This window comes from Schistosoma haematobium, chromosome ZW, assembly GCF_000699445.3.
Source record: "Schistosoma haematobium chromosome ZW, whole genome shotgun sequence".
NCBI classification, from domain to species: domain Eukaryota; kingdom Metazoa; phylum Platyhelminthes; class Trematoda; order Strigeidida; family Schistosomatidae; genus Schistosoma; species Schistosoma haematobium.
In genome coordinates, this window is record NC_067195.1 from 84,664,097 (window position 1) to 84,808,275 (window position 144,179).

A 144,179-nucleotide genomic window follows, 5' to 3' on the forward strand; every position below is an offset into this window, starting at 1 on the left:
AAAAACACTGATTTTTTTTCGTGTGTGTGTGTGTGTGTGTGTATAGTTAACTTAAAATTACTTTGATTAGACAATAACGAACGATTAAGTTGATCAATAATCTCTGATTTCATTCCTTTTTTATATTAAGTGTACACTTTAAATTATAAAATTTTTTGTTTTTTTTTTGTCTTATTTTCAAATAGGACGTTAAAATATTTACAAATAATAAACAAAATAATAATATCAGGAGGGGTTTTGTGGATATTATAGTAATTTCAATGGTTAAGATCATGAGTCAGTTCGAATCTTGCGAGATCGGGTCGTGGTTGTGTATTGCTAAGGAGTCCCACAATAGGACAAAACGCCCGCCCAGTGCTTCTAGGTTTTCCATGGTGGTCTAACTTCAACTAACTCATGATTCTAGTCATTGAAATTACTATCATATCCACAAAACCCCTTCTGATATTACTCAATATATGCTCACTAGTGACTGGCTTCAAGAGGTATATCCTGGAGTTCTAGTGAGAAGTAGTGACTGGTGGAGTTCAACCTGGTCTGTTGTGAGATAGTAACTCATTGAAGAAAATGGTAGATGTGTCGCTCAATTTCGTGGATTAGTTGAAGTTAGACATTAACAGGGTTGGATGCAGGCCGGCTCAGTGGCCTAGTGGTTAAGTGCTCGTACGCGAAACCAGTAGGTCCTGGGTTGGCGATTCACAGGTGGCGAGTTCGTGGATGCGCACTACTGAGGAGTCCCATAACAGGACAAAAAAGCCATCCAGTGCTTCCAAGCTTTCCATGGTGATCTAACTTCAACTGACTCATGATCTTAAGTATTAAAAATAATAATATACAATGAAAATATTCTTGTAAATATGGTAAAAATAAGAGATACTATATTTGAGGTTAATTTGATTAAATGAATTTAAACATTACTTATCTAGGGATAATTTAGGTTTAATATGGTATAGGATAAAAAACTAATGCATAAAGATAAATTATGTTTCGGTGAATATAATCAGGAAGATATGATTAGATCTAGTAGAGAGTATGAAATGATTAGTCAGAAGTTGAATTTATTCAGTCTGCTATATATTTGAGAACAGATGTTACGGTTCTATTCTGTTACTTGTTAGACTTATTTAGTATAGAGTAGATCATCATGAACTATTAACCTTCACTGAAGCAGTCCATTCTATATCCAGAAATTAATCATCTATCAGCTATGGAGGTTAATATAGAATTTTCACTTATGTGACATGTTTCAAGTTGATCTATTTATGTTTGACAAAAAAACGTATTGGTGGTATTCTATTTGAATTTTAGATGTGTGGTTAATAATTTTTTTTCAGTGCATTTGGTGTTTAATGTGTTTATTTTGTAATCTTTTTTTATCAAACACAAATGATATCCCTTCGTTAAAAAGACTGGTTTCAAAAGTTTACTCGTTATCATCATTCATGTAAAGTGACGAATACAATTTATAATACTGTTACTAACAGGTGTTGATAAGTTTTCATCTCTCCCCTTTTGATACTCCACATCTGAAAGTTAACTTTTTTCCTGATTTGTTAATTTCCCAAGTATTTCATCGTTGGCTTCTGGTGATGACTAAATTATTTAAGCAGTTACTGATATTAGTTGTAAAATCATTTTAACTGACTGATGAAATACAGTAACTAAGAAAATTTTTGTAAAAACTAAAAAAGCTACCTGTATTTACATCTATTAATTCCCAGGGGTTTTGGGACTTTCGAAAAATCCTTAGAATTTTTAGAATAAAATATGTCAACATCTCTTTATCCAATAATTAACGCTTTATTTGGATGGTCCTAAGTAGTGAAATCGTTGAAGAGCAACATGAGGGAAAACGTTTTGATTTTCTGAGTGAGTAGGATACAATATTATTGGGAAATTCTTGCTTCGATAATGATCCTTGATCTAATGAATGGATTTACTTGATGAGGAAATAAAACTTCTCTCGGCTAATAAAGTACACAGTCCATCTGAGGAATCTTGACATTTTCGGCAGATTTTAATAATAATTCATTAATAGATATTTAGATGGTTTTGATTTAATCGTATCATCGATTAAGATTAATGGAAACTAGCTGAGACCATGCAGTACTATAGAGGCTTTCAGTTTCAGTTAATGACATCAAACTTTAAAATCATGAAATGAAACTCAGCATCTTACTAGTTAGCCACTTGTACGGCATCCAACGGATTATTTTTTATAAAATCTTTGTGTTTGAGGTACAAGTTGACCAACAAATATTGCGATCACTGGGCTCGTATTCTCACTGTTTAATGGATTGATATTACATATTACTACTTTAGACAGTATATTCTGAGAAAAGTTGCTTAGGAAAAGAGGCATTAGAAAGTTTGAAAAACGAGTCTTTATTTCTATGTGAAACGATGACTCCTGCTTTTATGCGCAATGAGAATCCAACTATTATTTTGTATTAATGGATTAGTTTAGTTACCTCTCCGTTTTCCGACTTTGTGATTGAACTGTAGACATTCATTTATTGAATCGAGCCACTCATTATCGAAGTTGTATACTACATTTCGTAAAGTATGATTATCATCTTTTTCCCTGAACTGAACCTATTCAACCAGTTTCTCAGCTACATTTCGAACATGTGACACAGATGTCCTGAGCATAATGTTCAAACTTGCTACTAAAATCTCAACGATATAAAAGATATATAAACTTTAGAGACCAATTTGATGTACTTGTAAGTAGTATAACTGTTTTGCAGAAATTTTATTACATGTGAAGTAGCCTCAACAAGTTTTAACATCAATGATAGTCATAGCATAAAACAGCTTATATGAATGAGTGCGCACTAACTCAACGAAAACTTTAGATCTTCGTCTTGATACTAGATGGAACGTAAAGTGATTTCAAGGGTTAAAATGAGTAATTGATCAGCATCTCTTGGTTTTTGCTGATTCTCCAGTAAATTTCAAACCACTTTATATATGACTATAAAAAAAGGAGACAAACTTTTGCCACGACGATTGAGTTACACATTCTGTCAGATACATACAACGACTGAATAGTCATTCGCTACAAAAGTATAGTGTCATCCTTTCTTCAATATTTGTTGTTATCTCTAAAATGCTTTTTCTTTAAATATCGCATTTAAATACATTTTGTGCACATGTAGAAGTGATAAGAACTATTAAAGATACGGTGAACAACACTCAAGTCTTGACTTATTACTTAGATATCAACTGGATCCTAAGTACATTGTCAGTATTAGAGAACTAACTTACTAATATGATGAGTTAATTGGAAAACAGTTAGTAGTGTTAGATTCTCATCTTGAGTTTTGCATTGAACTAAGGCTTGTGGGCAAACATAAACTTCACTGTTATGAGCTAAAAAAAAGTACGAATCTAAATAGGATATTAGATTATTAGTAAAAGTATAAGAATTTTAAACATAGCCAGTCATCAAAAATGAAATTTTATGCTTGAAAAAATGACCTTTTGTCCTTTTAATTGAATTTAAACTAGAAGAACTCAATGTAGAATCAGTTGAGATCACAGTACAGATAAATACGTGCAAAAAGTATTACATATGTGAAAATAATAATAGACTTTAGTCTTTGAAAGATCAAGAATAATCACTATTTCCAGTTATTTATTTCAGGATAACCGCTGAGACCTACAGTCCTGTTGAAACTCATTACAAACGAAGTTACTCTTTATAAACAAATTATAACAGTCATATTTTACAAGAGTTCAGAATTCTATTTAACAATATTGAATATCAACACAAAATATGTTATAGGAGAGTGAACTCGAACTCCGCTACTGCCGGTCCCAAGCCCGGATAAAGGAGGAGGGTTGGGCATGGGGTTAGCGTCTCCATCCCGTAGAAAAATAACTCGCTAAAAAAACGCTAACCAGAAAAAATTATTCAAACCTTTTAAACTCTGCCCTGGGAGTCAGAAGATCTTCATTTAGAAGAATTATGACGCCTCATGATGAAAGCCGAATCCCTTCGGAAGTTACGAGGCCGATGCCCCTTCTGACAACCAGAGCGACCATTTATTTAGGTACATGGAATGTTCGTACAATGTGGGACACCGGGAGAGCCTTCCAAATCGCTGCGGAAATGAGAAGATACAACCTAGAGGTACTTGGGATCAGTGAAACACATTGGACACAAGTTGGACAACAACGACTAACTACAGGAGAGCTCCTGTTATACTCCGGCCATGAAGAAGAAAATGCACCACATACACAAGGAGTTGCATTGATGCTGTCTAAACAAGCGCAAAATGCGCTTATAGGATGGGAATCTCATGGAACAAGGATCATCAAAGCCTCCTTCAAAACAAAGAAAGAGGGCATTTCACTGAACGTCATCCAATGCTATGCGCCTACCAACGACTACAATGAAGACGCTAAACATCAATTCTACAATAGGCTGCAGTCAATTGTCAAGAAGTGCCCAACAAAGGATCTGACCATTCTGATGGGAGACCTCAATGCCAAGGTTGGAATGGACAACAGCGGATATGAAGATATCATCGGATGACACAGACTGGGAGAAAGGAACGAAAATGGTGAGATATTTGCAAACCTATGTGCCTTCAATAAACTAGTCATAGGCGGCACTATATTCTCACACAAACGCATACACAAAACCACATGGACTTCACCGGATCACACTACACAAAACCAAATCGACCATATTTGCATCAACAAAACGTTCAGGAGGACGATGGAAGACGTAAGAACCAAGAGAAGAGCTGATATAGCATCAGATCATCACTTGCTAGTCGCTAAGATGAAATTGAAACTCAAGAAGCACTGGGCAATGGGGCGGCCAATATCACAAAAGTTCAATACGGCCTTTCTTCAGGATACTGACAAACTCAACAAATTCAAGATATTTCTCAGCAATAAGTTCCAGGCCCTTCATGATCTTCTCAACGGAGAAGGAACTACTATGGAGAGCAACTGGAAGGGGATCGAAGGGGCAATCACTTCAACATGTCATGAGGTCCTGGACCACAAGAAGCACCATCACAAGGAATGGATCACTGTTGATACACTGGATAAGATTTAAGAAAGGAGGAACAAGAAAGCAACAATCAATACCAGCCGAATAAGAGCACAGAAAGCCAAGGCACAAGCTGAATACACAAAAGTAAACAAGTAGTTGAAGAGGAGTGTCAGAACCGACAAACGTAAATATGTGGAAGATTTAGCAACGACGGCGGAAAAGGCTGCAAGAGAAGAAAACATGAGACAACTGTATGACAGGACAAAGAAACTCTCTGAAAATCGCCGCAAACCAGAACGACCAGTGAAAAGTAAGGAAGGTGAGGTAATCACCAGCATTAAAGAGCAACAAAACAGGTGGGTAGAACACTTCAAAGAACTCTTGAATCGACCAGCCCCACTGAACCCACTCAACATCGAAGCAGCACCCACGGACCTCCCAATCAATGTTGGCCCATCAACAATTGAAGAAATCAGCATGGCCATCAGACAAATCAAGAGTGGAAAAGCGCCAGGACCAGACAACATTCCAGCAGATGCACTAAAAGCAGACGTAGCAGTAACTGCAAGGATACTCCACATTCTCTTCAATAAGATTTGGGATGAGGAACAAGTACCAACAGACTGGAAAGAAGGACTTCTGATCAAAATACCGAAGAAAGACGATCTCAGCAACTGTGATAACTATAGGGGCATCACTCTTCTCTCAATACCGGGAAAAGTCTTCAACAGGGTATTGTTAAACAGGATGAAGGACTGCATAGACGCTCAACTTCGTGACCAACAGGCAGGATTCCGTAAGGATAGATCGTGTACAGACCAAATCGCAACTCTACGGATCATTGTGGAACAATCAATTGAATGGAATTCATCACTCTACATCAACTTCATTGACTACGAAAAAACATTTGATAGCGTGGACAGAACAACACTATGGAAACTTCTTCGACACTACGGCGTGCCTCAGAAGATAGTCAATATCATACAGAACTCATATGATGGATTACACTGCAAAATCGTGCATGGAGGACAGTTGACAGACTCGTTCGAAGTGAAGACCGGTGTTAGGCAAGGTTGCTTACTCTCACCCTTTCTCTTTCTCCTGGTGATCGACTGGATCATGAAGACATCAACATCTGAAGGGAAGCACAGGATACAATGGACATCTAAGATGCAACTGAACGATCTAGACTTCGCAGATAATCTGGTCCTTCTATCCCAAACACAACAAATGCAGGAGAAGACGAACAGTGTAGCAGCAGCCTCAGCATCAGTAGGTCTCAATATACACAAAGGGAAAATAAAGATACTCCGATACAACACAGCATGCACCAATCCAGTCACAATTGACCGAGAAGATTTGGAAGATGTAAAAACCTTTACATATGTGGGCAGCATCATTGATGAACACGGTGGATCTGATGCAGATATGAAGGCGCGGACCAGCAAAGCAAGAGCAGCGTATTTAAAACTGAGGAACATCTGGAACTCAAAGCAACTGTCAACCAACACCAAGGTCAGGATTTTCAATACAAATGTCAAGACACTTATGCTGTCTACTGGGGCAGAAACCTGGAGAACTACGAAAGCCATCATCCGGAAGATACAAGTGTTTATTAACAATTGTCTATGCAAAACACTTCGGATCCGTTGGCCAGACACGATCAGCAACAACCTATTGTGGGAGAGCAAACTAGATCTCAGTGGAGGAAGAGATCAGGAAGAAGCGCTGGAAGTGGATAGGACACACATTGACGAAAGCACCCAACTGTGTCACAACGCAAGCCCTCACATGGAATCCTGAAGGCCAAAGGAAAAGAGGAAGACCAAAGAACACATTACGCCGAGAAATGAAAATAGACATGAGAAAAATGAACAAGAATTGGATGGAACTAGAAAGGAAGGCTTAGGACAGAGTGGGTTGGAGAATGCTGGTCGGCGGCCTATGCTCCATTGGGAGTAACAGGCGTAAGTAATGTAAGTAAGTAAGAGTGAACTCAAATGCTATAGCTTTTTTAGCTTAGTAACGAACGGTGAGGTTACATCTTAAAACTTTATATTACTGAAGTGTTATGTGTGCTCAATTCCAGAATGACTTCTAATGAATTATAGCCGTTTTTGAGAATAAATACCTAATAATGTATAGTTGTGTGGAGAATGACACTTTGATCAACAGTGAAATATTACATTGCTCAGAGAATAACCTCTTCTTATATCGAAATTTCAATTCATTTTATAATATTTGATAAACGAATTTATCGGATTAAAATATCATAAAACGGTAAGTGAACGATTAATTACGACATGATAAGTTTAATCGTTCTTTACCCATAGAGTATGAACACATAGTTTTAGCCAAAAATCCAGTGGTAAAAAGGGTGATTTGTATTTGTTCTTTAAACAATTGACCGTGTGCAATCTAATGTACGTCACTAAGATTCAATCCATTTATACAATGGTGAAATGCGTAAATAAGCTATACATTAAGTGATATATATATACCAAAATCTTTACTTGTTTCACAGAAGGTAGCTATTGCAATTTTTTACTATTATTTAAGGTTTAGGATTTCGACAGAAACTCTGAACTGATTGTATGTACTATCAATTGATTTGTTACAAAAGTAATACAAATCAGTGTCTAATACTAATCTATCAACTAACAAGAACAGGTTAATGGTTTACTGTACACGGAACTAAAGTAGCTGAGTGGTGAGTTCATACTTTTGTATATATATTAGCAATATTTACAAAGATTAGCAAGCGATGCTAAGACAAACGTTCGCGGTAAAAAAAAATTGATCTATTTACAAAATCTTGTACAAAAATGAAGTTTAATACATATATGCAGATATACTACTATTAAGTAGTAAATAATTATTATGTAGATAAAAGAATGGTTGGTTAAAATTAACAAGATAAATATCACAGGAAATGTTCATTTACAAGATAAGTAAAAGAGAAAATGAATTAACTAATAAAATTTCGTTTACGTGAATAATTATTGAAAAACTTTTGTTTACATAAAATCACAAACTCATTATAACCTTCATCAATCAATTGTTTAAATAAATTCATGTAAGTTGGTTTAATGTTCGTTTTAGGATTCGAATTAATTTCTATCCAGTTTAATAAAATAAGGTAAGACGTGTAACGTGGATCAATTTTACTAAATTTCAAAACTTTCGACCAGTTTTGATCGAAGGAATTCAGTTCATTATAAGTAGGATGACATATTTTGAGCCAGATTTTCCAATTCGGTGCATTAGTACTATTACATAAGTGAATAATATTCCATATATCATTATCTTGAATAGATCTATCTGAAAAAAGAAATAACGAATTGGTTTCTTTGGTTTTCTGATCACATCCAGTGAAATTTGGTATATTTTTAACAGGAGATTGTATTTTTTCCAAAAATGATATGACATTCTTGTGAATTGCTTCAGTTTCTCGTTTGGTTTCTTCGATTTTTGCCTGTACAACATTTAATATATGTTCAGTTGTTTTGTCCGTTGTTGAAGATATCGAAGGATGCCATAAATTAGGTAGTAAGGCTTGATTTGATCTACGCTGTCGAAGTAAATTCTTATCAACTCGACGTTTTGTTACAATTTTAGGTTTACGAATAGATTCATACTTTTGTTGTCGGATTTCAATATTATTATTATTATTTGTACATTGTTTTTTATGTGGTGTAATTTGAGATATTTCTTCATCTGAATTCAGATAAGACGAGGCACGTTTAATAGGTGTACCAAATTCTACAAAATTATCAAACTCTTTTGCCAGTTTAAAAGTGGGTAGTGTAGTAATGTGATCAGGATCATTTGATTGACCAGTCGTGGGCAAGCTATTTCTTCGTCTAACATGTCTTGACCATGGTTTTTTCAAGCTTATCATTCTATCTAGACTACCATTTCTAAATATCTTTCTTTTTGATTCATTCATAATTTGTTTAGGCTGATAATGATCGTCTCCACTTGCATATTGTGTTTCAACATGATTATATTGTTCAGTAGTAGGAAAAGTTATATTCTGATTCGATTGGTTCAGATGACAGATACCATGAGTTATTTCTGCGATAATAGAACAGAATTAAAGCGGGAAAACAGTTAGAATTAGAACATTATGACATTTTTTTAAAAGAGAACGGAAATTATATATCGATGACTAGATAACAATTAGAAGCTACCTAGATTAACACAGTCAGTTATCGTAATATTACGTCGCATTAGTCTTAACACACTTCTCATGGATTTAGGAATTGATAAGCTTAACCGAACTCCGTCTTCTTTTCTTCACAAGAATCACACCATACAGCATTATTGAATTAAACATCATTTATTAGCGGTTAGAAGTGAGTCAAAAACGCTTTTGCTCTTTCATATAGAAACATAATTCTACAGGTTAAATGAAACTAAGCACACATGTAACACTCAGTATGAATTATCAAACTCTTTAGGCTAGATATTTGTGGCATCAGGCTGGTTTTCTCTAAAATTAAGACTCCAAGCTTGAAGATATTTTTATCCCAAATTTACATAAATTAGAAACTAACTGAAAGCTCTGACTTTTGGATAAAGAGGTAACTCGGTGTTCTTATGTAAGATGGTAGCAGGTGGTTTGTAGGAAACGTTTGACCTAGGTTTCGTATTAGCTAACACTCTTTGGAGGGATGTATGTACGGTCATGAGGAAGCTGATTCTCTCCGAGTTCACTCATTTTAGACGTTTGAGGAGTTAGTTAGAGTATCTACAACTCCATTTACACTTTAACAGTATCTTTATATCTCCTATTAAAACCTTAATTTTTGACACCATGCTTAAATTGTCTTCAAAGTCCTTTTTCTAAATCCAGACAACTGAGTAGAAAGAGAAGTACAACAACTGCAAAACAAAGATCACGATGAAGTGAATATCATATAAAACCATTACTCATCATTCCAACAACTAAACATCAACACTATGTTCCCTATGACATCGAGTCCACACTTTAACATTGCAACTTGATTCATAAAATTTGACCATTAATTAGAAACAAACAACATAATTTTGGCTACTACTCAATTATTTCCATTGGCTATAATAATGACCGGTTGAATGATTAACTGACCTACACATCATATGGTTGGATTTGAACGGATACATTTAGAATAATAGGTATTTTATAGAATTAATTATTCACCAACTTAAAATAACAAATAAATATTATTGTCAAGAACAAACTAGAACACATATTGTCACATAGCTGTTATGATATTAAAAATTTCAATGTAATCAAACTAGAACTCAATAGAAGTTTACTATAGATTTTTTCAAGATAAAACATTGTTTATGAACATTGAATCTAAATAATAACTTTGAAGTTAACCTGCAGGTTTACTCACTTACATAGATACTGAATCAATTCATCAGAATTTGTTAAAGTAAAGATTAACATTACTGGTTAAATGAAACGTTCAAATTATGTTTATAGTCGATTATATGTTATTTTATCAGTTTAATACAAATTCAATGAGCAACTAAAAATTTAATGAAATGGAATAAAAATCAGGTCAGTGTTTTGGTAAATAAGTTGAGTTGTCAACACAACTAAGAGACATTTATGTTATGTTATGTTTGTATGTGTATATGTTATGTATATATATATGTATATATATAGCATGTAAGATGAGAATGAGAAACATTTAAAGATTAGACAGATGTTAACGGATTACGTAACCTAAGCACTAATAATTGATATTATTACTAAAATTATACGTGACAAGAACAGTAATTATGCTTGTTTACAATGATATAAAAAATTATTTTGATATGTGCAAAAAACATGAAAATTTATGACATAATTTCTTTGTACTGATTATAACAAAATAACCGCTGTCAATTAATTTATCACATTGGAACAGAAGAGTTATATTGTATAGTATTTAACGAAACTAGATTAGTACTCCATGATGAATACATTAATCTTACGAACTCAATCAGTCAGTCGACTTTAAGATAAATGAGAGGAAATTATGTCAAATACAATTTAAATGGATTTAATGTGATCGAAGAATCAAAAGTTAGGATCAACACAGTTAAAATATAAAAATAAAACCGTATTGTAGTTCAAAAGTTAACAATTCCAGCTGATTAGATAAGTATCATCTATATTTATAATGATTGGATCTTAGTGGCTTAAACAACAGACTTATAACCAGTAGGTACTAATGTCGAAAACAGATTCACATATACCCTAATGAAGGTGAAAAATTGTATGATTCATACTCTGGTACATGTTATTGGATTTGTTACCAAATTGCATCACTTTTAAATTGTTATGTTCTGGTAATATACCATAGAAATTCAACTTCAGTTTGATTTCATCATCGACTGATGTCAACTGAAGGAACATTGAAATTCAGGGAGTGCCAATGAGAGGTTGTGGAGATTTTCACTGTAATCATATAGCGATATAAGTTAGACCACTATCGTTTTATTATGGAACTCCTCAGCGGTGCACACCCAGGATCCTGCACTTGGGACCCGAACCCGACACCTTCGATCCCGTGCGCGAATGCTTAGCCTCTAAACAACTGAGTCGACATCCAACTGTGTGAGACAGATGTTCAGCCTTTGTTTTGAACTATTTGGTAACGAACATCCAGGATTTAATAAGGAATCTGAGCCAGGAACATTGTGCTTCATGACAATAATGATACGGTTGTTCGACCCAGTTGTGATCCATCTATCCACACTGTTAACTTGTTTCCCCACTGTAAAACTACCGTGAATTGGATACCGTAAAACCGCAATTTGTGTAGAGAGTTACTCCTGATACTTCGTTCACACAAAAATGACCATTACTGACTGAATCAAGTAAAATGAATACTGATTCCTTGTTTTATAGTTATGTGAATTGGCTGATCAATACTGGAACCCAAATTTACTTGATATCCTATATTCCCCAAGTCTTCTGGAAAACGGTTTAATGATAATCATTTAATAATAGTAACGACTATCGTCATAGAGAATAAATGATTTATTATTATCAAAAATTTTCTGCCAAAAGTTGTACTATATACCTTATAGTATAAGTAGAATCTTTGATTAATTGAGGAGTTGAATTTCACCTTTTTACATCACATTATATATTCCTATATTTATTTTCAGTAATATCATATTTATAATAATAAACGATAATTATTTAATATCAGAAAAGGTTTTGTGGATATTATAGTAATTTTAATGGTTGAAATCATGAGTCAGTTGAAGCTAGACCACTATGGAAAACCTGGAAGCACTGGACGGCCATTTTGTCCTGTTGTGGGACTCCTCAGCAGTGCGCATACACGATCCCGTCTCGCAAGACTCGAACTGACTCATGATCTCAACTATTGAAATTACTATAATATCCACAAAACCCCTTCTGATATTAATAAACATATACTCACTAGTGACTGGCTTCAAGAAGTATATCCTAGAGTTCTAGTGAGAAGTAGTGACCAGTGGAGTTCAACCAGGTCTCTTGTGAAATAGTAACTCACTGATGACAATGGTGAATGTATCGCTCAATTTCGTGAATTAGTTGAAGTTAAACATTAACATCGTTGAATGCAGGCCAGTTCAGTGGTCTAGTGTTTAAGCGCTCGCGCTTCAGACTGATAGGTCCTGGGTTCGAATCCTGCGAGGCGGGATCTTGTTTAATTATTTAAACGAAATCTTTTTTTATATAAACATGATGAGTCATTTATAACTAACAATATGAAATTTTTAACCAATCCCATTTCATTTATTCATTGTAGAATGAACATATGTTTACATGTCATTATTGAAATGAATAAAGCTTAGAAATAAGATTGTGTTTTATATAGAACATATTGTATAAATTATATGAATAGTTATATGTTTCATGTGAGTAAACAAACATAAATTTGACTGCTTTATTATTTTTTTTCTTTTTGATTAATAAAAAATAAGAAAAAAAGAATAAAAACACAATACAAAATAATTAATGACTTATTAATTAGTATTAAAGTAAACGAATTGAATAAATATGGCAATCACTAACATGGATACAACATGTTTATATTTTTTTAAAACTTGTTTAGAAAAATTAATCCAGGAATATTTGTATTATTGAATTTGGCATACTTCAAAATTACTACAACATTTCTATTATGAGTTGGTGTATGAAATTAGAATTATTTAGATTATTATAAGCAAGTGAAATATCACACTAACAATAGTAATAATAATGATAATAATAATAATAATAATAATAATAATAATAATAATAATGAATGCTTTGAAGAGATGAATGATTAATGTATGTAGCTGTTCAACACGTGATAGAAAAAATAACAAGATATATCACTGCCATAAATGACCTTTCAACAAGTGGAAACCTGTTTAGCTCTAACGTTAACAATAATGAAAACAATAATAATACCCAGTGTAATAATGATGATACTATTAACAGTTCCTATAAACTATAGTTCTCTATGATCACGTGGTTCGATCAAGTAAACAGAATCATATATATTCTATTGCGTTGTACAGTAACTTATTTTTCTTCTCATGAATCTCCTGCATATATATATGAAAAATTAACATGTTAAAACTTGATGATTACTTATTAAGTATCATTTAATTTACTTTGAATTTGCATCAATCATAAGATTAATATGAACAAAAAAAGAACATGGAAAAACAGACAGTTCGCAGTTAATCAAATAGTCGATAAGGAGTGTATGCTTTGATTTACATATATATAAAGCCGATTTACTACATTTATTAATATGCATAGTAAGTGAGAAAATTACTGAACTAAAAGGCAAAACGAAACCAAAACAACACAGATAGCAATAGGTTATATATATGAAATGCACGACATACTATTAAATGTCATGATAAGGAATGGATATATCTGTCATGTCACCTTAAGTCTTTAAATCTGTATTACGACAATAATGTAGACTCTACCGAATAGTAATTCTGGGTTGATAAGCCATATCTAGGTAACACTTAGACCAATTTAGGTCAGCTGATATTTACGCATATAGTTATGTTTCCTTGTCGACACGAAAAATACAAAATACCCATGAACGATATAATTACTGCATATAATTTTACATTGATTCAACTACGAATAAAGAAAATAGTCGACTCACTTTGAGACTGACAAATTCGCTCCGAAACAGAGGACTCCTCACTATTAAAGTATGTGTCAGACATTGGATGATTATGGTGATAACAATCTGAAAACATTTTAAAATCTTCAAAGTATTTGTTCGATTGTGATAGATTATCAGGAATCTTATTTTTATCTCGTGAGGCTGAATGAAGGATACTTGCAACTTGAGATAAGCATCCACCAAGCTTTTGAAACTTAGATAGTAGCAAGCAAAATATTCTTCGAGGTGTCATTAAACTTGATTGTGATACAGTTGAATCATCATCATAGTATTCAAATCGTGAGAGTGTTTCATTTATTTCATGGATTTCCTTTGAAGTAAAACCAAGTAACTCTGCAAAACGATGCCATCTGAATGGTGAATGGAAGTATCCGTACAGTACTATGTGACATCCAAAGAGAAATTAAAGAATAGTTTTATTCTCAGGACTTGTAGTAGTAAGATTTACGTACAATTTAAAGATAATTTATAACAATTGTTGATATCAATTAAAGAAGCACTATATATATATATATATATATATATATATATATATATATATATATATATATATATATATATATATATATAATTTAGAATCAAATTGTAACACCTCTATAAACTAACAACAGACGACAAATACACAAAGCATAATCTGACTGCATAATAAAACTATTGAAATCACGAATCGGTAACTCAAAAATTGTACTGGTAGGTTGATTGTTTAGTGTTTAACACATAAAACTGAAGAACAAATATCTAAAAGAATACTTAAACACGTCTCAAGAAATCTGTGATCAGAAAACAGTGATATTGTATTGTATGTTGTTTGCTTGTAATTATGTATTGTTTCTAGTTTTGTTTGAATCATCACCGACATTCTCTGTTACCACTTATTATTTTTCATGAAAAAACGAACAATTAAATCAAATGCGATTGTTTTGGAGCATACACCTGATTCAGTTTGAATAAATGTGTTTTCAGATCATTTTTTAAAATGCTAACATTGAGTAAAGAATAGTTGGAAATGGTAAAATAATAGACAGTTCTTCCCTTGTTTTTTTTTCAATATTTGCAACCAAAACCTGCAAACTATCGTAAAGCTTTTACTGTAATCCTAAATCATGACGAAATAACTATCAATTAAAGTATTCTTATTTTTAATTTGCGAGTAATAACTTACATGCCAGGTCATAGAGGCTTTCTACAGTCCACAAACTTCCTCTTTTTAAAAAAGAGCGTTCAAAATTCTGCTTTGAAGAAAAATACAAGTGAAATAGTGGAAAAATGGTAAGCATATCAGTAAGAAACCATTTGAAAATGTACATTCTTATTAAGTATTCATCAGTTCATCTCATAAAGCCAGTGAACATATGCAAATTACTAAATAGCCAAACTACAGTAAAAATAGGGGCTAGCTGTTTGTTCAATGTGGGCTGAGCCTTTATATTTTATGTCATACGAACTCAGATTTTTTTGCTGTCAACAAATGGTTTCAACACAATTCAGCGCCAGCTATGATAGCAAGTTTTGCTCATTAAGTATATTTAGTTGAGCCATAGACTAGAAACCAAACTACGTAGCTCCTGAGTCTTTAAATACTGGCTTCCAAACAGATTATTTAGTCCTAATGATATGTACAGATGAGATAAATTCATTTAAACACATGTTTATTTTTATCTCCTTGTTATAAAGTAAAAACGATTTACAAGCACAGTCGGCTTAAAGGCACGTATGTGTAAGGGTATAATGCATAACACAGTGCTACAGGTAGTCAGTCAATCATTTAACCATCACTGACGTAAATTATGGCACGGATACGTGTTGGCTCAAGTTGCCATATCAGGCTACTATGACAAGATAAAATAACCGAATTTGGTGGTGAAAGTAATCAAAACTACGTGGCAAAAATATAATTGAAAAATAGTGGGGATCAAGAACTAAGTTCAAAAAGATAGAGTGGAATGGTATATATTAAGTAATGCAAGAATTCAAGATCTGGATGGAGATATGGATTGAATGGACCTGGAATATTTTAAATGATTTTAAACCACATTACCCTGTCTTCAGTCACTGTTCGTGGTCACCATGCAGACTAGCCAGGTGATACTTATGTGCCAGCATGGTTAAAACTAACAGTCAGTGATTTTATGAACTAACGCTACACTGCAAACACTTCTCACCACTTTCCTCACCAGAAAACACCTCTCGTCTAGGCGGGTGGTGACTGGCGAAACGTAGCGTATGTTCCAACTACCCCAGCAATGAATATTGATATTCATGGAATATGAAGAAAAAGGTCCATAGGCTATGAATGCAAGTAACTGAAGTAATAATTAACTATCCGTAGGGAGAATAGAGATTTTTAAGTATCCACAGGTATTAGGATGAAACCTGTTCAGAACAAATGTAACTCTATCTAATATACAAAGATTACAAGAGTAATAATCTTACCAGATCCAGTTTGATTTCAAAAATTGTTTGGAAGATAGAGTTACTGGCATATTTCCCAATAATAAGTTTTCCAAAAGGTGAGTTGTTTATTTCTGCCATTTGCAGCATTTGGCATTTTATTGTTTTAGCTACCGACTGATCATCTTCGGGTACCTCAATGTGATGGAGTTTTGTCTCTCCTAAATGAGCTTCTACACGTAAATAGTCTGATTCCAGTACCACTGTCATTTTTTCCCCTGGATTAACTGTACAAATAAACTCAGCTTCTCCAATCTGAAAGGTATTCGTCAACAAAAACAAAATGCTTACAAAAAGACATAGACTTCAAATCAGATTTCAAAGTCAGTATATTGTTGAATGCTGATTATCTTACTTTTGACCATTAAGGCAAAACAGTTTATGTCTGTGAGCTTATTTTGAGGAAACACAAAATATTTTTAGACTATAGCCACGCTGATATGCATTGTTTAGTTTGTAAGAGAAATTGAGTTATTGCTCTTTCAAATTCATATTTTATTGCCACGTTGCAGGTTTTTAAAGATGTTAAAAAACACGGTTGATTACATAAAGTTTTACTCAAACTAAATTAGTTTTGTCACAAATAAAATGTCTGAGCGAATAGTGGATATCAGGAACAAAAGGAAGGTGATTTAAGGTCATTCATATGTCTTACAGACTTTATAAGTCATGGTAAAATCAAACGAAAAGGATATTTCACAAGGTTTTACAGGATACTTTTAAGCATTACTGAAGTGAATATTTTATTTTCAGACCAACCATGCAAAGCAACAAGATCCTTACATTTTGATGCCGGAATCAGTAAATAGTACCCTACAAAACTTGTTTTTTGATAGAATTGAACAAAAACAGGTAAAAGCGTTCTACAAAATAGAGTAAATTCATTTTATTTTGATGACAACCATCAAGTGAAAACTATTTAAATTTTCATATTTCAATACAATCACTCGTGAACAATTAAAAGTTTTGAGTTAGTGAAGTTAAAGTGGGGATAAATATCACCGAAGTTTTATTACTAGAATCAATAACTTCGTTGATTTTATTTGATTTTAGGGATTAGGTTATGATTATTTCTAGAACTAATAAGAGAAACAACGAATAATACAAAACATAACTAATACTAATGCATTTTTGTGTTGAAAAGACAAATCGGTACTCATCAAAAGTAACGGCATTCAACACCGGACTTTGTACCCTCTTCCTTATTATGATTTTTGGTTTCGTTTAGAATCTTGTTTTAAATTTTTCACTCAAAGCAAATTCCATGTGAAATGGTCAAAGACAAAAAGTAAAGCGTGTGACACTAAATAACTTTTTATCTCACGGAATACGAGTATCTCTGTTTAAAACGTTTATTTAAACTAAATAAATCTTATCCCATGATGAAAAAAATGAATTAGAATAATAACAATGAAGTTGGATAACAAGGCCATTCCAAATGTAACTTTTCAACCATTATAAATCACATAAAATTACAGTTAAAGCTTTTATAACAATCTATACATGATACAAAATAATAAATAAGATTATTTGACAAACTGACTTTTTAAAAACCATCTACAATTTTTAAGTAATCAGGATGGTATAAGCTCACCAAAACTTAATTACTTTACTTCATGAACAGCATCAAATATGTATTGTGATTGGTTCGGAGTGAAGGGTATGAATGAATTCTGTAAATCTGGACACTACTAGCCATCGCTTATCTGTTGAGTTGCAAGTGAGTCACCTCACAATAACATTTATCTTTAAGCTGTTCACATAAATATGAGCTTTATCGGCCATAATTTGAGAGCGAAAGCTTGTGTGAGTTTGCATAATATTATCAAATTCTAGCAAAATATTTCTGTAGCATGTTAAGTACTTCATACGCTCAAGATAAACGTTATCAAAAAAGTCTTGCAGGGGCTAGTGGAACGTCACTGAATGTCGAACAATCTACCAACCTTCGTCACGGACAAAGACAAGCAACACGCATCAACGAATCGGATCTTACGGATAAGCGCGTACGACAATGGTCACATTATGTTTCTTGTATCTGTTCTTACCAATGCTTTTCTGCAATACAGTATGTTTGTACTATACAGTCATCAAAGTGGTCACAGTGCCTGTGTTTAACTAAAGGGTGACCCACTTTAGGTGGTAACCGCAAGGTTTGACTTCAAGGTAGGCTAGGATATCACACCGCTTCTGCCCAATTTGAATAGGCCCACGATCATCCACACAGATTGCTTACTTTGGTGATCTACTGTCTTCAACATAATCATACGCTAACACAAAAAGAGTGAGATCCATGAGGCTGATTGATCCATCAGTAAAGCACTGAAAGTTGACTGTTAGTGATGAAAGTTAAACGATTTTTATCCGCACTTTCAGCCAATTTAAACTTAGATGTTTTTCCCACAGGTCGATGATGTTCTTCTATAGAATATACCAGTTTAGGTCGTTTGAAAATCATCATGAGAAATACTCGCAAAACCCTTGTAAATGTGCAGCAAACCTTACTGTAATCTTTATTTTGGCTCTTTTAATTGTTCACCAGACCATATATATATATATATATATATATATATATATATATATATATGAGTGCGTCATATCAAAATCCTTTTTAGTAATACAATTTTTCCAATAAATCTTTATCACAGAGTAAAAGACTTTGTGCAGACAAATTTAACAGCATCAGAAATTAAATTATTGTAACATTGTTTTTAGTTACCTTTCGCCATATACCGAGTAAGCTCAGTGGAACCGAAGTATTCTGAACACATATGCAAAGGAAACATTTGCCATCTCCACTCGAAAGTCTCAAATAGACAGTGAATCTCATATTTCTGCTATTTTTAAAGCTTGTGTTTAATTAACGGCAATACAAATAATAGTATCACAAAGTTTGATAACATGTTTAATATCCAGTTGAATTATAATAATGATGCCACTATGAGTACTGAATTACCAATGAGATAAACAGAACATTCGTCGTCGACCGGCGCTTTCTCTATGGCAGTGTCTTGAATGATTATTTGATTGCAAACTTTAATTTGGATTCAGACACCGTCTGGACTACTATGACAAGCGATACAATGTATACTAATCATATGCGTGCGTTTTTTAGAATCTCTTGTACCTGATACGGTTAAACAAATTTATATTGGACGTAAAATTGGGTTCATCTAACGAGTTCTTATATGTTAGCTAGCAGATCGAAGTGCACAGCCTTGCTTCTTATTGTTCTCTAGATTTTTACATCTGTAAACGGTAATGTCGAAGACCTAAGTAGTCATGTCGTTCGCCGACATTAACAAGATAAATGGGGGACCCGCAATGGTGCCACGGGGTACACCGCCCTTGACCGGCTCCCATTCGGAAGGCGTCCTGCTTACCATGGCATTTTGTCTTTTACCACGGAGGGGGTTTCTTATTCATTCTTGTAAGCACCTTTCATCCCTAAATTTAGGAGCCCCTTCATAAGACCTAAGTAAGAAACCTTATCAAATGCTTTTCTAAGATCTATGAATAGCACACCAAAAGATAAACCGTTATCTCGTGAAGTTGTCCCGTCCTCTATCGGTTCATGCACAAATTCTTATTACAAACTCGTGCTGCTCAGGAGTGGGCGCACTTCGTGTCCCTGCCTGGAGGTGTAGTGGCATTGGACCATGACCACACAATCCTCAAAGCTGAACACAAGACTACTCAGAAAATAGATACTCAATATTTAACGCAGAGAAATACCTAACGATGGAGAAGGCGTGAATAAGGAGTTGAATGGACCGGAGTTGATCGAGTGGCATGGCTCGGCCATGCAGGCGTGGTCTCTGCTGAATGTTATCTTATATCTTCTATTCATATTAAATATATTGTTCTTTCTCTAGCCTAACCTTGTTCTACATTATGTATTGGTAATTGATACGATCCAGTGAGTTGGTGTAGTCGATGGTGTGACTTCCACGTAAGATCTTATAGATTAGGCAGTTATATCATGACAAATCTACAAATTTAGGATTAGGTCTATTATTTGAGCAGTACTAATATCATAGCAGACCATAATTCTACAGAGGTATTGGTGATCCACTGCTACTAGACACGGAAGCCCGTTAAGGTAAAGTCTCTTCTTTTCTGTCCACAACCATTTGAACATACTGTATGGTTTAATGTAACCTAGTAATTTAATCCGATTTACATCTTCAAGTAACGTAACTACAATAGTGGTTAGACTGTGAGGCCGGTTGTTAGACACGATCTATCTCTGTCTACATTTAAATATAGAAATAACTATGGCATTTCTCCAATTCCTGGGAACAACATTGTGAGTAGTCCTGAAATAAAATCTGTGAGAGTTTATAGCCGTCGTGGACGCAACCCACCAGGACCCAATGTCTTATCAGGCCAGAGGTTGGCAATTAGTTGAAGAGCTTCGTCAGTTATATAATAGTGATATTATATTCTAGACAGAACAGACACATGCCATTTTTCAGGCATGATTAATAATTTTGAACATTGGTTTACGGGTAAGATCCGGAAAACATGACGGCGGAAAAAAAGAACCTAATTACCAGGAGTGGATTCGGATATAAACTCTTAACAACGCTAAATGGTTTATAGTGGAACAAACAAAAGTATGGTAAATTAGTAGATAAAACTCATACTAGCTTCAATAACTAGGCTAAAATGTGGTTAAACAGTCTTCAGATAAGAGAATATAGTGACAAAGAACAATGTGTTGTAACGTGTAACAAGGTGGAACGGGTTCATTTGGAGGAGGTAATGACGAAGTTAGAACCTAGTAGTTTGTTCAATGGAATCAAAGGTGCATCAGGGGAGAGTAAAGTGTTCAGAAACGCCAATAAAAGAGTAGTAATGTAACAGTTAACTTGACGCTGATGGTTTTGTTTGCCAACCTAACCGGTTGAAGGTTTACAGGCCCATAGATGCTAGGCCACTGGCAGTAGTAGAAAAAATGCTAGGTTCTCTTGGCAGTGCTTTAGAATAGTAATGAGCAGTCTTTGTGGCCAACTATAGTTGAGTAGTGTAGATCACCAACGTAGATGAACTATGTCGAAATGATTGGAGGCCTACTCCAGTTAGACGGGAATGATGTAACGAACCAGCTAACGTCGAAGACACGCCTCGTGGCCAGCACCATACATGGACTACCCGATTGCCGTATCAAGGTACCATAGATGCTTTGAATAATGTACAACATAGAGGAAGTTATTACAGAAATATATTAGTTAAAGTAGATACAAGCGAAGGTAAGACCACCGCTGCATCGGCCAGTCCATGGCGTACGATTAACTGATGCGCGTTGGCTGTCCTTGACCTTGACAAGTATCGATGTTTGTTCGATAATCAATGATCCAACTGCAGAATGATTTGACTAGGGCTCAGTTGAATTTCACTGGCCCTATGGTAGTATATATAATCCAGTGAGTTGTCTGTCTACTTCAAGTAAAAATTAAGAAGGGACATACAGTTAGGGAGACACATTTCATAAAACTTCAAAGAAGAAAAAGGGGAACGAAACTAAGAGTTTGATATTATTTAGACATGTTTAGAGAATGGTATGCATCTTTGGTTAACCACCTTTATGTGACGAAAATCATATCGGTAATTGGTTCATCTATCATCAAGTCTAACTCAGAGGTTTTATTTCTAAAACTGCAAGCGTTTGTGTGGCACATAATAATGGTATTTTTGGATTCACTCGTTCTACTCATTCAGGTCTCTGAAGCATTGAGTTCAAGGGCCTGATTATTTAAAAACCCTGGATCTAAAGATGCCACATGAATTTGAAATTTGACAACACCTTTACTCGTAACACATTTTTATCAAATGATAACAACCTATTCAAATCAGAAACCGTAGATGAAGTGATTCGAAGATATATTTGGAAGGCTTTCAATATGTGGGAATCATTCGGTCTAAGCTGGCTGACAGTTACAAGGGATGCGTAGCACGGCGTACCCGCTCGTGATCTGATGCGAATATGCGGCCGAACGTCTTCAACCAGGGGTATCCAGTTAAATTAATAAGAACAGCATTAATTTTGAAGGCTTATAGAAATATTTTTTCAGGGATTTATTTACCGTTACAAATCTAAGGGTTTGCTTCGCCATTTGGCTCTCCATATTCAACTCAGTGAGAGCTTCTTTCATATTGTCAATTGGCCAATCTGGCTGTAGACGAATGTTCGAATTACGAGTCTTGTATTCTTTGTTTGGTATTAACTCACTTCTCAGGTAATTTCTCAGTACTAACTTGAAGATTCTTTTTAGTTCGGTCATGCCTCCAATCCACCGACCAAGTCTCATATCAATCTGTTATATTGAGGTTTTTCTCCTACGCTCACCATTCAAACCCATGTTTCTAATTTTATGCTGGGTTAGCTATTCTACTAAGACAGCCTATAACATGCTAACTCGGACATTTACATTAAGACTGTGTGGCAGGCATCGGATGGAAAAATATCAGATGGTAAAAGACAGTTATTAGTTTTCTTAACACTGTACTCGCTATATACACTTTCTGTCCTAATAAACAGCCTTCCTTATTCCAACTCTGACTTCCCTTCCTTCATTTGAACTTACTCCATCCTGGTAAATATCACAAACCACCGTTCTATATTACTGCATTCTCTCATCTGGAGACTCTGATCACATTTGACTTTAGCCACAAGAGCTAGTATGAATTTAATCTAATAATATATCTGTCTGTTCCACTACAAAATGTTAAGTATTGTTTATCGTTCATATCTAAGAGCCTTGCTGCTCCTCGGTTTTTTTTTCAGAATCTTGCTCTGGGGGAACAGATATGTAACTTCTGACGTGTGGAACAGACCAGACGTAAGTGTTTTCCCTAGGTCCTAGTCCACACCAATCGCTCTACAAGTCTACTTTAAAACAAATATAAACTTAAAAAGTTGCATTGCATAAATACTTAGCACGACCAAAATCCTAACAAATTCGTGCCGAGATTAGATCTGGTGTGTAACGCATATGCGATGCCACTTTGGAAAATATTTTGAAGACTAATCAGTATATCTAAAGGGATGAACTGATATTCACTTTTATAGATTATATTTATGTAACAACCCTGCTTGGAATGCATACTGCGAACCGATAAATATTGTAATTTGTAGATGTACATGCCCCTGCAGAAATATATTACTATATTATATCATATACATTTTAGTTATATGTACTTCACTAACCTCTTCTGGCATCACATTTCTGATGAAGGATTCCAATAACTGCTGACCATGTTAATGCAATTTACCAGAGTCATTTTCCTTTGACCTTTCTGAATTACATAAAATTAGGCTACGAATGAATTTAACTTTTTTGAATGCTGTGTTTACGGCTCTTGATTATGTTGCCATTTCCTGTGTATTAACTACTGAGAATTTTCTTTAGTCGTTTTTAGATCAAAGGTGACGGATTGTAGCAAACTACTCACAATAATGTTCGCTGAAATCAAGCTTTTTCTAGTTGCGCTACGGCTAAAAGATGTTTCCCTTTGAGACCTTGGTGGTGTAATCTGTCAATCGACATGAGAATCTATCAAAGACTTGTCAACCAAACGGCCTTACTGTAACATCGAATCATACGAAACAAATAGAAGTTGTATGTGGTGGGATTTAAAGGCGTATATACCTAGTGGAACCACTTTTTGCACTAATCACACTGCATTCCTTCCTCCACAGGAAAAAACCAAATTGACTGATCACATTTATAGGTACGGCCGATAATTGCAAACAGATCGAAGGTGATAGAAAATCGACAAAAACGCAATGCTGATTCTCAACGCAGATGATCTGCGTTGAATAATAAGTGACCCACTCGCGTGACCAAACAGCTAACATCCAAGTCAAACCTCACGGTTAGTGCCTACAGTAGATTACCCCGTCATCAAATCCAGGTACCGTGGCTACCTTAACGGTCGTGCAACACAAACGGTGTTATTAGCGAAATAAATAGGTAAGGGTTGATGTAAGGCACACAGTTCAACCACTGCTGCTGATGTAATAAATACACAAAAGCAAAGTTAATTCACGGCAACAAAGAAATCACTGCCCTTTTTAGAAAGAGAGGTGACATTTGACTGAAGCCTGCGAGATTCTGTAGCCTAACGCTTATATATACATATATAGTTCATTCATAACGTTTATTTGCGGAGATTTGTAACCAATTTTATTCTGATCATAAAGCATTAGGACCTGTGTCTTGATTTGTCTCCTGGTAGTTTTAGATTGTTGAACTACCAAAAAATATGAATAGGATTCGGAAACGTCAAAATTTGACAATAGCGAATCATTTTCATCAAAATATTTATTGGATATTCGCATAACAGTCCGAGGATGATACATCTTAATAGTAGCCAAAGTTATCGTAACGTATAACTCTGATGCTGAGGAGTCGTCGTGAAAGATAATTTATCTGGTATATTACCGGGCACATATCCGATCCAGATAGTATTTATCTAGCATAGCTAATATGGTCGATAATTTCGTTGAATGCTTCAAGTGCCATGCGTCTCACGTAATGGATTAACACTGTAAATATTGAGATACATTACTCTAAATCATTTACTCAATATACTTCTCTAAACCTTGTTCCAAACTCAGTTAACATTGTCTTCGTGTCCAATTATATTCCTAGAAAAGAAACTTTGGACGCTCGGAGAATTTGTGCTTGTTTTGGGAAGGATATTTTTATTTAATCAGATGACTCAATGAGAATATATGATAAGCGTCCATCATCCTTTACTGACAAATACATAGTTGAAATACGTCATAAGATTGATCCTAACACGGCCTTCGTGATGATGTACGAAAGTGTAAAGGATATGTACTGAGGTTTACTGAGGCCTTAGCCATACGAAAATTCAAACCCTCTTTATATTTTCGGACACACTTTGTTCTCGTCTCAAAACTACCCTGGTATTATTAGCTTATTATTCACAGTCATAAGGCTTCAATTTGTTTTCCATATTATTTTCTTCATTTCCTTTGTCCCTTCTTACCCTCCATTTCCAGTCTATTTGACCTTTTATTTTTACATATAAATGTTCTCAACAAGTATGTGCGTGATCAGATTGTTTGAAATTTATCGCGTTAATCTACTACATAGTTGTGATAATCTTCGTCTTGTTATAACATTGCCTAAATTTATCAAAAGGGACTCACCACTTCAGATATCCACTTAATTTTTACGTCTAGATAGAAAGGATGCTGTGTGTTCAGATCTCTTTAGCTATTTTGAACCTATTTCTTGTCAGTTTCGGCAGGGCACCCGAAGAGATAACAAACTTTGTGGTAAAAGTAACGACAAGCCTATCGATAAATTTGAAATGCGAAAAAGGCAGTTAAGCTTCAGCGTTCAACATAAGATTAGAAAATAAGGTAGCTTTTAGTCAGCCTATCAAACTAAGTGATCATAGAATCAGGAGAGAATGTAAGTTGGAGTTACTGGTCTGTCGAAAGGGGCAAAATAATCTCAAATGGCCGTATTTTGGGTTTGTGTATTTTGTGCCACTTTGGATTATTATGAAGACTTCGTAAGCATCTGGCAATAGCTGATATTCATTCTTATAATAATAATAATAATAATAATAATTTTATTCTCAAATAACAGTTTGTCACATGAGGCATGCCAGTTTACAGGCAAGATCAAATTGATACAAATGATACAATATTCACTGTAGTAAATTACATAGCTGGGTTGATAATTTATAAGATATGAATGTAGATGGTTTTAATCAGTACTACAGTTGGCGCGCTTCACGAAAGTTGCGTTGCGAATGTGCAACTGATAGTCAAGGTTAGGTTCATTGAAGATGGGAGCTTCTAAATGTCGCAACCTTATGTCCCTTTGGAATGTCTAAGGCTTTGAGGATGGTGCAGGATGAAATCTTTCGTTCCATATCACAAGGGGGCTGAAAGAAGGAGCAAGTAAAAGAAAGGACGAGAGGCAGAATAGTCAATATTCATGAAGAAATGTTTAAGGTATGATTACTCAGTCTAATTTTCTTTTATTAGGGTATTTGTTAAGAAAGAGCATTTTAATAGGTTAAGGAAAATAAGTGTTAACAAGGTGTGAGTGGGCATACAACTGACAAATGGAGGCGATTCGGAAAGGAGCTGAGAGTATGGGATTATGTGTGATTATAAAATAAAATATAGTGCTAGAAACAGTATTGTGATATGCAATTGGCTGTCTTCCTTTTTTATCGAAGCTATTAGAGCCCCTTTTTGTATTATTATTTTTTTCAGGTATTATAGGGTCTTGAGTAGGCTTCGTATATTCGCGAATTGTCTAGTTTGTTTGTAATAGGATTACTGGGTAGGAAGTGAAACCAATTCAACGTTCGTAACACGATTTAATGAGGTATTTTGCGTGATAAATCAGCACCAATACCATAACTTCGTAACATCCCACTAAACCATAAGGAGCCGTAGTTAAACAAAATGTTCTGCCCTACAGACATGGGTGGATTGAATTTATCTCCCCACCATCATGTTTGCTGGTCAGTAACGCCACCCTCCCTCCTTCTGTGATGTTAGGCTCTCTTACGTTTGTGGTAAGTATGAATACTGCTTTAATCAAAGTCCATAGTTGGAATACACTGTCTCTACTAGGTCCATGTTACAAGCAAATCAGATAGTTGAAAAGTTTGTTTTATGGGTTAGATGTCCATATAGTATATCACACTGCTATGAAAATAACTAATGGTTTAAAGAAGTAAGGGCTAAAAGCAAATCAAAAGATATGAGAGGGTATAAAATTGTAGAAAAAAAATGAGTTAGCCATGCTGGTTTGGTTACTGCGAGGACCCCTTTCATCTTTTTGTCATACATACATTACTCTATTAGTAAGATTTTATTGACATGTCAAAGGTTCCTAGTGAAAAGAAAATCCATTTCACAGCAAACGTCAGGTTTAAGAAAACAACTTCCTGACTTTGACACAGACCATACACACTGAGAATTTATGTTATGACGAGTCAACATTATATCACGTCCAAAAATTCTGGTAGAACAAACAAGTTCGTCAGCAACCACCAAAGTACTAAATCCCATAAGTTTACTAATTGAGAGGAGAAATGAGAAAATCGCACATAAAAACACTTGCGAACTTCCAAGTGATATGGATCTATAATTTACAGAATCTACTGCCTGATGGCGATAGCACTGGAAACTTCTAATGATTTCTTTAATTTATAGATGAGTGCTATATAATGATTTGTAGGAGATTATCTCCATACATTGTTAAATTAAATTGGTGGTAGTACATAGTATAACTTGTGAAGTCAGTGTGCCCGCCGGCCATCATACTGGTTGATGTTCTCCGTTTCATAAAGAATTTTAGATAAGGCATCTGATGTCACAAATTTCTGTCTGCTATGAACGTCCGTGTACTGTACTATGAGATGTATGGTGAAAAATAATTATGTAGGAAAGGTTAGTGTGCAAAGTGAAATCTACGGTTAAAATTCTCTCTTGAGTGCAGCAATCAATCACCAAAAAACGAACGGGAGAATATTTGGGAATTCAAGATATTCCACACTTACTAAGTACTGCAAACGAGCTGATATCCTTACATATGTTAATGACATCTTGCATCTTTAATAGTCTAACAAAACATTTAGTTCCGGCTGCATCGGAGGTTACGGAAGTGATGGAATCCCACTTCTGCTTCAGTGAAAACCCTTGGGATTTGTAAGTAGTAATGTTAGCAAAATAGAGATCATGTAACTTCGTTTAAAGTTATTCTGGGGTTACTGCAGTTCCTAAGCATGGGTATAGGTGAAGGGTTAGACGTGGGATCGGCAACTCCATTCTGTAGAACACAAACGTGCTGAAAGACGTTAACCGGACAAAAACAATTAAACCAATAAGACTCTGTCGATCGATTTCAACGATGTTCATTCAGAAGAATTATGGAGCCTCATGATGAAAGCCGAAATTTTTCGAGTCATGAAACTGATTACCCTTCTAACAATCAGAACGACAATCAACATAGATAGATGAAATGTGAGGGAACAGAAGTATCAGTCAGATATCTATGGAAATGGGAAAGCACAACTTTACAGTTTTCGAAACAAAGGAAACTTATTGGGCCAAAGACGGACAGAAAACGATAGATTCGGAAGAGATGCTGCTGAACTCCGGTTATGAAAAAGAAAATGCTCCACACATTCAGGGGATCTTTCATCTTGTCCAAAGAAGCACGAAACGAATTTATAGGACGGGAATCTCATAAACTCAGAATTGTCAAAGCATACTTCAAAACATAGAAAAATCACAATGAATGTTATCCGATGTTATGTATCAACCAATGATAACAGAGAAGACGATAAAGGTCAGTTCTACGAGATGCTGTAAGCGCTCATAGAGACGTGCTCAGGAAAAGACCTGACTATCCTCATGGGAGACCTAAACACGAAGGTCGGAATGAACAACTTGGGGTATAGAGATGTCATGAGACGACATGGATTGGAAGGAACGAACGAAAACTGGGAGAAATTCGCAAATCTATGTGCATTCAACAACATGGTTATAGATGGCACAATATTTCCTGACAAACGCATACACAAAGCTACATTGACCTCACTGGATCACACCACAGAGAACCAGGTATATCATATTTGCATCAGTAAAAAAATCGAGTCAGTGGAAGACGTGAGAACCAGGGGAGGCGGTTGAAACAGCTTCAGGTTATCACCTGACTGTGGCCAAGATGAAACTGAATTAAAGAAGCACTGGACAACTGGAGAAACAGCATCCAAAAGGTTTAGTATAGCTTTCCTTCGACATACTAACAAAACTCGTCGAATTCAAGATAACTCACACTAACAGGTTCCAAGTTTTACAAGATGTACTTATAGAAGAGGAAGCCACTATGAAGAACAGCTGGAAATGGATTTATGGAGCACTAACTTCGGCGTGTCGCGATGTTCTGGGCCGTACCAATCAACGGCAGGCCACGAAATCATTTCAAGGACTCAAATTCAAACCTAATGAAGAGCGCCTCCAATCAACAAAAAGTAATGTCTGACTGTACCTGTTGTGGAAGATAACTCACATAAATCAAGAAGAGAAGAGGTCGTAGTACTGAGCTCTGTGGAATCCCGCTAGGACATTCCACAGCCTGAGAGAAATTGAAGTTAATCCTGACCTTAAAATATCGATTTTTCAGATATGAAGTGAGCCAATCAATTAGAGGTGGTTTGATGCCCAATCGTTTGAGCTTATTGATAAGATATATATGGTCAACCCTATCAAAAGCTTTTGAGAAATCAAGGTAAATGATATCGGCCTTCCCCTTGCGATCAAGGATGCTTGTCCATCTGTCCACCTCAGTCAGTAGGTTAGTTATACAAGAGTAGCCCTTCCTGAAACCATGATGTTGGGGTGAGAAAAAATTTAAGGACAGTAAATAGTCATGTATACCGTCGCATATCAGGGACCCCATAATTTTTGAAGGTAAAGAGGGAAGGTCCACCGATCGGTAACCTGAAGTTTCTCTGCGTCGACCTCCTTTGAAAATTGGTGTGATGTGAGCCAGCTTCGAAATTTCCGGTAGTTTGCCTCGGCTGAACGAGTGTGAGAACACCACGTTAAGCGGTGTTGACATGATTGGAACTGCTTCCCTCAGTACAGCAGAGTGAACTATATCTGGGCCATGAGAAGTGCCTTTTCTTGGGTGCTGCAGTTTCCGGAACACTAAGTCAGCTCTCAGGTTCACTACAGAAAGTCCTGTGAAGTTGCAGATGAAGCTGTCATCACTATAGTTAATGTGGGTCGGTTGAAATTTCCGAGAGTATTGTTCAGCCAAAAGGTTAGCGGCCTCGCCGTCGTTATTGGTCGGGCCATTGAGACTTAGCAGTTGCGAAACTCCATTTTTGGTTTGACGAAGACAGGCTACATAGTGGAATAAACTTTTCGGATTGGAGATAAATTTATCCATAAGCTTTATCTGATACTGAATTCTGTCTTCTCTTATAGCCTTCGTGCATATGTTTCTTATATGTTTTTTATTGCATGTAGTAGTAATACTTTCTTGGTAAAATAATCACTTCATCAATAAGTCATGTTGTTTATAATGTTATTGATGTACATTAGAAAGTCAATCCGTATTGTATATTGTATTCTGTTGGCATATTTTAAACTATAGTTGCACACACACTATGCTGGTGGATTAAGTGAAGAGGAAAATCATGTTTTGCGAAAAGATAAGATCTGATTAGTCGTTGATTTGTTAATCCTAGTATAGTTTGCTTAGTTGTGAGATCTCTATGCATTAATCGTAGTAAGGTATGTTAATACTGGTGAAACATGAACTATTGTGAATGGTTTTAATATGCAGTGCCATGGGTTCTGACAGTCCCATTTGACAATCACTTGATGAACATGAATGGTTTCAGAAGCGTCAAGCTCTAGGTTGGGTATTCTAGAACACTTATAATTACAGTTATAGGTGGGGTGGTATTTTATAGTATATTCCAGCTAGTAAATCTTCACAGAATGACGAATGATATGTTCTGGATGTCGGTTTGAAAATTAGGCAGTTAGTAAATGCCAATATAATAGTTGATCTTATTAAGTTTTAACCAAGGCCTATATGACTACCAACTAATATTCACAGTACTAGTATGGACTCGGTCAGTCAGTTGACACACCGGCAAGACGAACACTGGATTCATAGAGGCAATTAACTCACTGATGTAACTAATAATGGGAAGGTTTTATGTAAGGATATAGTACAGGAAGAAAGATGTGAGGCGATTTTAATTTCATAGATTAAGGAAAGATAGTGTATACACCGACGCCATTGTGCGGATCCCAACCAAGTAGTCTGCATCTACCAACATGGCTCAGACCAGAAGTTAGTGACTTTATGGACTGATGCCACGTTTTGGTTTGGCCGCCCGTAAATTCTCCTAACCATCCCCAACACCGGTTAGCATTGCACATCATGGTAATCGGTGTCCAGGCATATGTAATACGTGGCCCAACCATCTCGGTCAATGGAAATTCACAACCTCATCAACTGATTTACCATCATTCCCTAATACCCTGCGTCTAACCTCACTGTTACTTACCCGGTGATCCCCGCAGATGCGAGCGATATTCCTAAGATGCCTATGGTCAAATGCTAGTAGCACTAGTACGAACTGTTTTCAGTGCTAGAGTAAACATGACAATGATACTTTTAGCTCCCAGGAGATTCCACTCAACTGCGGATCTCATGAGATTTGCCCAATTGCTGAACCTAGTGACCGCCAATTAAACTGGAAAGTGTAACTTGTCTGGTAAATTAGTGGCTGGTATATGTGCCGAAATAGTGTATGTTGTACAATGGAAGTCACGACGAGTTAGGACCTTATTAATTGAGCCTTAGTATAAATCACTTTATCAGTGGTATTTTAAATACTGTCATCGATTGTCTCTATCTTATTTTGTTTATGCTACTACCCGGGTTCAGAGTCGTTGATGTAGTTCATGACCGATTTAAACCTCGCCCGAATGTGTGGCGATTAAACATATCCATGAAGGAGTGTACTTTATTAATGGACTGGTCACTTGATACTAATTCTTCCTTTGAGGAAGCATTATTTTAGTCTAAAAGTACGTTTAGCTCCGTATCATTCCTCTTTATATCACACATAATTCTAAGTTGACCGACCAACTGTCCATCATGGAGAAAGAACGATATCATGAAACATCTCAGTTTTAGGAAGATTTTGGGACCTCTTCATCTCCAGTGGCTCAAACAGTTCATATCTATTTGCTGTAAGACTAAGAATACATACAAGCATTGGCGAAATTAGGGAAACAATAGATCCAAGATTCCCAGAGACGTCCCAAAACGTTGTTCTTCTATATCAAGAGATGAACTTGAGAAAGAAATCGAACCCCACCGCAGGAAAATTCACTGGTAATGGGGAGTGAATGCATTGATATGTCGATAATAAATGTACAGTTTTAAAAGTAATTCCACAACTAGTGACTTTATAATTTCCACCTTCATGAGACTCACAAACAAAGAAGTGTATATCCAAACTATCCTTAGTGTATGGTAACACACCACCTCGGTTGGAACATCTGTTCCTATCACTTATTACGTAGGTGTAACCTAATGGTTTTGAAGTTATTTTATAGTCATATACTAACCAAGTTTCGGTCAAAGCTAAAATAGATGGTTTTAGCTCACCCATTAATATCACTAGGTCACGAAATCTCAGTCAGTCGCAACGTAAACCCTTGTACATATGTAAATCAGTTCAAGTTGCCTTACCCCATGATCACAGAGGGATGAGATTGTCAGCCCTAATCTCAGGATAATAGCGCTAGTATCAGTATGCGTGGTAATAGAAAAGATCAGGCATCTAAGACATGATTCAAGAAGATATAAATTAGTGAGATAAAAGCAAGAAGTTTATGAGCAATTCAAAAGCTCGAAATCTGGGGGAAGACAAGGAATGGATTCATTTGGGTTTTAGAGAACGATTTTTAACCATTTCATACAAGGTCTCTAACCACTGGTTCGTTTTTATTAAATTTCTGTCCTCAGCAATACCTGACATCAACTCAATGAACATAATCACTTACAATATGTACTCTAATGCGTATTTAGTAGAATATACTGGACATCCAAATGTCTTGGATATGGCCTTTGACCTGCTCTCAGTTTTTTTATTCCTAAATTTCATTATGTTCGGGCTAAGATATTAAACATTTTTGAAGTTCGTATTTATACTATTCGAATTCATCTCTATCGATTCCTTAAAATCAGTTAATAGAACCTTATCTTCCACACGTTTTTCTCGCCTTCATCTTTTTGTTTCATTCATTTCAATATGGTTTCCCGTTTGTCTCATGTAAGGTACCCGAATTATTCCCATCTTTCTAATTTATCCTTTCATTCGTTTGTACAACATAGATGTACTTGTTGAGTGTTATCTACTGGGGACTTTTCCCCAACCTTTTATTTATATGTCTCACTTTAGTGAACACGGATATTTTCTCCTCTTCTAATAAAACGTTACAACAAGTGTGACTATTAGGGTTCTAATGAAAGTTGGACTAGTAGCGTATGTTGATTTGTGTATGGAAAAAACTTTCGTAACCAGATTTCTTCTAGTTGTTGACATCCTCGTTTTCACAACTCTGTTTTTAGACTGTGGGTCACCCGTAACTACAATAGTATTAGTTTATACTCGTTGATTGTCATACAACTTGTGCTGGTAACCATCGCTTTTTCATTAATCAGTTCACAGTACTGTCATATAAATGAAAAATGTAGTTAAATTTTAGTAATTCATATTATGTTGTCGAATATAGGTTGATGTGAACACTTGACTGTTGACCCTGTTAATTCTAGATGAGTTATGGTTTATCCGATCACTTATACACACAACCAGCGATAGATCACATGTTTAAACTGTGTTGCCTGTTAAATGGTCAGTTCATCCAGTTTTTTTGTTATGACTAAAACATACTAAGCTTGGGTAAATTTCCTTTTATTTTACTGCAGTAAGTTCAACATAATTACTTTTTATATGAAGATTCATTGTCTTTGTGTATTTGCTCTAGTTTGTTGTTTTCCAGATCTGCTAATCAAATGGATGACCTAAAAGCATTGCTTGATGCAGAGCAGGAGAAAGTGACCAAGTTAAAAGCTCTTGTGGTAAAAGAGAGAAAAGTTAACACAAAAATCAAATCAGAATTGGAATATCTAAAGTCACTGCATACCAGGACTCATCAAGAAAGTGGTGGAACCGTTGAAAAATTTGATAAATCGTGTTATACTTCTGAATTTTTAAATGAATCCACTTTCATGAATGAGGCACTACCATCAGAGCTTGTAAATACATCGGTAGAAAACGCTGTATTTAATGAACATAAAAGGAATTTCCGTGTGTCAACCAACGATATTGATGATAAGACGACTGAATATGTAACTAAAATTCCTGTTTGTATAATTTCAGCCTCTTCTTCTTATGAGACGTCCTCTAAGGATTCATTGCAGAGTTCTGACAAACATCTACATGTACCCTGTTTAAATGAAACAACTACAGTTCCTGTTAGCTGTCTATGCGTTGCAACACAAGTAGACAACTTAAATAATTTTGATGGTAAGGATTCACCATTGTTACAACAGTTTAACACTGCATTACAGTCATTAAAGCTCGACAATAGAAGTAATCTATCAAAAGATGAATTAAAATTGGTATTTACTGAATGTAACAGATTATTAGAAGAGATCGATCTCTGTTCAACTGATAATTATCATGTACCTTTTAATCATTCCTCATCAAAAAGTGAAATAATAAAGCTTGAAAATTTTTGTCGAATTCTACCAACAGATTTAAATCAATATTCTCACTCATTAAAACAGTCTTTTACTAAGCAAAAAGAAGAACGAAATTCTCGCCATAACAAACTTTCAAATGAATTAAAACATGTTCATTCAGATGATGTGTGTGGTGAAGAATTACATATTTTAGAGCAAAGAGTAAATGAGTTAAAACATAGTGTTGAATATGCTGAATCTTCATTTAATCAACTATCAAATAAGCTTACTTCAGTTACTCATATAAATGAAGTGTATAATGCTAAATTATTACAATTACAAACAAAATATAATGATAATTCATTGGATATGACACAATCATTTGTTAAGTTGAAAAGTTTATTATATGATTCTTTTTTATTACCGTTGATTAAATACCATCAAGAAGTAAACAACAATAAACAATGTAATTTGAATGTGGATTATTTTATTTGTGATAATTTTCAAGATGATACTGTTAGTAAAGTTGCAAAGAGTTTAAGCGATTTCCTTGATGAATTGAAACAAACTATTAAACACTATTACACATTCAATAATAAGTGTATTACATCGTCCAATGCATGCATTCCGACTGACTATAATGAAACAAATATTGAACAAGAGAAACTGCCGTTGGATAAATTGAAAAGTACAGAATCTGAATTAATTAATGCGAATAAAAAGATTCTAATCTCTGAGAATCTAATTTCAGATCTAAAAAGTCAACTAAAAAATTCTGATGAAAAACTACATCGTATGAAAAATCTTTTAGTTAAAGTTAAATTAGATGCAACTGAACAACAGAAGAAACTTTTAGAATTCCAAAAAAGTCAATCTGTAAATGTTGAAAATAATCAAGAATTGAATCGTCTGACTGAAAAATTATCTAATACTGAAAAGGAGAAAGAAAATTTGGTGTGTAGTCTGACACAATTGCGTAGTGAATTAACTCAACAACATGTCTTATGTGAAAATCTCCAAAATGATAAATGTTTAGCACTGGATCGACTTCAAAAGTTACAAAACGAATATAATGCATACAAAGTTAAGGTAAATAATAATCCTAATAAATTAAAAAAACTCTTCGTAACTCTAGTATTTGGTATATAAATATGATTTAGTGATTGATAAGTTGAATATGATAATTTTGCTTAGAAGAGGGAGAAATGTCAATCTTCCGTGCATGACTGTATCATAAGTGATTCCTCTCACTTATCTACCACTCTGAAACTTTGTTTTACCTTGTAACTTACCACTTATCGGACTAGATTGATTAGCTCCTTGATGATGTCCTTACATTTCAAAATTTTTAGGTGAATGTACTTGCATCTCATTTCATAATCAAACAAACGTTTTACGTCATATTAACCTCATACTAATAACGAAAGGACTACAACTCATAGTCACACATGATAATATTTACGCTTGTCCAACATGACGGACAGCGAATTATGATTCACTAGTGGGAAGAAGTCAAATAAATGGTTTTTGTATGTTTTAGTCGGTCAGCTACAACATAGGACCAGGCATATATATTCATCGGTCCAAGTTACCACACCTCATAGCACAACAAGATGAACACCAAATTTATAGAAGTAATCACTTCAAAAGTAGTAATATATAAAAGAAAGATTGTGTTCGGTGATTATTATTGTCTCCGTTTGTTGTGAACTCTCTTATTAAGACCCAGCCACTCTTATCGCTTATTTTTCGGACACTATTTCACTCAAAATCAGAACACGGTTGAACAGGCATGTAATTATATTCCAATCAAATAAGGTTGAATATGAGTAAGAACCATAATAAGAAAAACCCTAATATACTCATAATTGTACACGGGAAGATTCTAGAGTTTTCATTTGTCCACTGGCTCTCACTGGCTTATAAATGGCCAATCAGCGTACTCCGATACAATTCATCACGAGACATCTTTTAATCCAATCTATATTCCATTAACACTGTTATACCCACTAATTGGAGACTCACAAACTTTGTAAGCTTGACTGATAATCTATACATGATAGTAAACTGTGAGCGTTTGTTACATCTCTCTTATGTCCACTAAGTGAGCCAGTAATAGGTGGGTACAAAGAAAGGTGAATGACGTTACTGGACAGCTCTTTTATTGGGAAACTATATGGCCGATAACAGGATCCTTTTTTATGGTAAAATATCTGTAATTTACTACAAATGAAGTTGGAATGTATTTTCGACCCAATAAAAGTCATTCATTTTTAATTTCTTCACATTAGATTGGGCTAATTTTCATTATTAACTCTAAATATTGAAATACTATTCGTCGATGTGTCGGAAAATTAAGGTTTTGTAGATTATATATATACTAAAGTTGTGTTAATTTATTTAATCGATCGTATTATTTGAAAGATTTTTTTCACTTCAAACTTTTTTTAATCTAAGGCTCAACTTGCTCTATGTAACGTACGCACTCTAACCAATCAGGTGAACACAACGGATACTAATAATAGTCCTAATTGTGAAGGGGTGAATACTAACCAATCTGATTTCGAAAGCAGATCATTTTATTATTCAAATGAATTAGAATCTATGAAACACAATCTTTTTGACGTACAAAATCGTATGAAAGAGGCTGAATTGCATGCGTCCTTAGCACAATCAGAATGTGATTTGTTAAAGAAAGAATTGATCGAAGTGAAAACAAGGTAAATACATTTTTATTATTTCCAAATACGTACTAAACAAATATACACTAATTAATCGATGGTATTCGATCTGTATCAAGAACTAAGTAAACATCACATTCGTTTAGACTCAGTAATCAGTCGGTGTAAATATCACGATTCTATATTAGGCCAATTGCGACCCAAATATCTGTCTCATTAGTAACGTCTGTCACAGTGAAACTAAGTAATACGGGTTCAAATCGTACAATGAGTATCAATTCACTAAAGGTTGTAGACACGTCTTGCTGATGACTGCTAACTAAAAACTAAGGTATAGGGATTCTTGCCGATTATCTCGAATCACTTAACACCCAGGTATCAGTAGTCAGTCAGCCATTATTAACGTATAACCTAATGCAAATGTATATTGACCTAATTAAGTTCGTCCAATGAGACCAAATTAACAAGATCAATAACAAAGGAGTTGAAATAGTTATATTATAAAAGATAGTGAGAAGAATTAAACATTCAAAATATGATCCGAAAAGAAGGTATGTATGGAACTCAAGATCTATGGGAAAATGAAAAGGGGATTCATCTGTCTCATATCTGACGATAGCACTTATGATATCAAGTCAATTAAACCAGTAATCATATTGCATTTGATTGAATGAGTTCAATCAGCACCAAGGATTAAAAACACGACACTGGTCATTACTCAGTGATCGATCAGTATAAATGACATAACTCTATCTCTTGACCTTTTATTGTTTTATTTTCCAGCACTATTTGATTTTAAATATTTGTAAATTACTAGGTTTTCTTGTTGATATCACAAACCAACCTAAATTCTAAATCCATCGAAAATCACGAAGCACTGGACAGCTGTTTTTCTCTACTTTTATAACATTGATCGATTCATGATCTCAGTCAAAAGCTAACAATCTCTACGACCTAATACTGATTTTATAATTTATTTTGAATCAAGCAAGATAATCACTCATCCAAAATCAGATATTTCCAGAAGTTCATTTTGAGAATTTCTGAAAGTATGTACTTCTATAGAGCTTTAAGTATGTATCAAGGTACAGAAAAAAATCAGTGAATACATTTATCAGTAGTCCGTTTGTCAGGTTTATCACCAAGATAGATTGAGAAATGACGAAGTACGAATTAGAAACTGAGTAAACAAAATAAAGTTTACCTATTCATAAATTTATGGCTCAAAACCGTACTACGGTCGAGTTACTTATGAACAATGTAAGAACTATGTATTTTTTTCACAGACACACTGAACTGTTATGCCAATCTCAAAAACAAAAGCAATCCTTAGAGGACCAACTAATGTCAATAACTCAACAATGTGAAAATCGTCTTTCTGCTGAATTTAAAGAACTAGAACAAAAGTATACTAGTCAACTACGTCATTATGAAGAACGACTTATGCTGCAAACTCAAAAATATGAAAGTGAATTGCGGTGAGAAATTTTTTACTATGTTTATCTAATGTAAATTTGGTAAGCTTCATTTCATTTTGTAGATATTACATTATGAGTTCTCACTTCAAAAAATCCTCGTTCATTTTGACTTACTTTAGTCTCTTGTACGTTTAGTTGTTCCCCTTATTCAATATTGAATTTTGAATAATAGGGTACAAGCTATATCCCTACCACTGTGTTCATCAATGATGTAAACGTTGTTACATATTCCATAGCATCTCCGTCAAGTGTGATTCGATTGGTGAATGCTGTGTTGTATCGGAGAATCTTGCTTTTCCCTTTGTGTGTGTTGAGACCTACTGCTGCTGAAGCTGCTGCTACACTGGTCGTCTTCTCCTAGATCGTCCAGCTGCATCCTAGCTATCCCATGCTTCCCCCAAGATGTTGACGTCTTCATGATCCCGTCGGTCACCAGGAGAAAGAGAAATGGTGAGAGTAAGCAACCTTGCCTGACACCGGTTCTTACTTCGAACGAGTATGTGAGCTGTCCTCCATGCACGATTTCGCAGTTTAATCCATCATAAGAATTCTGTATAATGTTAACTATCTTCTCAGGCACGCCGTAGTGTCGAAGAAGCCTAGCATAGATGCATAATATATGCAATCGACTTGAAACCAAACATACAGAAAGAGGAGAATCGTCTGGCCATTCCACCATCAATTAAACAGCTTCATTGTTGTTGTTTTTTATTTTAGTCAAGAAAGAGAATTATGGGAGACAAAATTAGCCAGTATCATTCACACAAACCATTCACCCACTCAAAACTCGTACAGGTACGAACAGGCCTATGGTCATCGACGGAATTTCTCAATACCTGATAATTTGAATCCTTTAAGCGTAAGTGTTTTGGTCCTCCAGTACTATTTAGTAACAAACATTATAACTTGACATTAAATATAGTAAATAGTTTTTCACTAGTAATCTCAGTTCATAGTACACCTCTGTCAAGAATATACATCATTGTTGGTGTATTTTCTGTTTCGACAGCTTTAATGTAACTGATTGATGTTGATTTCATACATACTTCTTTGATCCATCGTTTATTCTTGCTATTTATATCAATTATCTTTTTCGTGCTAGTTTGTGGCAGCTCATTGACATATAGCTTTGTCTGTCTTTGTTACTGAGAGTTAAAAAGCAGTTTAATGTTATTTTAAGTATTCAAAATTTTCATGCTACTTATACTAACGTGGTGTGTGCTACTAATGTATCATCAATCGAAAGTGAAATGGCTGGCGTCAGAAGGTCAAGAAGATCAAAGAAAAGAGAATGATTGGTGTGGAAATGAAATAACGGTTAAGTCTGAGACGGTTGATCGACATTTTGCGATTGAAGTATTCACTATATGGTTCTCAGATTTTACTAAGACGTTCTGAAATTTTGTATTTGAATGCTTTCGATCGTCTCAAATTGTGCTCTCTTTCATTACATCAAGAGAACAGAAGTATATCAACACAAGGTGCAAAACAGAAACAAATCAATAGTATATCTTACAATATCCATTTTTCATAAGTTTTAGAATATAGGGGAATATGTTGTTTGGTAGAATACTAATCAGGAGTCTTGTGTCTATGACTTAATTTCTTGAACAGCTATCTTTAAAATAACTAAAGCAGATTCATAATTACAATGTTTACATAATGTATTCTACTAGTGCTTCGCTATTTTAAAGCCTCATATCTTTGGAAAAAGTAAGATATATTTGGAAACTTCTGTATATAATAACGACACCTTATCTGGTTGTTACATTCATTCCATCATCCATGTTACGGTACGAGAATAAAAAACGACTTATGAAATAAACCTTTAGACAGTCTCAAGTAAACCACATATTTGAACAATGGCGAATAGATTAGATAATTTAGATAAATCTCTCCACACCAATAAATACGGTTTGCATAGGTGATAAATAAACGCATTTGTTCTCAGAATCTAAATTAAGGTAAGATTATAAATGCGCTTATCTTTGTCTTCGACTTTTTGTTTCTGAATATCTACTCATTTGATAAACTTTACTCGCTCTAATTCCTCTGTCATTGTCAAAACTTCTATGTTCAACACATCGAACTGTTTGAAAAGAGCAGGAAATTGGTCAGTTTTGTGGCATTATCATATCTATTTATTACTGTATTGTTTCGAAGCAGTGGCTTTTAATCAGAACACTCGACTTTGAACTAGTTACTTGTAAGTTGAGATACCGTTCCATGGTCTTCAGTTTAAAGCGGTCTATAATATCACTAAACTAGGTTTTCGCGTCGTGCGCTGCTAGGATCACTCCACTGCCAACACTAGTAGGTCACCATCCACCATCAACTTTGCCGGTCTAGACTCCTGCTGCAACGCCTCCTGCCAGTCCGCTGGACTTTCAACATCTGTAACCAACCGCTCTGTTACGGCCCCTCACTCCATTTTCCCGTCGGCATTCTCTGTGTTGGTATACATTGCCTTTGTCCTGCCTCCCGGCAGCGTCTCCAGCATCACCATATTCACCTTGGGCTCCCCAACCCCCACCAACCCCGCAACATCCGCACACTTCTTCAGGAAAGTCTGTACATCCCCTTCCTTAGACTTCGATGGTTACAGCATCTTCATTCTATGTAGAAACAGCGACACAAATTGTAAAGGATGAAAACGTGAACAAGCGAAAACTAGTTATGCCATCCAAAATTACACACTGCAGAATATGAAACCAATACATTAAATATACCGTTTGCATATCTTCCTTGAGTTATCCCTTACAAATTCCATCGTTGTGTCGTTCATGTTGTTACTCCGATTGCTCTCTGTTTTTGTTTTCTTGTTTTCCTTTTATGCCAGTAGGAATTCGATTTTCAAACCCTGCTACATACTACTTATATCTATCCGTATAAGTAGCACACATCACAGTACTATCAAAAATAGGTGTGGGAAACTAGAGGAATAGTGTAATGATCATGATAAATAGCAGCTACAAGTTGAATATTAGTCGGATTGTAGAGTACATATACTACTGAGAGCATAGAAGCAACTCATATATTACTATGATTCACAGTAAAGTATCATTGTTCTGCAACAATTAGGGCTAAAATTAAGCAACTGTAGTAGACCTGTCTGATTCAGTGCATAACATCAATCCTTTATAGTTAGATCACTGTTTTAAGAAGTTCCATGATTACATACTGTTCCTGTAATTGTGTAAGATGAGGAACTTAGTTGCGTTCATGTCAAATAATATAAAAGAATTAGTTTTTCATGAAATTTTTTCAGGCAAACTCTCACCATAAAAGAGTTCAAGGAGATGGAGCCGATAATTCCATGATTTCCCCCGTGGAATCTGATTCGGAATCGGATCATGCAATTAGGAATTGCTCTCTAAGTCACAGTGGAAGTGAGCATTATTCATTGGCAGATGAAGAAAACTATAAGAAGTCTGTACATCGAGTGAGTTATTTATTGTATTACATTATTGCATAACTAAGTATCAGTTACAAAGTATAAAAGTAGCTTGCTCTATAGCTCAAGTTTTTCTGGATTGATAAACTTCTCTCCCAATCGGACATAACCAACATAAGATGGCGCCAGCTCAAACGTATCTAAAAAGAGCAATCGTTTATTATTTTCTTCCTCGTATATACCATGATATTATGTACGCTCTTGAGTCTACCTAGACATACTACTCTGGCAAATTGATTATGATTGGAAAAACTAACCCCATTATTCCATATAGGCTTGAACATTTCACAAACGATTATATCGCATCCTGCTTCATTTACCAGTCCACATGTTTGTGTGGGTAAATAGGGAGCAATTATCGAATAATACAAATAAGGGTATGTAGATAGCTTCCGAATAAACGTAAGAATTAGAAGACTATCAAAACGTATCAAAACACAGTTAAAATGTGTCAAAGAATTTACATTAACACAGCTTTTTAAACGTCGCATAGGAATTGCAAAGAACGGTTTCTCAGGTTTATAGAAGCCTTGGCTGTCGGGGAATTCAAACCCCGATTTATGTGTACAAAAACAATTTTTCTTAATGTTGAGCCTACTCCAATAATATTTAAGATATTTTACGGCCTGGGGTCGTGTGACAAACTCCTATTATTTTCTATATTATGTTAATTTGTAATAATGGGAGAGGGATACAGGGGATCTCAATGCTATTCCGTATTTTTGTTTATATGAGCTTTTTCTACATGTGAAAAAAAAAGTTTAAACAGTTTTTAGAATTTTATAGTGTTTAATAAACATCATTTTTCGGTAGACTATTTACGAACTTTAGACACTTAAATATACAACATCATTGCTTACTATAGTTTCGTTCTCTAATGTAATTAATTCGAATGTTTTTCATTCGAAGTTGTAAGAATCCTAAATGGATGTGTATATTGATTGTTGATGGGGTTTAAATTTACTATCTAAGTATTTAAATAAGGAATATTTCTCCACTCTTTTGCTTTTCATCTCGTTACATTTTCCTTTTACGGTTTTTATTTAAACTATACTTAAACGCTTTTGTATTTGGTTGTGTCTTGTCTATAATGGAACTTTTATCTAGTAATTACTTTTTATCCTAACATTCGTTTACTTTTTACTATTTTTCCTAATAACTAGCTACTCTATACCTAATCAGTACACAAAAATTGAATTTAACGTCTTTTTCAAACTTTGTCGCATTTATCGTCTATTCTTTTTTATTCTTTCTGTCTAGGTTTTTGTAAGCCAATGGACTTTAAGGTTCAGCTTCTACTTTTTAATCAATTTATTTCCCTGTAATTGTGCGAGAAATGATACTATAAATAGTTTCATTGGCTAACGAACAGATATCGAAAACTATTAGTTACCAAAATCATTATATTTCCGTATATTGCATTTAGTATCATACAAATGTTTAGCTATGAACAGTAGCTTAGTTTTTCTAACATCTAAACCTTCAACCACATGTCTGCAAATTCAAATGCCCCCCCTATCTATTTCCAACTTGGCAATCGCGTAATATCACCTCTTGAGTTTCGACTGAACGAACAGTGATTCACAACTCACTTGTAATACACCTAATTATTCTCTACCCTAGTTACCAGCAGTTGATATGATGAATAAATGCTCACTTTTGTTGAGTTATTCTATTTAACTTTAAGAATAAGCTTAAATGGAGTCATGAATTCAACCATTAAGCTACTACAATCTCCACAAACTTCCATTCTGATAAGAATGCGATTTATTGGGCTAGATTTAAATTGTACACTTGGTTGAGTAATTCAAGAGTAGAGTTTTAAAAAAGCCGATATAATCATTGTATTAGCAACTCTTAACATATCCTGTGGCTGGCACCTATTTGTTTGGTACAATTACAGATTGATTGATATTGAGGTTTAGATTGTATAGTTTTCACGATTAATCTGGCCATGGTCATTATGCTTACAATTAGCTGACAACCGATGGAAATTAACCCAAACCATTATACAGTAACAAACTCATACTTTAAGGCAAAATAACAAATTCACTAGTAACTTGACGATTGTTTATGATTTTTTATATATATCGGGTTTGATCTATTGTAAAACACATTGGACTGTTTTTCGACCAATTGTCTTTTCTTCAGATCACCATACCTACTTTGGAACAACTTCTTAATCATCCCAATCAATATTCACCATCTGAAAATATGTCATCTCAGCATTCTGTTAAATCATTTCAAGAAGTTCGTAATGTTCAACCTAATCAATTAGCTGGTTTACAGTCTGCTTTAACCAATCAACAACGTCGAGTTGAATATCTTTCTGAATTGTTAAGTGAAAGTGAAACAAATGTAACTCGTTTATTTGAGCAAAACAAAGTGAGTATGGTATTGCATATTACATATTATTGTTATATTTTAAAGAATTAATTAATATAACACATTTTCATAGAACAAATATTCGGAAAGGGTTCTTGGTATTTGTATGGTTGTTACACATGATTGAACTCTACTGTTCATACTGTAAAAAGCTTGGATGGTTTCTGGTTCTTAAACGTGAAATTGCCCTCTCATAGAGTATATTTATACTTGTAAAATTAATATACGCTAAGTTTCTTTATATTCGATACACAGAAGTATTTTGTGTAATAAAAATGATACCCAACAATGTAAGTACTTCCATTAAAAAATGCGACTACAATAATAATCCCCACAGCAAAGCGTAGAATTTGGTAAATTTGGAAAACTGATTGTAGGCTTCGAATTTTATCACTACGCGTGCTCTTCATATAACTCTGACTGACACAATTGTAGACTAAGTAACTTCACAGTTCTTTTCATATTGGTACTCTATCTTGGTATAAACTATAGCTTTCTATTACTGGAATAGTTAACTCTGAGAAATATTAAATTTTGTAATTGACTTGAGAAGATCATAAGTACAACTGTTCCATCTATGAGTTACAATTTAAACTGTTTCGGTATTTCATATTTGGCAACTGTATTCATTCACTTTGTGGATATAATTCAACCAGTCTAAATTCATTACTAACATCAAGTTTGTATTATAATCAAATCACTGACAGGTGGCTAACTATTTCACAGTTCATTACTTAAAAATATTCTCTACATTTCATTCAAGATAATATCTTAGTATTGATCAAATGAAAAATTTACTGGTTTTCATTTAGAATGTAAATGTAAGTTTTAACAATCGATTTTTGTGAAGTATCTTGCAACATCTGTAAAAAAAACCGTTATCTATGGATCTACCAAAAGTAACATATTTCACAGCACTCGCAACAACTTTGTTGTCCTTCGATCGAACAAATGTTTTCACTGAAACTTAAAGGATCAGCATTTTTCAATTTGGCTGTTACTATACAACCGTTTAAAACAATCCCTAGATATATACGAGGTGTTCTACTGTCTCTATTGTAAATAAAGGTTCTCTCACTCCGAATTGGGTCACTTGACGTGAACAGTCCAAACTACACAACCTTCAAAACCATTGTCACTATTGGGTATGAGTATAATCACACAATACAATCTGTTTCTTGTCGAAAATAATTATCAGTTCATCAGCTGCGTGCGTAAATTATCATATGACTGGCTAAGATGATAAGACAACATCTACGTGGTACTTTTGTAACACCAACTCAGCAAATAGTTGATTTTGACTGTTTGCTTTTATCACTCCATCCAGAGAATAGTATTTGGGAATAAGAACGGTATTGCATAACACGAGAAAATTTGACACCAACTCACCGATGAAAAAATTAACCATTTTTTCATCAGTTGCCTTTGAAGAAGAGTGTAGGGCGTTAGTTGCTCATCAAGTGAATGTGTATACTCCGACCATGATGATTCCAGTGTGGCAGTTGTCGCTTCATCAAAAGGATAACTTCAATATTTTTCCCTTTTTTAGAGGAAAATGTCAAGATTGTTTTCAAAAACTTAATATATCTAAACTTACCCTTAGTTTAACGTGAAAGCAACAATGATATCAACAGCTTCTTAACTAGTGAATATCTGCCTCAATACTTATCACAGTAGCTTCTAAACACAACAGATCACTGATAAATTTTCGATTGGTGGCGGTAGCAATAACTATAACGGATAAAAACGTAACATCACGGAGTTGTGACTGCATATATGTATTTGCGATTGTACAGCTTTGAAAATGAATTCGCAGAAAAGAGAACTCTTCGCTGTACTAATCTTTCTTATTTAATTTCTTAATGGGTGTATTCTGTTGATTACTTTTTACCAAAACGTTTACTAACCTTTGTGGATATGAATCCTTTAGTGTTTTTATGTAACTGCTTAAAATCTGCTCTTCACGTAGTTAGATACTATAATAACTTCACGATTATATGCCTTTTAATAGTAATAATGTAATTTTTAAATTATGAGTGAATTAAGTTTGTAATAATGACCATTAAAAGATTAACTATTTCAATCTAAAAACTTGAAAGTGCTCAGCAACTATCGGTTCATATTCCTATATGTGTTATTTATCTAATAGATTAACTAGGTGGAGGGAGATATGACAGTTGTTCAGATTCAACTGTTATGAATTAAAGAATTTCAACTATTCAATGTAGGTCAGTTTGTAGACGAAATTGGCCTTCATAAATAAATCCATATTATGACCATTAATTTACTCTAGATTGCTTTTATTCTCAATATTCTATTAACTAATATCGATTATTGTTTCAAATAACTGTCATATTAACTAGTAATCGACAATTCACTAATCATTATTAACTTCAACTATATAGCTGATTTTTATTTAATTTAGGTGTTAAAAGAAGAAATTCGACGTCTTGAAAATAATTCCAATCCAACATTAAAAGTACAATGTACAGAAAATCAAGATATCTTGGAATTGAACAACTCTCTTCATAGTAACACTAGTGTACTTGTTGAACATTTGAAAGACATCTTACTGAAATTTATAACACTACCCAAACAATCTTCAGAACGTAATCATCTCATGCGTGCGTTGGCTACATTTCTTTCTTTGAAATCAGACGAGTTTAAATTATTAGAAGAGGGTTTAAATCACAGTGTTACTTGTTCTACATCTAATCAGCAACAAAATCTCTCTTCCAATTGGAGTAGTTATATCTCTGCAGTTTGGCGTCAGTAAAGAACAATATTTAAGAAGGGAAGCGTGCAATATTGCTTTCAAAATAACCTTCTGTGATAAATGTGTATTCTTAGTGACAAATTTTTAATTTACTGGTTGTGTAATATCTCCCTATCAGAAAAATATTTAAAGATCAAATCAACTCCGAATATTTAATCTATGATTTTGTAATTGTGATCATTATACCATTCTTGTTGTTATATCACATCACTTTGATTAACTCTGTTTGGTTATTTTTTAAAGTTAAAAGCAGTTAGTGTGATACATTCTCTATTTATCTAAACTATTTTTCACATGTATGCATTATTATCTTAACACTTTGAGAAATGAGAAGTGTTTTCTTCACTTTCACTCTTAAAAATTGGTTTTTTCAAAAGTTGTGGAGCATAAATTCCTTAACGAAAATATAATTGCATTATGTTACACGAAATATATCTTACTCAATTCACATTCGGCACTTAATTTTTAGGATAACTGACAAAAAATACCTTCACAGTGTCGCTGCATAACAAAATCTTAAACGTAACAAGTGTTTCCCTTTATATTCTCCAATTGTGGTAATTGACTTTTTACTCTAATACGAGTGAAGTTAGAGTACGATGTTTTACGTTAATGAGTTGTAGTTTGGATGAGTTCTACTAACAAATAAATGGTCTTCTCAATAAAGTGCTTCAAGTCGATATTTCTAGTGCTAAACGCAGATTTAAATTTGCAGATCGGGCACCTAACTACGGGAAAGTAGCTTGCGTGGTCAACGAGTGCTTGATGTTCACAGGTCAGATAACGGTGACCCTCTCCTGGTCGGACTACACTCTGTTTGCGGCTGAGACCATCTCCTTGTGTAATCACCCTCAATGTGCTGTCTAGCGTCCTGTTAGCAACTCAGGCCGGAATTCAGAATGATCTCACCAGGTTCGCCTACCTCTGGGGTAGTTGTGTACGAAACCGTCAATCTTTTTGGAATAACTATCCGGAACTGGATCATGCTCCGGTTTGCACCAAGCTTAACCTGGACTTTAGTGCCCAGCAAACGTCTGGTCTTGAACTGACTGATACCAGTAAATTGACTGTAACTTCTGTTACAACCGGATATCAGTGTAAGGTTCAAGACTAGCAGTCAGTTCGCGGAAGAGTATGGATAAGCATTGTGCGTCTTCATAAAGCCAAGTCGCTTGCAGTTCAAAAAACCCGTTCATAAGTCCTAGGTTTTTGCAAGCTCGCCCATCCACTCCGACGAACCTCCAGTTTGATGACACGCAGATTTCTACGTGACGGAACTTTATGAAGTTGGCGAACAGCCGAGAAACCGGGTAGTGTAAGCGTGCTAACAGCTTCGAAGCAGCAACTGCATTTGTTACTGTACGGAGTTGTTTGAGCTCACTCGAACAATCGGCAACAAGTCTGGCGTGAAACAATTTGTGAAGTTAGTGGGACACTAGTTAGCAACATCTTGTTTGATAGGGAGTGTTTTCAAGGAACAGTTCAACTGATCTGTTGCACCTACGAGAAGCGTCAATCAGACTATCCTTCCTGGTCGATGACTGCTGATCCACTTAATAAGTCGGAAATTAGTCAGGAACCTTAACTACTGAAGCCCCACGAGTTACCAGGTCCATGCAATCTAATTTTGGTTATTTTTAAGGATAGTAGTAGAATTATATTCAAGTAACTGACTGGATTGTTTGGAAAGATTTAGGAATCGGAGTATTCTGATCACCCTGAATATAATAATCTATAACCTGTCAAAGTTGGCGATCCTAATTTGCGTTATCATTCGAAAAACGTGCGAATTTAGCGTAGTAAATTTGAAAGTACCATCCCCAGTAGTCCAGGATTATAAGAATAGGTCCCATTGGTTCAGCTTGAAAAACGACAAGAAGGCTAAAATACTTATTCAGAAAAATACATATCACTTTTATGCATATTAACTGTCAGCTATGTACTTAGTTATGCAGGTAAACTCAGTTCAACGTGTGTGGCCTGATTTCGTTTGACTACTAGGTAGAAATTACTATAACCTCATTACGTCTGTTACTAATTTGTCGCATTTTCCACTACCGGTTGATGTCTGTTCCGCCTTTTTTCGAAATGACTATAATCATTTGCTAATACTGTATAAATTTTACTAAAGCTTCACATAGATTGGCTCAACATTAGTACGAGAAGTGCCCGAATAAACTGTCTGTAATCAAAATAAATCGTACAGCAGCCACTTAAAAATTGAATGTTCATTGTAGCCTAGTGTATTAGGGAAATATGGAACGACAAATCAGTGGCCTGACCACCCTATGTACTTTACTCAAATATACTTGCCTACGCCTGTTACCACTAGTGGAGCATAGGTTGCTCACCAGCATTATCCATAGAACTCTGTCCTGGGCAGTCCTTTCCAGTTGCTATTTATTCTTTTGACGTTTGCCTCGAATTTTGGTACAACATTGTCTTTGGTCTTCCACATTTTCTTTTTCCCTTCAGGGTTCTAAGTTAGGGCTTGCCTCATAATCCAGCTTAATTTCCGTAATGTATGTCCTATCCACCTCGAACGTCTTTGCCTATTTTTTTCAGCTGGAAGTTAACTTGTTCTCATAGTAGGTGGTTGCTGGTGATATCCGACCAACGGAAATTGAGTACCTTGCTTAGACAATTGTTTAGAAATACTTGTACGTTTTTTCTGGTTTGTAGTAGTTCTCCACGTTTCAGCCCCGTACAATAAAACTGTGTTGACGTCGATATTGCAGGTACTGACTTTGATGTCGGCCAACAGTTGTTTTTAGTTTTATATATTCTTCAAATGTAGGGATGCTGTCCAGGTACATAAAACTTTACATCCCTTGCAGAGCTTCTCTATCAAGTGTGATTGGGTTGGTGCTGTGTTGTATTTCACGATCTTACTTTCTCGCTCGTGTGCGTTGAGGCCTATTACCGCAGAGGCTGCTGATACACTGGCTGTCGACACCTGCATTTGTCGCTGTATATGGGATAGAAGGGACAGAGCGTCTGCAAAGTCCATATTGTCTAGTTGTGTCCAAGCAGTCCATTGTATTCCGTGCTTCTTCTGATATACAAATGTCCTAATAATTCCGTCAACAATCAGAAAAGAAAAGATGAAAGTAGGCAGCCTTTCTGACACCGCTCTTCATTTGGAATGCATCTGTAAGCTGTCCTCCATGCACGACTTTGCAGTGTAGTCCACCGTATAAATTCCGTATGATGTTGATCTTCTTAGGTACACCATAGTGTCGAAGAAGGTTCCGTAATATTCTTCTATCCACACTGCCATACGCTTTGTCATGATCGAGGAGGTTGATGTGGCAATTTCCATTCAACGGATAGCTCGACAATGATCCATAGTGTCAATTTACTCAAATATAATAGACCAAAGATCCTTTTTGGAGTGCTTTCAGTGTATATTGTTTTATAGTAAACAATGGAATTGAAGATTTGCTATATTCGTTAACAACAAAATAACCAATTGTTATTAGTATCAATACCTAAAAATATTCTATCCAGACAAGTGAACGCTATTCCAAGTTTTACAACACGTGGAACAATGCGTCTGCCTAAATTATTTACGCATAACTTAGGCATTGTACTCCATTTACATGCCTGAAATGAATACCAATTGAATAGCCGAAAACCAATATCCTAAGAATTTTGGTTATATTACTAACACTAAGTTCACAATGCATGAACTTTTCACATGATTTTCATTTAACTAACTCATTCTATTGACTAAGGTCAACATCCAAATATGATTGGATTAGCACAGTATAGATTTGATTTAATTAGTAAACACTATTTACATTTCTTTAGTGATTTTGATTATTACCGTGAAGAAGTCCAGACAAGTTTGCTGGACGAAACGTTGGAATTATTTAAATTTTAATCGCTCGGATTATTTCAAATATAATTTTCACACATATAATGACTTCTGTATACTCGGCGCCCAATTTTTGTCAAACTATTCGTTCTAATCTTGACTACCGTAACCAATGGTTGGAGACTCTTATTGACATGGCTCAGAATCGATCACAATGGCGTCGGTGTATACACTCTCCATCTTCCCTTAAACTAAGAGATTAAAATTGCTTCATATCTTTCTTTCTACGAATTAATTATTTCTTCCTGTACTATATCCTTATTGCAATCTTTCTTTTATATATTACCACCTCTGAATTCACCACTTTTATGAATCCGGTGTTCATCTTGTTGTGTTAATGAGGTATGGCAACTTGGACCGATGGATATATATGACTGGTCCTACGTTGTAGCTGACTGGCTGACGAATATTAGTATAAAATACTAACACTTTTTCTTTAGTTTTGACCAATCTCAAGTGTAAGAGGATGCAGATGTTCCCTGTGAATGAAAGTGAATCGTTTTTTGTGATTTATCAACTATTTCATATTCTGTGCACGAGATTATTTAAATTTCCATCGTTTTCATCTTCATTCTTTTGAAACAGCGGAATAAACAAAAACTTTATATGATAAAAGAAAATATTTTTAAGAAGTTTTTTTTCAAAACAAAAACTTATTTAAAATAGTCCAATCGACAAATAGTAATTAATTAAAACATTGTGTAGGGAAATAAAGAGAATAGATTAAACTTTACCTATAAATGGGTCATTACAACAAAAACCTATTGCTTGTCATTAAAGTGAACAGAAAAAGAGAGTGTGTAGTAAGAACAAGATAGATGAAAGAAATATCTGCCAAATCATCAACTTGTTTATATTGGTTACGAGGAAATCAAGGTCAAAAATCATATATATATATATATATATATATATATATATATATATATATATATATATATATATATATATATACCAATTTGAATCATTACTTAAGCAAAACAAGAAAAAAACTATATCAACGACAATTGATTCGTATCAGTGTAATAGAAAAACAATATTTGTGAGATTGTGGGTAAGTGAAGAGAAAAGACGCTACAAATACAAACATTTTTTACATACATTTAAAACGGACTACTGGGATTAAAATGCTGTCCCGATAAAATAAAAGATTTGAATTTATATGGTAGAAAAATTTAACATGAATTATAATGTCAAACATTTGATTATTCATTTTTAAATATATCACAGTTGATCTATGGGAACAACGAAATGTATAAGGTGACATGATAATTTGTTTGTATTTTCTATAAGATATGCACGTTTGACGACAGTTAAATTCATCCAAACTATCAGACAGTTAGCTGACAAATTTTATGGATTCAGTGGACTTTTGCCAAGATATAATGAAGTTAACTGACTTTTAACCTGAAATTGAGACGAATAAATATATCATGTATTGTCAATGAACTTTTAAGATTGGTAGAAATCGGATTTTATTTAGCAAAGTTAGCGTAGCAATCGAGCGTTAGGAATTTACGCTAAAAAACGAAACCTGTTAACATATGAAGGGAGACAAAGTTAGGGAGGGAATCAGTGACCCTGTATGATCTTTGTATAGCCCCAAAAAATGACAAATATTAATAAGTGGGAGGTCACATATTATGTAATGAATCAAAAGTCGACAACAAAGTTTTGAAACTACTAACAATATTGAGAAATTTTAATTTAAGTACATTGAGGTAAAATAAATAGACAATTTAAACTTTTGTGAAAAAAATTACACATGGCTAAGAAAAATACAAGACTTCAATGGTATGTATAAAACTTAAAAGCCTTGTTTTTGCCACTAACTGAATTTATCTGGTTGACCATTGACGAGGACGGCAAAGCACTATACGGCAATGTCGTTATACTTTGTAACTTCTTGTTAATGTACACCAATGAGGAATACGACGAAAGACTTTAAGGACTCACGATAAGAACAATATCTGTATCGTAAAATAACTGAAGTTGGAAATGTCATTACTGGGCTTCGATTTAGTGGTCTACAGCTATTATTAAAACCTAAAGGCAATGAGTTCGATCCTTAGTGAACTCGCCAGTTCGCGTCGTTGATGGGATCTGAACTACGATAAAATAGATTTCTACTTCATATTATTTTTTCATGGCTTTCCAGTTGATTTCAGTTTATGATGAAAACTATACTGAATGTGTTCTAACATTTAAAAAAACATAAACACATCATACGTTACCTGAGATAAATACATTTCATTGTTTGGTGCCACGTTGTTATTTGCTGAGTGAGAAACGAAATTCCCAAACGTTTGATTTGGTAATGTTTGATTCATGTTCATATTCCATAACTGAGATAAAGTGTTCGTGCATGGATTATTACGGTTGGAGTTTAAGGTATTACTGAAAGCAAACGACTGATTCGGACGAACAATGTTCTGATTCGGTTGTATTGCAATAGATGAGCATGCGGAGGTATTATTTTCAGGCCAGACAGCGAAATTAGGTGACGGAGGCTTGCAAATTCAAAACAGAAAGAGAAAAACAATTAATTACAATATGAAAAGCCACAAGTCAAATGTGTAACATGGGGAAATCTCAGAACATAAACTGTGTTGTTATGAGCAACATTTAGTTGCTTAGTGATTAAAATGGTAGGCATTCAACAATTCATGTTGCAAGTTTGAATCATCGATCATCGATCGAGTAGGAGGACACAAAATTGGAGTTTAATTCCGAAAATATGATCACAAACTTAGCAGCTGAGTAGCATTATATTAAATTGTTATTTTTAAAATGAGTTATCCTTGTTGTACAAGGCTGAACGACATACATGAAATCAATTACGGATATATGAAGTTTAAGGATCAAACCAAAACGTGGCATTAGTTCAGGAAGTCACTGACAGATATGTTGGTAGATACAAACTTGATTGGGGTCCTAGAGATTATAAATAATTGTTAGAGATACTGGGTGATAAAGTTCAGAATCATTCACAAAGATGCAAATCTTTTCTTCTTATCAATCTTGGATTCCAGGATTCCTAAATACATACTCTTCCACTCTGTCTTCTCAAGCCATATTCACAAGGTTCAGTTCTCCTTTTATCACTACTACCATTACCATTACACCTCTTTCGATCTATTTTGCTATTTTCATTGGTCTTACTAATCTTTCAAGGCAACTTGTGCTAACGCACATTTATGCCAGGAAATATACTGATGATGCCTGTCTGTTTGAAGTTTACCACAAGCTGATACCGAAAGATAACTTTCACACCTCATTAATTGAAAGTTTGTGCAATATATAAAGCAGTTTAAATGAGGAGTTACCAACTCAATATTTTACTGGTACGGCGCACTGTCAACAAGAGCATATCTTTTAAAAATGCTTAACCTTATGAACTTTACTTTTAAACATGTACTAAATGATTGCTCAAAATTTCGAAGGATTAGTGATAAGTTTGTAGGACGAACAGTACACTCTACTACACTAGAATACCTAAAACAATATTTGATGTATTTCTCATGTTCGGAGTTTTGACTAAATTTAAACCTAAGTACCAGGAAGATCAACAATGCAAGCAACTATACTCGGTTACATTTTCAGTTATCCTTAGTATAAAAATATACAAATAGCTTAATTTAAAATTATCAATACTAAACTAAACCATAAACGTACTTGAGAACATAACATACATGAAACATATTAACTGGATCCCTTTTAAAAATTAAAACTATGGTAAAAAGAAAAGCTTACAATGCATAATTTACTCACAATAAATTGCAATGATCCATTCAAATTATTAGTTCCAGCTGGATTTATGCCCAAACCGTATGATAAAAATTGATTGGGAGGAAAATGTGGCTCTTTCGTTTCCCCATTACCTTAAAAAGACGATAAGATTTCTCATTCACTTAAATTATCACAAATGGAGGAATCAACAACAAATACACACATGGCTTATAAATGCACAGACGAGAAATAACCTACCAACCGAATAATCATAATATTAGGAAAATAAGCTAAACATAATAGTTACCATAGTTACAGAAAAGAAACCATAATGGAATTGGATGCATACTAGTCAACTTCTCACGCTTCGTGAAAAACTTGATTTTTGGGCATGATTAAGCCTATTACACATGAGGAAGAATAATTTTTCTTACCAAAAGTAGCTAAACTACAATTAACACAGATGCTAACAAAATGCAGTCTCCTGACCTCCTTGAGCAGTAATGTGTTATGAACGGGGAATTAAGAAGCCCAGACAATTACGAAAGCTATTTTCTTGGGACGTTATTGCATTTCATTCAAACCCTGTAAAACACTTATATTTATTTTTGTCCCTATCTTATTCTACATAACACGAGCTTTCGTTCTATGTATCATTCACTAGCATACCCTTTTTTGTCCCAAAAATATTGTAATTTAAACATTATATTTTGCACTATATTTTCTACCCTAATTCCCTGTTTCGGGCATAACTGTATTTTTCCAAATTATCGTACGTCGTGGTCAAGATATGCACTTATTTATTCATGTACATGTTTGTAGTAATCCGAATTCAGAGAATCCAGAGTTTAGTGTTCCAACTGTCTTGTCTTCTTTCACTCGCGTGCTTGCCAACCAATCAGGATTTAGAATAGTTCTCTCTACCCCGATCGAACTCACGCGTATTAGACTCAAGGTTAAGCCACTCAGCCTAACGCGTCAAGGTCATAGTTTAGACTACACAGACCAAGGTCAAGTCATAACAAGTATCACGGGGTAAAAGCGATCCAAGGTCATAACATAATGCAAGGATGTTCGGAGTGCTTCTAGCTCTCTAAACACAAAATGTCACCTCAAGACTGATCTGCATCAATGCTCGAAGTGATGTTATGGAGTGAAGTGGTTGGCTTTATTGACCACTTCACTTACTCTGGGTGTCATCAGTCCTGATGGGTTATGCCTGACGAAATCTCGACATCGATTCAGAAAGCTCGGCTAGTGTTTGCCAACTTGCTTCGCTTGAGGGGTGCACAAAATGTTCGTCTATCAACCAAAGAAAGTGTGTACTGTACAGCAGTTCGCTCTGTTATACTTTATGATTGCGCAGCATGGTCCTTGAAAGTAGAACATATGCGTATGCTGAAGTTCTTTGGTCATAGGTGTCTTCCAAGGATTGCTCAGGTTTAGTAGGACGACTGAGTGAGCGATGTTGCAGATGGTACTCGGTAAAGATAGACAAACTGGTCGATAACATCGTAAATCCTCATTAATTGAGGTGGTTACGACCTGTGCTATGCATACCAAATACATCGACAAGATGTTTGGTAGCGCAGAAATAGTTTGGAAGAAAACTAGGGGCGCCAAAACCAAGACATGGCATTAGTTCACTATAATGTTGTCTTTAAGTCTCAACCACACATTTCCTTTTATTTACAAATAATAAGTAATACCACTGCATATAACAATAATCAATTACTTATAGATGAGTTTCACATTTACGTGAGAGCAAATTTCAGAAAATTTCTACTCTGCTAGTTCATGTTCGTACAGAAACATATAAATAATTGTTTGAGATTTCTTTACAAGATAAAATAAGTGTACTAAACAAATTAAGTAATATCATAAGTGGCCATTCTTAATTAAGTAAGAAACTAGCAATCTTCTAATTATTATAATTACACCAGGAGTTTTCTTTTACCAGTACAAAGAACTGTAAATTTTCGATATTAAACTGTAAACCTGATTACATTTCATCACACTTTGTGTCATGTAGGTCAGTCAGTTAGTCATAAGCAACGTAGAAGATGGAACATTTGTGAATCGGTTTAAGTAGTGACACGTCAGCCCACAGAAAGGTTCCAGAGAACAAGTGTGGATGATCATACGCTATTACGAATGACTCTAACCCATATCACTCAAAGCTCCAACAATTGGTTACGACAATCGTGTGGACCTCGACCTGGTAGTCTGGATCAATACCAAGTAATGATTTGAAGGACCCACTTGTTTGCATTTACAAATATTTGCAGGCCTGGGATTTATATTCTCGTAATAAGGAAAAATATACCATATAACAGTTGCGTTAAAAGTGATTTACAGCATGAGCTTTCATTTGGGAAACATAAGTCTGCTAAAATACAATCATTTATGGATTAGAATGAAAATATGCCTACAATCACGAAAACATAAGTTACTTAGTACATGATCTAGTAAACCATCTATAAAGTAACATATTATTTATCACATAATGTAAAAACTACTAATTTAAAAATTTATAGCTTATAGACAACCTTTGTAAGAGTAAAACGGTTAGCCAGTCAACTACAATGTAGGACCAGGCACATATATCCATCGGTCCAAGTTGCCATATCTCATTAGCATAACAGGATGAACACCGGATTTATAGTAGTTAATTCAATGGTGGTAATACATAAAAGAAGGATGGCATATAAGGATACAGGACAGGGAGTAAGATTCAGTACGTAGAAAGAAAGATATGAAGCGATTTTAATCTCATAGATTAACGACCCGACCGTTGTTGCTACCTTGACGTGGTGGTCGGGCTTGCCTATCGTGATGAAGCAACCGAGCTATACTGGCTGGAACAACTATTCCTCAAGGTCCTACCATGTCAGACAGGTCGGTTGATGAGCGGTAAGACTAAAAGCAACAAACCCAAGGTCCGAAGGCGAAGTCGTACTGCTGACTGTACAGAGGTGTGACAGCAGTAAGGTGTTTCCTTCAGACAACCAGCATGACAACGATGCTGCCTTTTCACAAGGAGGGGTGGGGTTAGAAAAGGTCGACCCTGAAAATGCACACCTCGCCTTATCCCACGGATACCCGTCTCCGGCGGTAAGGTTCCAAAAAGTACGGAGCTAACACAAAAATTACCCATAAAAAGGTCGTGTGTGACCGACCTCAAGCAGTTGTCCCTTGGGCACTGCGGTCACGCTCCCAGGTCACTAAGACCACCTCTAATCCGATTTCCTTTTCAGGTACCTCCAGAACAACCCTTCCACGGTGTGGGCAACCGGGAAGTGATAACCACCCTCATACCTCTAACAGCACTCAAGACTACTGTATTCATAATCAACCTCCCTCTTCAATCCCTATTATTCCTCCTACATCGACTTTCAACCCTAAACTTCCTCCTTCGGCTTCCTCCTCAAGTGTCACCATAGCCAACGATTCTAGTGCGCAAAACACTGTCCCAGGTCTACTGAAACCTCGCTCCAAACTACACATTGGAGCCTTCAACGTAAGCACTCTAAGTCAAACCGGTCAGCTGGCTTCCTTGGCTAGAACCCTAGAATCTCGTACCACTGATGTATGCTGTGTCTCCGAAACACGCATACAGGATTTCAGTGTGGTCATTCACTTGACCTCACCTCGGCAAAACGGAGACCCGACGAGATACACCCTCCGTGTATCTGGTGACCCGATGGCCAGCTCTCGTGGACTGGCAGGAGTAGGGATAGCACTAAGCATGAGGGCGGAACAAACACTGTTAGAGTGGATCCCCGTTAACAGTCGTTTATGTGCTGTTCGGCTAAACGGCTCCGTAAGAACTCGGAAGGATAGGGACACACGTCGTTGCCTTTTTGTCGTTTCTGCCTACGCTCCCACCGACTGCAGCTCAGATGAAGTGAAAGATGAATTTTACAGAAAGCTATAAGAACTTCTTCAGAAAGCTAAACGTCCAGACATAGTACTCGTAGCAGGTGACTTTAATGCCCAGATAGGTAGTTTAAACCAAACAGAAAGGCATTTATGTGGGTATTTTAGTATTCCGGCTCAGCGAACAGATAATGGTGATCGTCTGCTGCAACTATGCTCAGACAATCGTTTACTTTTAGCAAACACAAATTTTAAGCATAAGGAGAGACATCGTCTAACATGACGACCCCCTACACCAAACCAACGATGGACTCAAATAGACCATATTGCCATCAGTCATCGTTGGACAGGGTTGGTAGAAGATTGTCGCTCATTCTGGAGTACCTGCTTGGACTCCGACCACGCCCTAATACGAGCACGCATCTGCTTGCGCCTCACTGGAGGCAAAAAAGCCACATTAAAAAGACCCATTAGAACTGAATTGAGTAGCGAGAAAACCAAAAGTAGGTTCCAGGAACAACTGAGGTCACAATTAGGTAGTTCTGAAAACGAGGTTGACCCTGATGTTGCTTGGAAAGCTATACAAACAGCTGTGGAAACAGCAGTGACATCTATCAATGATTTAAACCACAGGGTTACAAAGAACCAATGGATTTCCTCTGGGTCTATTGCACTGATGGATTCTCGTAAACTCATCCCATCAGGCTCTGAACACGATGAAGAGCGACAACAAATCAGATCTAGGTTAAGCAAAAGTCTAAGGAAAGACCATGAGCACTGGTGGGCAACGAAAGCAAAAGAGATGGAAAAGGCGGCGGCTATAGGGAACACAAGACAGCTCTACAGACTAATAAAATAAACTGGAATTAATAAGTCAAGTGTAAGTGAGATTAAATCGGAAAAAGACGATACTCTCATCTGCTCCCAGTCCAGACGTTTAGAACGATGGGCGGAACATTTCAGAGAACAATTCAGTTGGCCTTTAGCTACTCTACAACTACCCTCCATTCCCAGACAGTGTGAATGGAACATTGAAGTGGGTCCGACAACTCTAGCAGAAGTTCAAAAGGCTATACTTAATCTGAAACGAGGAAGGGCAGTTGATCCAGATGGATTGACTCCAGAGGTCTTTAAGGATAGTGGTTCAATTTTAGCGATTAGATTGACTAATATTTTAGCTAAGATCTGGGAGTTAGACGTTATTCCATCTGACTGGTCACAATCACTTATCGTCTCAATATATAAAAGAGGGTTGAAATCATTCTGTGACAACCATAGAGGAATTAGTTTAACTAATATATCTAAAATACTAGACTCGATAATTATCAGACGCCCAACTAAGACTCGTGAACTACAAACACGAGAGAATCAAGCTGGCTTCAGACCTGGTTGTGGCTGCATCGACCACATAGTCACCATTCGTCAGGTTCTAGAACACAGGCATACTTATCGGCGTCCGACAGTGGTGGTCTTTCTTAACTTGAGAACAGCATTTGACCCCGTAGACCGCGAGATCCTGTGGCAGTGTCTGTCATTGAGAGGCTTGCTTCAGAAGTACATGAACCTTGTGAAGGCTCTTTACTAGAACACTACCAGTCGGGTCAGAGCTTATGGTGAACTGTCATCTACTTTTGAAACCTCAAGTGGTGTCCATCAAGGCTGTCCACTTTCTCCATTTTTGTTTAACTTCATCATAGACCTATTGATGAAAATAACATTCACGTCGACTGAATTCTCGGGTATTGACCTCCTTCCAGGAGGTCCACTTAGTGACTTAGAATACGCAGATGACATAGTCCTGTTTGGTGAAGACGCTAATAAAATGCAGGGTCTTTTGGTAGCACTAAGCAACAATGCCAGAATGTTTGGAATGTGCTTCTTTCCCTCTAAATGCAAGTTGTTGCTTCAGGACTGGTCTGCGTCAACACCTGAACTAAGGATAGGGAGTGAAGTAGTCGAACGCGTTGACAACTTCACTTATCTTGGAAGTCTGATCAGCTCTAATGGGTTGGTGTCTGACGAAATCTCAGCACGGATTCGAAAAGCTCGCCTGGCTTTTGCCAACTTACGTCACCTATGGCGAAGGCGAGATATCCGTCTATCAATAAAAGGACGAGTATACTGCGCGGCAGTCCGTTCTGTTTTAATTTACGGCTGCGAAACATGGACATTAAGAGTAGAAGACACTCGTAAGCTACTAGTATTTGACCACAGATGCCTTAGAAATATTGCTGGCGTCTGCTGGGATCACCGGGTAAGTAATAGTGAGGTTAGACGCAAGGTATTAGGGAATGATGGTAAATCAGTTGATGAGGTTGTGAATCTTCATCGACTGAGATGGTTGGGCCACGTGTTGTGTATGCCTGAACACCGGTTACCACGACGTGCAATGCCAACCGGTGTTCGGGATGGTTGGAAGAAAGTTAGGGGCGGCCAAACCAAAACGTGGCACCAGTGCTTGAAGCCACTAACTTCTAGTCTGAGCCATGCTGGTAGACGCAGACTACTTGGTTGGGGTTCTCCAAACCCTAATCTTCCCGATTACTGCTTATACTCTTGCTACCTCTACCACTACGGGATTTGAATCGACAACTGTATCTCTGTGCTAATGTGGTATGGCAACTCGAACTGATGTACGTACGTACGAAGTTCTACGTTGTTACTGACTGACTGACTTGGTTGGGGTCCGCGTGACTATCGTAACCAATGGTTGGAGACTCTTGGTGACATGGCTCAGAATCGATCACAATGGCGTCGGTGTATACACTCTCTATCTTCCCTTAAACTAAGAGATTAAAATTGCTTCATATCTTTCTTTCTACGAATTAATTATTTCTTCCTGTACTATATCCTTATTGCAATCTTTCTTTTATATATTACCACCTCTGAATTAACCACTTTTATGAATCCGGTGTTCATCTTGTTGTGTTAATGAGGTATGGCAACTTGGATTGATGCATATATGTGCCTGGTCCTACGTTGTAGCTGACTGACTGACTGACAGATTAACGAAAGACAAAGAGTGTATACACCAACACCATTATGATCGATTATCAGACATGTCAATCAGAGTCGCCAACCACTGGTTACGATAGTCGTGCGGATCCCAACCAAGTAGTCTTCATCTACAAACATGGTTCAGATTAGAAGTTAGTGACTTCAAGCACTGATGCCACGTTTGGAGACATACGCATATAGGAACTCAACATAGTAACAAAATGCTGTAGTGATTAGTGATAACTACCTAAGAGACGGATAAACGATTAACCCTGATTCAAAAGGAAAAGTCACAATGACTAAACTACCATAAAAATTTAAAATAAATATAACTTAAAAACCCATAAAACGAAAATCGAGGCACAAACAACAACAACAAAGATAAAGGAAATACCAACTATATAAAAGAATGAAACTGAAATGTTGTTTACGAAATTGTGAGAACGAAAAGCGAACGTCCGGCGCCTTAATCGGGTTGGTGGATATGGAGGATCCCCCTAGAAGGGTTGGAAAACCCTGAGTCCAAACCAATTGTGCACATGGACTGTAGGATCCTGAGGGAGCAAAATACCTATGGAACTATGGTTGGTCACCGGCTACTATGGGATTGCATCTCCTTACGTTGCTCCACTGCCTTGTGGATTAGACCTTCAAGTCAAAGGCTCGGGATGTGACTCCCTAAGAAAACCGCTTGCTTCGGCTTGGGCACCCAGGCAGTATCCCAGACCTCACACGAACCAATGATAACTGCTGCTGGCCTCATTGTTATTGTGTGGCGCATATGTATTTGAAGCACCCTTGTACCAATGTTTATGTGTTCAAATAATAATAAATAATAACGCTAAAAATCAAATGAATATTCAAAATGACATAATACATCACAAGCTTAATCAGGTCACATTAAGCTTCATATATATTGTATCGAAAATCATACAATGACGTTACTGGAGGACACTAAAGACGAAAATGATACCTAGTGAGAATATAGAGATAACATCCATATATAAATGTTTTACCTAACTAAACTAAACAATAATGAAAGGAGCTTAGTTATAATACGTGAGTTAAAAGAATGATGAATTAATTCATAAGTAGATGTTGTATGAACTAATAGCACTGAAAATAATGTTAAACAAGGAACATAATAATGAATATGATTGGTGAAAATAATCGTTATTCAACAGAATCAACTTTTAGATTTTAAAATCGCTTTTGTACACTGATTTGTACAATAATTAAAACGTACCCGAATTGTTTATATTTTTGTTATGCGTAGAATTATCAAGTGGAGGATTACATCCAAAGTACTGATTTCCTGAAAAGTTAGAAGTTGAGAACTGTCCCATAGTTCCTGGATACAATGCGGAATTCAAACTACTTGACTGTGGTGCGCTTTGCTGATACAAAGCCAAGATTGAATCTTTGGTTATCTTTGACGTGGATCCTGAAGACACTTGTCCATCATTAGCTACATTTGTAGTCTTTTCACCGACCAAGTTAGTGCATCCAAAGTCCAAACCCAGAAGATCAGATGTCAAGCTAGATGCAGTATCCTGCATAAAAAATTGTGAACATGTGTGATATAGCGTACAAACAGTGATTATTTATCTAGCTGCATTTCGATTTTTCTTAATAAAACAATGATATTTATACGAAATACTTACTTTAGGTTTTTGTATATGTTGGGTCGTATCTACTAGTGAGCTGACTGGTTGTTGTCCAGCAGTTGACTGTTTTTGTTGATTTCCAAAAGTTGCTTGACTAAAACCACCGTGATCAAATAGATTATTTTTATTTTCTGGACTAGAAGCACTGTCAAGCCCCAGAAGGTCAAAATCGTTGTTTGTCCTGTTAACATTATCTGTTTCAGATGACTTGAAAAGAGAAAATCCATGACGCAAAATGAGAGCAAGCCAGTAAGCATACTAAAGAAGCGAGACATATGAGTTAATAGGATAAAATAATTGATATACTCAAGGACTGATACACAGAATAATTACAACAGAATCAGAGTAAATGAAAAACAGAATAAGCCTATAAAATGGGTAGTTATATTTGTCAAACGCTACGAAAATTAAACAAAACATTTTATTTTATCCATAACACAGAACATTTGGTACAACACGAGACCAAAAACGTGTACCATACAAAGCAACTCAGTAAAAGACTCTTACTTTAGCGGGAGTACCATAATAAAATAATCAGCTTACTGTTACTGGTAGCTCCTTAGATGGACGATGCGTTCTGCTGGTAGGCTGTTGTAAATGAGCACCCAAGCTCACAGTAGGCGATTTTTTCTTTTGAGACAATTCAAGACGTTGCAATTCCTAACCGAACAATCAAAAATGTAACTGATGTAAGCTCATAATAATAACAGGCAGAAAACTTTATAAGCTCTATATAAAATATATTTATCGACAAAATATTCTGAAAAGTCCTCTACGTAAGTGAAATTCAAGTAAAGGTAAAGGTGGTGTAATGCCCACCTATTTCATTCTAGATATATTCCGAGAATCCGTTATTCTGACCTCCTAATCGAGATTTTATGGTAACATCTAAAAACTCCGTTGAAAAACATAATACATCACCAGACATTCGCTAAATAGAATCATGGTGACATAAATTGAGCCTATTCGAATGAATGTTGATTATGGACGCCTATTTACGCTATTTCCACTAATCTTATGTATCTTGATGAGGGTCAATCGCATCTCGACAACTCAGTGTGCGATCAACATCGTAGTAGTCTTTTACTATAAAACTACTACACATGGGTATGAACGGTAGTTAGCATAAAAACATGAGTATTTGACAAATGTTTTATAAAGGTTTTTCGTTTGTGGTAAGACTTCATTGAGTAGGCCCCCAAATGCCCTGGTACGGCCGAGAGTGGGAAGAGTTCGCTCTCCCTCTCGAAATGCTCTCACATGGCCACGCGTATATAGCCTCTGCCAGGGAAGTCCTACTCACTGCCTTCTTGTGGCATTACTGTTGTTTACGAAAATGAAAGGACGAAAAGCGAATGTCCGGCGCTTTAACCGGATTCCAAACCAATGGTGCACATGGGCTCCAATATCCTGCGGGAACAAATGACGTATGAACCAATTGTTGGTCACCGGCTTCCATGGGACTACATCTCTTTACGATGCTCCACTGCTTTGTGGATCAGACCTTCAGGTCGAAGGCTCGGGGAGTGGCCCCATAAGAAAACCACCTGCTTCGGTTTGGGCACCCGGGCAGTATCACAGCCCTCACACAGATCGAATGAGATTTGTGTGGCGCATATGTATTTGGTGCCTCCTTGTACCAATATCTATGTGTTCAAATAAATAAATCATTGAGTACAAGGGGGAAAGGCAAGTTGATCCTTTCGATGGTCTACACAAGAGGGGTTAACGAAATTAAACTAGTGATCTAAGTCCAGTTGAAACCAAGTCTACCTGTTAATATTCATAGTCAATAGGAACTGTTAGTTGATTATCAGTCAGTCAGTCAGCTACAACGTAGGACCAGGCACATATATCTATCGGTCCAAGTTGCCATATCTCATTAGCATAACAAGATGAACACTATCGTAACCAGTGGTTGGCGACTCTGATTGACATGTCTGATAATCGATCATAATGGTGTTGGTGTATACACTCTTTGTCTTTCGTTAATCTGTCAGTCAGTCAGTCAGCTACAACGTAGGACCAGGCACATATATGCATCAATCCAAGTTGCCATACCTCATTAACACAACAAGATGAACACCGGATTCATAAAAGTGGTTAATTCAGAGGTGGTAATATATAAAAGAAAGATTGCAATAAGGATATAGTACAGGAAGAAATAATTAATTCGTAGAAAGAAAGATATGAAGCAATTTTAATCTCTTAGTTTAAGGGAAGATAGAGAGTGTATACACCGACGCCATTGTGATCGATTCTGAGCCATGTCACCAAGAGTCTCCAACCATTGGTTACGATAGTCACGCGGACCCCAACCAAGTCAGTCAGTCAGTAACAACGTAGAACTTCGTACGTACGTACATCAGTTCGAGTTGCCATACCACATTAGCACAGAGATACAGTTGTCGATTCAAATCCCGTAGTGGTAGAGGTAGCAAGAGTATAAGCAGTAATCGGGAAGATTAGGGTTTGGAGAACCCCAACCAAGTAGTCTGCGTCTACCAGCATGGCTCAGACTAGAAGTTAGTGGCTTCAAGCACTGGTGCCACGTTTTGGTTTGGCCGCCCCTAACTTTCTTCCAACCATCCCGAACACCGGTTGGCATTGCACGTCGTGGTAACCGGTGTTCAGGCATACACAACACGTGGCCCAACCATCTCAGTCGATGAAGATTCACAACCTCATCAACTGATTTACCATCATTCCCTAATACCTTGCGTCTAACCTCACTATTACTTACCCGGTGATCCCAGCAGACGCCAGCAATATTTCTAAGGCATCTGTGGTCAAATACTAGTAGCTTACGAGTGTCTTCTACTCTTAATGTCCATGTTTCGCAGCCGTAAATTAAAACAGAACGGACTGCCGCGCAGTATACTCGTCCTTTTATTGATAGACGGATATCTCGCCTTCGCCATAGGTGACGTAAGTTGGCAAAAGCCAGGCGAGCTTTTCGAATCCGTGCTGAGATTTCGTCAGACACCAACCCATTAGAGCTGATCAGACTTCCAAGATAAGTGAAGTTGTCAACGCGTTCGACTACTTCACTCCCTATCCTTAGTTCAGGTGTTGACGCAGACCAGTCCTGAAGCAACAACTTGCATTTAGAGGGAAAGAAGCACATTCCAAACATTCTGGCATTGTTGCTTAGTGCTACCAAAAGACCCTGCATTTTATTAGCGTCTTCACCAAACAGGACTATGTCATCTGCGTATTCTAAGTCACTAAGTGGACCTCCTGGAAGGAGGTCAATACCCGAGAATTCAGTCGACGTGAATGTTATTTTCATCAATAGGTCTATGATGAAGTTAAACAAAAATGGAGAAAGTGGACAGCCTTGATGGACACCACTTGAGGTTTCAAAAGTAGATGACAGTTCACCATAAGCTCTGACCCGACTGGTAGTGTTCTAGTAAAGAGCCTTCACAAGGTTCATGTACTTCTGAAGCAAGCCTCTCAATGACAGACACTGCCACAGGATCTCGCGGTCTACGGGGTCAAATGCTGTTCTCAAGTTAAGAAAGACCACCACTGTCGGACGCCGATAAGTATGCCTGTGTTCTAGAACCTGACGAATGGTGACTATGTGGTCGAGGCAGCCACGACTGGTTGATTATAATGTAGTTAATATTGTATGATACTGGAAAGAACAGACATTATCTTTCCATTAGCACTGGGTGTAGTTTTCCAGTAGGTTATCCTGATTTCATCTCGTTGTACTAATGTGTTATGACAACTTGGACCAACCCACATTAGTGCCAAGGCTTACGCTAATTATGACTGACTGGCAATTTCGACACAATACATGAAAGGTCAAAACGAAGCAAGATGATGACACAGGTGTTTGTACCGGGGAAGCTCCTCTGCCCCGCTATTCTTCTACATATTATTTACAGAGCCATAAATTATTTTGACAAGGATGTGTTGGTAAGAATCCAATATGACAAATTTAGAGAATGTTATTATATTTGTAAATATGACATCGGCTCAGTATAAAGACACTTCGAGACGAAAATACAGTTTTTGGATCAACTTTCGATTGGTGATTGGCATATTAGTGCAGACCACAGCAATTACTCCGACGTGGTCTTTGGGGTTATATTTTATGGCGTACCCCTAAGACCTTATTTTCTGGAACACATTACTTAAGATTGTACCACGCAGGTTGATTAGAAGGCCTCAAACCTAAGGTCCGAGGACAGATTAATGCTGTCAAATTAACAGGGATGAGGAAATTGTTTCCTTCAGAAAACTAGCATATGCAGTGTTTGCCATACATTTTTAGCAGTCAAAAAGATTATTATTAGAGATACTTGGGAAACCAAAACAATTCGCTCTTAGCCATCTGATCGTAGATTGTAACTCCGTTTCATCTACCTCAATTATATTACTCGGGCACTACTATTTGCATTTGTTGACAGATTCGTCCGAAGCCAATTATATGAATTACTTCAAGAAATTGACATACAGAAGAATTATGGTCCAGACAAGTAAACTAAATGGAAAGTTCACTGAACAGCAACTTACCCCATATTTATTAACGCGCATAGTGAGTGACTTTCGAAGTCAAATGGTAAATACTAGTAAATAGATTATATTGATCTCAGAAGGGTTATTCACTCGAGAAATTTGTGGAGAGGCTGCGATCTCCTAACACTAATTCGAGGTAACCTGCTGAGTAGTTATTGGAACGGAGTGATATCCTCTAAAACTGGTAGAAGTGACAGGTGCTTTCATCATTTCGTTTCCTTTTAGCGTAGCAACATGCATAAACTACCATTCCAGTTAGTTCATCTCCTGTTTTTTCCTTAACTTTATTAGCTATATTCTTTTCATCTGTCCTAATTTCTAAGTCTGCTGTAATATGGTGTAATTAATTTTATTGTTACATTTACATCACATTTTATCGAATTTAATATCTGCCACAAACTATTTCAAGATTTCCGTAGAACCAAAAATACTGTGTCGAGCGAACGAACTGCTGAACAATATAAGTTGGAAAACTCTAACATGTATTCTTTAGCCACCGAGAAAGTTTTTCCGGAAAAAATGAATAAAAACCAACCAGGTCTAGACAAGAGTTGCTTAACATTTAAAAGCAAACAACAATGATGAGTTCGCATAAGGGTGATTTATGGGACAGAACAACACTGACAAACGTAGTATGTTAATTTGGACCTACTTTCATTAAAGATTCCACATCGGGTTTACTTGGGGTATATTCTTGCGCTATGTACCGTTTCTGTTCATACTTTGCTCGAATGAACGTCTCCAACGCAGCATCTGTCTGTGGCCTTCTAAAATTATCAGGCAAATTTGCTTCATATACAGCTCGTGCTCTGCTATTACCCATTTCCCTCATAACCTAAAATGAATGATTACTGTTCAACTTTCTCTTACAGCCAACTGCATAGGAGTCCATGTATCAAGGTTAACTGATTTAACTTTGGATATATGAACACCCAGATTGCGATGTATCCCTGCACATCTTATGCACAAGAAAATGCCAATATTCCAGGAAGCCCAACGTGGCCCTAACCTTGCTAAGATATAATATATGACTTACCTTTCGCGTCACAATCTGCGCAGTACTTATTGTCGTCATCACGAAGTAACTCCTGAATTATGAGCTGATGTCTTTCATTTTGCAGTTTAGTATTATCCCGTCTGTTTGAACTACTTGTCATCACAAGATTGAAAAACCCTCACAATCTATGACCTCGAAATCACCAATAGTCTTCAATCCTCAAATGGTTCAAATGGTTCAAATGGTTGTGGACGGAATAGAAGAAGCTTTCGCTTAACAGGCTTCCGTGTCTAGTAGCAGGGGATCACCAAATCCTCCAGGCAGGAACCTAGGTATGTTAACAATAAAAGAGGAAAAGAGATTGGTAAATCATAATGTGATGCTGTTCTTGGTCCTTAAGAATAGGTCAAGTTGCCTCTTGAAGTACTCCTGAGAGGTCGCTTGGACTAGCTCGGCTGGCAGCGAATTCCAGCTTTTGACAACTCTTAAGGAGTAGAAATTGTGTCTACATTCCGTCTTGCTATGTTGTGTTTCCAGTTTCTGGGTGTTACCCCTTAGGTTGTTATTCGAACTAAGCTTAAGTAGGTGTTTAAGAGGATGTCCAGAAGTGTTAAGAATACTATAAGCCATTAATAAATCACCTCTAAGACGCCTATATTCTAATGGGGTAAAGGTCTAGTGAACGGAGGCGTTCTTCGTAAGGCTTAGATTTGAGTCCTCGAACTGATTTCGTGGCTCGCCGTTGGATACGCTCCAAAGTGACCTTGTCCTTATGGAGTGAGGGGGGGAGTACTATGTTTCCGTACTCTAAATGGGGACGGATGAAACTATTGAAGATTGTGTGGAAAGTTCTTCCGTCAAACTGTCCAAAAATGCGCTTCAACGTTACCAGTGCAAGGTTTGCTCGGAAGGCACTTTTGTCACAGTTGGCGTAAGACTTCAAATCATGGGGCACCAGGACTCCTAAATCTTTTTCGACTTGGGATACTACTAGAGATGAGTTTCCTAAGTTGTAACTGTAGTTTGCAACATGTCGCAGATGGACTACTTTACACTTTGAAGTGTTAAAGGTAAGTCCGTTATCGTCTGCCCAACTTTGAAGTCGAGTCAGATCCTCCTGTGTATCGTCTTGGTTGCGTATCTCTCTCCAAAGTTTCACGTCGTCGGCAAAAAGTAATAAATCTGACGTTACCTGTTGAGGAAGATCATTTATGTAGATCAAGAAGAGAAGAGGCCCTAGTACTGAGCCCTGGGGGACCCCACTAGGACATTCCATAGCCTGAGATAAAGTGAAATTAACCCTAACCTTAAAGTGTCGAGTTTTTAGGTATGAAGTAAGCCAATCGATTAGAGGTGGTTTGATACCTAGTCGTTTGAGCTTGTTGATAAGACACATGTAGTTAACCTTATCAAAAGCTTTTGAGAAATCAAGGTAAATGACATCAACCTTTCCCTTGCAATCGAGGATGCTTGTCCATCTGTCCACCGCAGTCAGCAGGTTGGTTATACAAGAGTAACCCTTCCTGAAACCATGCTGTTGGGGTGAGAAGAAATTTAAGGACAGTAGATAGTCATTTAAACCGTCGCATATCAGGGACTTCATGAGTTCTGAATGTAATGACAGAAGAGCCACCGGCCGATAACTTGAAGGTTCATTGCGTCGACCACCTTTGAAAATTGGTGTGATGTGAGCCAACTTCCAATTTTCCGGTAATTTGCCTCGGCTAAGCGAGTGAGAAAACATCACGCTAAGCGGCGTTGCCAGGATTGAGGCTGCCTCCCTCAGTATGGCAGGATGAACCGTATCCGGGCCAGGAGAAGTGTCTAGTCTCATGTGCTGCAATTTCCGGAACACCAAGTCAGCGCTTAGGTCCACTTCAGAAAGTCCTGTGGAATTGCAGATGAAACTGTCGTCAGTAAAGTTGATGTCAGCCGGTTGAAATGTTTGAGAGTAATGTGCCGCCAGAAGGTTAGCGGCGTCGCCATCGTTGTTGGTCGGGCCGTTAAGACCTAGCAGTTGAGAAACTCCTGTTTTGGCTTGACGAAGAGAGGCTGCATAACGGAATAGGCTTCTAGGGTTAGAGGCGAATTTGTCCATAAGCTTTGTTTGGTACTGAAGCCTGTCTTCTCTTATAGCCTTCGTGCATATGTTCCTGATATGTTTATATTGCCTATACGCTCCATCGTTATTAGTTCGTTTGTATTCCGCCCAGCAGTGCCTTCTGCGGCTTAGCAGGCGAAGGGTACGGCTCTTGATTACTGTAGGTGGCTTGCAGCTTTTGGGAACCGTTTGAGGAACTGAATGGTCTGTAGCACATAAGAGCGTGTGCAGTAAGAAGTCTCAATGACCATCCACATCGAGTTGAGGGTGAACATCCCAAACCACCTGTTGTAGATAGTCATGTAGAGCTGGCACATTCAGCCGTTTAAAATTCCAACGCAAATTATTGTTGGGATACCTTAGCTTAGTTTTGATGACAAAACTGAAGGCTATGACGGCATGATCGCTCTTTCCCAGAGGAGCCAGGATTGAGAGGTTGTCGACTAGGAATTCTTCGTTAGTGAATACACAGTCTAAGCGCGATGGTGTCTGACTGTTTCTCCAACGAGTTGCCAACCTCACGTTTTCATATAAGCCCAAGTCATCGATGAGGTTGTAGAACCGAGCTTCAATTGAGTTGTCGCCTCCAGTGTACGTATGTTCCGCGAAGTTGACTCTAGGGAGATTAAAGTCCCCTAGAATCAGGATGTGTGTGAAACCGAGACGGATAGAGCGGGATAGTCCTTCCAGCATACGACTATCGTACTCGATGTCGGCAGTTGGCTTTCTGTAAATGACTCCGACTAGACACCTCGAAGTACTAGACAATCTTACAGAGCACCATATGGATTCCTCAAGACTGTTAAGCTCGAGGTTGTGAACTTGGTGCACCTCCAAGCAACAGCTTATGTATATGGCTACTCCGCCCCCAATTCCTGTTTTTCTGTCGTTGCGGAACAAAGTCATCCCAGGTAATGCTAACTCTTGGTCCGAGAACTGAGAAGATATCCATGTTTCAGATATTCCTATCAGATGGGCCTTATTAGCGTTGCTAAGTTCACGTAGTTCATCCAGTTTGTTTGGTAGACTCGCGGCGTTCATATATAAGCAGTTTATGCTTTCAATTTGGAACGCGTGAGCTTCGTCCTGTTTTTCTGTATGAACCTTATGTGAATGGACAGGTAGCCCACCTATATGAGGTTTGCCGAGGTGGTAGGCCCTGTCCTTTACACGTTTTTTTATCGTTTAGACAGTCCACAAGTGGAATGGTCAACTCCAACTTGCCTTTGTTCTTGGTCCTAGATTCGTATGGCCTATCCGGGTGCATGTGGATTCCAGGTGGCAATCGACGTCTATTAGCACGAAATGCTTCCAGAACTGCAGCCGCCATGTGGGAAGATGGGAAGGTTATCTTCATTAGACGGGGTCTAAGATCACCGTCCTTCTTGGCTAGTCTCGTCACATGCTGAGTCAGTATGTGTTTGAGCCTCAAGGACTGTTTGATGAATTTCCATTCCCTGATGTCAGAATTTGATTGAGTAGGGTCTGCATTTTCCGGTATACCTTGGACAATTATGTTTCTTCCGCGGAAAAACTTCTCGCGAGATTCTTTAGGGATGTTTCGTATGATACTGCGCTCAGAGTACGGTATGTCGGGCAGTATTCTTACGTTACCATCTGATTTCAGCAAGTGGCTTGCTAGCAAGACGTCCTCTACGTCGGTGGCAGCCTTAAGTGTTACTCGGAGAAGCCTCGGGTGATTTAGATGCTTAGAATCCTTTCCTCGAGTGAGCCGGGTGACCGTCAAAGGCTCTATTCTAGGAAGTTCAAGCTTCTTGTTCAATTCACCCCAGAGCATCCTGTCGTTTTTGTCCTGCAGACTGAGAGGAAGGTCAGGATTGTCAACGAGGTTCATGATAATGAGAGAATCGTCACGAACTGTTGTTAATTTACCAGGTTTCACGATGGGTTCAGGTTTAATAACTTGTTGTTTGGAGGTCAGTGTGCGTTTTTGAATCTTGGGCTCTTTATTGACCGGACGAACAGTCTTGGGGGTAGACTGTGCGACCAAATCACCAGTTGTTTTCCGTGCAGCAACACTTGGGTTGCTCGGCTTAGGCGGTGATGCCTGGTTCTTTTGGGCTCTCTTAACGTGGGTCGAATCACCTACAGGGTTTTTGGGAACCACTGTTGTGTCCAGGGACCCTGAGCTGGGAGACCCGAGTTTGCTTAGGGAGTCTAGTACTGTCGACGTAATGATGGTGCTGAGCCTCAACACGTCGTCATTAGTGTTGATGGATGCTCCATCGATGGTATGCCTGTCGACATCCCTATTTTTGAGTCCGTCACACGCTCTTGTTTGTCGACCGGATTTTTTACTAGTGTTATCCAAGTTAACTGACAACTTGTTCCGAAGACCTGTCGGTAGGACAATGATGTTACTCAGCAAGACAACTACGTCCGTGCTGCACGTGACACATACCCACTTTTGGTCTGACTTGCTGAGTCTGTTGTAAGAAGTTGCTGTCAGATCTGTGCATGTTTCGTGGAACCAACCTTTGCAGTTGTCGCACTGCATGCCAGTTGTGACAGCAAAACGGCATCCCGGACGTTTGCATGAGTTTTTCATGACTGTGTTGAAGCAAACTATGTTAAAGATGCTTGCAAGAGCCTAAGCCTTTTAAAAAAACACTAAAAAGCACACTGAAAACGGACAAAAATGGACAAAACGAGTGATATAAACTGAAACTAGTCTATACATGAAAAACAAAAAAAACCGAATAGTAAGCTGAGGCAAAACCACAGGTAACTATTTAATATAGTGAGACTCCAAAAAAAAGTAATCTACCGAACGTATAGCTCAGGATAGATTCTTTAGAACTGAAATGGTACTTTTGTTGCGTAAGAACACAGCAAAAGTTTGATAAATGCAAATCACGTTAGGACTAAACTTCCCGTTCGAAAATCCTCAAACCTCAAACGTTGATACTAAGCGGTACAGTTTCAGTTTGGAAAGGATAGGAAGCTTGATGGCCTGTGTTAATCCCGGCAATTATGGTGTCTCAGTTGATACGATTTTCTTTTGAAAGTACTGACGGATGGAGCCTCAATCGCGTGCTGAATTAACGAATTCTACTCGTTGATGATTCGATGGGAAAGTCGATAGTCAGCTGACAAGTAATTTGTTCTTGACTTGTGAACATGTTTTGGACAGTCCTCGTAAAACCTCTGTTTTGGAAGACACGAAAAATTATGGCATGTCAAGTGAAAACTTATCACTTAGTAATTTGAAAACTGAAATCAAGTTATTTCTAGTTCCTCAATATGACAACGGGAATAGGTTTTACTTGACCAGTCGAAAATGATACGGGAGCTTCGCTATTCCGAGAATCAGCTTAGTTACTGTTATTTGAACCTTTTCCAAAACCTCATTGTCTTTTTTAAGTAGGGGCTGGCCGCTTGTATGAAGTACACAAGTTTAGTACGCACAAACACTGTATACAAAGTCAAGAAATTTTTAGCATTGACATGAACAAGGGCCCTACGTATTGACCATAAAGTTCTAAAACCTTTGGCGGCTATTGCACGGCAGTGTGCAGTAGTCTTTAAGTCTTGACTAACGATGACCCATAAGTCATTATGTGTCTGGACTACAGATAGCTCAGTGTTATCCATCATGTATGTATCTGTACCTTGATGATCAATATGCATCACAATACACTTGGAAGTATTTATCGGCAACTGCCAGGTTTTAGACCGTTCAGATAATTCCTTCAGGTCGTCTTGAAGTTCTAAGCTATTACCCTTACGAAAGCAATCCTGACTACTTGTAGGTCTGATTCTTGTTATGTTCATCCTGAGATTAATGGAACAAAACAAGTGATTCAATAACAGTTTGAGTAGTCGAGAGGTACATCCCTCTCAACTTATCAGCGCATTTCCAAAGAGGACAGTGATATTAAACTTGTTGTGAATTAACACTACTTTTGTGTCTTTATTACATTAAAAACATACTTTGTCTACTTTAACTTCGATCATTTCGAGAAACGTGTGGAATTTTCTTCAAACCCGCCTGATCGCAGTAATGGATCATGTTTTAGTACAACGTGTATTTAAAAGCGTACGTTTCGGATCAAACCAAGTATTTTCTTCGTGGGACTTAACAACTACCCTGTGACCGAGGATATTGTCTACCTAAATATTTTCCTATTGTTACCAAGCAGAGATCATGCTGTTTTGTCATTCATGTTTAGAGCTTGTGACATAAAGTATTATCAGGTTAAACCTCACCCGAATGTGAGTAGAGGGAAATTGTCGATTATCCGGGAGTGCACTGCAATAAAGGTGTGGTCGGCTACTTCTTATTCGATAGAACAATGAGAAGACGGAGTTGATCTGAAAAATGTGATGTATTTGCGCCATACATTTCGAACAATCTGGTCACACATATACTTGTCAAGGCATTTTTATATGAAAATTAATAAAGGTCAATAAAGGTCAAACAAACAAATAAAAGTACAATTAAAATAACTAAGGGGGGAGAAAGAATAAGAAATTGTCGCGTTATCCTAGGCCATAGAATGACTTAAGGATTACCAAGGTAAATTCAAGGTTACGACAAATTGTTTTTGTACACATAAGGGGGGTTTAAATTTACGAATAGCTAAAGCTTCAATAAACTTAAGAATTCGACCTTGACAATTTCTATACAACATTCTAAATGCTGTATTAATGTTAATTTTGTGCCCCGTCTCAATTATGTGTTTTGCTATTGATGAACTTGGTTTTCTACCTCCTACATTGATCGGATCATTTGATACACACTGATTCTCAATGGCTGCTTTCAATCTCTGCCTTTGAGAATACGTATTATGCTGCTCAGTTGGTAGTGATTGAAAAGTCTAAGGTCATGATTCATAATAGACCCAAACAATGCACTAATGATTACGTCACATCCCATTGTATTTACCAATTTACATGTTTGTGTGGACACACATACATAGGGAGGAGTAATCGAACAATGCAGTCAAGGGTCAATGAACATGTACCCAGATGGCTTCAAAATCAGTGTGTGTCAAATGATCCGATCAATGTAGGAGGTAGAAAACCAAGTTCATCAATAGCAAAACACATAATTGAGACGGGGCACAAAATTAACATTAATACAGCATTTAGAATGTTGTATAGAAATTGTCAAGGTCGAATTCTTAAGTTTATTGAAGCTTTAGCTATTCGTAAATTTAAACCCCCCTTATGTGTACAAAAACAATTTGTCGTAACCTTGAATTTACCTTGGTAATCCTTAAGTCATTCTATGGCCTAGGATAACGCGACAATTTCTTATTCTTTCTCCCCCCTTAGTTATTTTAATTGTACTTTTATTTGTTTGTTTGACCTTTATTGACCTTTATTAATTTTCATATAAAAATGCCTTGACAAGTATATGTGTGACCAGATTGTTCGAAATGTATGGCGCAAATACATCACATTTTTCAGATCAACTCCGTCTTCTCATTGTTCTGTCGAAATTTATAAAAGGGACTAATTACTTCTTATTCATCAGTTTAAGAAGCATGGTCCTTATTGAAAGGTACGACTAACTTGGATACATCCCCGTTTATACCGTGCTCAGTACCACATAGACGAAATAACTGTCTACAATGGATAACTAAGCAAGTCAATAAACTTCTTAGACGTAGGAAGACATATTGGCATATTTTAGCTCTACGGGCTCTGAATAGTATAATTCCACTCACTGCATGACTAGTCATACTTGCAAAGCTCTGATAAGTGACGCTAGACTAGATTATGAATATGCCTGTGAAGTTTGTTTTCGTATATAAAGAGGCAAGTTGGTAAAATTCTATCACATTCGATGCAAAAAGATCCATCGATTCAAGCAGCAAGTACTTGTTTTAAGTACAGAGCGGACATGCTGAAATGAGTTTGATGCTGAGGGACCAAAATGGTATAAGGTCTCTCGGCCTATCTTATGAAGACAGACTGAGACACCTTAGCCTATTTCTGCTTATTTCAGCTTATCTTACCGCTGGTTACGGAGTGATCTAATATTGGCTTATCGTATGACCTTACTATAACTGTGTCTCATCACTCCCATCTATCTAGGACTGACCATCTGAAAGGGCATTCGAAGAAAGTTCAAAAACTGATATCAAATTGTTTACATCTGGATTTTCGTCTGTCGGACAAAGTGGTAAATTAATGAAATTCTCTACCGTAATACATAATATCAGCACCTTCTGTTGATACATTGAATGCGAGACTGGATCTCCACAGTACTACAAATCGCAAGAATTTCTTAGGTCGATTGACCTCGTATCATTAATACTGAAGACTGACTTAAACCTGAACACTTGAAAATCCGACTGTTCCTATGGTAAACTATTGAATATAAATCCAGACTTTAAAAAATTTAACTTTGAGATCTAAAAACGAGTTTTTCCATCTTTTAAATGCGTCAAACATTCAGTAATTCTTGAATAAAATTTACGGATATGCATTTACGTTATTATCTAGAGATCTTTGAACACAAAGCAACTGTCAGATTATTTAAATTATTTTACTGATGACATCTATACAAACGTTTGTGAGCAACAAGTCCTGGAGTGCTGGCTTGTTTTATTCATTGACCCTCAAGGCATATGTTCACCAAAATATCAGGTTGGAATAAAACTTAGCGATGATGTAGTAAGGGTTGTTTAATTCAGTACCCAGCACCGTTCTGTTACATGCAGTAGATAGTGATCACGTAATAGAACAAAAATATTCAGAAGGATTTAACAAGCATCATTTAATTTATTTGAATTGGATTCTTTATCATTTTTATTGGTGTGTGGGTGACAAAACTAAGTTCAAAGTAGATAGTTTGAAAAATTAATGCTGATTATTTTGAAAAAAATTTATGCTCCTGTAAACGGCAAACAAAACAAATTAGTTTTATTGACAATCCACTATGTAATGAGAATAGGTTTTATAAGATCCTTTTGGTGTGCCTTGTACAAATGTGCTCATTTCGGTGGAAATCGCACCATGTATGCGTTCTATGTGACAATATCTTATTATCTCCTAAATCTAACCTCAGTGCTTTTAACTATTTTATCTTGATATATTCACCGTAGTCTTTGGTCCACATAAGACTGGTGTCATTCATCTTGTCTGTAGTTTTGGTTTGTAGCGGTAAATGAATATCGAAAATAAATAGTTTCGAAGGTCTTTAACATTTGATACTGACCTCATTAGTTTTAATTGTCACATATTGCTGAAGGAGTTCGGTCACGCATACGCATCAGATCACGAATGGTTACGCCGTGTTACACATCCATTTTAACTATCAGCCAGAAAAGACCAAGCGTTCCTCAACATACCCAAAACTTTTCAGATATACCATAGAATCTCTTCATTTCTTTCTTCTGATTTGACTGGTTGGGCATACTTCGATTATAAAGGGTTTACTGGTAAAATTGTTATCAAACTCCGAATGCCTGTGTCATCTTAAACAGTAATACACAATACTTCATAGGTTCACTTATGTCAGAGCGGAAAGATAATGTGACATAGTTCGATGCTCACCAGTCGTGATTGGCTTCGTATCAACTGAACTCTTTTCGGTTCCGTCCTTCTTTAGACTCAAGAGTACGTCTAAAAGGTACGGTGAGTTAGTATTTCCTTCTACATAGTTAAGCGCGGTATCACTTTGAATGCCGTTGAGTTCATAAAAGTCCTTATGATACGTGATCAGATGATGTTACTCGACTGTTCGAAAGCCCGTGGATACAGAAACAAGTCTTAACTTTGAATCAGCCCTAGTAATGCTGAGCCATAATATAATGCGACAATTTTTTTATTTTTCCCATCCGATATTAAATTACTTTCTTCTTTAAGTACAGTCGTCACTTTATGTTTGCTTGAACTTCTGTTTGGTCGACTTTTATTACTTTTCAATTAAATTACATTGATAAACATAAGTGTGGCCAAGTTGTTCAAAATGTATGGCACAAAAACTTCACATTGTTCAGACAAACTCTTTCTTGTATTGTTCTGTTAATATTTTCTCTGCTAAATATGCCTTTTGTTGTGGAGTATTAGCAAATACTAAAAAGTAAAAAGGAGTTCACGCTTATCTGAACAGTGCGAAATTAAACCTACCTTTCCGTTATGACAAAAGTCCGTGTCCATTCGGTTGCACCTGGAATCTGGAGTGCATTCTGGACCAAGTTTAGGAACATAAAGTTATTATTACTAAGAGCATTTACAACGTGAGGCCTTAAAACATAGATCCCCTATCCATTTGCTGTGAAATTCTTAAATTTCCGTTAACGACAACGCAGTGGTTAAAATGGTTTTATGCAAGAGTAGTTCCAAACTATATTGTGCAACATCTAGTACGATAGATATGCATTACCGAGATATCGCACCTCACATGGCACTTATTCGAGTATGAATTATACAACCGCACACCGAATACTAAAGGTATGAAAGATTAGGTTAAACGACAGACGTGTGGCTGCATTTCAGGGTTATTGAGTTTTGTATCTAAAAGCTAAATCTGTAGCTTCTACAGATTCAAACAAATGTTATGGTCTATGTGTTTTCTTGTAAATGTAGTATCGGGGTTACAGTATTTTTATTTATTAAGCACCTCAGTCTTCAAGTCTGTTAGAATCTAACTCTTCGCATGGTAGTGTGGCTGAATTTCATCTAACTTATTTTACCAGAACAGTAAATACCCAGACAAGATGAGCTCATTAATTCTGACTGATCTCAACAACACTAGAACGTACAGAGGTCATGACAAGCAAAGACCATTTGAAGCCCAATTAGATCATTCAAAATAATTCACGTTCAAAGGAGCTCTATGATAAGCGAATCTAAGGTTTAAGTTCCCAATTCACATATCAACGCCAAACAGGCTGTGGAGTAGCAAAGCCTGAGCAGTGAAGATGATGTGATCAATAGACATAATGAGGTAAATGATTGGCTTGCAGTTTCGCCCAGGAAAACAACTGTAGGTACGAGAAGATTCTAGGAAACAAAACTCCACATCATCTTAAGACAGAAATCACTGATAGGCCAGTCATCCTCCATAAGTTAAGAGAATCTTCTGAAAAGTAACCAAAGGCTAGATCTCAACACGACCTAAGTCACAATTAAGTTCTTAATAGGCAAGCAACTTCCAGAAGCAGTATCAACAGTTAGCATCTGTAAATTTTATAGAATTGGACAAAAAGTGGATTCTGTAAGTACGTAGAGATGCTGCCTCTTAACTGTCACCTCTACTTTGGTTGAAGAAAGAAACCGAATGCTGGAAAACTCGCGCAAACTAACTGGACCCGCAATATATATCCATGAGGATCTCATGCCGGTTGATCGTATTGAGAGACGACTGACAAATGTAGAACTAAGCGATCTCCACCCGAACAGTGAGAGAAACCTTTTACTTCAGGGTCTTCTCATTGTACAAATTCAGAGCAAAATGTTCCTCAAACCAGTTTGGTGATAAAAGGAAGCCCTTCACAGAATTGAAGGTGTGCTATTCAAATGCCTGCAGCCTACAAAATAAAATGGCGGTGCTCAAGACAGTGGTGGACATAGAAAACTCTGATGTCATTGCCATCTCCCAAATATGATCAACATCTAAAGTGTGTGATAGTAGAATTCAATTGATTGATGTACTTCCCAGTGGAGCTGATAGATGAAACCTTAGGAGAAGTGGGGTTATCCTATACACGAAAAGTACCGTAATCATACGAGCTGGATCTCAAATGGTAGAGAATAACCACAAAAAAGCAGAGGCTATGACAAACTATTTCGAGACAGTTTTTAACCATGAGTCTCTTCTAGACGAAGAACTAGACTCAAATATAAAAGTCAGTAAAACGTCAGCTAATCGTGGACTTTGACAGGGACAATTTACTTTAGGCTTTTGGCATTTTATACAAGAAAAATTCAACAGAGCCGGATGAACTACACCCCAAAATCTTGAGACAAATTGCACAATATATTCCTTCCTCACTAACTGCGATATTCAGTAACGTCACCAAGGTGAGTTACCTACGGACTGAATGATGCAACTATCACTTGAATACACAAACCAGGACCAACACAACTTCCACCGAACTACAGATTTGTTAGTCTCACCAGTGTCGTGGTTAAAATACTGGTAAGAAAGATCTAAAAGATAATAATGGTATACGTGAAAAGTAACAACTTATTAAACGGAGAAAAACATGGCTTCATTAAAGATTTATCTTACCCAACAAGTCTCTTTCTAGCAAAGGAGCAATAGGTAGAGATTCTAAACAATGGGAAATCAGTTGATGTAGTCTACACAGACTCAAAACGACTTTGGGGTGACAGTGAGTTATGATCTTAAGACCATGGCTCACTTCCGGGACATTGCAGCCAAACAGATTAGAACTCTTTGGGATTTAAGATGGATATTCACCAAATTAGATAGTGCCATGTTCACTACAGTATACAAATTTTTCGTCAGTACTAAGCTTGGCAACTGAGTTCAGGGTACAAACCCCCGTTTGAAAGGAGACTCGAATATGCCTGTGCAGTTCCAGAACTCCGGGTTTCACTATACAAAGAGCGGATGAAAAGCTAGACCTCCTCACTCTGTCCTATCACAGATAAGTAAGTGAGCTGATTTTCATGCGCATAATGTATAGAATTTATTTTGGACCTGATATATCCTCTATTTTTCTCCCTACCAGATCGGGACGGCTCAGAGCAAAAGAACAAACAAATCACCTGTGGCATACAAGTTTTCACACAGAGTCGTCTATTCTTAGAACTTGTTACCCGAAGTAGTGTTGTCCGCACCCTCAATTAACTTATTCGAGAGCAGACTAAACACTCACATAAGCATATTAGATAAGGAATAACATGGGCCATAAGCCTTTGGTCCCTACTAAATGAGTTTGACTGAATTTAAAACCCAACCAAGTGACTGTAAGGCTGCTACCTAAATATACTATAGGGTATTATTGGCTTTTCGTAGGCCTTTTCAGAATTCGGACGAAGAAATGTTTAGATTATTATACCCAACTTTCGTGAGACGGCATTTGTAATATGGGATTCAATCAGCGGGTTATTGCTTCAAGTATGAGGTGGATATGCTAGAATTGGTTCAACGACGAGAAATCAGAATGGCAAAAGTCCCTCTAGCCTATCTTATGAAGACAGACTGCGACACCTAAACTTATTTCCGTTGTCTTACCACAGATTACGGGGTGATCGAATATTGGCTTATCGTATACTGAACGATGACCTTGGTATTAATATGTCTTATCTTTTTATTCCACCGAAGAGTGGTCATCTGAGAGGACACTCTAAGAAGGTTCCAAATCCGAGATCAAATCGTCTACATCTTGAGTTCCGTTTCTCGCACCAAGTAGTGATCTACCAGAGTTCTCTACCGGAGCACGTAACATCAACATATTCTGTTTTTATATTCAGAACGAGATTGAACCTTCGCAGTAATCTGAACTGCAAGGATTGATATAGATCGATAGACCTCTTATCGTAATTACTGAAAGCCGGTCAAAAGTGATGTACCTCAAGGCACCATCTTAGGCCCTCTACTTTTCCTAACCTACGTCAATGAATTACCGCTGTTGCTTAAGTCGTCGACATTGTTGTTTGAGGATGATGTAAAATCTGGAGAACAATAAGTGAGGCTGATCATCTGAATCTCCAAGCTGATTTGGATGAACTAGTTAGAAGGGCTCAAGGTTGGAGCTTCTAAGTTAATTCTAGAAAGTGTGTTTATGAACATCTGATATGGTAATAGTTACAATCATACTATTGATGGAACATCTCTTCCACGCGTTCAAGAACATAAAGACTTAGGAGGAATAATTAGTCATGGCTTGAAAACAACTACGCGTTTCAACGCAGCTGCTGTCAAAGTTTTCGTGCATCATGGCTACTTCGCCGAACATTCAAAAGTTTTGACGTGGAAATATTTCGGATTTTATATCCCACCTATGTAAGGCCACACATAGAGTACTGTATTCAATCAGCTAGCCCATGTCTGATAAATGATACTAAGTCAATTAAGTGTATTCAGAGCGTGTGAAAAAAATCAGTGTAGGGTCTTTCTAACCTCCCTCACGATGAGTGTTTAAAACGCCTAAACATTTTCTCCTTATCGTATCTTCGGACGCGAGGTGACCTTATACTAGCATTTCAAATGGTTCAAATGGTTGTGGATGTAATAGAAGAAGCTTTCGCTTAACAGGCTTCCGTGTCCAGTAGCAGGAGATCACCAAATCCTCCAGGCAGGAACCTAGGTACGTTACCAATAAAAGCGGAAGAGAAATTAGTGGATCATAGTGTGATACTATCCTTAGTCCTTAAGAATAGATCAGGTTGCCTCTTAAAGGACTCTTGGGAAGTCGCTTGGACTAGCTCGGCCGGCAGCAAATTCCAGCATTTGACAACTCTTAAGGAGTAGAAGTTGCGTCTACAGTCCGTTCTGCTGTAATGTATCTCCAATATCTGGGTGTTACCCTTTAGGTTTTTATTGGGACTAAGCTTAAGTGGGTATTAAAGAGAATGTCAAGAACTGTTGAGGATACTGTAAGCCATCAGTTCACCTCTAAAACGCCTATACTCTAATGGGTAAAGGTTAAGTGATTGGAGGCGCTTGATGATGTCACAGGTATTCAGTGTTTGACAACGCTTCTACCAGTAACACCTTCTAATATATTTCGTTCCCACCAAGAGAAATCAAAAGACAGAGTCGAGGAGATCGGAAGAGTATATTTGGCGATGACCAATATACCGGAATTCTCTGATCTAATCTGGCTAGCGATTGCGGTCGATGTTGAGCACGGCGTTACCACACGTGATCTGGTGCGGATGCCTGACCGAGCGCCTTCAGCTAGGTGAGTCCACTAAAACATATGGTCAGCATCCAATGTCGAAAACTTAGTGCTATTTATTTTGGGGATTTATTTACCGCTACAGATCACTCCCCCCTAGTGGGGCAGTGACGACCCTAAGACGTGGCCAGCCAGAAGTTTAAACCCAACGAGTTTGTCGTTGGTAAACACTCTTCTGATAGCTTGCTAAGTGTAGCAGCGTCTGGTCGTCTTTCCTTACTATATGGGACGGAGGTACAACATAGTAAAAAAAGAAAATGTACAATGAAAATTTCGGATCCTCATAAACGTCATCGTTCTTTTCCAGCCGTCCTGGAAAAGAAAAAAGAAGATGTAAGTGCATGTCGAAATACACTCGTATGCGCGTAAAAACACAATGTCGGCGGAAAAAAAATGGAAAATAAACTCATGAACACGTAATAGCATTAAAAAATTGTTTTTCTTGTTTTGTTTTTTTTAAATAGAAATAAAAATATATAAGCATATTAAAATTGTTTTTTTTTTAAAAATAATATAAAATGTCGAGAAGTGCCTTACGTGCAATAGTCGTTTAAATGTTCTGGAAATCTCACCCTTCTTCCAGAACGCGTCGTTTTAAGTTTATTTTCGGATACTGTCGAAGTATCATCGTGTGTGTTGGTTGTCGGATGAGGTATTGTAAGTGTCGGAGTCGTGTCGTTCGATTGTACCGAAGGAAAATCCACGTAGATAGGATTTCCTTCTAAATACGCTGCTTTTAAGCGATCGATGCTGATGCTATCGTTGGTTCCGTTCTTATCGACTATATAGTACTTAGATTCACGTTGAAGAGCTTTGAAGGGTCCTTCGTATGCTGATTCGAATGGTCGTCGATGCGAGTCTCGACGAACGAAAACGTGTGTACTATATCGTAAGTCAGGTTGAACGAAAACATCAGTTGATTGAGGTCGAGTGAAAGCAGGTTTAACTGAACGCATTGCGTTTGTAAGCCTGTTCGTGTAGGAGGTTAGATCCATGTTCATTGAAGAGGATGAAGGATCCACGAATTCTCCTGGAAGTCGAAGTGTCGTTCCATAAACGAGTTGAGCCGCAGTGTATCCAATGTCAGCTTTCACTGCATTGCGGATACCTAGTAAGACTAGTGGAAGAGCATCGGTCCACTGTGAAACGTTTGCTGCTGATAGCGAAGCTTTCAGTTGTCGGTGAAAACGTTCTACCAACCCGTTTGCTTGTGGATGGTAGGCGGTCGTTCGGAAGCGAGTGATTCCTAAAAGTGTGGTCAGACGACGGAAAAGATCGGATTCAAACTGACGTCCGCGGTCTGTAGTGATGGTTGAAGGGCAGCCAAAGTTTGCTACCCATCGTTCGACGAAGGTGCGAGCCACTGTTTCAGCAGTGATGTCCTTGATAGGTACTGCTTCTGGCCATCGAGTGAAACGGTCAACGCAGGTTAAGAGATAAGAGTATCCATTTGAATCTGGTAAAGGTCCTACCAAATCCAAATGAACATGGTCGAAACGAGCATCGGGAGTTTTAAACGAGCCTAAGGGACATTTATTGTGTCTGATAACCTTAGATTTTTGGCAGCTTACACAGGAGCGTGCCCACTCCCTCACGTCTTTATTCATTCCAGGCCAGCAAAACCTTTCTGCTATAAGCTTGATGGTTGCACGAACACCTGGATGCGAAAGTTTGTGCAATGTGTTGAAGACATTGCGTCGATAATGTTTCGGCACGATTGGGCGATCCCTACCCGTAGATGTGTCACAAAGTAAGGTTTCTTTACCTGTTCCCATCTGTTTGATGCGTAGTTTAAGTGTTGTGGACGATAACTCGTGCTGAAGATCAGTGTCTTCTTTTTGAAGCTCGACGAGTTTAAGAAGGTCGATTCCTTGGAAACTGTTCAAGGAAGTTATACGAGATAAAGCGTCTGCAACTACATTGTTTGCTCCAGAGATGTGTTGAACATCTGAAGTAAACTGCGAAATGTAGTCCAGTTGTCGAGACTCACGGGAGAGTACTTGTCAGAAGGAGAGCTTAACGAGAAAGTGAGCGGTTTATGGTCCGTGAAAAGAGTGAATTCACGACCTTCGATGTAGTGTTGGAAATGCCGTACAGCACAATACATAGCTAGGAGTTCCCTACCGAATGTGCTGTACCTCGATTCGGTGTCTAGCAACCTTCTAGAGAAAAATGCCAAGGGTTGCCAGGAGTTGTTAACCCATTGTTGTAAGATTCCTCCGATTGCTGAGTCGGATGCGTCTACTGCGATGCTAATGGGTGCTCGGGTGTCCTGATGTGCGAGCATTGTTGCTTTAGCAATCAGTTCCTTAACTGTGGAGAATGCTTTTCGTGCGGTGTCGTCCAAATTAATGGATTTCGCATTTCCACGAAGTTGGTCGGTCAGAGGTTTCATAAGTAATGCGCATTTGGGTATGAAACGTCTATAGAAACTTACGAGGCCGTTGAACGTGCGTAATTGCTTGACGGTGGTCGGTTCTGGGTAATCCAGAATGGCCGCCACTTTGGTCCTAAGAGGTCGAATGCCTTGAGCATCGATAGTGTGTCCCAGAAAGTCTAACGAGTCGGTTCCGAATTGGCATTTCTGAACGTTTACAGTAATGCCATGTTTTTGAAGTCGTTCGAAAACAAGATCCAGATGCTTGAGATGTGTTTCTCTGTCCGGACTTGCGATTAGACAGTCATCAACATACGCGTGTACGAAGTTGAGACCTCGAAAAACGTCGTCTATGAATCTTTGGAATGTTTGAGCAGCATTCCTTAGACCGAAAGGCATTCGCAAAAATTCATAGAGTCCGAAAGGAGTTATGATAGCTGTTTTCGGTATGTCGTCAGTAGCCATAGGGATTTGGTTATACGCTTTAACCAAGTCGATTTTCGAAAAGACAGTTGTACCTTTCAAGGTAGCTGTCAAATCATGAATGTGAGGCAACGGGTAACGATCGGGAATGGTTTTCGCGTTCAATCGCCGATAGTCACCAGTTGGACGCCAATCGTTGCTGTCCTTTTTAGGGACCATGTGCAACGGAGATGCATATGGGCTACTTGACGGTCGTATGATTCCTAAGTCCATCATGTGATCGAATTCGTTTTTCGCTAACCTTAGCTTTTCGGGAGCTAGTCGTCGTGCTTTAGAGAATACAGGTGGTCCTGTAGTCGTGATGTGATGTGTAACGTTGCTGGTTACACACGGTAGTTTCGGTTGAGTTTGTTGTATCCCAGGGTACTTATCGAGTAGTGGTTGATAGAGTGGGTCTATCATATGTTTAACTGTGACTGGGGATACTCTACAACCAGTAAAAGAAGTTACGCAAACGGACAAATTAGTGTTTCCGTCTACTAGCCTCCGTTTGCGCGTGTCGATGATCAGATTGTCGTGTTGTAGAAGGTCCATACCAATGATTGGCATAGAGACATCTGCAACAACGAAAATCCAGTGGATGGGTTTGCGTAAACCCACGTTAAGGTAAACGTACCTTTTGCCATACGTAGCGATCGGTTTTCCGTTTGCCGCCTGTAGGTTTAGGGTCGATTCGTGTAGTCGGTCGTTAGGATTTGCTGGGAGAACGCTAACTTCTGCGCCAGTGTCGACGAGGTAGCGAACTCTCGTTGTCACATCTGTGACGAATAACAGACGGCTTTGTTCGCCGGCTACGGTTGCCGTTAACGCGTGCCGGCTTGGAAGTTTCCCGAATTGTTTTTCGAATCAGTCGGTTTCGTGTTGAGAAAATTGCAGGGTTTTCTGCAATTTCTGGAAAGCTTTCCATACTGGTTATGATACCAGCACCAGTCGGGGTTATCTGTCTCTCGTGGTCTAGAGACAGATCGCTTACGAGAAATGCTTCTACGTGGTGTGCGCGATCTCTTACGGTCGGTACGAAGACTAAGATAACGCGTGAGTGTGTGACATAAGTCGGTTATATCATTCTGAGTCGTGTGAGGTTTTTCTTTGACTGAAAATACCTCGGTAGTAGAAGGTTTCGTAATTTCTAGAATGCGGTCGGCAGATGCAGCTGGCTCGTCTAAGGCGTTGTTCTGGAACGAGACCAGAACTGCTTGCACCTGTTGGGGAAGTTTTGACAAGAAGAGTTGTTTGAATAGACCTTCGTCGAGAGTTCTTGGGCCTATAACCTCTCTCATCCGTTGCAACATGTCCGTCGCAGAACCGTGTTGCAGGTCGATGTTATTGAAGAGTTGATCTAACCTTTGTCGATCGGTTAGGTCTCCTCGTTTAAGAATCGAGCGTTTTAAGATTTCGTAAGGATCGGAAACATCACTAGTAAACATACTAGGTGTCACGTACCTGTTGAATTCGCGCGGTAGTGCCTTGACTACTGCGAGGAATTGTGCACGTGTGTCGATCACGCCGTGCTCGGAGAAGTCGGCTTCTGCGTAGCAAAACCAGGCTTCGATGTTGTCGGGCCAGAAAGGCATCAGTTGAAACGAAGGTGGGGACAAAGTCTTAAGCTTGAGTACTTTAGGTGTCTGTTCAGTCATGATGAAGTATGAAGTGCGATAATGAACGAGGGGAAAATATATATATATCCAAGAAAAAACACGAAAAAAAATCACAATGTTTAAAAAAAAATAAAAAATAAGGCAATGATATATAAAAAAATCCCAAAAAGGAACAGACTCACAGTTGCAATTAGGTGTACCAGATCACGTCGGGTTCACCAATGTTGATGTCACAGGTATTCAGTGTTTGACAACGCTTCTACCAGTAACACCTTCTAATATATTTCGTTCTCACCAAGAGAAATCAAAAGACAGAGTCGAGGAGATCGGAAGAGTATATTTGGCGATGACCAATATACCGGAATTCTCTGATCTAATCTGGCTAGCGATTGCGGTTGATGTTGAGCACGGCGTTACCACACGTGATCTGATGCAGATGCCTGACCGAGCGCCTTCAGCTAGGTGAGTCCACTAAAACATATGGTCAGCATCCAATGTCGAAAACTTAGTGCTATTTATTTTGGGGATTTATTTACCGCTACGCTCTTCATAAGGTTTAAATTTGAGTCCCCGAACTGATTTCGTGGCTCACCGTTGGATACGATTCAGAGTGTCCTTATCCTTTTGGAGTGAGAGAGGAAATACTATGTTTTCGTACTCTAAATGGGGACGAATAAAACTGTTGAAAATTATTTGGAATGTTCTTGCGTCTAACTGGTCGAAAATGCACTTCAATGTTATCAGTGCAAGGTTTGCTCGGATGGTATTTTTGTCACCGTTAGCGTAAGACTTCAAATCATAGGGCACCAGCACTCTTAAATCTTTTTCGACTCGGTATACTACTAGAGAGGGGTTCCTTAAGTTGTAACTGTAGTCTGCGACATGTCGCAGATGGACTACCAGCAGACAAGAGACGCACCACAGTAATCATGGACAAAGAAGAATACATCAACAAAGCCGAAGAACTACTCGAAGATAAGAACACATACAAACTGATGGACACAAATCCCGTCAAAAAATCAGACAATCAAATCTCAAAGACTTTAAACAAGCTAGTCAAAGCAGGAGAAATAACAAAACAAGACCAATGGAGAATGAAATCCAGTGGACCAGTACTCCCTCGATTCTACGGTAGACCCAAAATACACAAACCAAACATTCCACTACGTCCAATAGTAGCACTCCCCGGAACGCCAACATACAATTTGTCAAAAGAAATTTCACGAATACTGAGACATCTAGTAGATTCAGCCAAACACTCCATCAAATCCCCAACACAATTCCTGGACCAAACTAAGGATATTCAAATCAACAACGACGAACTCATGATATCCTTCGACGTAACTGCACTGTTCACCTCAATTGAACCACAGCTAGCAAAAGAAACTATATCCCTGCTACTCAACACCGACACAAATCTCACCAAATACACGACGCTTCAAATTAAAAGTCTACTGGAACTCATCGATTTATGCCTGACAACATATTTTCAATTCAACAACAAAATCTACGAACAAACAAAAGGGACACCAATGGGATCACCACTATCAGGACTGATCGCAGAAGCAGTGATGCAAAGACTAGAAGCCACGATATTACCAGTGATCAAGCCAAAAATTTGGATTCGCTACGTAGACGACACCTTTGTCATCGTCAAAAAGGATGAACTGGAAAACACATACAAACTGATCAACAACGTTTTCAACGACATCAAGTTTACAATGGAACAGGAGTCAAACAACCAACTAGCATTCTTGGATATATTGATCACTAGAACCGATACAGGAAAACTGGAAACTCAAGTATATAAGAAACCGACCCATACAGATCAAATTCTCAACTACAACAGCAACAACCCAAGAGCTCACAAAATCAACTGCGTACACACATTGTTCAAGAGGGCGAGGACACTGCAGCACACTGGCAGCACGAAAAAATTAAGAGAAATACCTGAAGGACATATTTCAAAAGAACGGCTACCCAATCAACTTCATCAAAAAACACCAACGGCACACAGCATCAGAACCCAAATCAAGCACAAAAATCAACAAAAGGATCACCCTACCGTACATACAAGGAATATCAGAAACCGCAACGAGACTGCTGAAAACCTTCGGGATAGGTGTGGCACACAAACCAACAAAATCATTACAATCAATCCTATGCAAACCAAAAGATGAAATAACAAAGGAAAACAAATCAAACATCATCTACAAAATAAACTGTACCAACTGCGACAAACACTACATCGGACAAAGCGGACGCCCCCTCCACCTACGCCTACATGAACATCAATTAGCAGTCAAACGCCATGATATCTCTTCACTCACTATTGTTACCGATCATAAAGCCGTAAAGTTTATCTATCGTCCTGAAAATCCTTAGCACATTCCTCAGTTGCTATGGTTCAACGATGGAGCATTGATCTGAGTGCCTGTGACTATACAGTTCAACATAGGGGTGCCGAACAAAACCAACACGTTGACCAAATTTCTCGATAATCATTACAAGATAAACCTGTTGGTATTTCAGACTGCTTGTCAGTGCAACCTTTACCAGTGAGACGTCCAGATTTCACTAGAGAAACTCGTAACTACTTTTGATGTATACTGAACGCTATACGGAAAGGTTGGAATGCTAATCTGAAACGTAGATCTCCTGTCTGTTTTTCAAAGCGAGATGAGCTATCCACCACTCTTGATGGTATTTTGTGTTTGAATGATCGTGTTGTTTTTCCTCCTTCATTGCGTTAATCTGTCCTTGAAGATCTTCATAGTGGATATTTAGGTGTTGGGATAATAAAGTCTTTAACAAGGCTAACATTTTGGTAGCCAGAGGTAAATGCAGATATATGTCGTACAGCAAACGATTGCGAAAATGTCATCAGTTGAAGAATCAGCCTTCGAAGTGGACTCATGGCCAGTATCGTTTGAGGCCTGGCAGTAAATTCATGCAGACTAATGTGGTCCGTCTCTTGGCAGAATATACTCAATTGTAGCCATTGTTTTTCTTCAAAGTGGCCTGAAGTTTTTTTCACAATTCCACCAAATTCTGATGTCACAATCCAAGCATTAAGAAAGATATTTAGTCGAGAAGGGGTTCCATGGTGTTGGTGACCGACAATGGCTCTCATTTTGCTGCAGATGCAGTCACTACCTGGCTGAATGGTATAGGGTGCAAACATCTGTTTACTGCTCCCAGACATCCTTGTTCTAATGGTCAGGCGGAATATCTTGTCAGGACATTGAAAACTGCTATTGATTCTATAGTCGCCTCAACATTTAATGAGCTGGAGAGGGGAGTAGATACCTGAAAATAATACAAAAAGACGAAAGGCTCTAACAGCTTCGGTAATACAAGGAAGATAGCTAATTGTATATCACAATACTGTTTCTAGCACTGTATTTTATTTTATAATCACAAATAATCCCATGCTCTCAGCTCCTTTCCGAATCGCCTCCATTTGTCAGTTGTATGTCCACTCACACCTAGTTAATACTTATTTTCTTTAACCTATTAAAATGCTCTTTCTTAACAAATACCTTAATAAACGAAAAGTAGACTGAGTAATCATACCTTAAACATTCCTTCATGAATATTGGCTACTCTGCCTCTCGTCCTTTCTTTTACTTGCTCCCTCTTTCAGCCCCTTGTGATATGGAACGAAAGATTTCATCCTGCACCATCCTCAAAGCCTTAGACATTCCAAAGGGACATAAGGTTGCGACATTTAGAAGCTCCCACCTTCAATGGACCTATCCTTGACCATCAGTTGCACATTTGCAACGCAACTTTCATGAAGCGCGCCAACTGTGGTACTGATTAAAACCATCTACATTCATATCTTATAAATTATCAACCCAGCTATGCAATTTACTACAGTGGATATTGTATAATTTGTATCAATTTGAACTTGCCTGTAAACTGGCATGCCTCATGTAACAAACTGTTATTTGAGAATATATTATTATTATTATTAATTTTTTGGATGGCCAGGCGTAATTATTAGCAGCACGCCACTACCTTGTTGCCTCGTATTCTCCTGTAAATTAGTGGAAACCCAAGTAGCGGAGACGGCTACTAGAGGGTTAATCTCACTCGGTTCAACTTGTGGCATGTCTCTTCACTTACCCTAAGTGATTCCTACAAGTTTGGTGATTTTCATTTTCCGGGTTCGCAGGATTTATTTTGTGTAATTAACAAACATTATTGTATTTGAATGGGACAGAGGTTTACGTAGGTTTTGATCGCTTCCTCCTGGTAGTTACCACTGAACTTTAGGCATTCTGTTGGTAATCCCTAGTCGCGTTCTGTAGAGATGGCTGAGAATTAATAATCGTGAAAAACATAAGGTTTCTGCGTTTCATCAGTACAAAAGCTGTTAATTTTACACAACGAGTATAAGTTCAGCAATATTTACTTTGGTGATGAACATCCACCTCCTTGGATACTTTCGGTGCCAAGTGAGTCAGCTACCGTCTCTATAATTGTACGCTGTTCCGTGTCAAACGTTCCTGTTAATTCCGGGAAAATAACATAGATTGGTACCTCTTGGTCACGGCAACCTGTCCAGACATCTCGTGCTAAGCGAAAACCAGACACGCGAAACCTGCCAGCTCCGTGTCTGTGTTGGGCTTCATGGATGATAATGCTTGTTCATATTCCCTCATTAAGTCATTGGTCTACCATTTTATTGTCTCAGACAGTATTAGTAATACAATCGGTCTATAACAAGATGAACTTTATATTTCTTTTCGTGAACATTAAAAAGTGTATCTTGTTTTTATCGTCTTAGAGGTTATGTAAACTGAGGTGAGTGCATGGTAATACCACAGAACCGTTTACCGATGGTCTCCACTCATTGCTTTTGCTGTAATCTAATCTTCGCAGTTTTCATGGTCTTAGGGATTTTAATCTCTTCAAAACTAACCCATGGGTTAGGCAGATGTTCTCCAGAACGTCAGCTGATTCTAGAGTAAAAAGGTGCCCCACCTTTGCAAATTCTTACTTTATCTGAGTTTCAAAGTGACCTGTGAACAATTCTACCATTTTCAGGTAGTCAGTACATTCACCGCTAAGTATTATAGGGTCGCAGACACACCGCTTCCGGATTTGCGCTCAGACATAAACTTGTACAGACATTACGGGTCATTTTGTATTTAAGCTGCTGCTTTGGTCAAGAAGTATATCATGCCCCTTCGCACTTTGTACTGGGCATGTTTTTCTGACTCCAAGTAAGAGCAGTGGTCAGAATACTGTGTGGAAACCTCTCAATTTTTCTAAGCTTTCCATTCTGACTGTAATAAGCGATCTGAGTTTCTCTTTATTCAGCCCGGTACCTTGAAGGGAATATTTCCGGATACATATACTTCCATATCTTCATGGTCGTTTACTCTCAGTCTGTTGATTAATGGCCTAGTTTGGTTCCACATTCATACTTGCCACTACAATAATAGACTTAACCTCAAAATTGCAGATCTGACATCAAGTGACTACCTAATTTACAGGATCTTAAATGGGAGTCATGTCAGTGTCTATACTGACCCGTCATATCGAGACGTTCAGCAACAGGACGCTCAGCACTTCCGAAAAACACACTTAAGTTGTAGATAGAATAATATATTACATATGAAGAAGGATACGTTACACTGAACGAACTTCTCTACGTGTTAAATGTTGAATGTGAATTTTCTCAGTTAACTTATGCTCAGCTTACAAAGTCGTTTGGTTAGAAAACGATACAGCTACAAGTGTTTACCACTCTTATGGGTGTGAGGCTCATAAAATAAGCTGCCAACTTATCGTTTGGTTCTGGATATATCTCATTTGTGACGGTTTGGAAATGACCGTTACCTAACCAGTGCTGCCTGTCGATCCTTAAGTATGATAAATCTTGATCAGAATCAGATAATTTATGAACGATCAGTCTAATTTCGAAGTTTTTCCAAAAACATCATACTCCTTGGCGTTGCCGAAATGTACAGTTATCACAGAAATTACAATTTCTGCCCCTCGATATGTCATATACCGTGTTTTGTTGATCGAGGTAGACGGACATTAGGGTATGCAATATTTGGCTTCTTCGCCGTCGAATGCTAATCTAGTTCTCATTTACAGCCTATAAGGCTGAAAAAGACAGTCTTCACTAGGAATCGGGCCTGAAGAGCTTTAGTTAGATTCTCTCAACTTCTGGAATTTATAGTCATCAGGCTCGGAGAATCAACTGTTGTGAGGTATTGTGACAACTTTGATTGGTAAGGAGTTAGCCGCTAACACCTTAGTAACGGCAAACCATTATGACCCATGTATTCGTTTATTTATCATTTTGTGTAGCATTATATTTACCTTATTTTTATATTGATTGTTGAAAACCTTGTGCTTGAAAAGGACAACTTCGAGCTCCAACTCTTATGTTCCATGATCTGAATAAAGTCTTACTCGACCACTTACATGATTTCTTCTATCGACAAGAAGATGAACACCCATAGTTACGAAGGTATAATGAACGAGGATTTTGTGACACGCTTATTTTCACAGTAGTATGAAGGTTTATGTTACGTGATAGCTAACGTCATTTTAACACATAGTGTCCGAGAGTCGTCCAGACTAGTACGTTACAGTTCTAATACTCCACAGACCATCATGCTCTTTTGTTGGTGATATTATAGTGGCACGTTTTACATCTTAACGCTCGTTACATCTAACTTGAATTTGAGATGAACGCCTAACCGATGACCGCTAGAACGATAGTGAGGTTTGTTCCGTAACATGTACTGTATTCAAAGTTGCTCTAAATTGATGAGGTGGACATTTGGCCACATTCTGATCACCACACCGGTGTAACAGTCGCACCCATTCTATGCATTTTCTGATACCTTCAGCTTTGATTTTCAGCCTTTTGAGAGCCATGCAGTTGATACATTTTTCTAACAGCCACCCTATGTCCTTGCTGTTGACAGAAGCTAGGTTTTGTACAGCAGTCGGTGATGTCCTTGATCTATGCCTTCGGTTCATGGCTACAGTGATTTCTTGTTTGATTTTGATCGTATTATAGGAATTGGTGAGGATTGTTTCCAACGGAATCACGTAGAGATGGCTGGATAGGGAAACGCAATTTGTATCCTGTAAATGGTCGAACGTTTACTATGACAGAAGAGACTGGACATTTATCGATTTTGATAGTTTCGAGCAGCGTGCTCCAGAAGTAAAATTCAGCCCCCACTATCATTCAGCATTAATCGATCGGTTTCACGAGCGAACTTCAGAGAAATGATGCGGTAGATGACGAGTAGAGCTCGCCTTAACTCAACGCAATTACTTTCGAAGTGGATAAGTTATTACACGAAGTAAATAACATTCATTTAATAACCCTGTTATAATTCTCTTATTACGACCCGGCTATTCCTATTGCTTAATATCCTGGACACCAATGCACTCGACAAGTCCCTGAATCAGAACACTGTTGAACAGGAAGGAAATTATATTCCAAATGACAAGGTAAGGTGGAAGTAAGGAGCACAAAACGTTAGTATATTTATAGTTTTTGTGTGAGGAAATTGTAGTCTTTTCCAAGTATCGACCAGCGCTGATTGGTTAAAAATTCGCCAATCGTTCATGAAATATGCTTTGATTTAATCTGTCCTAACGAAGTGGATAGAATACTAAAGAACAATATTATGGTATCAATGTTAGATGAATATGGTCTCCGAACGCAATACAGAAAGGTCCAATTTATCTTCAAATTACTTCTCCTTACTCTGCCCGATAATCCAGACCGATACTTACAAATTCTTTGATTGACACTTACACAGCTACCGGATATGAGTTCGAACTAAAATAAAGAAATCGAAATGACGCAGATACAGCTATCAGTTGAAAGAGAGGACCTACGCCGGTGCGTCAACCACCTCCTTACCATATCCACGTTCCTGAGCATTTCATGAGCGAGCTGTGTAAAGAAACGCTTCACAAGAGTTCTGCTTTGCACGCGATGACTAGACGACCTTGAAACTACTACGTTACTCTCCAGCTGATTGTATCCCAAATGCACTTCCATATCAAGTCACATAATCTGTCGTTTTTGTAAGTTATATGCATAAACGTTTTGACTGTTGATCAATCAACGGTTTAATTTATCCGATTTTATTGACCATATTGTTTAGTATTATATGTAATTTATCATTACTATTCTAGATGTTGTTTGACTTGTGATTGACAATACCAGTTGTTTATTTTTCTAAAGTGAATGAAGCAGTCCTGTAGTGCTTTGGCTTCCACGTTATTCCTTAGACTCCGTTTATTAATCATCCTGATAACCGTATTTAAATTTCAACAAGGTATGAATTCAGAGGAAACACGAAGAGTCGCAAATTCACGCCCCATCAATTTGTTTTGTTTCACATCATAAGTGAACGCTACTCTAGTTTTTAAGAAGTCCGAAAACTGAAACTACTTACAGCACTACCCTTTATCACAGCACTTACTGTTTTATAACCTGAATATATGTAGTAACACGGACTCTAATCATACCTTCGGATAGTCCGATTGTTTCTCACTGATACTACAAGTGAGATACGACCCTCAGTATCTTCAAACGTATTGTAGCTAGCCGCACGACGAAGTCCGGGTAAATATGCATCTTCATTGGCAACAGCTGTGGCGAGTGTCATATACTAGTTCTGACCTCCGATCCTTTGGTAGATGATTGGCTTGAAATTAGGTCGATATTCCGATTTAAGAGACTATTGTCTTCATAGTTAAATGAACGATACACTAATTGTACTAACACATAGGTAGACTGAGGTATAAATGATCATTTGTGCTACTGAGAAAAGAACTCCTTGTGAAATCCTAAACCCAATGAGGTTTAATAGATCTGTACCGAGATGATTCTATAATGCGCTGTATTTTAACGTTACTAAAAGGCGATAAGGTGAAACAGTTAGTACATAGTAACGTAGTAAGTAGGTAGAAAAGTTTAAATGTGCTAAGAACAAGAATACATATAAAAACCGAAATTGGGCCAGAATAAAATTTTGGCCAACTGATAAGAACGCAAAATTCAGCGACAGATTGTATAATCAGTTGCTAAATACATAAAAGGGTTCCCAATAATCCAGTAATAGTGCTCTATCCAAAAAATAACGAGTCAAATCGCCCCAATGGTAAGCATTCAATCCACAAATTAATGATCATATAATAAATGATTATGTCTCTATCCTTTAGGGATAGATTTAATGAACTAACTTAAACAAGATTATCCTGTAATAAGGCCATCCATTATGGCATCCTCCAAAAATCGAAATGTTAAGTTAAAAACACGAAACCACAAGGATATCAGGGAGCTGATAGCCATTCAAAAATTACAATCGACATGATCATAATAACCACAAGCGAAACAAAAAATGAACATGTAGTTGAATATAGAGGGTAACAGGGGAAGCGATACATGTAAAGGGAAACAACAAATAAGTTTCATCGAATGACATAGTGTAGCCGAAATAACCTCATACACAAATCGTCGCTCTTCCTCCTTGTCAGACATGAAAAGTCACTGACTTCAAACGAAAGCCACGTTCTCGTTAGCATAAGAAAACAAATTTTCCTGAGTTCTCCTACTTTCATCCAAAGTCTCCTTACGTTGATGTAGAAGCACTGTTTGAGGAAATTGAAACAGATCGTGGATTAGAGCAAGTTGACCAGTTCTGTAGGAACTAACCAATGGAAGCTTTTTCTCGATGTATCGGGTTCAGCTAACGTGGTTGTGCACTTGATGGAATGATATGTGCGAAAGAAACTATCACAAAATGCAAAATTCACGCCTATTTAATTCAGTATACAGGATCTTCACAGTCCACACGAGTGTTTCTAAATGGAAGAATCCTAGGGAAGAACAGACTATGTTGAATAAACTGTTGTTTAAAACGGAAATGCGAATTCCTGGGAGATTAACGACGATGATGTTAGAAAAACTTAGCCAACAAGGATATTTCAATTAGCGTAAGATGTCTAGTACAGTTCAGGTAATTTCCAGCAAAAGCATGTGAAAAAAGTAAGAGCTTTCGTTGTAACAATATCTTTGAATATCGTCCTTGTTTTAACCAAGCATTCTGATAGAAGAGCTTAGTCATTAGAAAACTACATGTTAGCAACGCTCTCAGTCGCCACATAAGATTCCTTGAGGCAGTAAACAACAAAACATCACTTCACGTTCCAACTGCCTTCAACGACGATTGAGGTCCAAATTCTGTTTGATGCTTGGCTGAGTACTGTGGTCTAAATGTCATGCGTCTGTGATACGTTGGGAGAACTTGTACCTTATATTTTGAGCATTAGCTTATGATCAAGCATTCGTTAAAATGGAACAAGCTTACAATTTATAATTACAGCATGTTACATCCTTATGATTAACAGTCAAACTTTGTAGAAGTAATTACACCACATTTCGCATTACACACATTTTTAACCGATAAGAAATCTCATCCGTATTTTCAGTTGATCAAGTATATTAGGAAGGTTAGGAAAGCACTAACCAGAAAGTTTAGCTAACAAGAAGCTTAGAAAGAACTGAGTTTTGGGATACCGATGCCAATAAACTGACCATAGGGTTTATTATAAAATTGATATTCAATAATTTACAAGAGAAAAGTTAGGTCGTGCGTCACTTCAATAGTCTTCGAAAGTACTCATTATCCTTACTACCAGTAACGGTGGATGATTGAGGGTCGATAGTTCCAGTATCCATCTTACTTTCTGACACTTGATCTTGAATTTCACGTGTTCGATGAACTGCACGAGGCAAAAATTCTAACTGCGTTCGTGATTTCCGTCTACAAAGATCAAATGAAATATACAAACCATATGAGAAGAAAACCAGCAAATACATACTCAGTGTATTAGGAACTCTGTAGTCAAAATGGTAATGGTAGGATAAAAGTTATCACACATGAGGTTGTGGAGCTATTTGTTACCTATTGCCAGCAACAGAGTCATGATTTCAAACCAAAATTTCGAAATGATTACTAATTTTCTGATGTAAAAGATTTTATGGCAATAAAACATGAACTAGTATCAGCCTCACAGATTTCATATATTGGACATATTTTAGAAATGCTACATGCACTTAGCAATAACACTGTCTCATATATATGGATAGATAGATATAGATATTAGGACTCATGTATATGATAATAAGTGTCCGAGAGAACTGACCAGTATGCTTCTTAGTTGTTTCAGTAAAGGACGAAGATTAGCCAGTTGTTGATCCGAATTTCGTGAATAGTTACTGACACAGATGTATAATCATAGTGAAAACTCTATGACAGTTACAGACTATGGAAGATTTATTGACATACTGTTATGGCGAAACTGCTGAACAGCAGACACTAAGGTGAGAACTAAGAAAATAAATTATACCTCATTAAGGATAAGTGACATGATGCCTATCTGTAATCAATCCGTTTGAGTAAAGTTCAAACTCTTGAGTAAGTTGAATAATCGTTAACATCGTAAACTTTAAGCCACGCATTACAACATGGATAGCTGTTCTGATTGTAACCGTTGATTTATTGATATATTCTATGGCAGAGATTTAGTATACAGTATTTTTTAAATGCATTTTACAGTAGCCTAAGTTACAGACCGTAGCAGATGGTAATGGATTCTATATTAGTTTAAAGTCGGTAGTTTGTCCGATTCAGTATCAATACTTGAGGTACAAAATGTGTTTCCATGAATTTGACAGACTGAAGCTAAAGGTTTTGTCGAGTACATTAGTTGTCAGTAACTACGGGACAAATCATGAGGATATACACATAAATAAGCAACGGTAAGATAATAAATTAATGAGTAAAAGCGTATAGCCCAGATTCTTTGTCGGAACCTTTCCGCTTGAAAAATAATCCCATAATTCAATAAACGCTATTGCACAAATAAGTAATAGAACGTACACACTAGTTCCGACAGGATGAGAACCACTCAAATTAATAATTTGTGGGGTTTTGAACACTTTTTTCTTCTGATGTAATTGATTTACAGCCTTGCGGACCACTTCCATCACGTACAGGTGGTTCACTAATAGATACTGACAATATTTTATTTCTGAATTCTAAGCCATTTGTGGCAACTAACGCTTTACTGGCATCATCTGCATTCGTGAATTCAATGTAGGCATGACCTTTTGGGACACCGTTACGATATGTTGCTAGACGAATACTCACTATATTTCCATACTATAAAAGTAAAGGATATTAAGAACAGTCAGTTAGACATGAAAAACTTTAAGTGAAGAGAAGTTACATTGAACGTAACCGTAGCCACCAACTTGGCATAGCGGTCAAAGTTTACTTGTTATTTGAGGTCCTATCAAACTAAAGAAGCTGTATGGATAGTGGTAAACCAAAAGCAATAAATGTGAATTCATAGTGTTGACTGTACTGAGGCGTAAAGGTAATATGATAACAGGGTCCACTAGTTAAGATGTTGGAATATCGTGTCATCAACATATGTTGCGCACCTGAGCCCTCATGTAAGCAGTTATGAATCAACCAATAATTTGCTGTCAGAATAAAAACATTAGAGCTGGGAGTTGAGGCTATCTATTTTCCTTATTTTATGTAGGTATTATATTTCTTACTTTTCTCCATTGAGTGAAATATTTGTGTCTAAAATAAGATGAGCCAGACCTTCACTCACTCCTCTTGTTGTGTAGTAAACATTATGCCCAGTTTTAAAGTGACAGTCGCTCCGATGTTGATCGATTGAATAGTACAATGAGAACTAATTTAACGTTTATATTGTTTTACATAACATCATCAAGCTTCACCCAGTCCATACATAAAAGTAGTAACCATGTGACACAGCAGATCAGATTAGATTTAGTAAGAAGAAACACTGTGGTGAGAATGAAAATCAGAATATTTATTTATTCAGTAAACGATTTTAGATGATCTATGTATGATTCAATGATTTTTCTGTAGTACTGACGTACCGAACGAATCACATGATGTTTCAACGACGAACAGATTACACGCCGCAAGAAGGCTACATGATATATTTGCGAAGCAAGTGTAGGTGGGGTATTGCGAATAGGGGATTTTCCACCTAGCCATGGCCATTGTTCAAATATAGTTGTCTGAATCAGTTTAATTATACATATATATTACTATATATGTAGGCTTGAACTAACCTGCTTGAATAACTTTTCCAAATCTTCATTTTTTACAGCTTTATCTAAATTTCGCACAAATAACTTTTCAGGTTCTTTTTTGCCAACCGTATATTTAAATCCACATGATTTAAGTCTGCTTGGATCACATATCGATACAAACATTGGACGATCATAACAATTAGGTGGTTTTGGAATTGTTGCATTATCCTCTTCTTTTTGTTTTTGGCTATCAGAGTCACATGGCACACTTTCTGAGGTCGGACGTGTAATTCCTTGTCTATCCAGTGTAAGTGCATTTTTCACAGACTCTTTATTTTCGAATTCAACATAGGCGAATCCTTTCGACCGACCAGCGTAATCACGTACGAGACGAACAGATGTCACATTTCCACACTGTCATAAAAAAGTTAACTGCTTTTGGTGGTAGTATAACAAAGTAGTCAAGTATTTGGATGGTTCAATTTTAGCAACTGTTCATAGTATAAGTAATGGTACACAGAATAAACAATGATTCTATAGATCAATATAAACGTATCTGAAAATATCTACAGATGACACGGGCATAAAATTCATCCATAAATATTGTTAAGCTAAAGGTATAATAGGTGTCTATGACTGAATCTATTTCCAAGACATACTTCCATATGACGTCATCAACCAAACGTTGAATACTGTAAAACATACATATATAAACTCAGACATTGAATAACTCACTATGGAAACGTAGACAAAAACTGACAATCCAAGAATATAAGCAGTTAGTAGATGAATATAGATAGTGATACTGTTGTATAATTTTCGGTGGAAGGAGTTATGTAAAGCGTATTTCACCATAGATTCCATAACATACGGAAATACTTTTCTATCTGAAGATCAATATTAAGAACCTGTTTAATAACAAATTTTCTCTACCATACCACTGAACAATCATTTCCAGCGTAGTGAACGAGAAAACAAGTGGGGACAATCGAATGTATTTGAACACAAAATTACAGAATCTCTTAGTAAAATCTGAGAATCATACAGTAAATACTTCATTTGAAAAAGATCAGTCAATCGTCTCAGACTTCATTGTTCCTTCGTTTCCATAACAATCATTCTCTTTTCTTCGATCTTCTTAACCCTCTGCAGCCATGTATTACACTTTCGATTGATGATATATACTACTAATATACATCGACATCAGTAGCACACACCATACCAGTAAACGATTAAAAGACGTGAATTTTAGTTTATAGAGAGTTTGACAAGTTTAACTATCTCGACCAGTGAACATAATGTTAAAAATACACTGGGAATCATCAAATTATATCTAAAACCTATTGACGATGCTCAATAGTTTTGCACAACGCTTGGTAATTAACAATATTAAAAAAATGATTTATGAGTTCGGTTTTAATGATGAAAACATTGTCCTTTTATTCCAGTTGTTAACAATGCTAATAATGATGAAAGTAAAATTGATTTATAAGTCAAATGGTAAGTTTGAAATCTGAAAAGTGCTTCTCGTATACCGCATATGTGGGAAAAACTTGTGGTATACAGTTAACTAAAGTGATATAGTGTCACTATGAAATAATTTCCGTATAATCGACAAATATGTATAGTTTGGTTTTAAATACCTTAACATTTTCAGTGAGTTGTTTACGGATAAAGGGTAATGATTATCAGGAATAGTTAATTCACGAGTAGAGAAACGATGAAACAATGATCACCGAAACTCGATACCACTGAACAGAGAAATATCAAGCGGATAAGTGTTCGCTGTGAAAACCGGAATATGATGTGTTATCCAACTTAAAATTTCATACTACCAGTTGACAATCAATTCAGAATATGGGTGAATACAAATTAACAAACGACCGGTTGAAAATAACAAATATTTGTTTAGAAAACTCACCTTTTCAAAAGTATGCCGAATTTGTTCCTCACTGACTGAATAATCAAGATTACTTACAAATACTGTAAACTCATTTTTCGATGGATCGTGGAACAAATGTCCCATGAGAAGTAGGATTAGGTTTTGATACCTAAAGAAAAAAAGAAAATGAAGTCAGATGAATTAGTGGATACACCATATCAAGATGGAACCTTGTGAATAAAAATCCTTAAAAGACTATGTGCTGCCCGTTAGAAGTCTACAATACAGAAAGACTATTGCAAGATGATACTACCCTTGGAATTGTATGTTGCATTCTGGCCACTAAAAACAATTAGCGATGAGAATAAACAAGGATAATTGGGGTTCTAACATCTGGTAAAAAGTCGATGAAGACTAGGCTCACAGTATTCTTATTGCGTTTGCTGTACTTGAGTCGTAATTAATCGGGTGTGAAAATGAATCCTAGACTTTAATACAACTTATCCAGTCTTACAGTCCCAGTTTTACAAATTATGCAAGTAAATCCTATACATTTTATTCCGGCGGTTACATTTTTCTAATCCTAATTATAACTGACGAAGACAGAAATTTTACATTCGGTAAGTTGCACGGTGTTGAAAAACACTGTAGTGATTCACCAATGGCTAAATTGATTTTTCTTTTTTTCGATTGCTCCACTGGTTTTGAAGGGAACAGTCTATAGTCGCCCATTCCAAACAACGATAACATCGCTAATTTTCTTACAGAACGTGCAAATACCAATCAGTCAAAAAACACTTCAAATTATCTACCTATTACCAAGATGTATACAGGGGTTCGTACTAAAGTTGTCACACCAAGAGTACAAAAAATGATTACAACAAATGGACATGAATCCCATAATTAAAACTTCAGAAACATCAAAATAACTATGAAACTGATCTGAAGTTTTCTATTATAAAATTTCTTCGGTCCTAGGAAAAAATCTAAATGCAGAGCAACCTATGTTGAATCGCTACACGAGTACATTGACAATAACTATTATTCTTATGAAAGAGAAATATGTCGTAATTTGCTTTATACGATTACAAAATTACAGAAACATAGTGGAAAATTGTAAAACACAAACCAGTAAACTAACTTTGGCTGATTTTAACGTGGCAGCATCATTTTGATGATCAGGTAGTTTTCGTTTTCTTGAACCAGATAAATTGGTTTCCATTAATTTAACTGGTATCTACGAGAGGAAAAATAGAAAAGAATACTAATCATTCTCAATCACTGAACTTGTATGAGGTAATAACATAATATTGGTTAATAAGCCCTGGTCAAGACATACAAAAACAATTTAAATGGACTATTCATACAAAACTATTTAAATGGATTATTATTTGCAGTTTTTATTCATTGACTTGAAAATTCTCTTTATGAAGAAATAAATTCAAGTCATTTGACAACTCGTTGAGGAGCGCATATTCCAATTGTCCGACAAATACCAGGTGAACACCATGCAACATGGTGAATTAGACAAATCGAAAAATAAACTTTACTCCGTAGCGTCTTAAGGTACTGAGAACCACGTAGACAAATTAGACGTAGAAAAATGTCCATAAGTGTAGAAATAAACATGAGTTCAAGCACAAAGATAGATAACTGTCTGAAATATTTCCACCTCCATATTTATTCCTGGATTAAAGTGATAGGTAAATGAAGAAAATAATGCATATTCAGAACATATAATTCGCTTGGAATTAGGACAGTTACCTCAGTATCTAATTTTGTCGACTGAACATCTTTAACAGACTCCATTAAAGAAGCTCTCGAGTGAATTGATAATTCTACTGGAAGATTAAGCCTGCTTTAAATACTCAGTTAACCGGATGATATTGTTATTATTATAATTATTATTCATTGGAATCAGATATAAATGAAATTAGCATGAACAAAGTTGGTTGATGAGCAGCAGCAGTGACATTTGGAACATGCACCATTTTTGTCTACAAAGTGTGCATATTTAAAGCCAAAGTGACAGTTTTGTTATTGGGTCAGTCTCAAATATGTATTTTCTGTTATTTGTTAATTCCTCATATTGTATATTTCAATGCTGAGCTTATTGTTATTGCTGTTGTTATTATTTCTTCGTATAATGTTAATTGATAATTCACTGAACCATTTATGTAAATGTATTGCAGGTAGCGCTCCAGGGGTATCGCGACACTTTTTTGCACTACTTTTTCATTTCTTCTTTGTGCACAACCAAAATTCGAAATTAATTATGAATAAACTTGAAAGTCTATTTTCCGTTTTCGTAATCAGGTGAAAAATGGTTTTTCCATTTTGCGTTACATGGTATCGTGAAGTCCTTGAAAATTCATTAAGCAGGTGCTGCTATAATAGTTTTTTAGTGTTTGCATCGCAGACTAGCACTTATTTCTACTTAATTGTACACCGATGGTAGACAAATCTTTTATTTTTATATGAAATAGCATGATTGAGGCATATATCGTCATAAAAATTGTATTGTCGTCAAGGCTACCAAAACTGCGTTACAACTAACGTTACCACGGTAAGATTTATCGTTTTTCCCGTCTTTATCACAATTTCGGCTGATTTTCACTGTTTTGTCCGACTTTCATGGCAGAAATAGGTTGATAGTGAAAACATTAGGTTTCCCGAGTGTTGTAAATATTATGTATATGCTAGAGATGATAATAACACATACCATGGTATGGGTTGCAACCCAGACAACATCTTAAGATGTTAATATCACCTTCTACAGTTAGATATATTAGCCACTAGATGATTATATTGCAGGAAATAAATCATAATCATGCGGAAGAGGTATAATTATGTGGAGATTTTACCAGAGACCAAGCTAAGATAGCATTACTTCCTCTTGCAAGAGGAAGTAATGCGTGTGTAGATCTACACAAGTATTTGGCTGTACCAAAGCATGTCATTGAGATATGGTTGTACAACCATAAAAACAGTCACGTGCCCAAGCAACACAAAAAGGGGAAATAAAGGGGTTAATGCTTCGGTAGCGAAAGGGGAAATAAAGGGGAAAACGCATCAGAAATTCGCCTTTTTCGCCTGTCCGGGGGAAATAATGCGGATTTTCCCCTTTTTCGCCTTTTTGTCGACAAATTACCGACTTATCGCCTAAATATCCCCTGAATTGCCGCATTTTCGCCTAAATATCCGCTGAATTGCCGACTTATCGCCTAAATATCCCCCGAATTGTCGCATTTTCGCCTAAATATCCGCGGAATTGCCGCATTTTCGCCTAAATATCCGCCGAATTGCCGCATTTTCGCCTAAATATCCGCGGAATTGCCGCATTTTCGCCTAAATATCCGCCGAATTGTCGCATTTTCGCCTAAATATCCGCCGAATCGCCTACTTATGCGCTTAATTGTCTACTTTTCGCCTAAATACACACATTACCTCCTATTGTCTATCCATCGACAGAACCCCAAAGGTCTCCTATGTCCGCCTTTATTTGCAACAACAGACCGAAATATATCTGCAATGCAGTGGAAAAGCAGTAAATATTTTAAAAATTTTATTTAAAAAGAAAAGCGTATTATTGTACAACAGTATACTGTTGTACAATAATACGTTTTTTTATTTCAGAATTCACAGGAGGACTACCTCAATTCTGAATAGTCCGTGCAATTTTTTTGTTGTTCTACCTCGATTTCAATAAACATTATTCTTTCAAACAGCTTACTCTTTTACTTACATGGGAAACTGTTGAAGTGTTGAGAATGTGTGTCTGAGTTTCAGTGAACTTTTGATTAAATGCACATTCCTTATGAATAAAATATAACCTGTTCCTTGTTTTTCAGATAATTACAAATAACAATGAATTAGCAATTGCATTGGATATGCATAACAATCGATGCTTAAGCTTGTGCTTTACTGTTGTACAATAATACGCTTTTCTTTTTAAATAAATTTTTTAAAATATTTACTGCTTTTCCACTGCATTGCAGATATATTTCGGTCTGTTGTTGCAAATAAAGGCGGACATAGGAGACCTTTGGGGTTCTGTCGATGGATAGACAATAGGAGGTAATGTGTGTATTTAGGCGAAAAGTAGACAATTAAGCGCATAAGTAGGCGATTCGGCGGATATTTAGGCGAAAATGCGACAATTCGGCGGATATTTAGGCGAAAATGCGGCAATTCGGGGGATATTTAGGCGATAAGTCGGTAATTTGTCGACAAAAAGGCGAAAAAGGGGAAAATCCGCATTATTTCCCCCGGACAGGCGAAAAAGGCGAATTTCTGATGCGTTTTCCCCTTTATTTCCCCTTTCGCTACCGAAGCATTAACCCCTTTATTTCCCCTTTCTTCGCCTTTATTTCCGCTTTTTGGGTTGTCTGGGTAGAGCACAAGCTTATAAGCTTAAAGCATCGATTGTTATGCATATCCAATGCAATTGCTAATTCATTGTTATTTGTAATTATCTGAAAAACAAGGAACAGGTTATATTTTATTCATAGGGAATGTGCATTTAATCAAAAGTTCACTGAAACTCAGACACACATTCTCAACACTTCAACAGTTTCCCATGTAAGTAAAAGAGTAAGCTGTTTGAAAGAATAATGTTTATTGAAATCGAGGTAGAACAACAAAAAAATTGCACGGACTATTCAGAATTGAGGTAGTCCTCCTGTGAATTCTGAAATAAATAAAAACGAACAAAAAAAGTCACAACCATATCTCAATGACATGCTTTTGCACAGCTAAATACTTGAAGCTGAACTTACGGTTATGTTCGTTAGTATTGTTGACTGTAACTATAGAGCCGTAGAGAAGTTATCACTTTAAATTAGTACATACCGGATTTTCTTTTCTTCTATTTCGTTTAATCATCTTGTCTCGGATGTCGTGAAAGTAACCTTGTGTCGCTATGTCGTACAGCTTACCAAGGTCTTTCTCGTTGACAGAGGATGACAAAAAGCGATGAGTTAAGGCACCTGAAGTTTAAGTAATAGATATAGGTTACTTCGTATGCAGCTGTAAAACGTGCATTTCTGTAGTGCTCGTTTTGAAGAGGTGCCAAGTAACGTGAATTTACTGGCAACCTCCGGTGTCAGCAGATGCGACAGAACAAAACGCATGGACGTTTTTGGATCGTCACCTGATAACCTAGTGACCATTGCCATCTGTAATAGTAACAAATTATCAAATTCATGTAAATGACTTACAAATCTGTCCCTGGTTTCTTTCTGCGACAAACCAGTATCTAGCATCTGTAGTTCCTCTTCAGATGACAAAGGGAACTGCTGACTTGACAGTCCGCAATCGAATTGATGCGGTCTTTCGCGCTCATTAGACTTTGAAAGCAATTGGTTAACATTAACATTCAAGTCCATAATGGCGGACGACATGTTGTTAATCGTTTTAGTCAAGTCATTGATAGCTGACGACATCTTCAGCACCACAGTATACAATCTATCACAGGTGAAAAAGGTAACTAGATGATGTAGGTTACTTACTGGTCCAATACAGCGCCACCAACAGGGTTACATTGCGATGTGGATGGTGATATCTCTACGTAGAAGTGTTGAGGATGTGTGTTTGAGTGTCAGTGAACTTTTGATTAAATGCACATTCCTTATAAATAATACATCACTTGTTCCTTCTTTTGCAGATAATTTAAAATAACAATGAAGTAGCAATTGCATTGGATATGCAAAACAATCGATGCTTAAGCTTCTGCTCTAGTGTTGTACAATAATACGCTTTACCTTTTAAATAAAATTTTTCAAAAATATGCCGGTTTTCCACTGCATTGTAGGTTTATTTTGGTCTGTTGTTGAAAATAAAGGCAAACATAGGAGACTTTTGGGGTTATGTCAATAGATGGAAAATAGGGAGTTCTGTGTGTAGTTAGGCGAAAAGTGGACAATTCAGCGGACATTTAGGCGAAAAGTGAGTAATTTATCGACGAAACGGCGGAAAAAGGGGGAAATCCGCATTATTTCCCCCGGACAGGCGAAAAAGGCGACATTCTGATGCGTTTTCCCCTTTCGCTACCAAAGCATTTACCCCCTTATTTACCCTTTTTGGGTTGTCTGGGGAGCTACAGTGGTTTGGCTGCCGGTATTATTGCAAAAATACCTAATAGCAGAAATAAGTACTGATATAAAGCTGTCACGAGAAAGCACTGAAAAGTACGACTCGATAGTCAAGATATCTTGATCTAAGGTGACCAGAATGTGTGAGATCCTATGTGATGATCTTCGGAAATCAACCAAGGCCTGTCTAGCTTACGTGCTGATGCCGTAAATGACAATTACTCATAACTTACGTGGGACTAGAATAGAATATGCATCAAGAATTGCAGGTTACACAGGACGATTCAAAGTAGATTCACACAGCAGTCTTTATATATGTTCATCGTCTAAGTTTCCGAAGTGCAACCTGTCCAAAGAATTAAATAATACAATCCGTGTATGTTGTGACCCAGACTTTCCTAAGCAACGCAAGAGATAAAGGAAATAAGCGTGACTGACTATCCAAAGGAAGGGTGTGCTAAATGCACTTTCGATCTGTAATTGAATACTAGTTCCCGTTTTTATACTAGTTTCTGGTAACATTTATACTGAAATAACTTTCCTGTCTATCTTATTTCCAGCTAGCTTCGCAAGTGTTCACAGACGTAACGGGAACAATTCCTGAGAAATAGAAGTTATTTATTAATGGATCATTTGTGCTAGATTCAAACTTTAATAAACGTTTTCATTTATAACGCACCAGTCTTTTAATTACGGCAATTCGTATCTATCGTGACAGGTCGGAATTCGAACTACTAGTATGGTACACCATGTTCAAGGTAGCAGTATTTGGTAAACGGTATGTATGACTAATCGCGTGTGCGCCAAACTGGTAATTATTACACAAGAACGCGAAACAACACCCCTGTCTCACAGCCACATAATACTGCACAGTACACTCCCTGCCGTTACGCTATAAGAATAAGTCAATGGCCATATAAATGAATTTATGTAAAACTAAAAAGATAACAATATTAGAACTTCTTGTTATCAAGAAGCATAGCTATGGTCTGTATTAACAATGGATTCTGACGTTGTAGCTTCGTCATTAGCACCGATTGAACTCATCACTTGTGCGCATATGTCTTCCGATGCTTCGAGGCATGAACGGATGAGTTTACTTGCCAAAGGTTCACTAAGAGCATGGATTGAGTGGTAGTTGCTGGTGAACTTCTCTAGCAGATCATCACTCCCTGTAGAGATTGAGATGTTGTCCAGCGCACGAAGAACCAGGTCTATTATGTATTTTCTTGTCCACTTGTTGCTATGTCGAAACAAGTCTACAAAACTTATAGAGATAAAGGAGCACACATACCTTTAGAATGTGCATACAAAATATGACCACAGGGCAGCATGTAGTCATTGAAACGCAATATTTCGACCTGAAGGATAAATTCATTTGAAGTAAAGCATACGTAGATGACCGACGTCGTCTCCTTTGCCTAGGATGTGTTGGCGAGTTAGAAGTTGTAAGCTCTTCAGAAGAATGATTATTACTATGATCATCTACATCCTGAACGCAGGCATCTGACTCTGACGAACTGCGTTTACGTCCATATGTACAGACATAACTCACGAAAAAGTACTTTAGAGTTGGATCATCACTGTTCTCTTTGTATACTGACATAACGTATTTAGTATGCGTATACTAAAAAAATAATTACTAACCACAGAAGTCATATTACCTATATCATGCATCATCACGATGGCATCGTCTTCGTTACTTGAAGAATGAACGTTACTAGACATAGTGTGGCTGAACTCAATTCAAATCTAAAAATGCCTTGATTTGACCGCTTCTGAAAATTTTCACGAATTGTCGATGTGATGCACCAATCATTTTGCGACAGTTTGACCTTCAAGTGCTCGCAACCCCCATCAGTGGACGATACCCTAGGAGCGTTACCACTGTATGTTAGCATCGTGTGTTGAACTTGGCTCTGTGACCTTGAAATTGCTCAAACGCTTCTGATTGGCTCGTCGCTAAATTAGAGTCTCGCCATGAAATCCTCAGTGGTGAAATCCAAAGTAAGATATGGTGTATTCGCTCTCACAGTCTATAAACGTAAGTAATATTTGTTTTATATCTCAGTTAACTCAATCTCGAATGGAAATAAAACGAGGGATGTGTGAGAAGCAGTGTATTTGTTAACCAGCAACGATATGTCACGCTATGTAGTAGCACAACGGAAAAAGTGTTCAAGGTCGTTGACTAAAACAACACGTAGTCATTTAATGATAAATGTACATACAGTGAAAAATTGACAAAACAAATACAAATAATATTAAAAACTATATCTCCACAATCCAAATACGTTATGACCATATATTCCTCAAGGAATAGAATACAGACATGAAATGCAAATCTTCGTCAAATATGAATATATATGGTTTCAAAGTGATAGAGCATAGTTTGATCGTATAGTCAAAATGAATATATGTAATTATATGATTATGAATTATTGTATGAATATCAGTTTCAGTTTGAGAAGGACAGGAGGCTCGATGGCCTATGTTAGTCCTGGCAATGGTGGTCTCTCAGTTGATCCAACTTTCTTTTGAAAGAGTCGACGGATGGAGCCTCAACCACGTGCTGAGGTAGTGAATTCCACTCGTTGATGATTCGATAGGAAAGTCAATAGTCATCTGACAAGTAATTTATTCTCGTCTTATGAACTTTTTTGGAGTGTCCTCGTAAATTCTCTGTTTTGGAAGACAAGAAAAATGCGGGGGCTAGCCGCTTGTATGCAGTACTCAAGTTTAGGACGAACGAACACTGTATACAAAGTCAAAAACGTTTTAGCGTCGACATGAATAAAAGCCCTACGTACTGACCATAACGTTCTAAAACGTTATATGTCTGGGCGACAGGTAGCTCAATGTTATTCATCATATATAAATCTGTGCCTTGACGACCGATATGCATCACAACACACTTGGAAGTACTTATCGGCAACTGCCATGTTTGAGACCATTCAGATAACTTCTTCAGGTCATTTTGAAGTTCTAAGCTATCACTCTTACATCGTATCGTTCTCCATATCTTGACATCGTCAGCATATAGCAAGACCGATGATGATAGGAGACAAGGAAGGTCATTTACATACAAGAGGAATAGCACTGGCCCTAAAACTGTACCCTGGGGCACTCCACTAAGCACAGTTTCCCAGCTAGATAACTTTGAGTTCACCTGAACTCTTTGTTGACGCCCAACTAGGAAGTCTTTTATCCACATAAGTAGATTGCATCCAATCCCGACTTTTCTTAACTTATATAACAGCCGGTTGTGCGGAACTTTGTCAAAAGCTTTACTGAAATCAATGAAAGCGACGTCTACAGGTAGCTTTTGGTCCTTAAGAGCGCGCCAGCTTTCACGAGCCACTAATAAGTCAGTGAGACAAGAATAACCTATTCTGAAGCCGTGCTGCTTCTCCGAGAGGATCCGGTTTTTATCGAGATACTTAAACAGCTCCTTCCGAATAATCTTTTCTAAGATTTTAACAACCACACTAGTTAGGCTAACGGGGCGGTAGTTCTCAGGTTTGTGTTTCGTGCCTGTTTTGAAGACAGGACTTACTATGGCGTTTTTCCAATCTTTCGGTAAGCGACCCTGCGTAACGGATAGGTTAAAGCATGTACTTAAAGGGTTCGCAACGAAGTTAGATAATTCCTTCAGTAGCCTAGGATGTAATTCATCGGGCCTCGTGGATTTACCTATGTCAAGCTTATTTAGCAGACCAAAGACATCGAGTTCTTTAATAGTCACGCTATCCAGTGTATGTATGGAGGGATCTGTATACGCTGACGTGAAGGGCGATTCTATGGTACATACGTTGCCAAAGTAGTTCGAGAACGCTTGAGCCTTACCAAAGTCGTCCTCCACTAATGATGAAGCGGTACTGTCTCCCCATAGAGCAGGAATATTTTCTTTTCTCCTTGTCCTTTGGTTTATATAGGAATACAGGCGTTTGGGACATTCTATGGATTCCTTAACAAGTTTTCCTTCGTACAATTTTCTAGACTTACGGAGGGTCGAGGCACAAGTATTCCGAGCCTTTCGATACTGAGATTTTGTCTCATCGGTCCCCAGTAACCTAAATCTATCCCACATTTTCCTTTTCTTACGGAGAAGGATACGGACCTCCCTACTGAACCATGGTGGGGAGTTTCTCGGCCCCATTGGTACAATCCAAGGGATGTGAGGTGTGGTAACTTTTAAGTATGAATTTCGAAATGCGTCCCAGGCCGTTTCAATGGAGGACTCTGGGTCTATTGTCCATTCTACTAACGATGCTGAGTGCATGATGTCTGGTGTGTTTGCTTTCCGGACGTTGGGTCTGGACTGGACTGACGCGTGCTCGTGACTGGCAGTTATATGTAAGTCGAAAGTTAAAACTGCATGGTCACTTTTACCTAAGGGTGGCATATGATGGAGGTTCGCAACATCATTCTCATAGTGAGTCAGTATAAGATCTAGTAAGGATAATTCAGTATCCAGATCGTACCTTGTCGCTTCTTTCACATGTTGCACTAGGGCACATGTGATAACCACATCAACTAGTTCCTGACCGAAAGAATTCTCCGACGATTTAGTTCGCAGATTTTCCCAGTCTACCATAGGTGCATTAAAGTCCCCTAGGATTAGACATCGACCACCTTGTGACCAAGTATTGAGACTGCTTAGCAGGAATTCATTTACCTCACAGCTTGGACTGCGATAGACCAAACCAATCAGCAGCTCTTGTCCCTTGCATTTCAAGCTGCAACTAACTAATTCACACGTCCCACTCTCATGGGATACACTATCAAGTTCCATAATATCTATAGCCTGTGTCAGCCAGGTTTCTGTGACTGCGATTATGTCTGGCTTTGTAGAGTCAATCTGTACACCTAGTTCCGATCGCTTATTAAGTAAGCTTCGTGCATTGGCGTAACTCCGCCTGGAGTCCCTCCGGGGGCTACCGCCGGTCCCAAGCCCGGATAAAGGAGGAAGGTTGGGCATGGGGTCAGCGTCCCCATCCTGTAGAAAACTAACTCGCTGAAAAACGCTAACCAGAAAAAATTACTCAAACCTTTTAAACTCTGCCCTGGGAGTCAGAAGATCTTCATTTAGAAGAATTATGACGCCTCATGATGAAAGCCGAATTCCTTCGGAAGTTACGAGGCCGATGCCCCTTCTGACAACCAAAGCAACCATTTATTTAGGTACATGGAATGTTCGTACAATGTGGGACACCGGGAGAGCCTTCCAAATTGCTGCAGAAATGAGAAGATACAACCTAGAGGTACTTGGGATCAGTGAAACACATTGGAGAGCTTTTGTTATACTCCGGCCATGAAGAAGAAAATACTCCACATACACAAGGAGTTGCATTGATGCTGTCCAAACAGGCACAAAAGGCACTTATAGGATGGGAATCTCATGGACCAAGGATCATCAAAGCCTCCTTCAAAACAAAGAAAGAGGGCATTTCAATGAACATCATTCAATGCTATGCGCCTACCAACGACTACAATGAAGGCGTTAAAGATCAATTCTACAATAGGCTGCAGTCAATCGTCGAGAAGTGCTCAACAAAGGACCTCACCATTCTGATGGGAGATTTCAACGCCAAGGTTGGAGTGGACAACACTGGATATGAAGACATCATGGGATGACACGGACTGGGAGAAAGAAACGAAAATGGTGAGAGATTTGCAAATCTATGTGCCTTCAATAAGCTGGTCATAGGCGGCACCATATTCCCACATAAACGCATACACAAAACCACATGGACTTCACCGGATCACTCTACACAAAACCAAATCGACCATATTTGCATCAACAAAACGTTCAGGAGGACGATGGAGGACGTGAGAACCAAGAGAGGAGCTGAGATAGCATCAGATCATCACTTGCTGGTCGCCAAGATGAAGTTGAAACTCAAGAAACACTGGACAACGGGGCGGACAATATCACAAAAGTTCAATACGGCCTTTCTTCAGGACACTGACAAACTCAACAAATTCAAGATAGTCCTCAGCAATAAGTTCCAGGCCTTTCATGATCTACTCAATGGGGAAGGAACTACTATGGAGAGGAATTGGAAGGGGATCAAAGAGGCAATCACTTCAACATGTCATGAGGTCCTGGGTCACAAGAAGCACCATCACAAGGAATGGATCACTGTTGATACACTGGATAAGATTCAAGAAAGGAGGAACAGGAAAGCAGCAATCAATGCCAGTCGAACAAGAGCAGAAAAAGCCAAGGCACAGGCTGGATACACAGAAGTAAACAAACAATTGAAGAGGAACATCAGAACCGACAAACGTGAATATGTGGAAGATTTAGCAACGACGGCGGAAAAGGCTGCAAGAGAAGGAAACATGAGACAACTGTATGACACGACAAAGAAACTCTCTGGAAATCGCCGCAAACCAGAACGACCAGTGAAAAGCAAGGAAGGCGAGGTAATCACCAACATTGAAGAGCAACAAAACAGGTGGGTAGAACACTTCAAAGAACTCTTGAATCGACCAGCTCCACTGAACCCACTCAACATCGAAGCAGCACACACGAACCTCCCAACCGATGTTGGCCCACCAACAATTGAAGAAATCAGCATGGCCATCAGACAAATCAAGAGTGGCAAAGCAGGAGGACCAGACAACATTCCAGCAGATGCACTAAAAGCAGACGTAGCAGTAACTGCAAGGATACTCCACATTCTCTTCAATAAGATTTGGGATGAGGAACAAGTACCAACAGACTGGAAAGAAGGACCTCTGGTCAAAATACCAAAGAAAGGCGATCTCAGCAAGTGTGATAACTACAGGGGCATCACTCTTCTCTCAATACCAGGAAAAGTCTTCAACAGGGTATTGTTAAACAGGATGAAGGACTGCGTAGACGCCCAACTTCGTGACCAACAGGCAGGATTCAGTAGGAATAGATCGTGTACAGACCAAATCGCAACTCTACGGATCATTGTGGAACAATCAATTGAATGGAATTCATCGCTCTGCATTAACTTCATTGACAACGAAAAGGCATTTGATAGGGTGGACAGAACAACACTATGGAAACTTCTTCGACACTACGGCGTGCCTCAGAAGATAGTCAATATCATACAGAACTCATATGATGGATTACACTACAAAATCGTGTATGGAGGACAGTTGACAAAGTCGTTCGAAGTGAAGACCAGTGTTAGGCAAGGTTGCCTACTCACACCCTTTCTCTTTCTCCTGGTGATCGACTGGATCATGAAGACGTCAACGTCTGAAGGGAAGCGCGGGATACAATGGACATCTAAGATGCAGTTGGATGATCTAGACTTCGCAGACGATCTGGCCCTTCTATCCCAAACGCAACAACAGATGCAGGAGAAGACGAACAGTGTGGCAGCAGCCTCAGCAGCAATAGGTCTCAATATACACAAAGGGAAAAGCAAGATTCTCCGATACAACACAGAATGCACCAAGCCAATCACAATTGACGGAGAAGATTTGGAAGATGTAGAAACCTTTGGATATTTGGGCAGCATCATTGATGTACAGAGTGGATCTGATGCAGATGTGAAGGCGCGGATCGGTAAAGCAAGAGCAGCATATTTACAACTGAGGAACATCTGGAACTCAAAACAACTGTCAACCAACACCAAGGTCAGGATTTTCAATACAAATGTCAAGACAGTTCTACTGTCTACTGGGGCAGAAACCTGGAGAACTACCAAAGCCATCATCCAGAAGATACAAGTGCTTATTAACAGTTATCTACGTAAAATACTTCAGATCCATTGACCGGACACTATCAGCAACAACCTACTGTGGGAGAGAACAAACCAGATACTAGCAGAGGAGGAAATCAGGAAGAAGCGCTGGAAGTGGATAGGAGACACATTGAGGAAAGCACCTAACTGCATCACAAGACAAGCCCTCATATGGAATCCTCAAGGCCAAAGGAGGACAGGAAGACCAAAGAACACATTACACCGGGAAATGGAGATAGGCATGAGAAAAATGAACAAGAATTGGATGGAACTAGAAAAGCAGGCCCAGGACAGAGTGGGTTGGAGAATGCTGGTCTGCGGTCTATGCTCCATTGGGAGTAACAGACGTAAGTAAGGAAAGTAAGTAAGTAAGTGCATGGGTGTAACATATCCGAAGCCTGTTTAAGTGCCTTCGTGCTTCACTCAGAGTGGCTTCGGCATCATTCTCTGTCAAAGCCTTAAAACCCGAAAATTTACATTTTTTAGGTTCTTTTCGCCAGCGTCTAGCCTAAGTTGTAGTTCTTTTTCGGCTTCCGGCCTTTTGACACGGTCTGCTAACGGTAAGTCCTTTCGGATAAAGACTCCTGAACCCTTTAATTTGTGTTCATTCTGTAAAATTGCGTCACGTTCGTTCGAAGAGTTGAATACTACTTTAGGCAGTCTGGAATGATTTGGTTTCGAGTCCGCTAGACTTCCTAGTCTGTACACCTTTAGCAAGGTGACCCCGGTCATATTTTGAAGCATGAGTTGATTAAGCAGCTGCTTAATCAGCACAATGTCATGCTCAAAACGAGCTTTAGGTTCAGAGCTATCGCTCTCCTAGACGCCATGAAAAATAGCTGATCTGTCGCTATGATCAGCTTTCGACTTTACGACTACATTTGCGGGGTAGGATTACCTTATATATCGCTACCTTTTTTCTTCCTTACAACCTGTACCCATTCGTCAACGGTGTTGGGAGAAGCAACAACAGTTGCGTCAAACCTAGTGTTGGATTCTGGGGGATTGTCGACGACCTGAAAAGTCAGGTTATGTTTACCGCTTGAAACCGATCGAGCCTTGCGATTGCGGCTTCTAGGCGTTTCCTGTTGGATCCCATCTGGGGGACGGAGAACAGAAGAACCTACTTTCCCTGAGCTTTTGTTTGAGGTAGGCCCCTTTTGAGACTGCCTTTCCTTCTTTGACGGGCGTGAATCATCTATTATCGAACTAACCTTAGTTTGCTTCATGTCGATTTGCGTGTCTACAGATCGAGTGCTGTTTGATGTGTTCCGACTATGCTTGCTAAAACACTTCTTTGCAGCATCAACCAGTGAGATGGCCTCGGTTAACAAGCTGTTTGCATCCGAGCAGCACTGTTGACAAAGCCATACACAACCCTTCTTACTGAACCGTTTGAAAGCAGCAGGTTTTAAGTTCGTGCAAACTTCGTGGTACCAGCCTTTGCACTCGTCGCACTGCATGCCGCTTTCAACGAGATAACGACAACCCAGACGTTGGCAACTGCTTTTTTTACACTGTTAGCTAATCGCAGGGTTATTGTTTATTGGATCAGTCATTCAGATATTTTAAAAGACTAAGCACTCATTATAATCCATACTCTTATTACCAGAAATAATCAGTAAATTATATTGTTTAGCAGGTTTTTGAAGCTTGAATGAAATTACATGCATCCCTTTGTTTCTGGTGAAGGACGGTGGGTGGTTTGTGTGTCCTAGGTCACTACGTCTAGACAGTCGTGTTTATGGCTCGTTCCAGAGCTCCTTCGTCTTGCTTTGGAGCCAAAAAGCAAAGGTTGGATGAGGAATCAACATCACGACCATGCGTTCCTCGTAATGGCCTTAGCACACCTGGGGTTGTTAGACGTGAAATGTGTTACTTTTGCTTTGACGTCCTTCACAACCATTTGCGTAATATTGAACCTCCCCCTGCCCCCAAGACATTTCCAAACAGTTCTTAGTAAATTAAAGTCTTACTCATTTACCTATAGTCCGCTTTTCGTGACATGGACGTACGGAAAAGAGGAAAAGCTGCGTGGATGTATAGGTACTTTTACTGCCATGAATATCCATAGCGGTCTTCGTGAATATGCGATTAACAGGTTTATTTATATTTTCCTAATATTTTAAATCTTTCAGTGCCATCAAAGACAGTCGCTTTTCACCAATAACAGAAGAAGAGTTTCCTCATCTCACATGTTCAGTCTCCTTGCTTTTGAATTTTGAAGAGGGGAAAAACTATCAGGATTGGCAGGTTGGTTTATATTTACGGGTCAAAATCAATAGCTTAGGGTTTTTGATCTCAAACTTCAACCTAATTGTTTCAAGTTAATTGCTTTAGCCACCAAGCAACTGATCTTTGTCGTTAAGCTTTTCGTAATGCCTAAATACCCGTCCCTTTATTTCCACCATGCCTAACCGGGTTGTCTATTAGAGTTACACGATGCAATACTTTATTATTATCCATATTTCAATTTATATCATGTACGTGAGTATAACTCTGTAACAATGTTTAGGTTGGTGCAGTAGATCTTTAGGTTCGCTTTTTATTAGGGCTAATATTACTCAGCCGCTCGGATCGATAATGATGAGTCGAACTCCCGAATCGTGATTCAGTAACTGGGAATTTTGTACCCAAACTTTCCAACCATTACTCCTGTAATCAAGAGTGATGCCAGTCAGTTATAAACGACGTATGATCTAGCAAAAATATGCATCTATCCTAATTACTACATTCTAAATTAGTTCGTCAAAAATGGAACTTCAGAGGAGAGAACTTAATTTCGACGGAAACAAATTCTGAAACATCAGAGATGAGTTTCAAAATAAGGTAATCTGGTCAAAAGATAAGGCATGGCATTTAATTCAAGATCTCAAGGAAGACAAGAACTAGATAGAACTAATACATCGATTTCGCACCATTATCCAATAAGTGATTGGAATTATTGTACAGGGCTGAATCAGAAAGTGCGCATACTGATATAGTTTAGACCAGTAGCTCATAGCGTCGTGGATTAATAACATGTTGATCTCTTCAATCCTAGTTTTTTTCCAACCTACTTGCATGTCAGTCATCATTGGACATGTAAGTGGGCGTTGGTAAGACATACGTAAGCAACTACCTCAATCACTGATAATTTTTAGCGTTATCCATGGACTTAATATTTACTTCACTGGTATAATCGCAAAATTGTCATTGTTTTTCTAGAAATCATTACCAAATGAGTTATGAGTATCCCACCCCAATTGGCTAGTAGACTGTTCTGTGTATATTGAATTTGATTGGCTGTTGTTAACGCTTGTTTCTGACGTTTTTACCTAGTACTTTAAGCCTAACTTTCTTCATCTAGTTATCCCACTGTACATGAGTAATGGGTCAGAAATTCTTATGATCAAGTATGCGCAACCTACATAAGTTCTATTATTTCCAAGACCACGCTTCACACGCATTTGGTACTAAGTAGTGTACTGCATTGTAGTTATACCCTCTCTCTGATAGACAAACACCTTTTCTAGACCACAGGTAGTACGAGCTGACTTGATTAGTCTACTGAGCCTGGCTTATGGTTCTTCATGTAATTAATAATCCCATTAATCTATTACAACCAATGTAATTATCTGTAAAAATAATTTCGTTTTGTTTTCGCTCGTTGGAAAATACAGATGTTTAAAAATGAGTAGTAATCTGTACTTTCTTATTGCCTAAAATAGATTGGTGTTCATGGAATTCGAATTGAATTTGTTAATGAAAAGGGATATCATCGCACTGCTACGTATTTGCCTGAAGTTGCCTACAAACAAGGTGAGGCTCAAACTTTTTCTAACTTTGAGAGATAGCTAAGTACTTTTGTTGCATTTCAGTAAAAAGTCTCAATCGATTTATTACATGTTCTAGGGTTTAGCCGATTTTGTATGGTTAACGATTCCCCTCCTGACTTTCTTATTTTGCAATATACAAGCCACTACATCCACGTCATCTATAGATTAATTGTTTAGGAATGTTAAGAATTTTACATCTGTAGGTCGTATCAGACAACGGTTGGATGTTTGAATAGATCTAACATCTTCATCCTAATATTCAAATGAAATAATCAATTATTACCGTTATAACTTATTAATTATGACCTGTATTTTACTGAGCTGCTACCTTGACGCGGTGGTCGGGCTTGCCTTTCGTGATGACCCAACCGAGCTATATTGGCTGGAATTTATGTTCCTGTAGATTCTACCATGCCAGGCAGGTCGATTAGAGAACGGTAAGACTAAAAGCAGCAACTCAAGGTCTGAGGGCGAAGTCGTACTGCTGACTGTAGAGGGGTGTGACAGCAGTAAGGTGTTTCCCTCGGACAACCCGCATCTGCAGCGATGCTGCCTTCCCACAAGGAGGGGTGGGATTAGAAAACGTCGACCCTAAAAATGTCACACCTCACCTTACCTCACGGATTTTCGTCTCCGGCTGTAAGGCCCTTTGAAGAACGGGGCCAACACATTAAAAACCTTACACAGAAAGGCAGTGCGCGACCGGCCCCAATCCCGTCCCTTGGGCTCTGCGGTCACGCTCCCAGGTCGTTAAGATCAACACTAATCCAATTTCTTTTTCAGGTTCCTCAAGAAATACCCTTTGACGGTGTGGGCGACCGGGAAGTGATATCAGTCCTCATATCCGTAACACCACACTAGATCGAGTTGGTCGCACTCAAATCCTTTCTACACTTCCTAATACCTCTCTTATCTCCATGACTAACCATTCTCACGTCCGTTTATCACCTCGCACCGCTAGGGCAAGCGACTTGAGTAAGCTGAACGTTATTCCTGTTCTGAAACCACTCTCTAAACTACATATTATATCTCTCTTTTCTTACGGTTATGACCCAGCTATTCCTATTGCTTAGTATTCTCGGACACCGATTCACTCGACAAGTCCCCAAATCAGAACACGGTTGAACAGGAAGAGATTATATTCCAAATAACAAGGTTAGATGGAAGTAAGAAGCAAGTCAGAAGCACAATAGGGAAAACGTCAGTATATTTATAGTTTTTACATAAGAAGATTCCAGAGTATTCTCCAACCATCGACTAGTGCTGATTGGATAAGAATTAGACAATCAGCGTGCACCAAAACAATCATGCATTGAGCATGCTTTAATCCAGTCTATGTCCCGCTAACACCTCCCCTTTGAGCAGATTCGTAGGATCTGGTGCTAGGGTCCAACTGCAACCGAGTGACTAGCCTGTGCTTTCGATTAGTCCATCGTCTAGGCAATAGAAAAGTATAACTTTTCTTGCACAGAAACTGACGTGTCTATTCCCGGCGTTTTGATTTCAAAGGTGTCTAGCAAAACATCAAGAGGTAGTCGATATTGAATCTTGTTGCTGGCTATCGAAGTTGCTTTCAATTGGTTAGCATGACGTACCCAAACTTCCGAGCCAACTGACACCTCGTAAACCGCACTCCCCTTCTTTTTCAAGATCCGACCAGCTGTCCATGTAGGATGTTTCCCACGATAGTCCATAGCAAGCACTTTTTGTCTCACCGTGAACAATCGTCTTTGTGCCCCATGATGTCGGTTAAACTGATTCTCCATCGATAGGTTTCGTTGGGGTTCAATAGCTGGCGTAGGACGGATGACATCGAAATGTGTTCGTATCTTTCTGCCAAGTAGAGCTTCTGCTGGAGAGACCCCGTTAATTGTCTGAGGGTTCGGTGTAGAGCGATAAATAAACAGGAACCTCTCTAAGATATCTTCAGTGGTCCCTTCCCCTTTGGATGTTTTTAGAGCATTTTTAAATGTACTCACAAAGTGTTCCACTTGGCCATTTGATTGGGGATGGAATGGAGGTGTTCAGAGGTGCTGGATTCTGTTCTGCCGACAAAATTGTGAGATTTCGGACGTAAACTGTGTTCCGTTGTCACTAACTATCAATTCCGGGATACCAAAACGACTGAATAGTTGACGTAGTTTACTGACTGTGCAGCTTGCAGTCGGGTGTTCCATTAGAAAAATTTCTGGCCACTTGCTATATGCACCAACCACCAAAAGGTAAGTTTGTCCATGAAGTGGACCAGCAAAGTCCAAATGTATACGCTGCCACGATAACTGTGGTATTGGCCATGATTGCAGCTCTGCTTTTCGCAGTGCTTTTGTTGCTAATGCACATTTGGTACACGAACGGGATAGCTGCTCCAGTTGGGTGTCTAAATGCGGCCAGTATACATAACTTCGTGCTAGTGCTTTCATGCGATTTATTCCAGGATGTCCTGCATGCAACTGTTCAAGCACTGCTGGTTGTAGCTTCTTGGGAATTATGACACGTTCGGCAAACAGCACAGTCATCGATGATTGAAAGAGAGAGTCTTCGCTGGTAAAACTGTTGAAGCTCTGTGGGACTGATTTTGAGGGCCACCCTTCTAGGTGGAACTTTCTAACTTCTTGTAGTGTTGGGTCTCGAAGCGTTTCTTCCCTGACTTCATCTGACGACACTGAAGTGTTTCGAATGGCATCTGCCACTATACTTCGTATTTCTGGGTCTACTGCTGTGGAGGCAATGATTATATCCTCTGGTCCAGGATGTTGAACTCCAATTAATCGGGAGAGAGCGTCAGCTTGACCGATAGTATTTGTCGACTGATACTTGATATTAAAATCATAACTCAGGAGCATTGTTGCCCAGCGCTGTAGTCTATTAGCCATATAGACAGGGATTCCTTTCTTAGAACCAAAGATTGCAATCAAAGGTTTGTGATCTGTCAGTAAAGTAAATGTACGACCATAGAGCATTTTATGAAATCTTTTGACTGCGAAAATGATTGAAAGAGCTTCCTTTTCAATTTGGCTGTAGTTTCGCTCGGCTGGAGTAAGTGATCTAGCAGCATGAGCAATTGTCTTTTCTGATTTATCCGGAAACACGTGAGATATCACTGCTCCAACTCCATGACTAGAGGCATCAGATGCAACAACAATTTCCAAGCTGGGATCGAAGTGCGTCAGAAAAATCTTTGAGCTGAGCATTGATTTGACTCTGTCAAAAGATGCTTGACATTCTGCTGACCACTGCCAAGGTTTATCTTTCGATAGTAATTCATTTAGGGGACCTCTCACTCGATGCATTTCAGGCAAGAATGTGCTGTAATGACTGATTAACCCCAAGAAGGATCTTAATGAAGAAACATCAGTTGGTGCAGGCATCTTCTGAATGGCTTCGATGTTGGCAGGGTCTGGTCGGCGACCGTTCTTATCTAAGATAAAACCAAGTTATTTGATCGAATGCATGAAGAAGATACATTTTTCCTCACGTAGTTGGAAACCATACTCCAACACTCGGTTAAGGACTTGGTGTTGTCGATCAGAAAGTTCACTGTCAGTTGAACCCATAACTATGATATCATCTAGATAAGCTGCTGTACCAGGTATACCTGTTAGCATCGTATCCATTATTTTCTGAAATATGGCGGGTGCGGTCTTGATGCCAAATGGTAGACGGGTGTATTGAAATAACCCTCGATGAGTGTTAATGGTCAGAAGCTCTCTACTATCTTCATCTACTTCCACTTGGAGATAAGCATCGGAGAAGTCTATTTTCGCGAAACATGTCCCACCATTAAGCTTGGCAAACAGGTCTTCAGGAACTGGTAAGGGATATTGATATACATCTAATGCAGCATTTAAACCGGTCGAGGAATCGGCACATATGCGTATAGTCCCATTGGCCTTCTTAATCACTACGATCGGTGTGGCCCATGCAGAGTAGTTAACTGGTCGGATTACACCAGCCTGTTGCAAGCGATTAAGTTCCTGGTCGACTAGCTCAAGAGCAGCATATGGTACAGGACGTCTCGGGCGAAAAATAGGTATGGCATCTGGTTTCACTGGTAAGTGCGCTTTCATCTTGGTACAGTGGCCAAGGCTATTCTGAAAGACAGAGGCAAACTTTCTTTTCAGTTTTTCTAGTAACCTTTCACCTGTCTTCTTTGGAAGTACTGGGGTGTCCAATGATGAACACGATACGTTACAGACACTGTTAATTGGTATATCCATTATTCGAAGTTTGTCTAGCATATCCAGACCAAGAAGATCAAGGTTCGGCCGTTCTGTCAAAATGCAGTCTTCTGACCACCCTAAGCAACAATGCAAGCATGTTTGGGATGCGATTCTCCCCCCTCGAAATGCAAAATGTTGCTTCAGGATTGAGTTGCATCGACACCCGTACTAATGTGTTATAATCTGTGTTTCTTCTTACGGTTAATGACCCAGCTATTCCTATTGCTTAGTATTCTCGGACACCAATTCACTCGACAAGTCCCCAAATCAGAACACGGTTGAACAGGAAAGAGATTATATTCCAAATAGCAAGTCGGAAGCCAGTAGGAAACACAATAGGGAAAACGTCGGTATATTTATAGTTTTTACATAAGAAGATTCCAGAGTATTCTCCGACTATCGACTAGTGCTGATTGGATAAGAATCAGCCAATCAGCGTGCACCAAAACAATCATGCATTGAGCATGCTTTAATCTAGTCTATGTCCCGCTAACACCTCCCCTTTGAGCAGATTCGTAGGATCTGGTGCTAGGGTCCAACTGCAACTGAGTGACTGGCTTGTGCTTTCGATTAGTCCATCGTCTATGCAATGAAGAATTATCACTTTTTCCTTGCACAGAGACTGACATGTCTATTCCCGGCGTTTTGATTTTTCTTAAAAAAAAGTATGCATAACTTTTAATTCTCCAACATTCTCCTCCTCCGCGAAACAATGTCGGATCTTTATATCTCCAAGTTACAAATAATAGGACTTTATTTAAACGACGTTTCTCGCATTGAATGTCGGATCCACTAGAAACGACTAGATGATAATGAACGACCTTTGATTTGAGGTCAAAGTTTAATTCTTCTGAAGCATTACTTTCAAATCCATTAGGAATTTCATCAGTGGATAATGGATCATTACGGAAATCATCATCTAACAAAATTAAATTAGACTTTTGACCATAATTTGACTCAGCTGATATATTTTCCTGATTTTCATGAGAAATTTCATCAAAATAACATGCATTGTTCTGAGAACCCATGTCTGATACATTGTCATTAGAAATCGGATAAGCTGATTCAACATAAGTTTCTGTCTCACAATGATTTTGAGTAACATTCGGTATAATTGGGTTCGTTGTGTCACTGCAGTTATTTTCTGAATACGAGCCCCCATAGCTTTCTTGGCTAATATCACGTGGACCATAATTTTGTTCTAGCTGAAGTTTATTTTCAGAGCTAGACAGGACCAGTAGTGCTTCATTCAATTCTGGACTCCGGGCTTCATCTACAGGGTCTGGCTCTTGATCATTTCGTATTGCCACAAATTTATGAGCATTCAGCACAGTATTTTCTTGCTGTGAGCCGGACACGTTACAAATATTACGTTCTGATTCAGGTATAAAGGGATTTGAACCCTCCACTAGATATGCTTCTGAAATGTCTGTCACTGCATCATAAACAGATTTCTTATTTTCTGGTCGAGTGAAAAGTGTGCTCAATAGTTGTTGTTGCAAGGCTAACAACTTCTGCTGGTGCTGTAATATTAACCGCAACTGTTCTAAAGAAATCGCCATTTTTCTTTAGTTTTTCCCCGTCGCCACTGTTATAATCTCTCTTTCTTCTTACAGTTAATGACCCAGCTATTCCTATTGCTTAGTATTCTCGGACACCAATTCACTCGACAAGTCCCCAAATCAGAACACGGTTGAACAGGAAAAAGATTATATTCCAAATAGCAAGTCAGAAGCCAGTAGGAAGCACAATAGGGGAAAACGTCGGTATATTTATAGTTTTTACATAAGAAGATTCCAGAGTATTCTCCGACTATCGACTAGTGCTGATTGGATAAGAATCAGCCAATCAGCGTGCACCAAAACAATCATGCATTGAGCATGCTTTAATCTAGTCTATGTCCCGCTAACATAATGATAGGGAGTGAAGAAGTTGAGCGTGTCGACCGCTTCACTTATCTTGGAAGTCTCATCAGCCCTTGTGGTCTGGTGTGTGACGAAGTCTCAGCGCAGATACAGAAGGCTCAACTAGCTTTTGCCAACTTACGTCATTTATGGCGTAGGTGAGATATCCGCCTATCAACCAAAGGACGTGTTTACTGTGCAGCAGTTCGTTCCGTCCTACTTTATGGCAGTGAGACATGGCCGGTAAGAGTAGAGAATATTCGTAGGTTACTAGTATTTGATCATAGGTGTCTTCGAAATATTGCTCGTATATACTGGGACCATCGAGTAAGTAATGCAGTTGTTAGGAAACGGGTACTAGGTAAGGATGGTAAATCAATTGATGACATAGTAAAACTTCATCAGTTGAGATGTCTGGCACACGTTACGTATGCCCAACCACCGACTGCCTCGACGTGCGATGTTCAGTGGTATAGGAGTAGGTTGGAAGAAAGCTAGGGGTGGCCAGACCAAAACATGGCACAAGTCCATGCAGTCACTGACAAGTAGATTGAGCAATGTTGGTAAGTGTAGACTACCTGGTTGGGGACCGCGAGATGATAGAAACCGATGGTTAGAGACCCTGAATGACATGGCTCAAAATCGTTTACAATGGTGCAGGTGCATACACTCTTTGTGTTCTCCCAAATTTTGATCTCCTGATTCCTCCTTGTCTCTTTTTTCTCTTCCCAAATTCATTTCACTGTATTATAACATCTCCAAACCCTAATCTTTCAGATTACTGCCTATACTTTTACTACCTCTAATACTATGGGATTTGAATCGACAACTGCATCTCTGTGCTAATGTGGTATGGCAACTGGGACTGATGTACATACATACGAAGTTCTACATTGTTACTGACTGACAATCTACCATCTTACACATGTCAATCTCTTTGTACAGTTTTTTTTTATTTCTAGGAAAGATGTATGATATAAATCATCGTTGGTTGTATCAGAAATACATTAATTTTTCTCATGAATTCCATGTTCTATTTTCAGACGATTCGTGATTTCTATTGTAATCCCATACAGCTTCACATGATATCTATGATCCAGACTTCATATATGTTCAACAGTTGTCTACAGCCTCTAAAATTTCATGCGATAACAATTAAGTTATGAAATTGAAGGAGTCCAGACACAATAACTGTGCTCTTCCTGGTTCTCGACAAATATCTTTTATTCTCTAGGTTTTCTGTTTTTAATTGTTCAGAGTTTATTTATTTATTTAAATACATAAACATTGGTACAATGAGGCACCCAACAGATATGCTAAATATAAATCGTTCGATTTATGTGAGTGATGGGATACTATTTGGTTACCCAAACCGAAGCAAGTGGTTTTCTTAGGGGGTTACACTCCGAAACTTTGAACTAAAGGTCTGATCCACAAGACGGTGGAGCAACGCAGTCTCATGGCAGCCGGTGACCAATAATTGGTTCATACGCCATTCGTTTCCGTACGATCCTGGAGCCCATGTGCACCATTGGTTTGGAATCAGTGTTTTCCAACTTCCCTAGATGGATCCTACGTATCCACCAACTCGGTTAAAGTGTCGGACATTCGCTTTTCGTCCTCTCAATTTCGTAAACAACACCCCTGTCACGAGAAGGTAGTGAGTAGGACTTCCCTGGCATTGGTTGTATGCACGTGGCCACTTGAGAGCGTTCGGAAAGGGAGAACTGACTTTCCCCACTCTCGGCCGTACTAGGGCATTTGGGGGCAGAAACCGTACATTCATTTTAAACATTTACTGAAGTTCACATATTAATTGTTGCCGCGTCGTGGAAGTCTCAGCGTTGTTGGGCTATGAATAAACATTACGTCATGTTTTTCATGAGTTTTTACATAACAAAATAGTTTTTCGTCGCGAAGTACAATGATCGAAACTCGTGCCATGTATCCCCCCTCCAATTTTTTCTACAGCGTATCCACTTATTCATCATTAATCTATCAGTCTTGCCTGTTTTTTTTGTTTTTATAAAGGTTGGAATCATTGTGAAACCATCGATTCTCTTCTTCGAAAAGGTGGTTACCGTGGTAATATAAGTGAGGCATTTCGACAATCAATTCGGCTTACTAGATATCGTAGCGAAAAATATAGTGTGCATGCATCAGAGTATTTACGTGCTCGTCAGAATGGTTATCGCGTTTAATATGAATTGTGTTCTGTACGACAATTATTTCAATGTTTGTGTATGAACGAATAATAAAACAATTGGCTGCATAAAAAATGTACGCTGTAAATCGCTTATCTAACCTAAATCTATATGGGTACATCATATTTATTCTACATTCTTTGTTTTCTAAGCGTCAATTCCTTGTGTATTTCCTCTTTAACTATCTCCTTACAATTTTCTTTATTCCTTCCATAGTGTTGTTAACCTTTTTCCTTAACGGTTTATCCTCTAATGAAAACTTTGGAAGCTTCCTTTCCAGATAATTCAATTTATTTATACAATATGAATTTCCAGTTTAGTGACATGGAAACCAGTGACTAACACATGTGTAACAGTTCAGGGAACCTGTATTGTCATCTGTTAATATATTTAACATCTAAAAGGAGAAAAAAAATCATCACTACTGCCTAGTAACTATTGGATTTGTTAATGAACGATAACAATACTACAACAACAAAAAAAACAAGTTGCCTTAACTACTGCATTCCAGTCACAATTGTGTTGATCCAAGATTTGTTTTTGTTTTCCTGGCAATATGTATGTTATTGTAGTGAATATTGTTATTATTAATACACACTAATCTACTTGTCTTTCTTTAATACAATCTGAATTAGACTTGGTTAATAAATTAACAAAATAAAATGATAATCCATATAAGATAAGAAAAGAGAATATATATATATATATATATATATATATATATATATATATATATAAAGATTGGATCAATCCAAATGATCTATTCAACTCAGGTTGATTAAATTTTACGAATAAGGATTAAACATTGACCTTAACCAATAACAATTACAATAAACGGGTTCCCGTTGTTGTTGTTGTTGTTGAAAGGCTAGCTATGAAATTTCACTTGTACTGTTGTTGTATTCTCTGTCTTTTTTTCTTCTTTGTGTTATTTTGTCTAATGAACTATGATGGTTATGATTATGATTACCATTACTGTTTCTATCATAATTATATATATATATATATATATATATATATATGAAGTAATCATTTGACAAAACAATACTGCACATATATACACACACACACATCCCAACACAAGTTGCTATAGTATATATTAATGAAGGTTTCCTTTTTTCTACAAATTTTATAGTTTTTTTCTTTTTTTGTTGTTGTTGATTTAATTATCTTATTGATAGTTATAATCATGATAATATTGTAAAAATGTGGAAAAAACCGAACCCAGCCCTCTTATGTTTGACAAATGATCTATACATACATATATGTAACGCTCAATATGAAGTGAATAGAATTTGTTAGAAGTCATCTTTCTCTGTTTCATAAAGATGTCTTTTGTTACTGTTACAGAATGGGATATTAATGATCATTGATTGTTATTGGTGAATTGTATGATTTCATCCAAGTCATACACACATGCACGCTCGCAGTATATTCATATTCGTATTTTGTATATTTATGCATTTTGTTACAGTACTGTTGTGTATTTTGTGCTTATTATGTGAATGAACGTGCACACACACGAGCGCAAAGCTATATATATATATATATATATATATATATATATATATATATATATATATATATATATATATATATATATATATATATATGCAGCAGTTTGTGCCTTGTACATACTAAATAGAAGGTTCAATTATTGGAAACAATTACAGTTTAGGTGTTTAAACACTTAATTCATCGTATTATATATTTATGTATGTTTATCTTTAAAACACAATGCTTTAGTGCTAATAAAAATGACCTTTAATTGCTGTATTACGTTATACATTATTATTATCATTATTAGTGATATAAAAATTGCTTACATATTTCTGTTTTACATTGCAATGTACAATATTGTTATGTCATAAGTAGGAGGTGCATTTTTCAAGACGTCATTCTGTGATAGCGATGTTGCTGAACACATCTTTGATCATTGAAATGATAAGGAGGATGAAGATCGTTAGATGATACCTAATGAAACTATATGGTCAGCTGATAAATCCTGAAAGTAGTGAATTAATCGTTAAAACTATTCAGATTCCAACTATAAAATAGTCGTCGGTTCAAGTCTCAGTCTACAAACCTTCTACACAAGTAGCTAATCTGATTAGATTAGTGTAGCTCAAAACTTAGTAGATATATTTTCATGTATTTGATAAATATTTTACAACTGTAATAGCTCATGAAATCGAGTTATTGGGTCAAGTGGTGTCATTAAAACAGCATGGTCAGGGAGTGGAATACATTTTTCTCCTAGTAAAATGACGTGCCTATATACAAGTTATTTGATATGAATAAACATTAAAAAGTCATTTGCAATGCAAGCGCCTGAAAAGTGCAAATTTAACTGGCCACTCACCAACGAGATTTATTCCTACCATTCGTTCAGTTAACCATTGAATATTAGAGAGAATAATAAAAAGTGACATAATCTGTGAGGGATTTTACATTTGATTTATGCTATACTGTAATACTATTCTACTGTTGCAACTTTGGGTTTTAAACATGGAATTAATTGGTTGTAAGTCACACATAGCTTCACAATGATGATTCCTAGTTTGTCTTGTTATCTTCTGAAATACTGCAATCTATAACTCCTTTAATGTTGGTTGAGTGCATAGGCACCAGGTAACACGGAAATCAGAATGATTTTAAAGTTCTAGTGTTTTTCATTACTTTTTTCGAACCGAAACAAGTTATCTGGCAAAATATTCTTTAAGTAGCACTTTTAGTTATTCGCCATCAGATTGATGACATCTGTGACTTTCATCATCCAACTTCTTGATAGTGAGAAAAGCACTTGCTTGATTTCTTTCTGTTGGATCAATCCCCTAGTTTCTGTTAATAGAAACCGGTTGCAGACTGTGCTCAGAAGACATTTGATCATGAACAAGATTAGTTTGAATGGATTTAGATGTAAGAGGAGAGTTTTTATTTCCCAGTCTCCCGCCGTAAAAGGATGCTTCTTGAAGAATCTGGAAAACAAACCGGGTTAAGGATGGTCTTGGTGATCTGAAGGGGCAACTATAGAGGTCAAGGGACAACTACTTATGACCTGTCACACGATATTTTTGGTACGTTAACTCCTTACATTTCAGACTACGATCTCCAACAGCAATCTGTGGGAGGAAGGTAGGGTTAAATGTTTTTAGGACCCATCCTTCGTAACTTTGTATCTCTGAAGATCCTGGTTCTGTGGGAAACAACGTATTCGCGCTACACTCCAGGACGAATTCGTTCTGTCAAGTTGTCCATCACCATCTCCCAGCTATAATTATTGTGACCATCACCCCCGATGTAAATGACAATCAATGACTTCAAGTCTTATGTAAAACAGTTCAATAATTTAATATCGTATATATTTTGTTTCATGAAGTATAATGAAAATGTCTAAAAACGATCTTTTCATCAAGCCAGTCTAAAGTAGCTGAATACTCTCTTAACAGCACTACCATTTTTTCAGTAACGGGTTTCCATACAATCTTGAAAATAAATTAAGGTTTTCCATTCTGTAATTTGTATTCCTCGATTAAAAATGATGAGTGGTATGTTTATTAATGCAATCATCTCAGTCCTACAGCAGGTCAACCGAGCAGTGACTAACATTACTGAATGCTGTGCGAAGTGAAGAAGGTTCCGATTCTTCATGGGACATCAGTTCTCTGAATATTAAAAGTACGTCTTGCTCTCAAATCTTAAACAATATAAAATTTTTGTTTAAGAATTCCTACTTGAAGTGTTTAACATCAAATAGATGGATCACAATGGTGATCATTATTTAATGCACATCAATAAGATTCAATTAGAATTAATGGTATTTATTAAATGATAAATGTCAATGTGCACAGTCAGTTTAATATCTCACAGTATGAGTTGATCTTAGTTAGATAATCATAAGAAATTATGAAGCACTGAACAGCTCTTTCGTCCTGTTACGGGACCCACCAATAGTGTACATTCATTATCCTATCATAGATTAAACCAAAGATATACAGGTCTCATACCAACCGCTTAACCTCTAGACTACTAAAACGAAATCCAATAGTTTTCATATTCAATTTCCATTCGCCTTTTTAATACTATGTAACGATCTAATCTAATTAATGGATAACTGACTTATACACATTATGCTTGAACACTGACTTCCGTTTACTACTTTAGCAATTATTTATTATTGAAATCATGAACCGAACAATTCCAGACCATTAGTGAAAACCTGGAATCACTGGATAGGCATCTCTTACTAGTATGAGACTCCTTAGCAGTGTACATCTACGACCTCGCACACAGGGATCTAACCTAGAAACTTCGATGTCACGCGCAAACGCCTGACCAATGACTTAGCATCCAATTGTATTAATCTTTAACTTCAATCTTTCTACAATGGTAATCTAACATTGATCAGTTCATGATTTTCTTAAACGATAAAATTTTGTATTTTATTTGTAGCCACTATTCACATGTTATTTATAACACCATTGAATACCGGCTCAGTGGTCTAACGGTTAAATGCTCGCGCACGAGATTGATAGGTCCTGGGTTCGAATTTCGCGAGACGGGATCGTAGATGCACATTGTTAAGGAGGAGTCCCACAATAGGATGAAACGACCATCCAGTATTTCCATGGTGATCTACTTTCAATTGACTTATGATCTCAACCAATTCAAATTACTTATAATATCCACCAAAAAACCAGTAATGATTTTCTTTGTAAATTACAATATATCGATCTCAATTACTCGATAAATTGTCAAGTGATTAGTTTCTATATTATAGTTTGGAATTTTTTGTTGCCAAGTGTTTTCTGAATTTTTGTTTGTTTGTTTGTTTTTGATGTAAAATTCAAGTGAAAGAATTAAAAAACTGAAGTTTATTTTGTTGTTGTTGTTGATGGTTTAACTACATTCTTTCAAATAATCAAGAAGATTGAAAATATTTGAAATTCCAGTTATTCTACATTGATTGATGTGTAACAAGGTAAGTTTTGTTGTTGTTGTTTTTGTTAGAAACATAACTGTTTTATAAGCAAAGATGGATAGTGGCTGGCAGTGGAATCCAGGACGTGTTTTTAATCCTATTTGGGACTCCTCAGCTGGATTTACTCACATCTCAAAGTTGATGTTCAACCTGGGACTAGAACTCAGTACCGTTCGCTTCAAATGCCATCGCGTTATCCACTTAACTACTGAGTCTCGAGTCCATCTTTGCTTATGATGCTTGTAAATCAAGGTAACATCGAGGCAATACGCGCAGTATGCACATATACCAATAAGAGACTGATCAATTGCAGTCCAAAACATCCATGGGAAGATTCAAGTAAAACAATACCAAGTGAATTAACATAACTGTTTTGTTTAAAGAAACTGACATATTAGTACAGAAGAGATTTTGTTTTAATCTAAGTATAAAATTGCAAACAGCCTATTGTAGGAGGAGGACAAACAAAATTCCAAGTGAAGAGGAAATTAGGAAAAGACGATGAAGTTGGTGGATAAGATATACATCGAGGAAATCATCAAACTGTATCACGAGGCAAACGTTAACTTGGAATCGTTAATGAGGCAACGGAAAAGAGGAATTGGAAGCAGATATGAAATGGATGAGTAGTGATTGGAAAGGATTACTTAGGAAAGGGTTGAATGGATAGTGATGGTGAGCGGCCTATGTTCCTCCACCAGGGTTAACAGACGTAAGTAAGTAAGACGAAATTACAAAAGTATTAAGTTAATGTTTAGTAGTAATAATCAAAATTAAAAGATTTGGAATATACATTCAATTGTGTATCATTCCAATTGATTTTCAGTTATCATTTTGAAATTCTAATCATTAGTTTCACTTGACTCATCAATTATGCTACTTCGAATTATTCAATATGATTGATATAAACTTCTAGGAACTTTGTGAGTTTTGATTTGAACGTTTTATTTAATGTATCATCATAGTATACTCAGATAGACAGTGACTTAATACGTGTTTCATATACTCTAAGCAGTTCATTTTAATAGAGTTTTAAAAACATGAGTATCATTCATTTAATTATTGGATCTAAGATGAATATGTTATATCTAGAAGATTAGATTCTTAATATACCGTATACAACTTGAGCACTCGAACAGTATAGCCGCCCCCCCAAGTCGCAAATAAGTGGGCAGCAGTAAACTGAGGAAAGTGCTTGTTGGATAAGAATCAAAATGTATAGAAAATTGTGGGTATTTATAAGTATTAGCGTTTATTATGTCAATATTATAATTCAACCAATCCGCAAATAGGTATGTTATGCCACTAACCAATAGTAGCATATCACGTTGATATTCTAGAAAGCTCCATTGCGTTCTGACTGAATAGGACTCTTCGGCTCCTCTAGGGCCTCCGAATGCTTCGTTATAGTTTTCGTAAGCCATTTCAACAGAATAGTATCTTACAACTATTTGTAATTCTTGGTTCACTGTACTGCAAACATTTCTGTCATAACTATACAACGTATTCTTAAATTCATAGATGTTCACATATCTTGAAGAATTCACCTAACTGATTTAGAGAACTGTTTTTAAGCTACGGCTATTTATAAGTTCTAGATATTCTGAAGAAACGAATGATGTTCTTTTTTTGGTTATCAATTGTTATCGTAATACATCTGATGCTATTTTATCAACCTAATAGCTACAGACTCAAATATGTATAAGTACACCATTGGATGCCGGCTCAGTGGTCCAGTAGGTTAAGTGTTCGCGCGCGAGACCGAAGGCTCTGGGTTCGAATCCCGTGAACGGGATCGTGGATGCGCACTACTGAGGGGTCCCACAATGGGACGAAACGGCCGTCCAGTGCTTCCAGGTATCCAAAGGTGGTCTAACATCAATCGGTTCATAATCTCAACCAAAAACTTAATCTCCACAACCCCTATACTAGCAAATAGGATTAGTTTAGGTAATCAATGATTATTGATTTCATTCTACATCAAACAGATGGTCATTTTCCTAATGTCAACTTATTGTAACTTGGAATAGCTTATTCAATTAATCTCTACTATACTAATAAGTATTCTTCTATTATGATCTCAATTAGATCAGATTACAGTCAATTACTGATGAGGTGGATGTGTATAGAGCTGCTATGTCTTTTTTTTCGAATATCTGCCTCGTTTACAACTATGCAATCTTATGCATCAAACTTATTTTCTATTTTAGTGATAATCAAGCCTAATCATTCTAAACCAGTTGATGAAATTAAAGTGACCGGAATTATAACGAAAGAATAAACCGTCAACGGTTCAAGGTTCCTTTTCAGTTCAATAAGAATCATAGACGATTATTAGCGATGTTAGCGAGATTATAATTTATGAACGAACCAATCAGGTGTAAGATAAAAGATCTCAGATTTTGGCGCAAAATTCACTCATCCATTTGGATAAATAGAGTTTTGGCATTATAGCTGATATCAGTTCCTGATAAAAACCCTAAATCCTATTCCTTACCTTAACCATCAACTGTAAATCATAATTCTAATTGCTTACACTGGTTTATAACCCTCATTTGGTCCTAGTTATTAGGTAGACACTTTCATAGTCACTGTTGCGTCGCTAAAAGGTCGTCCATAAATTATAGTCTCACCATAATATTTTATGAAAATGCCCAATAAATTTGCTTGCATCCTCGCTAAACCCTAGTCTTTGATAATTTCCTTAGAATGTGTTGTAGCTTGTAAACTTTTTCCCCATAATATTTAAGATTTAAAGCTGAATTCTTCAAGTTAATTAACAGGCAGTAGTAGCAGTTTATTTATTTATTTGAACACATAAACATTAATACAAGGAGGCACCAAACAAATATTCGCAATATAAATTATTCGACTTATGTGAGGGCTGGGATACTTCCCGGGTGCCCAGACCGAAGCAGATGGTTTTCTTAGGAGGCCACAGGCGGAGGTTTCTACCTAAAGGTCTGATCCACAAGGCAGTATAGTAACGTCAGGAGATGCAGTCTCATGGTAGCCGGTGACCAATAATTGGTTCATGCGCCATTTGTTTCATTAGGCTCTCGGAGCCCATGTACACCATTGATTTGGAATCAGGTTTTTCTAACTTCTCTGGGTGGACTCTACGTGTCCACGATCCCGGTTAAAGCGCTGGACATTCGCTTCTCGTCCACTCACTTTTGTAAACAACACCTTTACCACGAGAAGGTAGTGAGTAGAACTTCACTATCAGTGACTCTATACGCGTGTCCACTTGAGAGCATTTGGAGAGGGAGAGCAGACTTTCCCCACTCTCGGCATTTGGGGGCAGCAGCAGTAGTAGTAATCAGATATCTAAGTTTATAGCAAGTTGGTATTCAAACCAAGCACCATATTGGAAACTAAAAAAACTATCTCCTTTATTGTATCCGTTTGTGTTTAATAATATCAGTTTATATAATAGCATATGTTCACATTTATGTCAACTGATATACTTTTTCCTTGTCGTATAAGTGTTTTTCCTCCTCCTCCTCCTCATCATCATCATCATATGATTACTAGAAATATTAAGAAAGTAAGTAAATAAATCCAGGTAGAAGTAAACAGTAAGATTGACCTTGAACTAAATTTCGGCCAGCAAGAAAGCTGTTTGTTTATGCAATAGTTCATCATAATAAAAAGTAATAAATCTATAATAGATAAACAACTCTGTTAAAAGTATACTATACTGACAACCTTCAGTAAGTCAATCAGAACTAAGATACTGCCCCATAGACTCGTGCTTGAAATTAAAGCACAATAAAAGATAACTTAGATGTTATTATGAACTAAATGAAAACTGGCAAAGTGCCTGAAATCGATTTTTTTTAACAACCAAACAATGAATATGAATTGATGCTTAAGCTAAATTACAAGAAATACCTACTCCTGATACAGAATATGTGTTAAAGTATTTGATATGAGTTGTGGGTCCTTGAGCAATTAGATAAGATTCTACACCTCTAACTATTTTTTCCTATCTCTTATTATTTGAATAACAACAAGTACATCTAACGGTTCTAATTAGTTGTCTTATCTGAATATAGGACTCTTTTCAGCAGTCCCACACTAGGATGAAACGTCCATCCAGTACTTCCAATTTTTCCAAGAGGCACTAGCTTGAATTCAACTATTAAAATTTATTAGAATCTTCACAAAACCTCCTTTCAGATAATTATATGAATATATTGAATAATTAACTGGAACAATGAAAACAACACAGACATTCATTGACAACTACATTCTTCTTGAATTCATTCCTTTCTCTTGTTTATTTATCTTCATATTATGCATTCTGTAAAATTTTTAACTCTGCCTGTCGCTCTTCCAGAGTTACCGCCGGATCCAAGCCCGGGTAAAGGAGGAGGGTTGGGCATGGGATTAGCGACTCCATCCCGTAGAAAACTAACTCGCTAAAAAACACTAACCAGAGCACATTACGTCGGGAAATAGAAGCAGACATGAAAAGGATGGATAACAACTGGAAAGAACTGCCCAGGACAGGGTTGGGTGGCTAGTGCTGGTGGGCGGCCTATGCTCTTCCACGAGGATTATGTAAGTAAGTGTGACGTTTTTGATTCATATCACATAGAAAATTATATTCACTTGGTGTTGTTTTACTTATATCTTCCCATTGTTATTTAGGACTGCAATTGATCAATCTCTTATTGGCATATGTGAATCCTGTGTGGATTGCCTCGATATAGCCTTAAGCCACAAGCTTTTTTTAAGCAAAAATGGACAGTGGATAGCAGTGGAATCGAGGACGCGCGTTTTGTCATACTTGGAACTCGGCTGTATCTACTTGTATCTCAAACTGATCAATCAATGGATTATACTCCTTGAATAACATCTTTAAACCCTAATGCTTCCGATTACTGCTTATACTCTTATTACCTCTACGACTATGGGATTTGAATAGACAATTGTATCCGTGTGCTAATGTGGTATGGCAACTCGAATTGATGTACGTACGTATGAAGTTCTACGTTGTTACTGACTGATTGAATGACGTAAACATCAATGGGAAGATTCAAGTAAACAATACCATGGGAATTTATTATTCAGGTATATTTATTTAGTTTACAACTCTTATTCAATCTCTTAACTCAATAACCATATTCCCAAAAAATAGATAAAGAGACAGCAAGATTAATCAATAGGTCAGTTTCTTTATATCAGAAGGGGTTTGTGAAGATTTTAGAAATTTCAATAGTTGAAATCATGAGTCAATTGAAGCTAGACCACTATGGTAAACCTGGAAATACTGGATGGCCGTTTCGTCCTATTGTGGGACTCCTCCTTCTCAGTGTGCATCTACGACCTCAACTCGCGAAATTCGAACCCAGGACGTATCAATCTCGTGCGCGAGCGTCTAAACATTAGACCACTGAGCCGGCATCCAACTGACTGATAGGTCCTGAGTTCGAACCTTGCGGGGGGCGGGATCGTGGATGCGCATTGCTGAATAGTTCCATACTAGATCGAAACGGCCGTCCAATGCTTCCAGGTTTTTCATGGTGGTCTAGCTTCAATTGACTCATGATTTCAATTATTAATGTTTCTTTATAGTTTTGAATAGATCTTCTTGATGAATGTTGATTAATCCAATTAGATTAGTAACTTGATTATTTGATACTTAAATTACTAAAAAATATTATAAATTCTCGTTATTCAAGTGCAATAAATCAAAATTTATTGTTTATCTACCAACCAATCATATTGCACCATTTAAGTTGATAATCAATTAGTATCTGATCAATATTTTTCAGAACAATCTACTTATTTAAACTATAATATACTACTGATTATTTATTATTCAATGAATACACAAAGAAAAATCACACATTGTTCATATAATGTGATACTTTATTCAGTACTTCGGATCCATTGGTCAGACACTATCAGCAACAACATACTGTGAGATAGAACAAACCAGATTCCAGGGGAAGAAGAAATCAGAAAGAAGCACTGGAAGTGGATAGAACAGATATTGAGAAAAGCATCTAACTGAGTCACAAGGTTAGCCCTCGCTTGCGATCTTCAAGGTCAAAGGAGAAGAGGAAGACCAGAGAACACATTACGCCGAGAAATGGAGACAGATATGAGAAAAATGAACAACAATTGGATAGAACTAGGAAGGACGGCCCAGGACAGAGTGGATTGGAGAATGCTGGTCGGCGGTCTATGCTCCACTGAGAGTAACAGGCGTAAGTAAGCAAGTTCATTCAATAGGAGTAGATAGTGAAATATCTAAGAATAAATGGATGGCTTAAATAAATTTAAATTAAACAAGAGAATGGTTTATCTATATTATTAATTTTCTGTTAGGAAAAAGAAAGTAGATACAATCAGAAATAAACACTTAGAGTAGTAGTAGACTCTGCATCAGTAGGCCTCAACATACCACAAGAAGAAAACCAACATTGTCAAATACAACATGGAAAACACCAACACAATCACACTTGATGGAGACGTTCTGGAAGAGGTGGAAACATTCACATACCTGGTTAGCAGCATCATCGATAAACAAGGAGGATCCGATGCAGTTGTAAAGGTAAGAACTAGCAAAGCAACGACAGCACTCCTACAGCTGAAAAACATATGGAACTTAAAGCAACTGTCAACCAATATCAAAGTCACAATCTTCAATACGAACATCAACACAGTTCTATTATACGGATCTAAAACCTCGAGAACTATCACAATCATCATCATCAAAATAGTATGAGTATTTACAAATAGTTGTCTACGCAAGATACTCAACATTCATTGGCCGGATACCATCAGCAACAGCCTTCTGTAGGAGAGAACAAACCAGCTTCCAGCTGAAGGGGAAATTAAGAAACGATGATGGAAATGGATAGGACATATATTACGGAAATCACTAGACTGCATCACGAGACGAACGCTAACTTGGAATCCTGTAGGAAAACGGAAAAAAGAAAATGGAAGTAGACATGAAAATGATGAATCGCAACTGGAAATAACTACAAAAGATTGCCCAAGACAGAGTTGTATGGAGAATGCTGGTGAGCGATCTATGCTCCTCCATGAGGGGTAATATGCGTAAGTAAAGTAAGAAGTAAACAATTATCTGCCTTTTATATTTATAAATAACAAAACACACGATAGATCTGAAGAAGAAAATCGATAAGTAAGCTGTTAGTCGGCTGATTTATTGAATTTCGTTCCACCCTATCGGCAGTTGTATAATAATAAAAATACAATAACAATCCATTGTTAATTGTACAGTATGAACAAAGCATATGGAGTAACGTAGAAATTTAGAAAAGTAATGATGAAATAGTAAGTTTTCTAGCATATCCAACAATCAAACGCGACAGATAACCTAATTTAATAAATAACAAATAATTTAATAGTTGGATTTGTGAGTCGGTTTAAGCTAGACCACTATGGAATACCTAGTGAGACTCCTCCGTGATTCGCATCCACGATCCCGCAAATGGTATTGGAATCTGGGATCTTCGGTCTCGTTCGTAAATGCTTAGCCTCTGAACCGTTGAACAGGCATGTCTAACTTCAACTTATCCACGAGAATTGAAAAAATAGATTGTTGTTGCCAACGTAACATCACATGATAGTTAGTTTGTTTTTTTTGAACCTATTCTAGTTGAAAATCTTTTTCATAATCTAAATATCATTAGTTGAGATAACGAGGGGGGGCAGGGGAAAGAAATCAATATTGAATGTCCAAAATTCATTATTTCATATACATTGTTATTGTTTTAGTATTTTTGTTTTCCAAATCTGGGTCAACAAAATTTTCTTTATTCACTTGATTATGATGCTTTACTAGGTTAGTAATAAATCAACATAAATCTGTTTTCGATCAGTAACGGAATATATATCTAGGTTCAATGGACTCATGATCTTAACGATTAACATTACTATAATATTCACAAAACCCATTCTGATATGAATCAATATATGCTCACTAGTGACTGACTTCAAGAGGTATTTCCTGGAGTTCTAGTGAGAAGTAGTGACTAGTGGAGTTCAACTGGGTCTGTTGTGAGATAGTAACTCACTGAAAACATTGGTGGATGTGTCGCTGAATTTCGTGGATTAGTTGAAGCTAGACATTAACACCGTTGGATGTCGACTCAGTGGTCTAGTGGTTAAGCGCTAGCGCGTGAGACTGATAGGTCTTGGGTTCGAATCCAATGTGGGGGATCCTGGGTGCGCACCGTTGAGGAGTTCCATACTTAGACGAAACGGCCGTTCAGTGTTTCCAGGTTTTCAGTGGTGGTTCAACACTCATCGATTCATGATCTCAATCAAAAACTTAACAATTTTCACAACTCCACATTAAAAATTATTGGTGTTTTTAGTAGTATACATAGACTGAATTTGTTCACTAAATTTGAACTATTTCTAAAATCGTTTAAAGATCCTTATCATGTTAAAAGACTAATATTTGAACGAAGAATATTCTTTTCGGTAAATTCTCTTCAGGTTCTACAATTACCCCATATCCAAATTGATAAACCGAAAAATGGCCAGGTTAAGGGCAAAGTACATCGTTTAAAGTATGTGAATTTAGGATTGTGATAAACAAAATGCACATACACACACACACACACTACCTTTTGCATTGTGAACTGTCATTACATTGTGCATACCTTACTGAATCATGTTTACCTTACTTAACTAAATCAACTACTGAATATGGTTAGATGAACTTTTACTGTAGATTTGATTTGACTGTTAGACAAAATATATATTCTGATAATTTTGACCTCAACCAATAACCTGACGGTGTCTAGACAAGATTATTTGACAAAATGTTAGGATAATTTAGATTTCAATGGCTTAAATTATTTCAAATGTAATTTTTACATATAAAGAAGATTTTTCTTTCTATCCTAACAATGATGAAGCCTCAGCCATACGAAAATTCAAACCCCCTTTGTGTATTGAAAAACAGTTTGTTTTCACCTTAAACACCTACCCTGGTAAAATTGATCAGTCTCTTATTGACATATGTGAATCATGTGGGGATTGCCTCAATATAGCCTTAAGTCACAATCTTTTTAAGCAAAGCTGAATCTTGTCTAGTAGTGTAATCAACGACGCGCGTCTTGTCTCATTTGAAACTTGTCATCTAGATGAACTCGCATCCCGTAGTTTGTGTCCACTCTGGAACTCGAACCCAGTACCGTTCGCTTCAAACGCCATCGTGTTATCCACTTAGCTACTGAGTCCCAATTGCCGGTAGCTTGTACACTGGGGTGAAGTTAAATTCATTTTTGTATTGGTTGTTAGCCTTATCCTTGATCAGTGTATCAGTGATTTAAACAAGCTGAATCTCAGCCATATGAATACAGATTAGAAGAACATTCAACTTCGAT

At 37.4% G+C, this 144,179-nt stretch overlaps 7 protein-coding genes across 10 annotated transcripts; 2 read left to right on the forward strand and 5 right to left on the reverse strand.

The window, feature by feature from the left end:
- Positions 1-7,793: 7,793 nt before the first annotated feature.
- Positions 7,794-19,959, reverse strand: MS3_00004586 (uncharacterized protein). The gene is made up of 5 exons (XM_051212527.1): positions 19,364-19,959; positions 16,627-16,899; positions 15,356-15,422; positions 14,170-14,574; positions 7,794-9,091 (listed from the first exon to the last, which is right to left on the reverse strand). Exons 1-5 carry the CDS (start codon positions 19,472-19,474, stop codon positions 7,983-7,985), a joined length of 1,965 nt encoding a protein of 654 aa, XP_051072710.1. The 5' UTR covers positions 19,475-19,959; the 3' UTR covers positions 7,794-7,982.
- Positions 19,960-30,794: 10,835 nt separating this feature from the next.
- On the forward strand, positions 30,795-50,724 carry GCC2 (GRIP and coiled-coil domain-containing protein 2). Its single transcript, XM_012939778.3, has 8 exons — positions 30,795-30,961; positions 34,259-36,032; positions 37,401-37,663; positions 38,911-39,102; positions 39,820-39,961; positions 42,371-42,544; positions 44,708-44,941; positions 47,367-50,724. The coding sequence occupies exons 2-8, from the start codon at positions 34,272-34,274 to the stop codon at positions 47,715-47,717; spliced, it is 3,117 nt and encodes a 1,038-aa protein (XP_012795232.1). The 5' UTR covers positions 30,795-30,961; positions 34,259-34,271; the 3' UTR covers positions 47,718-50,724.
- Positions 50,725-52,229: 1,505 nt separating this feature from the next.
- On the reverse strand, positions 52,230-69,746 carry SMAP2_1 (SPARC- modular calcium-binding protein 2). Of its 2 annotated transcripts, XM_051212529.1 has the most exons (9): positions 69,436-69,746; positions 69,270-69,403; positions 69,052-69,234; positions 64,410-64,526; positions 63,864-64,073; positions 63,446-63,752; positions 55,366-55,475; positions 53,829-54,104; positions 52,230-53,001 (listed from the first exon to the last, which is right to left on the reverse strand). In XM_051212529.1, the coding sequence occupies exons 1-9, from the start codon at positions 69,554-69,556 to the stop codon at positions 52,948-52,950; spliced, it is 1,512 nt and encodes a 503-aa protein (XP_051072712.1). In that variant the 5' UTR covers positions 69,557-69,746; the 3' UTR covers positions 52,230-52,947. The 2 variants fall into 2 exon arrangements, with proteins under 2 accessions (XP_051072712.1, XP_051072711.1); XM_051212528.1 differs by having other exon boundaries at positions 52,230-55,475; positions 63,864-64,526.
- Positions 69,747-100,790: 31,044 nt separating this feature from the next.
- Positions 100,791-105,060, reverse strand: SART3_3 (Squamous cell carcinoma antigen recognized by T-cells 3; the record flags this gene model as incomplete). Its single annotated transcript, XM_051218889.1, has 4 exons — positions 100,791-101,039; positions 101,996-102,370; positions 103,878-104,007; positions 104,936-105,060. The coding sequence occupies 4 exons, from the start codon at positions 105,058-105,060 to the stop codon at positions 100,791-100,793; spliced, it is 879 nt and encodes a 292-aa protein (XP_051072713.1).
- A 5,779-nt stretch (positions 105,061-110,839) lies between these two features.
- MS3_00004589 (uncharacterized protein) lies at positions 110,840-112,106 on the reverse strand. 2 transcript variants are annotated; one of them, XM_051212530.1, is made up of 3 exons: positions 111,325-112,106; positions 111,225-111,291; positions 110,840-111,189 (listed from the first exon to the last, which is right to left on the reverse strand). In XM_051212530.1, exons 1-3 carry the CDS (start codon positions 111,534-111,536, stop codon positions 111,148-111,150), a joined length of 321 nt encoding a protein of 106 aa, XP_051072714.1. In that variant the 5' UTR covers positions 111,537-112,106; the 3' UTR covers positions 110,840-111,147. The 2 variants fall into 2 exon arrangements, with proteins under 2 accessions (XP_051072714.1, XP_051072715.1); XM_051212531.1 differs by having other exon boundaries at positions 110,841-111,189; positions 111,225-112,106.
- Positions 112,107-119,262: 7,156 nt separating this feature from the next.
- Positions 119,263-130,418, forward strand: AMMECR1_1 (AMME syndrome candidate protein 1 protein; the record flags this gene model as incomplete). 2 transcript variants are annotated; one of them, XM_035729434.2, is made up of 5 exons in its annotated part: positions 119,408-119,622; positions 119,654-119,764; positions 119,802-119,916; positions 121,374-121,464; positions 129,637-130,418. In XM_035729434.2, 5 exons carry the CDS (start codon positions 119,408-119,410, stop codon positions 129,804-129,806), a joined length of 702 nt encoding a protein of 233 aa, XP_035586535.1. In that variant the 3' UTR covers positions 129,807-130,418. The 2 variants fall into 2 exon arrangements, with proteins under 2 accessions (XP_051072716.1, XP_035586535.1); XM_051212532.1 differs by lacking the exon at positions 129,637-130,418 and having other exon boundaries at positions 119,263-119,622; positions 121,344-122,305.
- MS3_00004591 (uncharacterized protein) lies at positions 125,983-127,448 on the reverse strand. The gene has a single exon (XM_051212533.1). The coding sequence runs from the start codon at positions 127,261-127,263 to the stop codon at positions 126,181-126,183; it is 1,083 nt and encodes a 360-aa protein (XP_051072717.1). The 5' UTR covers positions 127,264-127,448; the 3' UTR covers positions 125,983-126,180.
- Positions 130,419-144,179: the final 13,761 nt, after the last annotated feature.

Excerpts from the sequence above, each read along its gene's own strand:
- MS3_00004586 (XM_051212527.1), bottom strand. The coding sequence starts at position 19,474 with ATGAGATTCACTGTCTATTTGAGACTTTCGAGTGGAGATGGCAAATGT. Across the intron at positions 15,423-16,626 it reads TTGAAATCAAACTGGATCTG|AATTTTGAACGCTCTTTTTT; the intron begins GTAAGATTATTA and ends TCTTCAAAGCAG. Across the intron at positions 14,575-15,355 it reads AAGCCTCTATGACCTGGCAT|TACTGTACGGATACTTCCAT; the intron begins GTAAGTTATTAC and ends GATGTCACATAG.
- GCC2 (XM_012939778.3), top strand. The coding sequence starts at position 34,272 with ATGGATGACCTAAAAGCATTGCTTGATGCAGAGCAGGAGAAAGTGACC. Across the intron at positions 36,033-37,400 it reads ATAATGCATACAAAGTTAAG|GCTCAACTTGCTCTATGTAA; the intron begins GTAAATAATAAT and ends TTTTAATCTAAG. Across the intron at positions 44,942-47,366 it reads GTTTATTTGAGCAAAACAAA|GTGTTAAAAGAAGAAATTCG; the intron begins GTGAGTATGGTA and ends TATTTAATTTAG.
- SMAP2_1 (XM_051212529.1), bottom strand. The coding sequence starts at position 69,556 with ATGACAAGTAGTTCAAACAGACGGGATAATACTAAACTGCAAAATGAA. Across the intron at positions 64,074-64,409 it reads CTAAGGAGCTACCAGTAACA|TCATCTGAAACAGATAATGT; the intron begins GTAAGCTGATTA and ends TCTCTTTTCAAG. Across the intron at positions 63,753-63,863 it reads AACATATACAAAAACCTAAA|GATACTGCATCTAGCTTGAC; the intron begins GTAAGTATTTCG and ends TTTTTTATGCAG.
- MS3_00004589 (XM_051212531.1), bottom strand. The coding sequence starts at position 111,536 with ATGTCAGTATACAAAGAGAACAGTGATGATCCAACTCTAAAGTACTTT. Across the intron at positions 111,190-111,224 it reads TTTGTATGCACATTCTAAAG|ACTTGTTTCGACATAGCAAC; the intron begins GTATGTGTGCTC and ends TAAGTTTTGTAG.
- MS3_00004591 (XM_051212533.1), bottom strand. The coding sequence starts at position 127,263 with ATGGCGATTTCTTTAGAACAGTTGCGGTTAATATTACAGCACCAGCAG.